We start from the raw sequence: 144,179 nt of genomic DNA, 5'->3' as shown, positions 1-144,179 counted from the left end.
AATTAACAAAATAAATCAAGTTTTCAATTTTTTTAAACAAAAACTAATTTTTGATTTTTTTAAGAAAATGCAGATTTTTTTAATTTTTTTAGAAAATATGAATTTAAGAAAAATGAATTTTTTTAAAAAACTATAAAATAATTAAAAAATAAAATTTTAAAAATTAATAAATTAAAAAAAAAACTAAAATATTTTTTAAAAAACAACTACAAATTTTTTAACCATAAAATTAACCTTTTAGGTGCATATATGCATATTTTTTTCAAGTGCATATATGCATATTTCTTATACTATAATATTAATAAGTAAATCATAAAAAAAACATATTTTTATTTATTAACCAATAAACACAATAGTATAAGGATTTTATTCGATACAAAATAAAATATATAAACCAAAAAATGCTACAAATTTTCAAAGCATTTTCTTGTTTTCGTGTTAAGATTTCCATATTTTCTTAAATTTATCACTTTTCACATCTACAATATTTTTCACAGATTCTTCCAAATCTACAAAAAACTAAAAAAAATGATTAGTGCAAGAACACTCACAAAAATGCATATGTGTATATATCATGTAATATTCAGATGTGATTATATCATTTAAGATTTATACTAATTCTATCTTTTAAATTTCAAATGTGAAATTCACAAGAAAATTAAAAGAATATCTTAACAAATAACACTCACATAAAATGCATGTGTGCATATAGACGTAATTCATATGTGAATTACATGTGAATCACATGTAATTCGTATGCAATTCATTTGTAATTTACATGTGATTCACTTGTGATTTATATGTGAATTACATATGATTCATATTTGAATTACTAATTTACATGTGAATCACTTGTGATTTACATGTGAATCACTAAATACCCAATTTTGTAGTAAGTAAAAAATTAAGTTGTATAAAGAGGACAAAAATAAGAAAATAAAACATACCTAAGAGCCTACATTGTAAGTTGAAGGTGATAGTAGAACCCAACAAGATCCAATTGTAATAGTCCAAATTTTTACAAAAAATTTCAACTTTTAATTTCATAAATACCAATCCCAAGATGTCCAAAAATCACATTACATATCTGTATTATTATAAAATCCAGAGTACGAAAATTAAATATGAAAACATCGGGGCAATGCATGCCGCGCCATCAAGCCAGGCCCTTGCCCTTATTAGAAGAAGTACTTGATGTTGGGTTTTGGTCCTAAGAACATCCTATGTGCTCATACAAACCCTAATGTTTGGATCTAGGTTTCTCTATTGTACATGCAAGTTATCCAAGACTATAAACCCTAATTCTAGCATACAAGTAATCATATTAACATAAGAATGGGTTTAAGATGTTACCTTGATTGTTATGTAGCAATAACATTCCCAAATCTCCTTGTATTGACTTTAGAAAGCTTAGAGTCACAAATATCACTCCTCTAATGGTTCACAAACACCATAAGCAAGAGGATGAAGAGGAGAGAGGATGGAGGCTGCCCAAAAACGTCTACAAACCCTAGAGGAGTCTTGTCCGCGTTTTTGGTCCTTTAGGGATCTATATATAGTGAGGCTGTTAGGTTTATCTAACAAGGAAACCCTAATTTGGATGCTTAAGCCCTAAGCAACCCATAGACTCCTTTAATTAAGGCCTTGGACGATTTCCTTATGGGTTTCCCCATAGAATTCGTCCACCCCTTAATACAAGGCAATCCATGGCCCAAATTGCAATTAACTTATAATTACAATTCCAGTCCCTTAAGTTTAATTAATCTCTTTTAGTCACAAAACTAATTACTAATTAATTCTTGACTAATATTAATTAAACAATATGATTTCTCCTTCAATATATTATTCTCATAATATATTAATAAATCATATTTAATCCTTTCTCTCCATAATTCATCCTATCAAGTTGCTTTGGTGAAGGCAACCCAAAAGGACCATGCACCATCAGGTCAAGTACATACCAAAATAGTTATGGACTTAGACACTAATTCAACAGTCTCCCACTTGGATAAGTCTAATAACTATTATGCGTATGACTTCAGATCCTGATCTGCAATCGTAGCTTTCCAAAGCCGTTGTCAACTCTGATCCTATCAGATACGCGTGTCCTTTAGATAAGGGATCATATATTCCTCCATTCTAGATACCATATGAGATATGATTTCAAATCATTCTCTTTGTACTATATTTCGATTTTCGATTTATGACGACTGACTAATTGAACAAATCAAATTAGCCCTAGCCCGACCGAGCATTTACGTTTGTCATCACTAATTCATCGAGGGGCCCAAAGATATCGCTTTTATCCTGCTCTGGATAAAAGGAATGGATAAACTTTGATACAATGCTTGCTTGCACTCACTCACCGAATCACACACAATAATATGATTTATAACACCAAGTTACTAGTGCGTTTACATATTATCAATGTGCAACCGATTCGCAAGATACAACTCACACATCTCGGTTTCAAGAATATAAGATGTTATCGTCTCACCAATCACTCGTGATACAATTCATGGAGTGATCCAAGTGAGCGTGGGTTTAATCCAATGCTCAAATCATATTCATAAGCACTCATGAACGTTGCAGCAAACATTTGCTTATGTCTAATACTCTTTTACACATTCCACACACCAATTCATGACAGTCTTCATTCATACCTACTTCCAACTTATGAACGACTGTGGCCCGTTCGAATAATTTGACTGTTCTTAACCAATTAAATTATTCAGGAAGTTAAAACATGCAAAGTGAAACACAAGAGCATAAATAAAACACCTTTTATTTATCACCATATCGATTACTCATTATTTTTTGTTTCAGGTAATCAACTTCTTACTTGAATTATTACACTTGTCCCATGCTCCCAGCACGCACACAATGTTTAACTATGGTTCTTACTTTGTGAAATAGATCAAATTGAACACACTTCCAATCATTCTCATTTCACAACTCCAAATCCTTTTTCATAAGTGAAAGAATACCAAATTCTTGCTACTTATAGAATATGCTAGATTCTAACATTTTATGCAATTGTCCTTTCGTAAATTCACTGCACCAAAGTCACAAAGACTATTTCCAATGATATTACAAAGTCCTCTATCGGAGATTGTTACATGACAATTCCTTAGATATGATGTCTCTCACTCAAAGTACATTCCTTTGAACATCCTTTTGCATAAAAGTTTCTAATCTAGACATAGATTTTCAATATTCAATTCCCAATATGGACACGTTCCCATATTTTCCATATGACAACTCATTCTTAATAGAATCTCATCAACTTATAATAATGTCGATATGATCCATCCAATATGGAAACATATCCATATTTTCCAATACTATACTTCTAACTACTCACAAGCGACCAATCCTCGGCTAACTTTGGATTGTCCTTTGATAGTTGTTTAATTATTTTAGTCAAAACCGACTCTTGTCCTTTTTCCCTCTAAATGCGCTAGACATTAGGAAAATTTTAGAATGGTCAAATATCATAGCATTTGCAATCGATCCAATACCCGAAGCGTATGGGACACGATGCATAAAGATTTGATACTTCATCAATCTTCTGCCACAATATTTTATTTGCTATGTTCTCAAAATTCGAATTGTGAAGAGTAATGTCGTAATCATAATCGAAATTTTAAGAACACACTATGTACCCTTGACTAAATTTATTAACATTTCTCAACCTAATCCTTTAGATTTGAAATGAAGCATAATATTTTCTCCCTTAATTATAGCAAAACAACTTTACAACCCTTACGAATTTGCAAGGTATAACTCTTGTTTTCTATAATTAATATTGCCAACTTGCAATACGTGCCTTAATAATCATACAATCATAACATTTATGCTCCCACTATCATGATTATTATTATAAAACATAACACTTATGATCCCACTAGCTTTGACATGTATTCAGAAACAGCTTAACTTTCAGACAAACAATGCTTATTGAATTTCTTAAGTTCATGTTTCTAATACTTAGTGCTTTGATAATCTTTTATCAAGGCTTCTTGAACTTATACACCTTTGCCTTAGATAGTTCATACGTGTGTGTAAACAATTGCCAAACCTCACAATTCAAATTATGGAAAGGGATACCGTAACCATAATCGAATTCGAGAATGCAATTTTACAATCACTATCTTCTTAAAATCTTTCTTAGTGAAATCATTTCCTCATAATCATTTTCATGAAGGAGGAAATCTTATGAAACTTAGATTTAAACGGTGTATTTGTTCCTATCCATGAGAATTTGTCAAAACCAAAGTTTACGACAAATTCAAACTCATATGGATCGAACTTTCTTGATCTCGATTTCTTGCCTTATGGTAGCACAGCTGCCCACCATGTCTTCCAAGTAGTTAAGAAGCTCACCGTTTCTTATCAATGTATTTTCCATTGATCAAGGTCCTTGCCTTTTCTGCATTCAAATGAGAACTCATAGGACTCACATGCATAATTAACTCGATTGGATTGGCACAGAAACAAATAATGTCAACACGATAGGTTGTAAACCTCAACTCGTGTGCTAGTGATGATCGATAAGGTTTATTTGATTTGTTCTTGAAACCTTTCAAGACCATTAAGACTCCCACTGACTCCTTGACATATAAGATTCTCTTGTCAATAAACATTTCTTGACAAACAAATATTCAAGAGTTAGTGTAGCTTTTATCAAAACATTTCATAAATTGGTCTTAGTTGGTCTTTGTCTTACCCAAGACATCACAAATTTTCCATATTTTATGAATGCTATAAACCTTCTTAATACTTATCACTCAATGTCGCAATCTTAACTCTAAGACTTGTTTTGGAACGAAGAATGATTGATCTCAAGATTTAACCATTTCTCCAATCCTTGATTCCTCTTCTTAAACATACAATTGTACTAAGACTCACTTAGAGGATCAATTGAGATATGGTTCTTAATCATCAAGACTTATCATAAAGCATAAAAGCTACTCTCCCTTCTTCTTAGAATGGAGAAACTTTTATCTTTCTGCCTACTTGATTCTTTTTATTCGTTCTGCTATTGATTTAAACTTTTCAATCAATTCAGAATTACACTTAATCTTGTAAGTATAATCATATTTACTAACCCTTTAGTAAATCATGACAAATATCTTTGTTACTCTTATGGTGGACTTGATCAACACGCAACTTTGTGTATTCGATCTCCAAGTCCTTCACTTGACACTTTGTCAATGAATTAATCTAATTTCCAAATATGAAATTTGTCATTCATCGTGCAACCAAGTTGCATGATTCCAAGTTTCTGTCCAATTGAAACTTGGGCGATGAGAAATTCTCCTTATTTTGTAAATTCTCGACATTTCCACAAACAACATAATTAAGAATCAAATCCATTATTTCTAATATTAGAAACCTTCAAACATCAATTTTCATGCATGCCATTGCAAGGATATATAAATAATATAAAATCAAAATTTATTTTATTGCGGAAAAGTTTGTCCTTACAATGCAATTCATTGAAAAACTATGCTAATACATCTTTCTTAGCAATCTAATTCTAACTCTAAGTAGTAGCTCAAGAATCTAATATTCGAGAAATGCGATCGAAATCCATTCCTTCACGGTTAGATTCTGCTCACTTCTTCCCTTAAGCTTCCTTTCTTTTCTTCCATCCTACAAAACATCAATTGTAATCTTATGACATTATGTATTAAGAATCTACAATAGAATCTTAAAAGAGTTAGTTAATGGATTTTTATATTAGAGCCATACGTTTCGACTCTCCCATCTCTTAGATCTCTTAGGTAAATGGGGTAGCTTCGTCTCCAATGCCCTTTCTCTTGGCAATAAAAGCAAATTGACTCTTTTGGAACATGACATGGAACTACTTTAGACATTGCCTTTCTCTTATGATCAAACCTTTCGATCATAGCATGTCTTTCGTTGTCATTGTCTATATCCATAGAGGTCTTGAAGGCAGATTCACCAATCAACTTTGCTTTTCTATAGCGCCAAACCATTGCTGATTCAGTAGCAATAAGCATATAGGTGAGATCTATAAGGGTCACGTCGCGGTTCATGATATAGTACTCTCTTACGAACTCACTATATGAGTTAGGAAGTGACTGAAGAACCCAATCAACAGCCATCTCCTCACAGACAACGGATCCCATTATTCTTAACCTATCAATGTGTGACTTCATCCCTAGGATGTGTGCACACACTGAATTTCCTTCTTTATGTTTACTTGCCAAAAGGGCTTGAGTGATGTTGAACTTCTCAAGCCTTCGAACTTGTGGGTTAGGGAGAATAATTGGAGGAGGAGGAGGAAGTGAAGCATGATTTCTTGTTCCTCGATCGAATCGTGGAATATCATCTTCATGTGGAAAGCTTGTTCCACGGGATTTGGGAAGACTATAGTTGTCGAACTTTGACATCTACAAAACGGGAGAAAATGAATTCAAGTTAGTTGATTGATTAAGTCCTTAGTAAATCACCCAAATGAGATACTAAGGCTAGGACCCAACACAATATTCTACAACTCGGGAGAGGGATGCCGTAACCCAAATTGCAGAACATTTGAAGGTAAGTGAATGACGATTCACTAATTTCCACCATGAAAAACGAAAAAGAAATTTAAGTTTTAAATCTATGAAAACTCCTAAATCCTATGAGATTCATTGAACATTTCAATGGCATCTTTAAATCTCGATATGCCCCTCTTGTTTGTGACTGGGATGCCGAGGATCACAAAGCGGGTGTAAATAACCATGCAAACATACATGGTTCCCTCACATGTTACAGTCACCTATTCGATGTGCCGGTAAACCACACACGCTCCACCGAACTATGACAAACATTGAGTCACCCTTTGCCACCTTTGTTTAGAACCATTTAGTGTGTCGGTAAACCACACACGCTCCACTAACGTCTTTGCAAGGGCACAAAGTGTAATTTCATGGAATTGCATCAATTCACTTTTGCCTAAGTAACTAAGATTGGGAATTTGTAAAACATTTAGTTACTTTTGTATATCATTATACTTATAATGGAAGGTTTCTTCCTATCCTACCCGTTCGGCTAACGACCCTCCACTAGTCAAGAGTGCGGTGGGTAAGAGTGGATACCCATTCAATCGCCATTTTATAGGCAATTTCCTTAAACACCCCTTATAGACCAGCTTCGTGAATGAGGCCTACTAACGATAAGACTGACTTTCACTCATACATATATATATATATATATATATATATATATATATATATATATATATATATATATATATATATATATATATATATATAATGTTAGACTTTTAATGTTATATATAGTATAGAGTGTATTTTACACTTTTAAAATACTAGGTGGTCTAATTTAACAATTATACTTTTAATTCAATTAAATTGTAAACCTAAACTTTTATGGATTTATTAAACCTCTTTTAATTATACACCTTAATTAAATAATAAAACCATAAGGGTGTGATATGAACTTTTCAAAACAATACTAGGGTTTTAGAATTTAACATTCCTAATTAAACCTTTAATCAACTTTTAAATTCCAAAACTTGAGGGCAAGTTTTAAAACATTTCAAAACATTAGGGTTTAGAATTTAAATATACATCAAAATTAAACTATTAATCAAAATTTAAATTCCAAAACTTGAGGGCAAGTTTTGAAACCTTTTTCAAAACATTAGGGTTTCAACTATTTAAATTTCAAAACAACAAAACTTTTGGTTCAAATTTAAACTATAAAACCTAAAAGGGAAAATATGAAACTTTTCAAAGCACAAGGATCGAATAACAAATAATCCAAATTAACATTTAATCGCATAATTATCCATATTTGATTTATTTAATGATTTCGTGCAAAACAATTTACCAATTTAATCAAAATAATTAATCAATTATCACATAAGGAAACAAATATTTTATTAATTGATAAATATCTTCAATTAAATCAAGAATATAGTCAAATATATCATAAAATCGGATTTATATTGATATAATATGATAAGGCAACTATCCTTAAGCAAAAACAGCAAGAAATCCCAAAGTTTACTCCATCTGACGAGTTGACTCGTCAAGTCAAGCATGGACTCGTCGAGTCAGCATGGACTCGGCGAGTTCAGCTATGGACTCGGCGAGTCCAGCCTCCAGAACACCAAGAATTGAATTTTTTAAACATATAATGCATCAATACAATAGAAACCAGTCTAGGCTCTGATACCACTGTTGGGTTTTGGTCCTAAGAACATCCTATGTGCTCATACAAACCCTAATGCTTGGATCTAGGTTTCTCTATTGTACATGCAAGTTATCCAAGACTATAAACCCTAATTCTAGCATACAAGTAATCATATTAACATAAGAATGGGTTTAAGATGTTACCTTGATTGTTATGTAGCAATAACAATCCCAAATCTCCTTGTATTGACTTTAGAAAGCTTAGAGTCACAAATGTCACTCCTCTAATGGTTCACAAACACCATAAGCAAGAGGAGGAAGAGGAGAGAGGATGGAGGCTGCCCAAAAACGTCTACAAACCCTAGAGGAGTCTTGTCCGCGTTTTTGGTCCTTTAGGGATCTATATATAGTGAGGCTGTTAGGGTTATCTAACAAGGAAACCCTAATTTGGATGCTTAAGCCCTAAGCAACCCATAGACTCCTTTAATTAAGGCCTTGGACGATTTCCTTATGGGTTTCCCCATAGAATTCGTCCACCCCTTAATACAAGGCAATCCATGGCCCAAATTGCAATTAACTTATAATTACAATTCCAGTCCCTTAAGTTTAATTAATCTCTTTTAGTCACAAAACTAATTACTAATTAATTCTTGACTAATATTAATTAAACAATATGATTTCTCCTTCAATATATTATTCTCATAATATATTAATAAATCATATTTAATCCTTTCTCTCCACAATTCATCCTATCAAGTTGCTTTGGTGCAGGCAACCCAAAAGGACCATGCACCATCGGGTCAAGTACATACCAAAATAGTTATGGACTTAGACACTAATCCAACACTTGAAACATATAATAAAGTTGTAATCACATGCTTAGTGAGTTTCCAAAAACACTAGAATCATATAATCACATAATGCCATGCATACACATAAACACATATAAGTTTGCCATGGACTCCCTCCATGGTCTTCATTGGAATGCCATGGGCTACCCCCATGGTCTTATATCCTTGAGCCACGGGCTCCTCCCATGGTCTTACCAAATGCCATGGGCTCCTCCCATGGTCTATACATATAAATCCAAATCAAACAATTATATATTCCCATACAAATCATTTCGTTACTATTAATGGGTCGGCGTTGGTGCCTTCGACCCATGAGTGTGGTGAGAAGACTCGCCTCAAATACCGAACGATAGCCGACTAGGTCCCGGCTTCGAATATCAACTCTACTCAACCCCTAAAATGAAACAATTCCTTAAATACAACCCAAAATGACCTAACACCCCTTAAAAGTCAAACTTGGTCACAGACTAGAGTCAACGGTCCAAGTTGATCCAACTCGTCGAGTTGTCCTTCAAATCGTCGAGTTGCTTCGTTAACTGCACAGATCGGGAAAACCCTCATCAACTCACCGAGTTCACTAGTGAACTCGCTGAGTTATCTAGAAATCCAACATCTTAATGCACTAAGCTATTTCTGTCGAATCAAGGAACTCCATTACTTAGATCTCTTTCAAAATGATGTCTACAAGGGTAAAGTTTCCAATTTTACCCTTAGGAACCACCACCATGAGCCCAAAACCGAACCCAAGTCTCAAAAAGGTAATTATTAACCCATTAAGCCCTCAAACCCTCAAAACGTAATCCCAAAACACAAATCTAGCATTCCAATGCTGGAAAATCATGTAAAGTTTCCAACTTTACGTGCATGCATGCTAGAAGGGAACCCTAGGACTCAAAATGGCTTAACAAAGGACTTAGTGCGTGAATGAGACCTAAAACTTAGTAAAGCTTGCAAATTTAAGCCAAGAGAGGTCATAAAGGGGTCATATCTAACATAATAATGCTTGGAACCCTCAATCTCTTGGGGTAACCCAAATATAAACCCAAAATCAAGACAAAACATCAAACCAAGAGATCTAGATGATAACAATGCAAGACATCGACTTTATACCTCAAAAGGACTGCAACAAATGGAGAGTTTCTGGATCTAAGCCCTCCTTCCAAACTAGGCACATCCAACTTCAAAGCTCCTTCCCAAAAAAAACACCAAAAACCAACTATTCAAGCTCACCACAATCTCACATACTCAACGTTGGAGGATAATGGACGAAATTAGGGTTTTCTGGACAAGGAGGTTGGTAAAGAGGCCAGCCAAGAGATTTAAGGTCCTTAAATAGGGTGCAACACCCTAAATTAGGGTTTCCTTCCCATCCGCCAACTTGTCGAGTTGAGGCACCCCAACTCGTCGATTTGGTCCAATAATTTTCACGGCAAAATCCACTTCAACACGGCGAGTTGAAGCCTTCAACTCGCCGAGCTCAATAGGAAAAATCATAATTAAAGGAAATAAATTCATACCAGAACTAAGTGTTACAAATCTCCCTACTTGAATCCAACATCTTCCTCGAAGTTCGCGGCCTCAAACAACCCCGGGTAATGCTCCCTCATCTCCTCCTCGGGCTCCCATGTCCATTTTGAGCCCTTCCGATGCTGCCACTGCACCTTTATTAACTTCACTTCTTTGTTCAGCAGAGCTTTTGTTTTTCTGTCCAAAATCGCAATGGGCTTATCCACATAATTCAGGCTCTTATCAACTTGAATATCATCCAAAGGAATAATTGCGGCCTCATCAACAAGACACTTCCTAAGCTGAGACACGTGGAAGGTGTTGTGGATATGACTGAGCTCATCTGGTAGATCCAACCTATAAGCAACCTTGCTCGTATGGGTAAAAATCCTGAACAGACCTATGAATTGGGCCCCCAGCTTGCGTCTCTTCTGAAACCGAGTAACACCCTTCAATGGCGACACCTTCAACATCTCAAACGGGGTCGGTCAATACTAACATGATAACTATTGTTATATGAGAACTCTGCTAACGGAAGATAAGTATCCCAACTTCGCCCGAAATCGAATACACATGCCCAAAGCATATCCTCGAACGCCTGGATCGTCTGATCGCTCTGACTATCGGTCTGTGGGTGGTAAGCAGTGCTGAAATGTAATTGAGTACCCAACTCCTCATGAAACTTCTTACAGAATCTGGAGGTGAAACGAACGTCGCAAACCAAGACCACAGATACTGGCACCCCGTGATTGACCACTGCCTCTCACACATAAATGTCTGCTAATTTCTCGGTGGAGATATTCTCGGAAATTGGAATAAAATGCACACTCTTGGTTAACCTATCCATAATAACCCAAATGGAATCCACACCCCGCGTCATCTTAGGTAGCATCGTGATAAAATCCATGGTGATCTCTTCCCATTTCCACATTGGAATAGGTAGCGGCTGCATCTTTTCGTGAGGTTTCTGATATTTGGCCTTGACCTTTCTGCAGGTCAAACACCGCTCGACAAACCACACAACATCCCGCTTCATACAGGGCCACCAACAACTCAATCTCAGGTCTCGATACATCTTTGTGGCCCGTTCATGGATAGAAAATTTTGACTTGTGCGCCTCTTCCAAGATTCTTTGCCTAACACCTCCGAAAGCTGAACCCAAACTCAGCCACACTGAGTCAATAACCCTCGATCATCTCGAACAAACAACGGAATTTTCCCCCGAATCCGCTCGATCTTCCAGTTCTCCCTTTTTAAACCCTCCATCCGTGCCTCCTTAATCATATCTAATAAAGGTAAAATTACTATCATCCTCAGGCAAACATCTCGAATCGAGGCACTTTCCATCTTACAGCTCAAAGTGTCGGCTAACACATTGGCTTTTGTCACTCCCCCAAACCAAGGATGGCGGAAACGTCCGGGGTGGAGGACTTCATGTATAGTATCACAACAACGAGTATAATAGTGCTCAAAGTAAATACAACCATCATAACTATAATTGAAAAAGTTACACCAAAGTATATGTTTACATGATTCAAATCAATTACATTATGATGACAAAATGAACTGTTTGACGACTTATCGTCCCATCCTCAAAACGTTGTTGATTTCTTGTTTCACTGAATTCCTAAGAATACAAGTAGTTTTGAAAAAAGAGTGTCAACACAAAGGTTGGTGTGTTCATAAGTTTTTGAGATAAAGAGTTTGTAAACCGTTCTTTGTAATGTGTTGTGTGTTACCAAGAAAATCCAATATTTTCCTTTATAAAGTTATGTGGTCCTAAATCCCAGAACCAAGAATGAACAAGTATTTTCCATACTTACAGATATAACCGTGGTTTTAAACCAGCATAAAACCCTTTTATTTAGGGAAACATCCCGTAATAAATGACGTGTAGTCTTAAATACGTGTAGTCTTAAATACTAAGACCAAAAGTGTACAGTAATATCCGTACTTATTGAGATAGAAAGTGATTTTAAATTGTCATAAAACCCTTTTGGATATGAAAGCGTACAAGTATTTTTCCATACTTAAAGTAATTTCTATGAGCTAAATCGACATAACTCGCTAATTTAAAGTTAGAACCCGTAAATCTTATGATTTGTTAATACCACATGTGAGCTATCATAACCATACTTGACATAGACGGCCTCGTAATACGACATTCTTCAGGCGTCGCCGTTAAATGACACTTGTCACCACAGACGTGCCAGTCTAGCTGTTACAAGCAGCTCAGGTATGGGTTTGTCAAACCCAATATAGATCTATACACAACTATCACGTTCTCCCTACAGGATACTCTGGTTACAATTTACAGGACTTTTTGACTTTGTTACTTTGGAAGTAACCCGAAGCAAATGACTCACAAATTTATTCATTAACATATTTACGTGAACTACTGAAAAACCTTTGATAAATAAGTTTGCAAAGTAATTGATACATAAACTATACCTATTATAGTTTATCCAATACGTTTGTAATGTATAAGAACTCTTTTATGAAGACATATTAGTGTTATGAATCCAATAACTATGCTTATTATAGCTTAGTACATATGTTCTAAATGAATGAATAATCTTATCATAAATGACTAAGTTTCAGTTTATGATGATAAACTAACAAGGAAACACATTCAATATTTAGAACTCATTGATATACACATTGCTCAGCATAATACAAAGTGTCATGAACGTTATAAGTTGTTAACTAGTTTTTAAACTTTCTGCGCTGTTTTAGAAAAGTCATAGAAAAATCATACGAAGTTGAAAAATAAATCCGTAAATTCTGAGAGTTCCTAAAATGTGTCTAGTTTACTCATAATTTTAATCATGGTTTTTAATGACCTCCAACTTGAGTGAAAAATTCCATAATCACAGACTGGTCCGGATTGGTGTTTGAAATGATAGGAAGTTTTGTAAAAATCTCCATAAATCACAGCAAAATCGTGTGGAGTTGTGCAAGTAGTCATTTTAAACCTAAGAACTGGAACTACTTTCACCTAAAACAGTTTTGAAAACTAAAATGTTTAAGTTGTCCAAAACAGTCCGTGAATGGAGTCCAACTTTTCTGATGAAATCTGTTAGAAAAGTTTAGTTATGTTCTTGGTGTTTTAACTTGTATTCCCCTCCCCCCCCCCCCTAAAAACTTGAGAAAACATGAAAATGTAGGGGTATGAACTCACCTTATATGATTTCAGTGGGTGAATGTTGAAGAAGTGAAGTGTTCAACTAAAGAACACTTGAAGGATCACTTGAAGATTTGAGAATCTAACACACAAATGATGGAGTTTGTGTAAGGAATCATTGATTTGAGTGAAAGGGATTGTAATAACCATAGGGAGAGTGATGATACTTACCAAATGAAGATGGAAAGCTTGAAAAATGACTTGGAAATCTCGAATTTGTATGAGAGAATTTGAGAGAAAAGATGTGTTTGTTCCTTGGGTGGGAATGAGAGAGAAATGAGAGAAATGAAAACTGAAAGAGGATTTCCCAACTCCTTTGGACATGAGTTGCTGGGAAATGAGTGGGATAGTACCATGAGGTGACTAGGAGTGGTGGGGAGTACAATAGCTGGTCAAAGGAATGGGTATGGGGTGGTTGTTTGTGTCAAAGATTATGGCAAGATCCACACTCCACCTCAAGATCTCACTTAATAGATTTTATTCTTAAATATGAATTTCCCTAAAAATATGTTTAAATTATGAATATTTAGGGTCTTATACGTTAAAATATGATTTTTGGAGAAAATCTCGCGTTAAAATGATGAAAAACGGGCTTAAAACGTTAAAAATGTTGAAAACCGGGTGAAAAAGGGTGAAATCCGAACTTCAGGACCGGAGGCGCTAAGGCTCGGTCATCAGCAGTCAAAATCTAAAGCGGCTTGGTCGCATGACTACGGTCCGAGGGCGAGATCTGATGTGGTCCGAGCAGCTACTGCGGTGGCTTCATCGGTAGGGAACCGAAGGCGAGGCTGCTGCGGTCGGTGGCTGCGGTCGGTGGCTGCGACTCGCTGGCTGCGGCTAGCTTGCGTTGGCTCACTGGCTACGGCTTAGTCAAGGACCTCGGAATCGTTCTAGGTGGCCTCGGTCCCAAGAGGGGTTTGGTCACTATAGAGAGTCTTCGGCCCTAAGAGGCTCACTTCCAAGGATTCTTCCCGTATCGAGTGGTTTTTCACCAAGTCAAGTGTCGGGATGCCCCAAATGATCAAAATAAATTCAAAAGAGATTTTGACAGAGATTTGGGAGAGATTTCACATTCTTGGAGAGATTTCTTATACAAAGAGAGATTTGGGAGAGATTTCACATACTTGGAGCGATTTGGGAGAGATTTCACATTCTTGGAGAGATTTGGGAGAGATTTCACATTCTTGGAGAGATTTCTCATACAAAGAGAGATTTGGGAGACATTTCACATTCTTGGAGAGATTTCTCATACAAAGAGAGATTTGGGAGAGATTGGACATTCTTGGAGAGATTTGGGAGAGATTTCACATTCTTGGAGAGATTTGGGAGAGATTTCACATTCTCTGAGAGATTTCTCATATAAAGAGATATTTAGGAGAGATTTCACATTCTTGGAGAGATTTCTCATTCTTGGAGAGATTTGGGAGAGATTCTAGATAAAGAGAGATAGAGTGAAAAGGATTGAGAGAGGTTTCGTGTGTGACTTTTGTGAGTGTTTAGCTACGCAACGCAAGGTCCGTAAACCCCGTTAAGCCATGTTTTAAGGTCCTACACACTCTCGATGAGTGTGCAATAGTGTTTTATCGCTTTGGTTCGATGTTTAGCATATTTACGGCTCTGGTAATTCAAACATACGAATTTTCCAATTGATGTTTTCTCATTAAAATAGCGAGTTGTTTAGTAATTACATAACGTAAGCCGTAGTACCCATGGGCTAATCGAGTCGACGGGTTTGACTTGTGGACTTTAGTTGACTTTGACTTGACCGGAATTTGATGGTTGTCACATCATCCCCCCGTTAGAGGCAATTTCGTCCCGAAATTTGAATTTAGGCAAGGAGTAGGCATGAATAATCGGGCCAAGAAGTGGGGATACTTCCTAATCGATTAATTCTCGCGCTCCCAAGTGAATCCAGGTCCTTGGTTAGTATTCCAGCGAACCTTCACTAATGGGAAGCGGCGTTGCTTCGTCCGCTTGACCTCTCGGTCCATGGTCACTACGGTTCTTCCACGAAGGTGAGACTCTTGTGGAACTCGATCTCGTCAAGGGGGATTACAAGAGTCTCGTTGGATAGATACTCCTGCAAGTTCGAGATGTTGTGGGTAGAATGTACTTTACCAAGCTCGCGGGGTAGATTGAAGTTGCGAGTTATAGGGCTTATTCTGACAAGAATCTCGAAGGGCATAATTATCTTGGGTTTTAGCTTTCCACGCTTTCCAAAACGTGCTAAGCCTTCCCAAAGTGAGGCTTCCAGAGGAATTTGGTCTCTTACTCTGGAGTTCTAAAGGTTTCTCCCTCTTGCTTCTCTTCCCAGTCAAGGGTTGTTCCCTTCAGGGTCAAAGTCGTAAGGGGGGTTCCGTAATTTGTGAGAAGTTCTAAAGGACTAAGACGGTAGGTCAACGAGACCTAGAATTTCGGTGAATTCCCGTCGACGCCTTTGGTGCTGACAATTTCTCAACAGTTTTGATTAATTGAAAGGGTCCTCAAGAATTCCCACATCACTAATAGTGTGTCTTAGGAATTTAACTCTTCAATTCCAAAACTCGTATCTAGAGGACTTCAGGTAAGGCTTCTCTGATCGTATTGTTTCCACGGTTTGTTGTAGCTGCTCTCTTTGGTTTCCTTCTTACTACGAGGGTAGATAAGCAAGTCATTTACAATGAAAATGACGAACTGATCCTTGTAAGAATGGAATACCCTATTCATTAAGTTCATGAATACTGTAAGCGGGTTGGTCCTGTCCGAGGGGTATCACTGCGGACTTGCAGCATCCGCATCGAGTTTGGAGGATTGTCCTCGGACATCCTTCTTCAATACTCGCGACTGGTGATATTCGGATCTCAGGTCCATTCCTGAAGGGTACCTCGTTCCTTGCGGTTGGTCGGCCTATTTGTCTATGCGAGGCAGATAGCAATGATTTCTACTGGAGATATTGTCGGGGCCTTTGAAGTCGATGGACCTACGAGCAATTTGCCTTTCTATTTGAAGAACAAGACCGGAGCTCTCCATGGTGAGAAGTTTGGTTCTTCAATTCCATTGTCAAGTAGTTCGATAGGTTTGACCTGACAGTTCTTTCAGCTCGGTAGGGGGGTTAGACTGTAGGGCGATCTGGTTACTGGAGTCGTATATAATTAAGATTGAAAAGGTGATTGAATAAATGATTCTTCTTTAAGCTTCCACCCCAACGAGGAAAAGAGTAAAAGGGGAACCATTAATTCTAAACCTGTAGAACCTTGGTTATATACCGCCCTTGTGTATACATTCTTTAGCGATGGATTAACCGTACGGGTCTTTGGATAGAACTTGACATACTGCCCGAGTGGTACTTCGGGGAGGCTTGTTGAGGTTTCTTCGGAAAAGGATAAGAAACCTGAGGTACTCTACGCATGAGTACTTCGGAGTTCTGGAATGACGGATTCGCTAGAAAGATGATTTCAGAGGAAGAGATTTACGCACGAAACTGGTATTGTGAGGATCGAATGGACTCCAGTTGTATGATAAAAGTCGGAGTCACTTGAAATAAAGGCACTATATTTGATCACAAAGGCGTTATAGACAAAATACAACTACGCAACTTTTAACAGAGTTACAGTACTATTGATTTACTACAAGACTGTTGCTGCGAACTAGGTATACTACAAAAGGCGAGTATACACAGCACGAGGGTCCCTTTACTGACGGGGTCTTGCAGAAGATAAGACTCTAGTTGCACTAGTTTTAAACAGTTTATGATTCTGTTACAACAAATGCCTTAGATATTTTTAATGGGGTCCGGAGTAGTTTCTCCTGCGGCAGTGATCCTTAGTATCTTCCCATCCGTGGCAAAGTTCTTTATTATTGGACATTCCTTTTTGAGGTGTCCTATCTCTCCGCATTGGTGACATATCTGGCTCGTACTAGCATTGGTGGTGGAAGTGAGGTGTTTAGTCAGAGTTACGTGGACACGGGTGCCTTCCTCGTTCATCCACTTCGAAAATTTCCTTTTATGGGCTCTGGTTTTACCACCACCTTTGTGTGTAGGGTTACTCCCGATGCCAGGGACTTGAGGAATGGGTCGTGCTGGTGCTGAAGGGGCAGGAGTTGCCACTCGCTGTTGTTACATGGCAAGACTTCGGGATCATTGGCGCTCCTTTCGAGCTCGACGATTCCGTTTCCTCCTCTCGGTTTTACAACTTTGTATGCCCGTGACTGTTGCCCTTTGGTGGCTTCCTAGATCGATACATCGATCGGAATTTTTAATTCCTTTGCTAGTCGTGATTGCGTTGCCAGCATTGAGGTTTGCAAGGATAGCTGTTACTGTGGCTTGGAATGTGGCGGCGTTGATATGAAGGATAGGGGCTTCGTTGACCGGCTGACTATTTCCGGATAATGACATGATTCTGCAACACGAACCACAAGGAGTTCGTGAGTGACCAAGGTTGACTCTATATTATTTTGAGTCTAACTAAGAGATGAGTCATTATACATGAAAACTTAACTTATACACATTATGATATAACCAAGACTGGGCGGATAGTGAAATGTGTGATTATACTTTAGTTTCACATCCCAACAAGGAAACGAAACTAAGTTAGAAATCTCACATTCTATTGTCTACCAGGTCTTTGTTATATATAACTGTGGAATGTATAAGTGAGGAAGTCATATTAATAACATTCTTATTGATCCCTCTTAATGAACTAGAATTCCTAGCAAAGGCCATCATTGAACCTAGATGTATTTCAACCGTTCACCTATAGAGTAGTAGTATGTTCTCGAAGGTTTGACCTACATCCTTATGATGCAGTCCTATTACGGAGTAGAAATGAGTTTGTAGAATGGTCTCATGACGATTGTTGTTCAAACCGGGTTCCATTGGTTGGTGAATAACATGATCCAACCTTTGAAAGAGGATTGGGAACGATCCTGGAGCTAAATTACCCTAGTCCAACAACTTGACTAGAGTGGGTTTCAGATAGACTCCTATGATAGTATGATGGAGGTATTTGAACAACGAGTGACACAAAATTTAGCTGACTGACAATGTCATTGATGTTTAAGATGTAACAGGCTAGGGAAAATTGACCTTGTAGGGGGTCTTACATCACATCCGGAGTAGGAGAGTTTCGGCCACCTAAAGTCCTAACTAAAAGTACCCACAGTACAAGATAGTTTCATAGAAAAATACCACATAGGACATAGATAGGAAAACAATTTCTTTTTAGTAGGGAAAGAAAGTAAGGCATCTACTACTGGTGGCGGTCATCACTCTGGTGTACCCACAGTTCGGCCAGTTGCCGCTCCATATCAAGCATGTGCCTTTTGTACACCCTCTGGCATACTCGGAGTTCTATGACTTTGGCTCATGTTTCACGATGAGAACGACTTCATGAGTGGGGATAATTATCTCAAGTGCATTCTTAAGATTCATATTCACATATATAAATTTTGCATATTGTTGTACTATCCTTAGTGTTTCTACTAATGTTCCTGAGACGGAGTTATGGTAGTGGGTAGGAGTAGGTTTCATACGGGCGTTAAGCCTTACTCATATTAGAATCATGTTTGTCCAAACACACTTGGATGAGGAGTTTTGATGGGATCTGGTGCATTAGTGCTGTTATGATCGCACCCTATAGGTTTACGAAGAAGGAACCTCTCAACCAAAATGTTCCAAGGTGAGACGGAAATGAGTCTTCAGAATGGCTATACGTCGCGAGTTTTCTAACTAAGTTTATCTTATATCAATTTGTAACGTAATTCGGTTGTTAAGGGTGTTCTGTGAACAGTTCATAACGAGAGTCTTTATATGATAAACTCATGTGTTTTAGTAGTTCTGTATCCAAGTGAAACCTTGTAATTTGCCCCAAACTAGGTCCTAAGCCCATCTTGTTAATATGATTCTAGTAATTGTGGTTTCAGCGAACATTTTTGATCTTGATGCAGGTCTGTCTCACATCCATGCAAGGAAAAGTTTTGATAGCAAATAGATCTCTCGATTAGTATAACCGCTTAAATTGCAGTGACGTGCATACACCTAGAATAGAGTAGCACCAACGCCTACTCAAAAACTTAATTTACCAAGTCTTGTGAGCGGTATGAACTCTACTCATGACAGTTTGTCCCTTGTGATGCCTGAGGCAAAGTCGAAGCATCTTGCAGCTTTGCCAATTGATGCTTGGTTGCGATCATCCTCTCTTTGAATGTCGTGTGTCTACCCTAATACTCTCTTTCCTCTTCACGAGCGGCAACAAAAGAGAGTTGGTCTCGGAAATAATAGTCTAATTCCAAGTCTCGGGTACGTGAGACGGTAGGGTCTGTAGTAGCGTGCAGTTTCTGAACTCGGGTTGTAGTCTTCCTGTTTTAATCCCCGACGTTCGCGATCTGCCGGGTCTTCGCCAGGAGGGCTCTGTCAGTCGGTCCCCCATGGTTGAGGTCATAGCACCCTCGTTGGTCTCTACATGGTGGTTGCTGTCATTGATGTCGACTTCAACCCTCGATCATGGTTGCCCAACGGGGCACAGGTTCGATGTAGTCGAAACAGTACGCGGGAACCCTTGCTATGCATGGAGGGTTGATTACCTCTGGTTCCACTTCTGATTCTTCTCATAACCATCCACCATTTCTTTGGTTGGAAAAGTAGGGGTCGTCTGGTAAGTAGGATCTTGCTATGTCGTACGTGCGAGAATAGGAGTGGAAGAGATAACTACTAGGCGTCTAACTCTATAATTAATTACTTATAGGGGTCTTTAGTTTTCACATAAGTTGGTTATAGTATTACAAAATACTCCTATAGTATTTTAATGTTTGATTTGTGCTTTTCAATGTTTGTTTGTAGGTAGAATTAGTAAGTTTTTAGTCTTGTTGCAACGCCACAACCATTCTCAGACATATGGTAATCACTTCTGGGTTAGACATAGTTGATCAGTCTATGTCCTACCCAAACCTGACCATACATCCCCAAGCCTACTTGTGCCGTTCACCAATCATTGTTTTTGTTTCGTTCTAGCATGATGATGACCTTAGTATGTATGCATGCATGTATATTTTTAATAAGAAACTATTTATTTCTAAAAGTATAGTTATTTGGAAAATGTTAAATCAGAGACCTTAGTCCCAATGCATTTATAGTTTGTATATCTTATGTGGTTCGATATACTTAGTTCACTATAAACAATGCTCTGATACCAATCTGTCACACCCCCAAACCAAGGATGGCGGAAACGTACGGGGGTGCAGGACTTCATGTATAGTATCACAACAACAAGTATAATAGTGCTCAAACTAAATACAACCATCATAATTATAATTGAAAAAGTTACACCAAAGTATATGTTTACATGATTCAAATCAATTACATTATGATGACAAAATGAACTGTTTGACGACTTATCGTCCCATCCTCAAAACGATGTTGATTTCTAGTTTTACTGAATTCCTGAGAATACAAGTGGTTTTGAAAAAAAAAGTGTCAACACAAAGGTTGGTGAGTTCATAAGCTTTTGAGATAAAGAGTTTGTAAACCGTTCTTTGTAATGTGTTGTGTGTTACCAAGAAAATCCAATATTTTCCTTTATAAAGTTATGTGGTCCTAAATCCCAGAAAAAAGAATGAACAAGTATTTTCCATACTTAAAGATATAACCGTGGTTTTAAATCGGCATAAAACCTTTTTGTTTTAAGGGAAACATCCCGTAATAAATGACGTGTAGTCTTAAATACCAAGACCGAAAGTGTACAGTAATATCCATACTTATTGAGATAGAAAGTGATTTTAAATTGTCATAAAACCCTTTTTGATATGAAAGCGTACAAGTATTTTTCCATACTTAAAGTAATTTATGTGAGCTAAATCGACATAACTCGCTAATTTAAAGTTAGAACCTGTAAATCTTATGATTTGTTAATACCACATGTGAGCTATCATAACCATAATTGACATAGACAGCCTCGTAATACGACGTTCTTCAGGCGTCGCCGTTAAATGACACTTGTCACCACAGACCTGCCGATCCAAAACAGTCCGTGAATTGACCCCAACTTTTCTGATGAAAGCTGTTAGAAAATTCTAGTTATGTTCTTGGTGTTTTAACTTGTATTCCCCCCCCCCCCCCCCCCTAAAAACTTAAGAAAACCTGAAAATGTAGGGTTATGAACTCACCTTGAGTGGTTTCAGAAGATCAGTGTTGGAGATGAAAAGTGTTCAACTCAAGAACACTTGAAGATTGCTTGAAGATTCAAGAATCTAACACAATTTATGATGGAAATTTGTGTAAGAAGCAATGATTTGAGTACAAGGAAATGTATTAATCATGAGAAAGGTGATAAATCTTACCACAAATGAGAGAAAAATTGATGATCAGCCCTTGAATTCTCGAATTTGAGGGAGACAATTTGAGAGAAAAGTGGGTTTGATCTTTGGTAGAAATGATAGAAGTGAGTGAGAATGAGGAGAGAGAGAGAGTTGTTCCAACTCTAAAACGTGGGAGAGGCTGAAAATTGAGTGGGAGAGGACTATGAAGTGACTAGGGATGGTGGGGAGGTGTGTGGGTTAGTCATGGAGTGGGTGTGGTGGTTGCTTGTGTCATAATGCAAAGATAAGTCAACACTCCACCTTAAATATTCACCCACTAGATTTTATTCTTAAATAAATATTTTCATAAAAAATGATTAAATTATGAATATTTATGGTCTTATATGTTAAAATATGATTTCTGGAGAAAATCCCGTATTAAAATAATTAAAAACGGGCTTAAAATGGAGAAATGATCGAAAACCGGGTGAAAAAGGGTGAAATCTGAAGTCTGGAGGGGGCCTCGGTCTCAACAGCTTTAGAACCGGAGGGAGGGCTTGGTCGCTGAAGTGAATCCGAAGGGAAGGGACTGCGGTCTGAAGAGAAGCTCGCTGCGGGGGGCCTTGGTTCCGGATTCGGCGTTGCGGCTCGTTGGCTGCGGTCGGCTTGCTGCGGCTCACTGACTGCGGTCGGCTTGTTGCAGCTCGCTGACTGCGGTCGGCTTGCTGCGGCTTCAGATGGCTACTCATGGGGACTCCGGTCCTCCCCCTTTGACCTCAGTTCTTGAAGGGTATGGCCCCTATAGAGAGGCTTCGGCCCTAAGAGGCTTATTTCCAATGAGTCTTCCCTTTTCGAGTGGTTTTTCACCAAGTCGAGTGTCGGAATGGCCCAAAAGCGCATAAAAGTTTGAGAGAGATTCAGAGAGACATTTTGGAGAGATTTTAGAATCTTGGAGAGATTTCTCATACAAAGAGAGATTTGGGAGAGATTTCACATTTGGAGAGAGATTTGGGAGAGATTCCACATTCTTAGAGAGATTTCTCATACAAAGAGAGATTTGGGAGAGATTTCACATACTTGAGAGATTTGGGAGAGATTTCACATTCTTGAAGAGATTTGGGAGAGATTTCACATACTTGGAGAGATTTGGGAGAGATTTCACATAAAGAGAGATAGAGTGAAAACGATTGAGAGTGGTTTCGTGTGTGACATTTATGAGTGTTTGGCTCCGCAACGCAAGGTCCGTAAGCCCCATTAAGCCATCTTTAAGGATCTTACACACTCCCAATAAGTATGCAACATTGTTTTATCAGTTTGGTTTGTTACTTACCAAAGTTTTAGGTTAAGGAAGTCTAGATATACGAACTTTTCGATTTATGATCTCTCATAAGAATAACGAGTTGTTTAGAAGTTACATAATGTAAACTCTAGTACCCATGGGCAAATTAAGTCGACCGGTTTGACTTGTTGACCCTATATGACTTTGACTTGACCGGAAATTGACGGTTGTCACATCATCCCCCCGTTAGAGGGAATTTCGTCCCAAAATTTGAATTTAGGCAAGGAGTAAGCATGAATAATCGAGCCAAGAAGTGGGCATACCTCCTAATCGACTGATTCTCGTGCTCCCAAGTGACTCCAGGTCCTTGGTTAGTATTCCAGTGAACTTCCACTAATGGGAAGTGGGGTTGCTTCGTCCGCTTGATCTCTCGGTCCATGGTCACTACGGTTCTTCCACGAAGGTGAGGCTCTTGTGGAAATCGATCTTGTCGAGGGGGATTACAGGAGTCTCTTCGGATAGATACTTCTGCAAGTTCGAGACGTGTCGGGTAGAATGTACTTTACCAAGCTCGCGGGGGTAGATTGAAATTGCGAGTTACAAGGCTGATTCTGACAAGAATCTTGAAGGGCCTAATTCCTGGGTTTTAGCTTTCCACGCTTTCCGAAGCGTACTAAGCCTTCCCAGAGTGAGGCTTCCAAAGGAATTTGGTCTCTTACTCTGAGGTTCTAAAGGTTTCTCCATCTTGCTTCTCTTCCCAAAAAAGGGTTGCTCCCTTCAGGGTCAAAGTCGTAAGGGGTTCCGTAATTTATGAGAAGTTCCAAAAGAACTAAGCTGGTAGGTCAGCGAGACCCGAAATTTTGGCGTATTCTTGTTGATGCCTTTAGTGCTGACTGTTTCTCAACGGTTTTGATTAATTGAAAGGGTCCTTAAGAATTTCCACATCGATAATGATGTCTCTTAGGGATTCGACTCCTCAATTCCAAAACTCGTATCTAGAGAAATTCGGGTAAGGCTTCTATGATCGTATTGTTTTCGCGGTTTGTTGTAGCTGCTCTCCTTGGTTTCCTTCTTACTACGAGGGTACATAAGCAAGTCATTTACAATGACAACGACGAACTGATCCTAGTAAGAATGGAATATCCTATTTATTACGTTCATGGATACTGCGAGCGGGTTGGTCCTGTCCGAGGGGTATCACTACAGACTTGCAACGTCCACATCGAATTTGGAGGATTGTCCTCGGACATCCTTCTCCAATACTTGCAACTGGTGATATTCGGATCTCAGGTCCAATTCCTGAAGGGTACCTCGTTCCTTGCGGTTGGTCGGCCTATTTGTCTATGCGAGGCAGATAGTAATGATTTCTATTGGAAATATTGTTGGGGCCTCTCAGGTCGATGGACCTTCGAGCACTTTGTCTTTCTATTTGAAGAATAAGGTCGAAGCTCTCCAGGGTCAGAGGCTTGGTTCTTCAATTTCATTGTTGAGTAGTTCGACAGGTTTGACCTGACAGTTCTTGTAGCTCGGTAGGAAGCATGTGGGTTTGGTTTTTGCGACTAGACTTTTTCGGATGGTAGGACATTCACTCGCCCTCCTGGGCCACCTTGGCCCGAAGCTCATGACAGGACTCGTACCTGGTCTATCTATCATTAACTTGCGCATATAGGTCGTATGTGCTTAAGATTAGCAAGACAGTTGGATGGGTGACTCTGCCCCAAATCCACAACCAGACATGGAACAGAAAATAGGGCGGAAGCACACATCTAATGTCCGCAGAATCTTAATTATACATTATCCTCGCGTATACACGTAGTAGTGGTAGACTAACCGTATCCTTCCTAAGCTTCTGTGCTTGAACTTTGTCCGTTGTATGCGTGACATTCCCGAAGGTCTCCTATAAATACATGTGATTAGGTTTCAGGAAGTATAACACTCCTCTGGTGCGTGTTTTGGAGTTTCACAGCGAGAGATGACCCGTAGATCTGAGCTGGACGCGTTTATGGGATACAAAGGTTTCGATATTCGGAGGGTTAGGTGAAGGTTCCTTTCGTAGTCGTTAAATCGGGAAGATGAGGGCTATATCAATCAAAATTGGATGATGACAACAATATCCTTTTAGATAACATGTGTTAAGCTGTATTCATAAGAAGAGCTCACTAGAGTGATAGAGTATCTCGTGTTTCTTTTCAAGGTGTTCCGTTTTGTTTGATGTTATTATTACTGTAGATGATTCATACCACAGTGTCTAGCACTGGTAGTAGGTGTGTTTCGATAGCCAGTAATGATACTTTCTATCATGATCCCTGACAGGTATCCCTACGATCGAGCGGTATATGAACGTCGTATGTAAGTTGATGTTGGTGAAATCGTCGAGTGGGTGGCCCCACTCAATTCTTACTACTAGACACGGAATAGGAGTCAGGATGGAATTATTTGTTTCAAGATTTTGGTATTTTGATTATAATTAACCCCGATGTATGTACAAAGTCCTCACATCTTACAGGTAATGATCCTAAGGTCATATATGAATGTCTTTGGTTTGATTTGAATGAGAGAGAGTATTTTAACTACTTTTTAGAAAGACGGTGACTTTAGCAAGCATACCAAATTCATTACAAACATATGGTACTTAAACGTTTTTGTCGTTGGAAACATTACAAAAGTCCTAATATGGTTCCCTGTTACTCTTGTTGGTTCGTTTGTCACACTCCTCCGGCTCCCCCGTCATTCCTCTCAGTTGGACAGTTTCTCTTGAAGTGTCGTGTTTCGCCACATCGGAAGAACACTGGAATTACTTTGGTATTGGGGGTTGAAGCGATGTACTGAGTCGGGGCCCTACGGAAACGGATGGTATGCCCTTTTTTGTCACAGTTTTTACAGTGTATCTCCCGGCAATCCCCATGGTGATGGAAGCCACATTGGTTACACCTTGGGAGTGATCCCTTATATGGTTTGGCCGACGTTTGGGTGGCAAACCCCGTGGCTAGTGTCGAGGCATGAGTCGTGACTGCTGTTGTAATTGTAGGGGTGGCCATGGTTTGTTGTCTTTTAGTGGATCTTTGAGATTGGTTGTGCTCCTTTTTGTTCCAAAACTTTCGCTTCTTGTTCGTAGGTTTGTGGCCTGAGGTATTTTCGCTGGTAGACACCCGTTGGTGTCTCTGATTGTTACCACAAATTGTATTGTCAGTACTACTTCCATCTCTGCTGGCATTGTTAGTATTGAATTGCGCCATGACGGCTGTCACGGCTGCCGTGACTGCAGCCTGAAAAGTAGCAGAGTCTATCTGCAGGGTTGGCGCCTTGCTAGTTGGTTGGTTGCCTATTGGTGAAGACATAGCTTTGTTCCACGATGAAAATCGAATTCATTAGTGGAAATGATTGTCTTATGTGCATCCTTACGATTTATATTTACGCATATAAATTTTAGCATATTACTGTACTATTCCTAGTGTTTCCGCTAACGTTACTGAGATGGAGTTATGGCAGTGGGTAGGAGTAGGTTTCATACGGGCGTTAAGCTTTACTCATCTTAGAATCATGTTTGTCCAAACACGCTTGGCTGAGGAGTTTTGATGGGACCCGGTGTATTAGTGCCTGAACGATCGCACCCCATAGGTCTATCAAGAAGGAACTTCTTAACAAATTGTTTAAAGGTGAGACGATAATGAGCTTTTAGAATGACTAAACGTCGCGAGTTTTCTAACTAAGTTTATCTTATGTCGATTTGTAACGTAATTCGGTTGTTAAGGGTGTTCTGAAAACAATTCATAACGAGATTCTTTATATGGTAAACTCATGTATTTCAGTAGTTCCGTATCCAAGTGAAACCTTATACTTGACCCAAGCTAGGTCCTTATTATGACTAATTGATGTATGCTTAGTTATATAATTAAGACTTAAATAGACCTTCGAGTCGGTTAGGTATATCCTAAGCCCATCTTGATAATATGACTCTAGTAATTATGGTTTCAGCGAAATTTTTTGACCTAGGTGTAGGTTTACCTCACATTCGTGCATGGAAAAGTTTTGATAGCAACTAGATCTCTCGTTTAGTATGACCACTTAAATCACAGTGTCATGCTTACGCCTAGAATAGAGTAGCACCAACGCATACTCACGAACCTAATTTACAAGGTCTTTTGAGCGGTATGAACTCTACCTACGACGATCCATCCCGTGCGATGCCTGAGGCAAAGTCGATGCACCTTGCAGCTTTGTCAATCGATGCTTGGCTGCAATCCTCCTCTCTCTGAATGTTGTGTGTCTATCCCGTTACTCTCTTGCCTCTGCCCGAGTGGCGATAAGGTCCTAAATAGAGAGTTGGTCTCCGAAATAGTAGTCTCCTTCTGAGTCTCGGGTACGTGAGACAATAGGGTCTGTAGTAGCGCACAATTTCTGAACTCGGGTTGTAGTCTACCTGTTTTAATCCCCGATGTTCGCGATCTGCTGGGTCTTCGCCAGAAGGGCTCTGTCAGTCGGTCCCCCATGGTTGAGGTCATAGCACCCTCGTTGATCTCCACATGGTGGTTGTTGTCATTGCTGTCGACATTCAACCCTCGATTACGATTGCCCAACGGGGCACAGGTTCGATGTAGTCGAAACGGTTCGTGGAAACCCTTGCTATGCATGGAGGATTGATTACCTCCGGTTCCGCTTCTGATTCTCCTCATAACCATTCACCATTTCTCGGGTTTGGATTGGGAAAGTAGGGGTCGTCCGGTAAGTAGGATCTTACTATGTTGTACGTGCGAGAATAGGAATGGAAGAGATAATTACTAGGCGTCTAACTCTATAATTAATTACTTATAGGGGTGATCGTTATTAGTTACTTCTATAATGACATAGTGCATACTAATTACATATAACAAGATATGATAGACCTTCGAATAAGCGACCCTAACTTTAAATCCCCAATCCAACGAGAACAGGAAGTAAAGCAAAGATCCTCAGATTCTAAGTCAATGACGTCTTGGATACATATAATTTTAATGTATCCACTAAGTAGTTATTGGCCTATTGATAAAAATCTATTTAGTTCTCATATAAGCACTTATAATAATACAAAATACTCCCATAGTATTTTAAACCCATGTTTTGTTCTCATGTTCTCGTTGTGGTAGTGTTGGTAAGATTTTAGAATTGTTGCCATATCACAACCATTCTTGGGCATGTGCTAATCACTCCTCGGACCAACATAGTTGATCAGGCTATGCCACTCCCAAGACTGACCATACATCCCCGAGCTTACCTGTGATATCCAACAATCATTGCTTTTGTTTTGTTCTAGAATGATGTTGACCTTAGTATATATGCATGCATGTATATTTTTAATAGGAAATTATTTATTTCTAAAAGTATAATTGTTTTGAAAACTTTAAATCAGAGATTTTAGTCCCAATGCATTTATAGTTTGTATATCTTATGTGGTTCGATATACTTAGTTCACTATAAACAACGCTCTGATACCAATCTGTCACACCCCCAAACCAAGGATGGTGGAAACGTTCGGGGGTGGAGGACTTCATGTATAGTATCACAACAATGTGTATAATAGTGCTCAAAGTAAATACAACCATCATAAATATAATTGAAAAAGTTACACCAATGTATATGTTTACATATTTCAAATCAATTACATTATGATGACAAAACGAACTGTTTGACGATTTATTGTCCCATCCTCAAAACGCTGTTGATTTCCTGTTTCACTGAATTCCTGAGAATACAAGTAGTTTTGAAAAAGTGTCAACACAAAGGTTGGTGAGTTCATGAGCTTTTGACAGTAAGAGTTTGAAAATCGATCTTTGTAAATAGATGTATGTTACCAAGAAAAATCCAATATATTCCTTATAAAAGTTATGTGGTCCTAAATACCAGGACCGAAAATGAACAAGTATTTGTCATACTTAAAGATATAAAAGTGGTTTCAAATTGGCTTAAAACCCTTTCTGATTTGAGAAAACTCCCGTAATGAATGGTGTGGAGTCTTAAATACCAAGACTGAAAATATACAGCAATATCTGTAATTATTGATATAAAAGTGATTTTAAATCGACATAAAACCCTTTTTGATATGAAGGCGTACAAGTATTTTTCCATACTTAAAGTAATTTCAGTGAGCTAAATCGACATAACTCACTAATTTAACGTTAGAACCCGTAAATCTTATGATTTGTTAATACCACATGTGAGCTATCATAACCATACTTGACTTAGACGGCCTTGTAATTGCGACGTTCTTCAAGCGTCGCAAAACTGAAATGACACTTGTCACCATAGACCTGCCGGTCTAGCTGTTGCAAGCAGCTCAGGTGTGGGTTTGTCAAACCCATTATAGATCTATACACAACTATCACGTTCTCCCTACAAGAGACCCTGGTTACAATTTACAGGACTTTTTGAATTGGTTACTTTGGAAGTAACTCGAAGCGAATGACTCACAAATTTATTCATTAACAGATTTACGTGAACTAAACTGAAAAACTTTGGTAAATAAGTTTGAGAAGTAAATGATACATAAACTATACCTATTATAGTTTATCCAAAACGTTTGTAATGTATAAGAACTCTTTTATGAAAATGCATTAGTGTTTTGAATCCATAAACTATGCTCATTATAGCTTAATATACATGTTCTAAATGGATGAATAATCTTATCATGAATGACTAAGTTTCAGTTTATGATGATAAACTAACAAGGAAACACATTCAATATTTAGAACTTATTGTTATACACTTTGCTCAACATAATACAAAGTGTTATGAAAGTTATATGTTGTTAACTGAATTTAACATTTCTGCGCTGTTTTAGAAAAATCATAGAAAAATCATACGAAGTCGAAAACTAAATCCGTAAACTCTGAGAGTTCCCAAAATGTGTATAGTTTACTCATAATTTTTATCATGATTTTTAATGACTTCCAACTTGGGTGAAAAAGTCCATAATCACAGACTGGTCCGGATTGGTGTTTGAAATGATAGGCAGTTTTGTAAAAATCACCATAAATTGTAGAAACATCGTATGGATATGTGAAAGTAGTAATTTTAAAGCTAAGAACTGTAACTAGTTGAACCTAAAACAGTTTTGAAGACAAAAATGTTTAAGTTGTCCAAAACAGTCCGTGAATTGAGCCCAACGTTTCTGATGAAAGCTGTTAGAAAATTTTAGTTATGTTCTTGGTGTTTTAACTTGTATTCCCCCCCCCCCCCTAAAAACTTAAGAAAACCTGAAAATGTAGGGGTATGAACTCACCTTGAGTGGTTTCAGAAGATGAGTGTTGGAGATGAAAAGTGTTCAACTCAAGAACACTTGAAGATTGCTTGAAGATTCAAGAATCTAACACAATTTATGATGGAAATTTGTGTAAGAATCAACTATTTGAGTACAAGGAAATGTATTAATCATGAGAAAGGTGATAAATATTACCACAAATGAGAGAAAAATTGATGATCAGCCCTTGAATTCTCGTATATGAGGGAGAGAATTTGAGAGAAAAGTGGGTTTGATCTTTGGTAGAAATGAGAGAAGTGGGTGAGAATGAGGAGAGAGAGAGAGAGTTGTTCCAACTCTAAAACGTGGGAGAGGCTGAAAATTGAGTGGGAGAGGACTATGAAGTGACTAGGGATGGTGGGGAGGTGTGTGGGTTAGTCATGGAGTGGGTGTGGTGGTTGCTTGTGTCATAATGCAAAGATAAGTCAACACTCCACCTTAAATATTCACTCACTAGATTTTATTCTTAAATAAATATTTTCATAAAAAAATGATTAAATTATGAATATTTAGGGTCTTATATGTTAAAATATGATTTCCGGATAAAATCCCGTGTTAAAATAATAAAAAACGGGTTTAAAACGGAGAAATGATCGAAAACCGGGTGAAAAAGGGTGAAATCTGAAGTCTGGAGGGGGCCTCGGTCTCAGCAGCTTTAGAACCGGAGGGAGGGCTTGGTCGCTGAAGTGAATCCGAAGGGAAGGGACTGCGGTCCGAAGAGAAGCTCGCTGCGGGGGGCCTTGGTTCCGGATTCGGCGTTGCGGCTCGCTGGCTGCGGTCGGCTTGCTGCGGCTCGCTGACTGCGGTCGGCTTGCTGCGGCTTCGGATGGCTACTCATGGGGACTCCGATCCTCCCCCTTTGACCTCGGTTCTTGAAGGGTATGGCCCCTATAGAGAGGCTTCGGCCCTAAGAGGCTTATTTCCAATGAATCTTCCCTTTTCAAGTGGTTTTTCACCAAGTTGAGTGTCGGAATGCCCCAAAAGCGCTTAAAAGTTTGAGAGAGATTCGGAGAGAGATTTTGGAGAGATTTTACAATCTTGGAGATATTTCTCATACAAAGAGAGATTTGGGAGAGATTTCACATATGGAGAGAGATTTGGGAGAGATTCCACATTCTTGGAGAGATTTCTCATACAAAGAGAGATTTGGGAGAGATTTCACATACTTGGAGAGATTTGGGAGAGATTTCACATTCTTGGAGAGATTTCACATACTTGGAGAGATTTGGGAGAGATACTATATAAAGAGAGATAGAGTGAAAACGATTGAGAGAGGTTTTGTGTGTGACATTTGTGAGTGTTTGGCTCCGTAACGCAAGGTCCGTAAGCCCCATTAAGCCATGTTTAAGGATCTTACACACTCCCGATGAGTATGCAACATTGTTTTATCAGTTTGGTTTGTTACTTAGCACAGTTTTAGGTTAAGGAAGTCTAGATATACGAACTTTTCGATTTATGATCTCTCATAAGAATAACGAGTTGTTTAGAAGTTACATAATGTAAACTCTAGTACCCACGGGCAAAATGAGTCGACCGGTTTGACTTGTTGACCTTATTTGACTTTGACTTGACCGAAAATTGATGGTTGTCACACACCTTGCGGGTCACCTCCTCCCACCAATCTTGTGCTCGATCCCTCAACATACATAATGCAAACCCCACCTTTACCGCCTCGGGGCAAGAGCACATGCGCTGTGCATTATCGATTTCTGCCACCCAGCGTCGGCTAGTGATGGGATCGTTGACCCCAAAGAACTTAAGCGCTCCACAAGCCTTAGACTCTCTGAACGTGGGAGCTCGGGCCCCAACTTGGTCTGCATCAATCTCGGCTCAGAAAGACCTGAGTCGCTCCTCTATGATCTCCGTGATCCCTCCTTGACAGTACTGGATATCACCGGGGTAGCGTCAAGGATGCCACGAGTAAGCTCGGCATCGATAAGATCACGCAGCCTCTCATCAATGGGCTCTGCACCCGAGCTTGAAACCTAATCCTTATCCTGAACCTGAACCTCACGTTATGATCACCATCCTCAACTGAAAAATATCACAAATAACTAAGATAAGGAATTCAAAAGAGATTCCTCCTCACCGGACTTATAAGAACTATCAGGTCTGTCATTGCTTCAGGTACAAATCATATCCTTCCAGTAGTACAGGCCCAATACCACCTTCTACACCTACCTATACCTTCCCTAAGGTCATACCTGATATCCCTAAATCATCCAATCACAAATCATAACTCATAAACACAACACTAACTAAGATCCTAGACTACCCTAGGATTCTCAACCCTTGCCAAACCAGAAACCTGGATTAATCATAGCAGGTTGCCCTACACATGCAAGTTATACACAAATAAAATCACATAGACTGTCAAATAAAGCTTCTACCCTAAACTGAAATGGCAGAAATGTTCGGGGGTGGAGGACGTCATATCTAGTATCACAACAATTGCATCATAGTAATCAAAGTAAACACAACCATTACATTGAATATATATAAAAATGGTGTTTACATCTGTTTGATTCATATTCATATACATCAAAAGTATAGCAAAATATAAAGACGTGACTCTATATGCTCCATCTTCTCAGAAGTCTGCAGGAGTACCTGTCTACTGATTTCCTGAGAATACAAGCGATTTTCAAAGAGTGTCAGCATAAAGCTGGTGAGTTCATAAAGTTTTTTTGGTAATGAAAACATGTCGATGAATCTGTAAAATGTATGTATGTTTCCTAAGAAAATCCAATATTTTCTAACATATATGTTCGTTAATGTATTCTGTTTGAAAACCCTGGCAACCACCAGTATGTATAGTATGTTATGTGAGTTTAAAATAATACCATGTGTTGTATCCCTGAAATCCCCTAGTATATTTTATAGTAGTTCTATTTAAATAAAATAATGAAGAATGAAATCCAATAAAAACGGTTAGTTTATACTATATGTGAGTCGTATAAACATGGTTGATATGACCTAGTGACCTTTACGATGTTCGTCAAGTGTCAGATATATGACATTTGTCACCCCAGGCACGCCTGCCTAACTGTAGCTAACAGTTCAGGTATGGGATTGTCAGTCCCGAATAGATCTATTCACAAATCTCATGCTCTCCCTCCAGCAGACTCTGGTTATACTAAATGATAGGATTTATTATGTACCCCGAAGGGTACAATTGAAGAGATGTCTCACAATCCTGTATTAACTAGTTTACGTGTGGTTCTGTATTGTTCTCTTGTATTTGAATTCGTTTATATACTTGTAGTGTAACAATAATTATACTTAAATAATTATCTAATGTTGTACCCTTGAAATCCAAAAGTAATAATTTATATCATAAACTAAATCTGTCATAGTTTATATGTTTTTTAATGTATAAGTTATGAATTTGTAAAATTATGTATTAAAATCTCAAACTATACCTATTATAGTTTGCATGTATGTTGTGTACTTGGTTCGTGTATCAATATGAAAACTATACAATTATGGTTGTACGTTGAAAACGTCCCTTATGCTTGACATGTTACAAAAGGGATAAAATATCTAAATATTTTATAAAACATGGAAATATTTTGGTTGTATCAATTGCATAAGTTTTAAACCTGTTGAAATTCTTTTGTATAAGTTCACAAAAATCATTTGTGTTTGGCTTGTATTCCCCTCTGAAAACATTAAAAATAGTAAAAGCATAGGGGTATGAACTCACTCTTGGTTGTGTGAAAAGTCGGACAGCGAAACTGGGAGTGAAGACCCTCGGCTGGATGCACGCGGTACTTAACGGGATCCTAATCAACAATTAAATACATAGTTGTATTTTATTAGCGAAACCATTATTTATAGTGTTATAAAAACACTTGTTTTTGGTTTAGAAATGTTACTGGGACTCGATTGAATCGAAAAAGCGGTTTTCATCCAAGTTCACCACTTAAGAAGGGTTTACGGTCGTGAAGAGATTTACGGTTGTGAACTGTTCTCTGCCGTGAATAGCCCCTTGAAGGGTTTACGGTCGTGAACGATGTTCTTGAAGGAAATATGAACTTTTGAAGGGTGTATGGCCGTAAACGGTTTGTGGCTCTTGAAGGTTTGAAGGGTGTACGGTCGTAAACTCAAGAATAGAAACACTTGATCTCGATGAGAAAATGATGATTTGATGCTCCAAAACGAGTTCCAAGGCGGATAGAACGATAGATGAATAGAAATCTTGTGTTTCCTTGTGTTTTCGGGTGACGATTTTTAGAGAGAGAAAGTGTGTTCGTCGTCAGAAAAGTTCAAATGAGGGTGGGAGTCTCGTATATATAGGCTGGGGGGGTCCAGCCGTGAACGGGTTTACGGCCGTGATTGGGTTCACGACCGTTAACACGAGTCAGGCCGGATTTTCGCTGATTTTCGAAGGAAACTCGGGTTTTCGCGTGATTTTGGTTCCGACTCATAAGAGAAAATGCAGTTATATAACTTAAATGATTTTCCAAATCGTAAGAATTTGACGGAATTAAATAAAATTCAAATTTTATTAACGGAATTGGGCTAACGTTAACGAAAAAAGATTCGGGTTGTCACAAATGATGTCTAGAAGGGTAAAGTTTCCAACTTTACCCTTAGGAACCACCACCTTGAGCCCAAACCCGAACCCTAGTCTCAAAAGGGTAAGACTTAACCCATTAATCCCTCAAACCCTCATAACCTAGTCCCAAAACACAGATCTGGCATTCAAAGGCTGGAAAATCACGTAAAGTTTCCAACTTCATGTGCATGCATGCTATAAAGGAACTCTAGGACTCAACATGGCTTAATAAAGGACTTAATGCATGAATGGGACCTAAAACTTTGTAAATTTTGCAAATTTAAGCCATGAGAGGTCATGAAGGGGTCAGATCTAAAATAATAACCCCTAGAACCCTCAAATTCTTGGGACAACCCAAACATAAACCCAAAATCAAGACAAAGCATCAAACCAAGAGATCTAGATGAAAAAAATGCAAGACATTGATTTTATACCTCAAAAGGACTGCAACAAATGGAGAGTTTTTGGATCTAAATCCATCCTTCCAAACTAGGCACCTCCAACTTCAAAGCTCTTTGCCAAAGAATACCAAAAACCAACTCTTCAAGCTCACCACAAGCTCTCACACTCACCCTTGGCGGATAATGCATGAAATTAGGGTTTTCTGGATAAGCAGGTTGGTAAAGAGGCCAACCAAGAGATTTAAGGTCCTTATGTAACGCCCACAGATTCGGGTTAGTCAACTTAGAGACAATAAGTGTCAAAAATGACTTTTTGATGGAAGCTTATTTATAATAAATAATCTTAACCAAGTTATAGTATATGTCACAAGGGTTCCAACATGACACCAAGAATCATAGTTTTGCGACAAAACCAACATGACACCAAGAATCAAAAAAAGTGAGTTTACGATAAAATAATTTTTAGCCTTAGTGATCTAAACTAAAGTTATAGAGTACGTCTCCACCTATGTGTGAAATTAAAGAACGTCAAAAACGGAACTCGTATGCAAAAGTTATGATCTTCCAAAGATGTAGTTGTCTGAGAGCATGACACGTGGCAGAAACCCTAATGTGTCAGGGCTCACAACGTGAGCATGTATTCTCATGACGTGAGGAGTCAAATGGACACTTTTCAAGGCTAGAATGCAGATGGAAAGTCTACGGAGTGGGATCACGAAGTGATCATGTATTCTCACGATGTGAGAAGTGAAAAGGACACCTTTCGAAACTACAAACACAAATGACAAGTCTACGAGGTGATGCAGCCAGGCCTCAAAACGTGAGCATTGATTCTCACGACGTGAGAGAGCCCAAAACAGCCTGTAAATAGCAAGCTCAACCCTAACCAATCTTACACCAAATTCTTCTCTCTCTCCCTCTCTCTCTCTCTCCTCCCTCTCTCTCGCGCATTTGTTGAAGGTATTCTGCGTCCCGAGCCCAACGATCATGAACCACTGACAGTTTCTAGTTAGATTCTATCAAATCACGCTATTAAGGTGATTGCATAGTTACTTTCATCTTACACATAGATACTAAGTATTTAATATAAATTATGTGCTATGTGTGCATATTAATTTATGTTCCTGATATCTATGCTGGATGAACGATATATACATGTTTTAAATGATTTAAACTGTATACATATTTTATATCTACGAATATGTTGGGTAGAACATGGGTAGATAAATGATGAGGGATGAAAGATGATATAGATGAATATTGGCAGTTGTGCCACAACCTGTAGATGTTTTTGAACTATGATGTACTCTATACATTTTGGCAGCTGTGCCTAAATGATAATATCGACAGCTGAGTCTAACAGAGTACATCATAATTCTGTTAGCTGCGCCTAAACGATAATATTGGTAGCTGCGCCTAATAGATAACATTGGCAGTTGTGTCATAGGCAACGATGGACTTCGTGCCTATTCCTTAGGAAGGTCTTTAGGAATGAATGAATGAAGGATAGATAATTCTTAGGGTAGATCCTTAAGAATAAAGAAGATAATGGGGATGTGTAATTGGGTTGATTTTTTGATGATTAAACATAATAATTACATTATTGTGGGTCGAAAAACCCTATGTACTCACCAGGTTTCCCAACCTGACCCACTCAGTTTATTTGTATCACAAGTATCGATACGAAGCTACATTACAATGAGAGATTAAAAGAGATGTAAATCACTAGTGTAAATAAGGTCTATTTATGATTATGTTTGATGACATCCCAAAGTTTTAATATAAACAAAATACATTTCTTCGGAAATGCTTTGATAATATATTCATCATGTTTTCTGGGAATAAATTCCGCAACATTTTTCATTAAAAAGGTACTTTGATTTTTATATAAAGCATAAACAAAATCGGTCTTTTCTGACCGTGAAAATGGGGATGCCACACCTTAAATAAGATGCAACACCCTAAAATTAGGGTTTCCTTCCCAGCTGCCAACTCGTCGTGTTGAGGCACCACACTTGTCGAGTTGGTCCAATAATTTTCACGGCGAAATCCACTTCAACACGAAGAGTTGAAGTCTTCAACTTGCCAGATTCAACAGAAAAAACCACAATTAAAAGAAATAAATTTCTACTGAAACTAAGCGTTACACCCATAACTTTTGAAAAACATTTATGAATATCTAAACACATCTACATGAACGTATGCACAAACAATTATGCCTATATGAATATATGATATATACATATATTTTGTTTATTCATTTTACATACCTATTTAAACATTGTATCGATGGTAGTTCATAGTTCATGAATCTATGCACATGTTACAAGAATTGCCTAAAACATAGCTTTAAAATATGAGTATATTACTGAAATCGTCCTTATGGTTTGGTCAAAATTGCACGTTTGGTCCCTAATTTCTTTTTTGCACTCGGATCGTCCATATGATTTGATTTTGTTGCGTTTTTCGTCCCTATGGTTTTGGTTAAAATTGCACGTTTGGTCTCTACCTTTATGTATGTAAGGGACAAAAAACGCAACAAAATCAAACCACAGGGACGATCCGAGTGCAAAAAAGAAGTTACAGACCAAACGTGTAATTTTGACCAAGCCATAGAGACCATTTCTATAATTTACTCTTAAAATATTTACTATTGAATATTTCCAAGTTCATATCATAGGATTTATTTTGTTAAATTTCGTAGAAAGAATCAGTTTATTTCGAGCATGAAGAATGGCATTATAATCAGACATTATGGAACTAAAAACTTTTAGTACTTTGGAAACACAACCTAAATGAGCTACTAGTCATAAAACTTTCATATAAAAAATCAAAATACCTTTAATCTTCAAACAAATAACCAAAATCATGAACTAAATAAAAAAATCACTGCACACATATCATTGAAGAAACGATTTAAAATGAAACATGACATCAAAGGCAATAAAATATTTATCTACACTTCGATCATTGAGAACGATGTAAATAAATTAAGAGAATTTATGCAATTTTAACATAGTTTATCACTCCTTAGGTAAGAAACGCAAAAAAACCACACATAATTGATATTATACAATACATCGATGAGATCGGTACCTCAACCACGAATTCGTCGCCTCCTTTCCATCGTTCGTAACGGAGTTGCTCACCGTCTGCTGCCTTATCTCATCCCCGGCTCGTCGACGAGTCTTCCACCAACGATAATCATTTTTGGTATTAACTTTTTTACTGTCGAGTCTCTGAAATCTTCTGGAGACCTATATTTTGGGAGAATCGGGGAATATGTGAGGAGAGAATCGATGATGAAAAACATTAATATAAATCGTTGTTTCTCCAAAAGACGATCAATTCCACTCTGAAATTGATTTCAAGACTTTACAAATACAGATTCGACGATTAGTTTCTAGACCCAGATGAAGATGAGAGAGAGAGAGAGAGAGAGAGGTTCGGGAAAAAAAGAGAAAAGAATTTGTGTTTCTAAAATTATTTGGAGTGATTAATAATTTAATTCATATATTTCTTTTTTTATACATCAATTGCCCTTTTCATTTATTGTAAAAACTCACTATTACTATTTACATACTTTGTAATTACAAAAATGTCATTTTTTTAACTAAACCATTAAACTTTTTAATCTAACGTTCCACTTTTAGTTTTCAGATTTTTGGGAAACTATAAGTTTTCAAATGATCATTCGTGTGTGTGTGTGTGTGTATATATATATATATATATATATATATATATATATATATATATATATATATGGGTTCATGCGAAAACAGATTTTATCTTATAAAAATCAAACACAAGTACTATAAAAATTAAATTTATTAGCAATAAATTAAAGATAATAACTTTATATTGGATTGTGTTATATATATATATATATATATATATATATATATATATATATATATATATATATATATATATATATATATGGAAAAGTTCAATAGAGAACCATAATTATGGGTTCTTCAAGGAACCAAATTTTTTTTCAATTTCTAGAACTTATTCTTTATCGAAAAAAATCTAAAAATATCTAAATTCATATATTAACATTGTGAATTTGAAAAATATTTTTCGGATTTATCGTGTGAATCCGGATTCACGTTGTGAATTTTCGAAGATTCACATTGTGAATTTGACGTAAAAAAAACGAATTTTATATCATTGGAAAAAGGATAAAAAGTTATGAATTTCTGTATTTTTAGTTTTTTTTTTTTGATAAAAAATAAGTTCTAAAAGTTGAATAAAAGATTGGTTCCTTGGTTCCTTGGTTAATTATGGTTCTCTATTGAACCTCATCATATATATATATATATATATATATATATATATATATATATATATATATATATATATATATATATATATATATATATATATATATATATGGAAAACTTCAATAGAAAATTACTATTAATCAAGGAACCAAACAACTAATTTAAAGCGTGAGAATTTAGAGTAGTCAACCACAAAATGAAGGATTGTAGGCTTTTACAATGGACGCATATGTATCGGATTATAAAAACACTCAATTTTTTCCGTTTATTTTTTTCGTCCATGTTTTTTATCGAATATTATAAAAACGAATATTACATTATCCATGATTTTCCGTCCTCTTGCGATAGAGATCCATATTGATATATAATTTTTTTTTTCAAAAAAAAAACTCACTTCAATTCTTTGTTTTTTGAAAAGTTAAGACCTATTTTTTTTCGAGAAAATTTAATAAATATATCAAAATTCATATTTTTTGATACTCTTTAAACATAGAATCATAATGATGTAAAAAAAAATTTCAGTATAGATTTATATTGAGAATCTACCTAGATTCACAATGTAAATGATAGTAAGTCAGATTCACATTATGAATGTTAAAATTGAAATATTGATCGATGTTTTTTTAATCGATGTTGATGTTAATTAATAGATGACAAAAAATGAAAATTTTGGTATAATTAGTTTTTTTCGGATAAAAATAAAGTTAAATATTGAAAATAAACAAAAAAAATGAAGTGATTTTTTTCAAAAAAAAAATTATTTTTTATATATCAACATGGATCTTTATGGAAAAATGATGAAAAATCGTGAACAACAGTATGTTTGGTTTTTTCTTTTTCCTATAAAAGACGTGGCTTAAAATAAATTTAAACGAAAAAAAGACGTGAATTTTTTGATAAAGATCTAGGTTTTATGGTATAATCTAGTGTACGTGCGTCCAATATACAAGTGTCTATTTTCTTTGCCGTTGATCGCTTTAAATTTCGAAGTTCATGACTGATTTTTTGTTTCATTATTAATAATGGTTTTCTATTGAACTCACGTTATATATATATATATATATATATATATATATATATATATATATACCTTAAAAAGCATTTAGCATGTTTTGTTGAATTTTAAGAGGTACAAGGCTTATTGCATTATTTACAACAATTTTATGCATTACATATTAAGTAAAACTTTATCTGCTCTTGAAAAAGTCAAGAACGTAATCCACCGGTTGACTTAGCCCCCTCAAAATCCCTATATTTCTCCCTTTCACTTTATCAACTTCAATTTTGAATTATTGTTACGCCATTTTCTGCACCTATATCGCCAATATCTCCTCTTTCCCTTATAAGTTGCGTCTCACCACCATTAAAGCCCCATATTTTCCACAAACATTAACCACACTTCATTGCCAACTCTTAATCCTAAATCCCATCGTCATCAACCACTAACGGAAAGGACGATTTGGATGTAGGATATCATGGCTAACGGAATCATCTTCTGCCTTCTCAACTCTCTCTCTCTCTCTCTCTCTCTCTCTCTCTCTCTCTTTAAGAAAACTCTGAATGCTCTACCCAAATAGCCGACATCACCAACGTTGGTTCACCACCATCACCACTTTCGACTTCAGGTATCGTGAAATCACTCATTTCTCCTCCACCTGAAACTCATTTGTGTAGGCATCTATGTGTTTTTGTACGTATCTGTGTGAGTTTTCTTTTTGTCTATTTTGTTTACTCTGAACCCTAAATCGATATGAATCAATTTGATTTTTCATTTTTCATTTTCTGATATTTTGATTTGATGATTTGCAGGTCACAGTGAAAGAATCTAACTAGAATCATCTCAAATGGAGAGCCCACGAGGGAACCCAGTGATGTTTTTGGTGCGTCCCGGGTGCTCACTTGTGATGAGCCTTTAGGTTTGGCACATTTGTTTCTCTCTGCCTATTTGTCCATCATGGTTTGTGTATGACATATGTTCATCTTCAAGTTTTTTTGTTGAAGATCCATTCGAAAGCCATATATTCAACACAACACACACCACACAACAAAATTCGTTTTTTTTGTTGATCAGACAGATGTTTAAAGTAGATATGAAGATATCTCGACACCACCACTATTGGGTTGGTCGCATCTAGTTCCACAGCCTCAACATTAAGAATGATTTGCGCCTCGAAAGTTTTATCAAGTGCTCCGATCTGGTAAAACCTTCAATTGGATTTCTAGATTTGTTTAATTTAATTTTTTTTCCATCCTTAATTTTTATTTGTGTTATAAATCCTCTTGGAACTGCATTTTCATCTTCTTTATGTAAGAGTGAGGATGTTGATTGCGTTAAACACTTAAGTTATGTTGCTCAAAGTGTTGAATACATTTAGAATCGGGTCAAAGATAGTGTGCGTGCTCAAGGCTTAAAGAGTAAAGTACCGAAAGAATCCATTAGGACATGATTGTTAGTAAATTGCAAGTTTTGCTAACCTTATTTGATCATTTCGTTTGTTAGATGGGGATTAAGGTCATATATTTGGTGTTTCTTTTTTACTTTCAGTTTACACACGCCAACTATTTGATATAATGTTTGTGTAAAAGTTAGACTTCTTTATTAAAAATTTAAAGGGTGTAAAGGTGACATGTAGCACCCGGTTCCTGGTACGTACTCCTTGTGATTTATATTTTTAAAATAGTGTTTTTTTGCCTTGGACTCGTCGAGTTGAAGGACTAACGCGCCGAGTAGGAGCGGGATAAGACGCGGGGTCTGAACTTTAGACTCGGCGAGTCGGACCCCGGACTCGGCGAGTAGACCCTGTTTGGGCAAAAACCCTAATCCGGGTGTTTGCACCCTATTTAAACGCGCTAATTTGGCCTCCTTTGTCCCTAACACTTCCAGAGAACTGTAGAAAGAAACCCTAGCCCCCATATTGTTCTTGAGAGTGATTTTGGCTTTGTGAAGAAAGTTTGGGAGCTTAGAAGAAGAGGGAAGAGGTTGAAGTGTGCAAGGAGGGGAGGTAGATCCGAAATCTACACTGTGAGAAGCTTCCATTCAGGTACAAAAATTCTTACCTTGATCAAGCCCTAAAACCCCAAACTCCATGTATTCATGCTCTATGTTCTGAAAGGACTTCAGATGGGGACCTTATGTACATCTTAGTAGTGTAAAGTCTCTATGGTTGGAGTTATTGAGGTCCCTATTGAGTGTATGACCTCTTAAGGAGCTTGGATTTGCCTTCTTGAGCTTATAAGGCCATGCATGCACGTAAAGTTTGCAACTTTACGTGATAAGCATGCCCTAGGAGCATAGATCTATGGTTTAGAAGTGTTGCATGTCTTAGATTTGGTCTGTATGGGAAGTGGGTCGAAGGGACTCGGCGAGTTCCAAGGTGGAACTCGGTGAGTTCTATGAAGATGGTCTTAGACTCGGCGAGTTGGATGAACAACTCGGCGAGTCCTATGAAGATTGCCTGGAACTCGACGAGTTGTTCTTCAAACTCGGCGAGTCATATGAATTGTCACTGAGTAAGAGGGGTTTAAGTGTTGAATGTCCAACCCTTCGTATCTGCACGCGGAATTAGCAATTTAACGTGTAGCAATAGCCCCAGAACCCCAAATCCTCTTAAGGGATGCTTTGGTGAGGATTTGGAAACGAGTATGAGATCTACTCGTGGGGACTCGACGAGTCGTTCTTGGACTCGGCGATTCGGATCACGAGTCGGTTCTATAGTCTTGAGTAGCGAGTTAAGGGTGACTCAGTGAGTGGGAAGAGGGACTTGGCGAGTAGGACCGAGTTAGTAGGAGAAGGACTCGGTGAGTCTGTGCCACGACTCGGCGAGTCCAGTCTACTGGAAGTTGACTTTGACCAAGGAGTTGACCTTGGACCAGGGGTGGGTCAGTCAATTGACCTAAGGGTATTTATGAGTGGCTAATCTATGTTTATGAATTTGTAGCCGGAGGATTATCGGTACGGCAGCCAGACGTCTAGCAGTCAGACTTTCGGTAGCTACTTTTCGAGGTGAGTTTCCTTCTAGTAGTAACGAGCCTAAGGCACCAAGGCCGACCCGTATAGACGATACGTTAGTGTCGAAGTGTGGGCAGAGCCCGTATCTCATAGTTGAGGTTGATTATGATATGCCAGTATGGTAGAATTGTTTATACTCATTGTCTGTGTGATACTTGTATGTTATGGTTTAGCAGCTGAGTGTGGGCAAGGCCCGTATCTCTCTCATAGTGGAGTGTGGGCGAGGCCCGTATCTCTCAGATAGGGGAGTGTGGGCGAGGCCTATATCTTCCAGATAGTGGAGTGTGTGTGAGGACCATATCTCCTAGCTAACGGAGTGTGGGCGAGGCCCGTATCTTCATGAGTGTGGGCGAGGCCCATATCTCCTAGTTGTTCATTGTATGTTGGTATGGTATGAGGTATTATGGGGGAACTCACTAAGCTTCGTGCCTACGGTTTGCAGTTTTGTTTTCAGGTACCTCTTCTTCAAGAGGGAAGGAGCTGGTGTGGTAGCGGCACATCATACACGCACCTTGTTTTCCGCACCATGAGTCATTCTGGGATTTTGTACTCTGATAGTTGATTGTTTTTCATGTTTTGGTTTTCAGACACGATGTATGTTATGAAATCGTTTGACCAGACAATGTTTTAATTACAATCGTTTTCTAAAGTATTGATTTAAAAAGAAAATTTTTGGACGTGAAATTTGGGTTGTTACAAGTTGGTATCAGAGCCTTGGTTTGAGGGATTCAGACACACCCTCGGGGGTGCCTGAACTCAAATCGAGGGATTAAAAGATTTTGAAAAAAAGAAATTATTTTTTAAAAGTTAAAGAAAAGAGTTTTGAGAACGAATGAAGTGTGTGATGTGCGCGACCGGCCGAGCTCAAGTAAGTATTCCCCAAAGTACCCATACAAGTTTATGTCTCGTTTATCAGTTCCAGTAGAACAACATGCTAGAATAGGACTAAGGATCTAGGAGTGATGTCTTATGTGCCTGCTTTATGTGCTTCAGCTTATGAGAGTTGCAAGCTAGTATTGAGTAGACAGTAGTAGGATAGCCTGTTTAGGTTATGTCTGGTGGTATGAGCTTATCATTATATGCTAGTTCAGCTTCTCATTATAAGGACAGACTTGCTTGAGTAGTTCTCCTGTGTCCGAATGCTGCTTGCTATGTGCTCTGTGGGACTCTGAGTGATGAGAGTTAGTCATTAGGTGAATACGTCACATTACATGTGATCAGGGTGGATAAACTTAGTGTGCTGGATTTGGCCCTATTACGCAGCTCTTGTTTGAGTCTAATCGTTGTAGGGATGAGTCTGTTACTCGAAAGATTATCTGAGCCTCATCGCACGTGATGGTATTCAGGTAATAGCTGATTGACATTATAAGGAGGCCTTCAGCAGCTGAGGACCGGGCATGGTGGAGTCAGAGATTCCCAAGGGCAAACCTAGGACAATTATAGCAGTGATTAGCAATAGAGAAAGGGATCTGGTGGAGTCGAGGCAGTCCTTGAAGAAGGTACGGATAGATGTGGAAGGTAGTATGGGCCCGTACTACTGAAAGCATAGGATCCGTACCCAAACTAAGGAAGGCTGAGACGAGACCAGGGAACTTGAAATAGATGTGATCCCTTTAGAGGTATCAGTATCACTAATGGTTGCCTGTGTGTATTGCAGAATGGTGGTATTATGCCAGAGGCCAGCTTGTGGCAGTTCTGGAGAGGGATCGGGGTCGGGATCAGGTTCTAAGCCAGTAGATGAGAGGCTACATGAGTTCATCGCGTCAGAGATCACCAGAGGCATCCTTGAGTCGACCCCCATCATTTTCGGGTCGATCAAGGAAGGGATAGTTGAGCTGATGGAGGACCGCCTCAGGGCGTTCAGGAGTGACATGGCATCTGGCCAGTCAGGATCTCGCAGGCTGTGGTGCACCGGATTTTCATGGGGCGAAGGACCCCATTGCTGCCAGACGATGGATTGTAGACATTGAGTCCGCACAGCTGACCAACTTCTGCCCCGAGGGGTCGAAGGTGAGATATGCAGCAGGATGTTTACGAGACCGAGCTAGAGATTGGTGGGAGTCCATCAGTGAATCATTGGGGGCCTCAGCTGTTGAGGCTATGACCTGGTCGGACTTTGTGACCAGGTTCAAGGCAGAGTTTGCGCCGGCTGTCGAGCTTCAGCAGTTGGCTAGGGAATTTTTAGACATGAGACAGACTACGGAGACTGTAGCGAAGATCACCGCCAAGTTCTGGGAGAGGGCATTGCTGGTGCCCCAGTATGCGGGAGATAAGGATATGAGGAGGACCCGCTATCATGACATGCTACGGGTTGACATCCGGGAGCATGTTAGCTTTTCAGCTTGCCCTACCCTGGAGTCCATGATTGCCAGGGCGAGGGAAAGGGAGATTGATTTGGAGTGTAACAACGTAAATTTTCAAAATAATTTTTTCATTTTTAAAACATTCATTCCTTCATAAAATAATGTCAAACACATTGTATCAAATGATATTGTCACAAAACATCTCTCCAGAATCTCTACAAAAAAACTCCAATGTGTGTGTGTGTGTATGAATCATGTCGGCGTCTTCCCACGCTCATCACTAGTACCTGAAACACATAACACAACAACTGTAAGCATAAATGCTTAGTGAGTTCCCCAAAATACCCCAAAATACCAGTGTACTCTATCCCCCTCATGGTTGCCTTTAGGATATCTGTTGTTGAGGAAACCCCTTAGCAGTAATGTCCGTCCCGATGAAAATCCTAGATTAGGTCCCTTGAGATAGATGTTGTTTTAGGGACGTAAAGTGAGGATAACGGGAATGGGTAATCAGGTTATTGTTGGTTGGTGAAATTAAATATAATTTATTTATTGTGGGTTAAAAACCCTATATGCTCACCAGGCTCACAAGCCTGACCCACTCAGTTTTATATGTATTACAGGAAGTGGCGCTAGAGCATAAGATGGATGAATCATCGAGTTGTTTTGTTTACAAGTCTGTATATGTATATATTTGTTGAATGACTTGTAATGTTATCGTTTATGCTTTATGGTCTGTATCGGAACATGACATCCCGAGTTTTGATTATATAATGAAAATGCATCTCTTGATGAAATGTTTTGATAAATATTATTTTATCATATTTTGTTTTGGGAACAAATTCCACAACTCTTTTAAATCAAAAGGATTTACTCTGAAATTATTTTAAAAAGCATAAATGAAATCGGTCTTTTCTGGACGCGATTTTGGGGATGTCACAAAAACTGAAGAAGGTCCGAGAATAATACCTCAATACAATCTCTATGAGCTCAAAAACCACCAAAATCGCACCTCCTTCAGCCTCCTCTTTCCTTGAACACTTCCTTCTTGCAAAAACACCCACAAAAGTTCAAGATTGGCCTCTCCTTCCTCACAAACGCTCTAGATCTCTTTAAGGTTTCTCTCTGGAGTTGGTGGTCGCAAATGACGGCAATAAGGCCCTTTAAATAGGTCTCAAACCCCGGAAATTAGGGTTTCATTAAACAGCGTGGACTCGCCGATTCCACTCATGAAATCGCCGAGTCCAGCTGTGAACTCGCGTACAAATCCGCGACCATACTCCGCGAGTCTAGACGCCAACTCGCCGAGTCTCCCCTCAACACCCAAAAATAAAAGAGCAAAACATCATACCTGGGAATCCGGGTGTTACAATTCTCCCCCCTACTAGAACCAGACTTCGCCCTCGAAGTCTTACTCTGCAAATAACTCCGGATGTGGCTCCCGCATCTCACGCTCCGGTTCCCAAGTCAATTCTGACCCTTTCCGATGCTGCCACTAGACCTGCACCAGTGGCACTTCCTTGTTCCTCAAAACCTTGATCTTCCGATCCCTGATCACCACCGGTCTCTTAGCATAATTCAGGCTCGCATCCACCTGAATATCTTCTAATGGCACCACTGCCGACTCGTCGGCTATACACTTCCGCAACTGCGACTCGTGGAAAGTGTCATGAATCAGACCCAACTCTGCTGGCAACTCCAAACAATAGGCTACCCTGCCTACCCTCGCGATCACCCTAAAAGGACTAATATATCGGGTCCCCAACTTGCCCCTCTTCCTGAATCAGATCACTCCTTTCCAAGGAGAGACATTCAGGAGCACGAAGTCGCCGAACTGAAACTCGAGTTCGGACTGGCATCTGTCCGCATAACTCTTCTGACGACTCTGAGCGGTCAACAACCTCTACCTGACCTGCTGGATCTACTCTGTCGTCTGATGCACAATCTCGGTGCTGCCCATCACACGTTACCCTACTTCCCCCCAACAAATAGGGGTTCGACACCTCCTCCCATACAACAACTCAAAGGGCGGCATGCCAATGCTCGAATGGTGGCTGTTGTTATAAGAAAACTCCACCAAGGGCAAATACGTGTCCTAACTCCAGCCGAAATCCAACACACATGCCCGAAGCATGTCCTCGAGCGTCTGAATCGTCCGCTCACTCTGCCCGTCAGTCTGTGGGTGGTATGCGGTACTAAAATGCAGTTTCGTACCCAGTTCCTCATGAAACTTCTTCCAGAATCTGGAAGTGAAACGTACATCTCGATCTGAGACAATCGAGATCGGCACTCCTTGTCGCGATACCACCTCTCTCACGTACATCTCTGCCAACTTCTCCGCGGAAGAGCTCTCATTGATGGCCAGGAAGTGAGCACTCTTCATCAACCTGTCCACAATCACCCAAATTGCATCGACACCCCTTGCGGTCCTTGGCAATTTGGTGATGAAATCCATGGTAATCTGTTCCCATTTCCATTCGGGAATCTCTAATGGCTGCAGCTTACCATGTGGACGCTGGTGCTCGGCCTTCACCCTGCGACAAGTCAAGCACCTCTCTATAAACCATGCGACATCCCTCTTCATACAGGGCCACCAATAATCCTTTTTTAGGTCCAAAAACATCTTAGTGGCCCCGGGATGGATCGAGAATTTCGATCGATGAGCCTCTTCCATCAAAATGGTACGCGTTCTGCCCACAGACGGTACCCATATCCGATCCTGAAATATCATAAGCCCCCAGTTATCGGTAACAAATTTTGATACCATCTCGACAAATCGCTCCCTCTTCTAGCTCTCTAGCTTCACAGCCTCAGTCTGGGCCCCACGAATAGCATCCAACACCCGGGTCATCACTGACAATCTCAAACAAACATCTCGAATTGGGGTGCTCTCTGCCCTACGGCTCAATGCATCGGCTACCACATTAGCCTTGCCCGGGTGGTACAAGATCTCACAATCATAATCCTTGACCACGTCCAACCACCTCCTCTGGCGCATATTCAGGTTGGGCTGATCCATCAAATACTTCAAGCTCTTGTGGTCCGTGTATATCGTACACCGAAACCCATACAGATAATGTCGCCAGATCTTGAGAGCGAACACTACCGCTCCCAGCTCCAAATCATGAGTGGGATATCTCGACTCATGAGGCTTAAGCTGCCTCGATGCATATGCAATCACATGCCCCCTCTGCATAAGCACCGCTCCCAATCCGGATATAGATGCATCACAATAAACCACGAAATCTCCCATCTCTTCCGAAAGAGCTAACACTGGTGCTTCGCATAATTTCTGGCGAAGTGTCTTGAATGAGGTATGCTGCTCCGGAACCCAAGAAAATGCAACACCCTTCCGGGTCAACTTGGTGAGTGGCACGACAATCTTGGAGAAATCCTTAATAAATCTTCGATAATAGCCGGCCAAACCCAGAAAACTCCTGATCTCGGTGGGTGACCTCAGCACCTCCCATCTCATGACCGCCTCAATCTTGGCCGGATCAACCAATATCCCATTCCGTCTAACGAGGTTTCCCAGAAACTGAACCTCTCGTAGCCAGAACTCACATTTGGAAAACTTGGCATAAAGCCTCTCCGATCTCAGAACTCCGAGGATCTCCCTCAAATGCTCCTCATGCTGCTCTCTGGATCTCGAATACACCAATATGTCGTTGATGAACACGATCACTGAGCGATCCAACATCGGTCTGCACACCCTGTTCATGAGATCCATGAACACCGCCGGTGCGTTGGTGAGTCCGAAAGGCATCACCACGAACTCGTAATGCCCATAACGAGTCTAGAATGTTGTCTTCTAGACGTCCTCCTCCCGCACCCTCACCTGATGATACCCAGACCTCAAATCGATCATGGAGAACCAAGATGCTCCCTGCAACTGATCAAACAAATCATCGATCCTCGGCAATGGGTAACGGTTCTTGACCGTTAGCTTATTTAGCTCACGATAATCAATGCACATTCGGAGCGATCCATCCTTCTTCTTGACAAAAAGGATAGGCGCCCCCCATGGCGAACTGCTCGGCCTGATAAACCCCTTCCGCAGCAGCTCCTAAAGCTGTGAGGATAACTCATGCATCTCCGGAGGCGCAAGACGATCAGGCGCCTTAACAATAGGCGCAGCTCCTGGAACCAACTCAATACCGAACTCTACCTGCCTCTCTGGAGGCACACCCGTCAATTCCTCTGGAAACACATCCGGAAACTCACGCACTATCGGAACCTCATCAACCGACTTCGGTCTCTCTGAATCAACCCTCGCATCCATCACATATGCCAAAAATCCCCTACAGCCTTACTGTAGACTCTGCCTCGCTCTGGCGGCCGAACAAAATGATGACCCCGTACGTGTACCCTCGCCGTACACCGTAAGAACTCCCCCACTAGGGTCTCGAATCGTCACCAACTAACGCTTGCAGTCTATCACCGCTCCATATCAGCTCAACCAATCCATACCCACTATAACACACACGTCCCCCATCGCGATCGGAACGAGATCTATCGGAAACTCCACACCGAAGATCTCAATGACACATCCTTGAATCACATCCGAAGCATACACTGCTCGCTCATCAGCTATGGAAACTCGCAGAGGCCAATCCAATGCCTCTCGACGGACACTAATATGCTGACTAAATGCTACAGAAACAAATGACCGACTCGCACCCGAGTCAAATAATACCAACGCAAGCACAGAACTCATAAGAAAAGTACCTACGCATATCATCATATAAGCATAAAAACTCAACTAGAATAAAATATGAAAAGAGAATACATACCAGCCACAACATCGGGCACCGTGCGGACCTCCTCCACGGTCAACTGAAATGCTCTCCTACAAGCCTTCGGGGCCTCGGCCTTCACCGGCCGAACCTCGGTAGCCCTAGCAGTAGGCGCAGATCCCTGAAGAAGCTGCGGGCACTCGGCCTTCCAATGGCCGGTTTGGTTGCAATGAAAGCAAACCGAAAATCCCTTGGGGCAATCCCTCGCGATATGCCCCTCCTTCCCACACTTGTAGCACACCCCTGCCCTGCACGACCCCTCGTGACTCTTACCGCACTTCCCGCAAGTGCGGCCCTTCGTGCCCCCAGATCTCGAATCGACGGGTCTAGCCCGCTTAGCTGTCGGCTGAGACTGAGCCGGCCGCCGTTCCATCCTCTGAGACTCGGCCTCCTCCCTGGCCTGAGTCTCCAACTCAATCTCCCTCTTCCGGGCATTTTCCTGGAGCTCAGCAAATGTCCGGTAAGTCGAGTTCGCCACGAACACCCGAATATCTCTCCTCAGCACACTCAGATAATGGCTCATACGAGCCTGCTCAGACGACACCTGCTCAGGGCAAAACATCGCCCTCTCATGAAACTTCTTGGTGATGACTGCCACAGAATCGGTACCCTGCTTAAGGGTCAAGAACTCCTGGATCAACCGTTCCCTCTCCACCGGGGGAACATACTCCTCTCTGAACATAGTGGTGAACCTCTCCCAGGTCACCACGGAAATCTCAGCCAAAGTGAAATTCGCCGTCACGAACTTCCACCAATCCTTCGCTCCCAGGCGGAGCTGGTTCAAAGCGAACCGAACCCTCAAGTGCTCTGGACAAGAGAACGTATAGAAACATCCCACAATGTCATAGATCCACCTCATAGCGGCAATCGGGTCCTGCGTCCCGTCGAACTCTAGTGGCTTCGTGTTGCTGAACTCCCGGAACAACAATGAGTCACCTCCCTAAGGTCTGGCAGCAGGAACAACAGCAGTAGCTGCAGCTGCAGCAGCCTCAGTCAATGCTGCGTACCGCTCATCAAAAGTCTCAATCAACATGGTCTTGATGCCCCCAAACATCTCGGGAATCTCATCCCAGATGGCAGCAACAACCTCCTCATGAATCAATCGACGGATCTCCTCGTCACTGACACCACTTCTCGCAGGTGTGTGTCGAGTCCCAACCATGATGCTTCTGAAATACGACAAAAATGATGGGTTTTATACAAACAATCTTATGTGTGCAGGCAACCCTAGAGTTGGATCTATGTTTTCACTATTAGTTATACAACTTCATGAACACAAAAAGAAGCCTGGCATGCTACTACTATTTTCGAAATTCACATAAAAGAATAGAATACATACCTTTTGTTGTTATATAGCAATAACAACTAGTTCCTTGAATTTCCTTAGCTCTTGAAAGCAAGTACCACAAGTGTAGTACCTCTAATGGCTCACAAACACACTAGGTGAAAGGATGAATACAGGAGAGAGGAGAGAAGGGTATCTTGCCCTAGATTTCGTCCCTTTGGGTTTCCTAAGGCTTGGACAAAATCTTAGTGCCTTAGGGTGCTATTTATACTTAAGGCTAACTAGGGTTTCAAGGTGTAAACCCTAATCCCTTAGCTTAGGGCCTAAGCAAGTCCATGGACTCCTTTCCTTAAGACCTTGGACGAAAACTCCTAGATCCTTCTAGGATTTTCGTTCAAGCCTTAATAAAGGTGATCCAATGGCCCAAAGCCTCAACTATTGAATAATTACAAAATAGCCCTTGCACTTTCAGTCAGTTCCTTTAATCCCAAAATTAATTCTAAATTAACTTCTGATTAAGCTCTAATTAAAAATATGATTCCAAATTAATATATTATTCATATAATATATTAACAAATCATATTTATACCCTAATTCATTATTCTTAACAATAAACCAGCCTCTTTCCTTAACAATCATCATGTCTAGTCACCAGTGTGAAGGCAACCCAAAAGGACCATGCACAATCGGGTCAAGTACATACCAAAATAGTTATGGACTTAGACACTAATCCAACAGTCTCCCACTTGGATAAGTCTAATAACTATTTTGCATATAACGTCAGATCCTGATTAGCAATCGTAGCTTTCAAAAGCCGCTGTCAACTCTGATCTTATCAGAAGCGTGTCCTTTAGATAAGGAATCATATATTCCTCCATTCTAGATATCGTATTGACTGAGACATGGATTTAAATCATTCTCTCTGTCTATGTGTTGTTTCCCAATTTCCGATTTCCGACGACTGGCAACAGACTATAATTGAACACATCAAATTAGTCCCGGCTTGGCCAAGCGCTTAGGGTGTCATCACTAAATCATCGAGGGGCCCACAGATATCGCTTTCATCCTACTTTGGATAAAAGGAACGGATAAACTTTGATTCAATGCTTGCTTGCACTCATTTACCGAATCACACACAACAATATGTTTTATGACACCAAATTACTGGTGCGTTTACATATTATCAATGTGTAACCGACTCGTAAGATACAAATCACACATCTCGCTTTCAAGAATATAAGATATTATCGTCTCACCAATCACTCGTGATAAAATCCATGAAGTGATCCAAGTGAGCCTGGGTTTAATCCAATGCTCAAATCATATTCATAAGCACTCATGAACATTGCAACAAACCTTTGCTATGTCTAATACACTTTAGACAATCTACAAACCAATTCATGACAGTCTTCATTCATACCTACTTCCAACAAATGAACGACTGTGGACCATTCGAATAATTTGATTATTCTGAAATAATTAATTATTCAGGAAGTCAAAACATGCAAAGTGAAACACAAGAATAATCCTATATGGTCCCAAACCTTTGAGTATAAATAAAACACCTTTTATTTATCACCATATCGATTACTCATTATTTGTTGTTTCGGTTCATTAACTTATTACTTGAATTATTACTACAATTGTCCCATGCTCTCAGCATGCACACAATATTTACCTACGGTCCTTACTTTGTGAAATAGATCAAATGAACACATTTCCAATCATACTCATTTCATAACTCCCAATCCTTATCATAAGTATAAGAATATCAAATTCTTGCCACTTATAGAATATGCTAGATTATAACATTTTATGCAATGTCATAGAACAAAAGTCACAATGACTATTGCCAATGAAATTACAAAGTCCTCTATTGGAGATTGTTACAAGACAATTCCACAGACGTGATGTCTCTCACTCAAAGTACATTCCTTTGAACATCCTTTTGCATAAAATTTTCTAATCTAGACATAGACTCTCAATATCCAACTCCCAATATGGAAACATTTCCATATTTGCCATACGACAACTCATTCTTAATAAAATCTTATCTATTCATAATAATGTCGATATTATCCATCCAATATCATACTTCCAACTACTCACAAGCGACCAATCCTCACCGAGCTTTGGATCGTCCTTTAATAGTTGTTTAATTATCTTAGTCAAAACCGATTATTGTCCTTTTTCCCTCTAAATGGGATAGACATTTGAAAAATTTTAGAATGGTCAAATATAATAGCACTGACAATCAATCCTATACCCGAAGCGTATAGGACACGACGCATAAGGTCTTACATAAATATATGATACTTTATCAATCTTCTGCCATAATATTTTATGTGTCTCATTCTTACAATTCGAACTATGAAGAGGGATACCGTAATCATAATCGAAATTTAAGAACACACTATGTATCCTTGACTAAATTTGTTAACATTCCACAACCTAAGCCTTTAGATTTGAAATGAAACATAATATTCTCTCCCTTAATTATAGCAAAACAACTTTTCAACCCTTACGACTTTGCAAAGTATAACTCTTGTTTTCTATAATTAATATTGCTAACTTGGAATACTTGCCATAATAATCATACAAGTATACCATTTATGCTCCCACTATCATGATGATTATTATCATATAAGCATAACACTTATGCTCCCACTAGCTTTGACATGTATTCAGAAAACAGCTTAACTTCCAAAAAACAATACCTATTGAATTTCTTAAGTTCATATTTCTAATACCTAATGCTTTGATAATCCTTTATCTAAGTTTCTCAAACTTATACACCTTTGCCTTAGATAGCTCATATGTGTGTCTAAAAATTTAGACTAATTGCTAAATCTCACAATTCGAATCATGGAAAGGGATACCGTAACCATAATCGAATTCGAGAATACAATTTTCACAATCACTATCTCCTTAAAATCTCTCTTAGTGAAAGCATTTCCTCACAGTCATTTTCATGAAGGAGGGAATCTTATGACACTTATATTTGAATGGTGTATATGTTCCTATCCATGCGAATTTGTCAAAACCAAAGTTTGCGACAAATCCAAACTCATATGGACCGAATTTTCTCAATCTTGATTTCTTGCCTTATGGTAACACAAGTGCCCACCATGTCTTCCTAGTAGTTAAGTAGCTCATCCCTTCCTATCAATGTACTTTTCATTGATCAATGTGCTTCCCTTTTATGCGTTCAAATGATAACTCATAGAACTCACATGCATAATTAACTCAATTGGAATGGCACAGAAACAAGATAGTGTCAACATGATAGGTTGTGAACCTCAAGTCGTGTGCTAGTGATGACCGATAAGGTTTATTCTTGATTAGTTCTTGAACTTTTCAAGACCATTAAGACTCCCACTAACTCCTTGAGATATAAGATTCTCTTGTCAACAAACATTTTTCGACAAACAAATATTCAAGAGTTACTGTAGCTTTTATCAAGACAAAACACTTCACAAAATTGGTCCTAGTTGGTCTTTGTCTTATCCAAGACATCACAACTTTCCACATTTGATGAGCGTTATAAACTTTCTTAATACTTGTCACTCAATGTCACAATCTTAACTCTAAGACTTGTTTTTGGAACGAAGTATGATTGACTTTATGATTTAACCATTTCTTCAATCCTTGATTCCTCTTCTCAGACATACAATTGCACTAAGACTCACTTAAAGGATCAATTGAGATATGGTTCTTAATCATTAAGACCTATCATAAAACATAATAAAAGGTACTCTCCCATCTTCTTAGAATAAAGAAACTATTATCTTTCTGCCTACTTGATTCTTCTTATTCGTTCTGCTATTGATTTAAACTCTTTCAATCAACTCGGAATTACACTTAATCTTATAAGTATAATTATATTTACTAAACCTTTAGTAAATCATGACGAATATCTTTGTCACTTTTGTGGTGGATTTGATCAACACACTGATGGGTTTTGGTCATAAGACATCCTATGTGCTCATACAAACCCTAATGCTTGGATCTAGGTTTCTCTATTGTACATGCAAGTTATCCAAGGCTATAAACCCTAATTCTAGCATATGGGAATCAATATTAACATATAATTAGGTTTAAGATATTACTTTGATTGTTATGTAGCAATAACAATCCCAAATCTCCTTGAATTGACTTTGGAAGGCTTAGAGTCACAAGTGTCACTCCTCTAATGGCTTACAAACACCATAAGCAAGTGGAGAAGGTATAAAGAGAGAGGAGAGAGGTAGAAATTCGTCCTTAGATGCTCTAGGGATCAAGTATACGAAATCCTAAGGCCTTAGGGGTCTTTATATAGGGTTGGGATTAGGGTTTCAGTCCTTATCCTTATCTAGTTACTTGCCCATCAAGCAACCGTAAGATAAGCCTTGAAAACCCCTATCTCTTGGACCTTGGACGATTTTAAGGATATCCTTATCCTTGAATTCGTCCATCCTTTAACAAGGATAACCATTGCCCTATTTTGCAACTATCACATAATTACAATTCAGCCCCTCTAGTTTAATTAATTACGTTTGGTCACAAAATTAATTCTTAATTAATTATTGACCATTATTAATTAAACAAATATGATTTCTCCTTTAATATATTATTCTTATAACATATTAATAAATCATAATAACCTCTCTCTCTATTTATTTCTCCAATCAAGTTGCTTTGGTGAAGGCAACCCAAAAGGACCATGCACCATCGGGTCAAGTACATACCAAAATAGTTATGGACTTAGACACTAATCCAACAGTCTCCCACTTGGATAAGTCTAATAACTATTATGCGTATGACTTCAGATCCTGATCTGCAATCGTAGCTTTCCAAAGCCGCTATCAACTCTGATCCTATTAGATACGCGTGTCCTTAGACAAGGGATCATATATTCCTCCATTCTAGATATCATATGAGATATGATTTCAAATCATTCTCTTTGTACTATATCTCGATTCCCGATTTATGACGACTGACTAATTGAACAAATGAAATTAGCCCTAGCCCGGCCGAGCATTTATGTTTGTCATCACAAAATCATCGAAGGGCCTAAAGATATCGCTTTTATCCTACTTTGGATAAAAGGAATAGATAAACCTTGATACAATGCTTTCTTGCACTCACCCACCGAATCACACACAACAATATGTTTTATAACACGAAGTTACTAGTGTGTTTACATATTATCAATGTACAACCGATTCGCAAGATACAACTCACACATCTCGATTTCAAGAATATAAGATGTTATCGTCTCACCAGTCACTCGTGATACAATTCATGGAGTGATCCAAGTGAGCGTGGGTTTAATCCAATGCTCAAATTCATATTCATAAGCACTCATGAACGTTGCAGCAAACATTTGCTTATGTCTAATGCTCTTTAGACAATCCACACACCAATTCACGACAGTCTTCATTCATATCTACTTCCAACATATGAACGACTGTGGCCCGTTTGAATAATTCGATTATTCTTAATAAACTCAATTATTCTGGAAGTCAAAACATGCAAATGTGAAACACAAGAATAATACTAATCCCATATGGCCTCAACCCTTTGAGTATAAATAAAACCCCTTTTATTTATCACCATATTGATTACTCATTATTTGTCGTTTCGGGTAATCAACTTCTTACTTGAATTATTACACTTGTCCCATGCTCTTAGCATACACACAATGTTTACCTATGGTTCTTACTTTTGTGAAATAGATCAAATTGAACACATTTCCAATCATTCTCATTTCACAACTCCAAATCCTTTTTCATAAGTGAAAGAATACCAAATTCTTTCCACTTATAGAATATGTTAGATTCTAACATTTTATGCAATGATCCTTTTGTAATGTCACTGCACCAAAGTCACAAAGACTATTGCCAATGATATTACAAAATCTTCTATTAGAGATTGTTACAAGACAATTCCTTAGATATGATGTCTCTCACTCAAAGTACATTCCTTTGAACATCCTTTTGCATAAAAGTTTCTAATCTAGACACAGATTTCAATATTCAATTCCCAATATGGATACACTTCCATATTTTCCATATGACAACTCATTCTTAATAGAATCTTATCTATTCGTAATGATGTCGATATGGTCCATCCAATATGAAACATTTCCATAATTTCCATATGACAACTTATAGAATCTTTTCTATTCATAATAATGTCGATATGATCCATCCAATACCATGCTTCCAACTACTCACAAGCGACCAATCCTCGTCGAACTTTGGATTGTCCTTTGATAGTTGTTTAATTATTTTAGTCAAAACCAATTCTAGTCCCTTTTCCCTCTAAATGCGCTCGACATTTGGAAAATTTTAGAATGGTCAAACATTAAAACATTTGCAATCGATCCTATACCCGAAGCGTATGGGACACGACGCAAAATGTTTTATTTGCTATGTTCTCAAAATTCGAATTTTGAAGAGGAATTCCGTAATCATAATCGAAATTTTAAGAACACACTATGTACCTTTGACTAAATTTATTAACATTTCTCAACCTAATCCTTTAGATTTGAAATGAAGCATAATATTCTCTCCCTTAATTATAGCAAAACAACTTTACAACCCTTACGACTTTGCAAGGTATAACTCTTGTTTTCTATAATTAATACTGCTAACCTTGCAATACTTTCCTTAATAATCATACAATCATAACTTTTATGCTCCCACTATCATGATGATTTTTATAAAACATAACACTTATGCTCCCACTAGCTTTGACATGTATTCATCTTAACTTTCAGAAAAACAATGCTTATTGAATTTCTTAAGTTCATGTTTCTAATACTTAGTGCTTTGATAATCTTTTATCAAGGATTCTTGAACTTATACACCTTTGCCTTAGATAGTTCATATGTGTGTCTAAACAATTAAGACTAATTGCCAAACCTCACAATTCAAATCATGGAAAGGGATACCGTAACCATAATCGAATTTGAGAATGCAATTTTACAATCACTATCTTCTTAAAATCTTTCTTAGTGAAAGCATTTCCTCACAATCATTTTCATGAAGGAGGAAATCTTATGACACTTAGATTTGAGCAGTGTATGTGTTCCTATCCATGTGAATTTGTTAAAACCAAAGTTTACGACAAATTCAAACTCATATGGACCGAACTTTCTTAATCTTGATTTCTTGCCTTATGGTAGCACAGCTGCCCACCACGTCTTCCAAGTAGTTAAGCAGCTCACCTTTTCCTATCAATGTACCTTTCATTGATTAAGGTACTTTGCCTTTTATGCGTTCAAAATGAGAACTCATAGAACTCACATGCATAATTAACTCGATTGGATTGGCACGGAAACAAAATAATGTCATCACGATAGGTTTTAAACCTCAACTCGTGTGCTAGTGTTGATCGATAAGGTTTATTTGATTTGTTCTTGAAACCTTTCAAGACCATTAAGACTCCCACTGACTCCTTGACATATAAGATTCTCTTGTCAAAACATTTATTGACAAACAAATATTCAAGAGTTAGTGTAGCTTTTTATCAAAACTCTTCATAAATTGGTCCTAGCTGGTCTTTGTCTTATCCAAGACATCATAACTTTCCACATTTGATGAATGTTACAAACCTTTTTAATACTTTTCCACTGAATGTCACAATCTTAACTCTAAGACTTGTTTTGGAACGAAGTATGATTGACTTCTTGATTTAACCATTTCTTCAATCCTCGATTCCTCTTCTTAAACATAAAATTATACTAAGACTCACTTAGAGGATCAATTGAGATATGGTTCTTAATCATTAAGACCTATCATAAAGCATAAAAGGTACTCTCCCTTCTTCTTATAATGGAGAAACTTTTATCTTTCTGCCTACTTGATTCTTCTTATTCGTTCTGCTATTGATTTAAACTTTTTCAATCAATTCAGAATTACACTTAATCTTATACGTATAATCATATTTACTAAACCTTTAGTAAATCATGACGAATATCTTTGTTACTCTTATGGTGGACTTTGATTAACACACAACTTTGTGTACTCGATCTCCTAGTCCTTCACTTGACACTTTGTCAATGAATTAGTCTAATTTCCAAATATGAAATTTCTCATTCATCGTGCAACCAAGTTGCGTGATTCCAAATTTCTGTCCAATTGAAACTTTGGGCGATGAGAAACTCTCCCTATTTGGTAAATTCTCGACTTTCCATAAATAACATAATAAGAACCAAATCCATTATTGTTAATAATAGAAACATTTTAACATCAATTTTTCATACACGCCATTGCAAGGATAAATAAATAAAATTTAAAATCAAAATTTATTTTATTGCGGAAAAATTTGTCCTTACAATGCAATTCATTGAAAAACTTATGTTAATACATCTTTCTTAGCAATCTAACTCTTGTTGGGTTTTGAGCATTCTAACACTCCTAAGTGTACATGCAACCCTAAATACCTTGGATCTATGTTTTATCTATTATACATGGAAATAAGAACTTCGAAGGTATTATCCAAATCTAGCATACAAAATAATGAGTGTAACAAGATAGAATACATACCTCTTTCATGTAGAAAGTCTTCATGAAGCTTGAGTGCCTAGTGCCCCAAGTGTGACATCTCAAATGGTTCACACAACACCAAATACACTTGGAATAACTTTAGAGAAATCTACACTTCATGAAATCGGCTAGCCCTTCATATTCACACACTAGTCACCGATTTTGTCAAGAATAAGATCTTTATATAGTGTTACAATTAGGGTAAACCCTAATTGTCATGACTTTCCATTTCCTTGGATCCATGGGTTCAAATACACCATGGAGCATCCATGGACCATCCTATGGGTTTTAGCCCAACTTGATTATCCATGGAGCATTAGCCCACTATACAAGTATGGATGATTTACACAATCAACCCATATATTTAATTAGTCTTCTTTTGATCACTGAATTAATCCTAGATTAATTCTTGATCAATACTAATTAAATAATCTTATTATTCTTATTATTAATATACTAGAACTTATAATATATTAATAACCATAAGTGTCTTATTTCTCTCATTATAGTCTATCCAAGTGCATGATGCTATGCAACCCAAATGGACCATGCCGGGTCAGGTCAAGTCTTACCAATTATAGTTATGGACTTAGACATTAATCCAACAGTCTCCCACTTGGATAAGTCTAAAACTATTATTACATATGACTTCAGGAACCAACTGGCAATCGTAGCTCTCAAAAGCTTCTGTCGAACTCTAACCTTGTCGATGAACTCTGACCTTTGTCAATGACTTGTCCATTAGATAAGGGATCATATATTCCTCCATTCTAGATATCATATGGACTGAGACATGGATTATAATCATTCTCTCTGTCCATTTGTTGTTTCCCGATTTCCGATTTATGACGACTGACTAATTGAACAAATCAAATCAGTCATGGCTTGGCCGAGCACTTCCATTTGTCATCATCAAATCATCGAGGGGGCCACAGATATCGCTTTTATCCCGAAGGTAAAAGGAATGGATAAACTTCGACTCATATGGCTTGTTCTACTACTTGTTGAATCATACAAAAAGGAACGTTTTATAGCACCGAGTTACCAAACGTGTTTTCGTGCAATCAATGTACAACCAACTCATAGTAACAACTCATATCTCTAGGTTTGAAGAATATAAGATATTATCGTCTCATGATCACTCGTGATAAAATCCATGAAGTGATTCCAATGAGCGCGGGTTGAATCCAATACCCAGAACTTATGAGCACTCATGAGTGTTGTAGCCCTTTGTCCAACACCTTAGACCTCTACAAGCCAGCCCATGACAGTCTTAATTCATATCTACTTCCAACATATGACCAACTGTGGATGATTTGAATAACTTAGTCATTCCGGAAGAATAACCCAGTTTATTCGGGAAGTCAAAACATGCAAAGTGAAACACAATAATAATTGAATCCAATATGGTATCAAAACCTATGAACATAAATAAAACACCTTTTATTTGTCACCATATGATTACACATTATTCATTGTATACTGTTTCAGATATCAACTTAATTCTTGAATTTAAAACAATAGTTGTCCCATGCTCCAAGCATGTACACTATGTTTTCTAAACACTAGTCATGCGATACACCAAGTATGCATACTATGTTTGTCTATGATCTTTACTTTGTGAACTAGATCAATTGAACATAACTTCAATGATTCTCTTTTCACACTCCCAAATCCTTACTGCAAATGCAAGAATTCCAAACTCATGTCATTTACTGAAATCTGTTAGATTCTAAACTTATATGCATTGATCCTCTTGCAATAATTATGCACAAAGTCAGAAAGACTTGACAACAATCATTACAGAGTATTCCAAAGGAGATCAGCTCCTTGGAAACATCCTTCTTGCACTAAGTTTCCTAATCTTAAACAGATTGAAAATTCTAACTTTGAAACATTTCCAGATTCCATTTTGACTATCACTTCTGAACAAGAGTTTCCTCCTTACAGATTATGTCAATATGGTCCTTCCAAAATTATTACTATACTTCCAACTGTCCTTGAGCACCCAATCTTTGGTAAAGCTTAGATTGTCCTCGAAAATTCTTTAATCCTTTTAGTCATATCCAGTTCTAAACCTTTTCCCTTCTTAATGCCCCAGGCATTTGGAAAATTTTAGAAAGGATGAATATAGCACATGTAATCGATCCTATATCCGAAGCATATGGGAAACGATTCATGATGTCTCACATAAAGACTAAACCAGTCTTTTGCTATAATATTTCCATTTCTATTTGCCAAGTTCTCATAATTCAGATTATGAAAAGGGATGCCGTAATCATAATCGAATTTTAGAACGCAAATAATGGACTCATATACAAAATTTCCTTATGTTGAGCCATTCCAACATGAAATTCATATATATCCTTGACTAAATGATTAAAACCTCACGATCTAAGCTTATAAATTTGAGATGAAGTATAATTTCCTCTCCCTTAATTATAGCAAAACAACTTTTTCCCAATTGAAACCTTTTGTTTTCTATAATTAACATTGCTAACTTGCAACCTTTATCATAATTATCATGCTCTCGCTAACATGATGATTATTAGCATAACACTTATGCTCCCACTAGCTTTGACATGTACTCAAAAATCAGCTGGACTTCTAGAAATCAATACTTCATTGACTTTCTTACCAAAGTTCAGATTTCTAATACTAGATTGTTTTGATAAGACTTTATCAAAATCATACACCTTCCCTTAGATAGCACACTTGTGTGTCTAAACAATTATGAAGAGGGATGCCGTAATCATAATGGTTAGACCTTTTTGCCACTTTTCACAAGTCCAGGTTAGTGTGCCGGTAAACCACACACGCTCCACTAACGACTTTGAGAATGCAAATATCACAATTGCTATCTAGCTAAAATCTACTTAGTGAAAGTGTTTCCTCACCATCATTTTCATGAATCGGAGAGAAACCTTATGACACTTAGATTTAATGGTGTATATGTTCTTATCCATGTGAATTGTCAAAACCATAATAACAAGACAAGGATAATGACAAATCCACACTCATATGGATTGAACTCAATCTTAATTTATTGCCACCTGGCAGCTCAAGGGCCTGCCATTGCTTCCAAGTTATTGTGCAACAAATTGAGAACTCTAATAACTCATATGCAAAGCCAACTTTAACTAGAATGGGCACAGAATATGTCAACACGATAGGTTATAAACCTCAAGTCGTGTGCTAGTGAAGAACTTCAGGTTTTATTCTTGATCAGTTCTTGAGACTTTCAAGACCTTTAACACTCCCACTGTCTTCTTGACATATAAGACTTTCTTGTCAGATATTCAACAGATAGTGTGGATTCTAATCAAGACAAACACTTCACACAATTGGCCTAAGTTGGTCTTTGTTTTATCCAAAACATCACAACTTACCAATTTCAAATGTACAAGAGTAGAAAACTTTTACTCTTACATTTGACAAGTGTTTTAAACCTTCTTTAAGACATGTCACTCAAATTACAATCTTGGAGTATGACTCTAAGACTTGTATTGGAACGAAGTATGACTCATCTTCTTGATTTAACCATTCCAACAATTCAAGTTCCTCTTCTTAGCCATAAGAATGCACTAAGATTTCCTTAGAGAACTAATTGTGCTATCGTTTCTTAATCATTAAGATGATCACAAAAACTGATACTAAAGTACTCTCCCATCTTTTTAGATTTGAGAAACTTTTATCCTTCTGCCTAATTTGATTCTTCTTATTCGCTCTGCCATACATTGGAACCTCTTTTCCAATGTCTCAGAGTTACACTTAAGCTTGTAAGTATAATCATGTTTACTGAGCTTTAGTAAACTATGACGAATAATCTTATCAATCTTTTGTGGTGGACTTAATCAGTGCACAAGAATGTGTACTTGATCCATTAGTCCTTTACTTGAATCACACATCCATGTGACCGAGTAATTAGTCTTAATTTTCCAATACTTGAAAGTTCTCATTCATCATGCTATACAACTTGCATGATTCCAAGTTCCGGTCCAATTGAAACTTGGGTGATGAGAATCTTTCCTTGTTTGGTAAATTTAGACATTACCACAAATGAAAGAATCAATTTCATATTTCCACTCTTGCTATTAATGGAATCATATAAGCAACAATTTTTCCTCAAATGCCATTGTAAGGATATTTTAAAATAAATAAAATCAAAATTTTTTCTTTTATTTTAAAACTTTGCGGAAAAACTTATCCTTACAATCCATATGAAAACTTGTTGTTATCTATTCCTAAGCAATATCTCATAACTCCTAAGAAGTAGCTTAAGAATCCTATCTTCAAACTATGAGATAGAAATCCATCTATGCGATCAGATTCAGCATATTCTTTCTTTAAGTTTCTTTAATTTTCTTTGATTCTTAAAACATCAACATGTGACCCAGTCACATCATGTATCAAGAATCTCATATTAGAAACTTAGCAGAGTTAGATAGTGGACTTTACCTGAAGTAGAGTCAAACTTATTGACTTCAACATCCTTAGGTAAATTTGGCAGATTCATAACCAATGTCCCTTCCTTTGGAAATATAAACATATGGACCCTTTGATAATGGTACGCGGGACTATCACAGAATTAGTTTTTCTCTTTACCATTTGGTCAACCGAGTTGACTATGGCCGTTCCTTTCCATTGGGAAGAGAATGCTTTACTAGATATCCAATGTCATCATTGTCAATGTCCATAAAGTTTTAGGAAGTTGATCTTATCAAATAGATAAGATCATTAAGGGTCTTGTCATAGTCTGTTTCATAGGTGTCCCAAAGGAACTCACTATGTGACTTAGAAAGTGATTGAACCACCAACTTTCTCAAGACTTTGACACCCAACTCTCCCGGCTTGTCAATATGTGACTACATCTCCAAGACGTGACCACACCTAGACCTTTCCTTGCCAATTCGGCTTGAGTGACCTTAAACTTTTCAAGAACTTGTGGGTTAGGGAGAATAATTGGAGGAGGTGAATGAAGGATGATTTCCAAGGGACATCATCTTCATTTAGGAAAGCTTGTTTCAAGAGATTTGGGAAGATCATACATGTCTAAACCAGACATGTTTTTGGGAGATATTCAAGATAGTTGATCTTAAGTCCTTAATATGACACCCAATATGAAATATTAAGGCTAGGACCCTACAAACTATTTTATAACTTAGAAGAGGGATGCCGTAATCGAAGCTATAAAATATTTGAAGGTAGGTGAATGACGATTCACAAATTTCCACCAAGATAAACGAAATATATTATTAGGTTTTAATTGGTTTTTTGAAACTCCTAGATCCTTGAGATTCATTGAACTGTTCAATGGCATGTTTCAATCTCGAGTGTGCCCTTCAGGTTTTGTGACTGGGATGCCGAGGATCACAAAACAAGGTGTGAAGTAACCATGCAAATTACTTGGTACCCTTAAGTGTTTGCCCCTCAATCGATGTGCCGGTTAACCACACACGCTCCATCGATACTATGATAAACATTAAGTTACCCTTTGCCTACCTTGTTAAATACGAGTTAGTGTGTCAGTTAACCACACACGCTCCACTAACCGACTTAAAACAAAGTTCAAAGTGTAATTTCATGGATTAGCACCTTATTCACATTTTTCCTAAGTAACTAAGATTGGGTATTATTAAGAGTTTAGTTACTTAGTATTTATCATTAATACTTTTAATGAAGGGAGAATTATAGTCCTGTCAAACCCGTTCGGCTAACGACCCTCCACCAGTCAAGCAAGCGGTGGGTGAGAGTGGACACCCATTAAGTTGCCATTTTATATGCAAAAACCTTATACCCACCTTATAGACCGGCTTCGTGAATGAGGCGTACTAGCGGTAAGACTGACTTTACTCTTAAACATATATATATATATATATATATATATATATATATATATATATATATATATTATTAACTTATAATATTATAAAGTATAAGGGTTGAATTTTAACTCTTTAAAATTCTAAGGGCTAACTTGGAATTAAAGTATTCATAAGTGAAAACTTTTCAAATTCCAAAACTTGAGGGCAAGTTTTGAAACTTTTCAAAACTAATTAATTCCATAACTTATGTGTTTAAAGTAGTTTTAATCCAAAAACTCTTCAAGTTCCATAACTTGAGGACAAGTTATGGAAGACTTTAAACTAATAGAAGAATTAACTTTTCTTTATTTTATAACTTATGGAATTAATTAAGGTTACACTTTTATTTTTAATTTATTATTTAATGAAGAGACACTTGGTCATCCATAACTTGAGGACAAATTATGGAGTCATAACACCATTTAATTAGAACTAGACTCTTCATTTTTGTAACCTTTGCCAACTATTATGAGTTTTATGAAACTTAAATGTGACTTTTCATATAACTTGAGGACAAGTTACAAAAACACATTTTAGAATCAACTCTTAGATTAATTTGGATTGAAAACAACTATTTCACTCAACTTTTCTATTAATCTAAGCAACTCATAAGAACAAGATAATTCAAATCAAACTTTTACATGTAATTAGTCTAAACCTTAAACTAATACAAAACATGAATCTATTGACAATTATCTTTGAAATTGGATTAGCATGAACATTACCACATCAAAAACAAGTTTATAAGTTCAAAAACATCTTAGGGTAATGTTCCTAGTCCAATTCCAGCCAAAAAAGTCGAATTTATGTTGTCTGGGGGTCCAACTCGTCGAGTGCATGAACCAACTCGGCGAGTTGGATGCTTTTTGCCTTGGACTCGGCGAGTTCATTCATGGACTCGGCGAGTCTGCTGGGCAGACATCATCAAAACTCGATTTTCCAGCTTCTTTTGCAAGTATAACAAGAAAACAAGCCTAGGCTCTGATACCACTGTTGGGTTTTGAGCATTCTAACACTTCTAAGTGTACATGCAACCCTAAATACCTTGGATCTATGTTTTCTCTATTGTACATGCAAATAAGAACTTCGAAGGTATTATCCTAATCTAGCATACAAAATAATGAGTGTAACAAGATAGAATACATACCTCTTTCATGTAGAAAGTCTTCATGAAGCTTGAGTGCCTAGTGCCCCAAGTGTGACACCTCAAATGGTTCACAAAACACCAAATACACTTGGAATAACTTTAGAGAAATCTACACTTCATGAAATCGGCTAGCCCTTCATATTCACACACTAGTCACCGATTTTGTCAAGAATAAGATCTTTATATAGTGTTACAATTAGGGTAAACCCTAATTGTCATGACTTTCCATTTCCTTGGATCCATGGGTTCAAATACACCATGGAGCATCCATGGACCATCCTATGGGTTTTAGCCCAACTTGATTATCCATGGAGCATTAGCCCACTATACAAGTATGGATGATTTACACAATCAACCCATATATTTAATTAGTCTTCTTTTGATCACTTAATTAATCCTAGATTAATTCTTGATCAATACTAATTAAATAATCTTATTATTCTTATTATTAATATACTAGAACTTATAATATATTAATAACCATAAGTGTCTTATTTCTCTCATTATAGTCTATCCAAGTGCATGATGCCATGCAACCCAAATGGACCATGCCGGGTCGGGTCAAGTCTTACCAATTATAGTTATGGACTTAGACATTAAGCCAACAACTCTAACTCTAAGTAGTAGCTTAAGAATCTAATCTTCAAGAAATGCGATCGAAATCCATTCCTTCATGGTTAGATTCTGCTCACTTCTTCCTTTAAGCTCCCTTTCTTTTCTTCGATTCTACAAAACATCAATTGTAATCTTATCACATTATGTATTAAGAATCTAGAATGAAGCTTAAAAGATTTAGTCAATGGATTTTACCTATATTAGAGCCATACGTTTCGACTCTCCCATCTCTTAGATCTCTTAGGTAAATGGGGCAGCTTCGTCTCCAATGCCCTTTCTCTTGGCAATAAAAGCAAATTGAATCTTTTGGAACATGACATGGAACTAATTCAAACATTGCCTTTATCTTATGATCAAACTTTTCGATCATAGCATGTCTTTCATTGCCATTATCTATATCCATAGAGGTCTTGAAGACAGATTCACCAATCAACTTTGCTTTTCTATTGCGCCAAACCATTTCTGATTCAGCAGCAATAAGCATATAGGTGAGATCTATAAGGGTCACATCGCGGTTCATCATATAGTACTCTCTTATGAACTCACTATATGAGTTAGGAAGTGACTGAAGAACCCAATCAACAGTCATTTCCTCACAGACAACGGATCCTAACATTCTTAACCTATCAATGTGTGACTTCATCCCTAGGACGTGTGCACACACCGACTTTCCATCTTTATGTTTACTTGCCAAAAGGGCTTGAGTGATCTTGAACTTTTCAAGAATTTGAACTTGTGGGTTAGGGAGAATAATTTGAGGATGAGGAGGAAGTGAAGTATGATCTCTTGTTCCTCGATCGAATCGTGGAATATCATCTTCATGTGGAATGCTTGTTCCACGGGATTTGGGAAAACCATAGTTGTCGAACTTTGACATCTACAATACGGGAGAAAACGAATTCAAGTTAGTTAATTGATTGAGTCCTTAGTAAATCACCCAAATGAGATACTAAGGCTAGGACCCAACACAATATTCTACAACTTGGGAGAGGGATGCCGTAACCCAAATTGCAGAACATTTGAAGGTAAGTGAATGACGATTCACTAATTTCCACCATGAAAAACGAAAAAGAAATTTAAGTTTTAAATCTATGAAAACTCCTAGATCCTTTGAGATTCATTGAACATTTCAATGGCATGTTTAAATCTCGATATGCCCCTTTTTTTTGTGACTGGGATGTCGAGGATCACAAAGCGGGTGTGAATAACCATGCAAACTTACATGGTGCCCTCACATGTTACAGTCACCTATTCGATGTGCCGGTAAACCACACACGCTCCACCGAACTATGACAAACATTGAGTCACCCTTTGCTACCTTTGCTTAGAACCATTTAGTGTGCCGGTAAACCACACACGCTCCACTAACATCTTTGCAAGGGTACAAAGTGTAATTTCATGGAATTGCATCAATTCACTTTGCCTAAGTAACTAAGATTGGGAATTTGAAAAACATTTAGTTACTTTAGTAATTCATTATACTTATAATAGAAGGTTTCGTCCTATCCTACCCGTTCGGCTAACGACCATCCACTAGTCAAGAGTGCGGTGGGTAAGAGTGGATACCCATTCAATCGTCATTTTATAGGCAATTTCCTTAAACACCCCTTATAGACCAGCTTCGTGAATGAGGCCTACTAACGGTAAGACTGACTTTTACTCATACATATATATAATGTTAGACTTTTTAATGTTATATATAGTATAGGGTATATTTTACACTTTTAAAATACTAGGTGGTCAAATTTAATAATTATACCTTTAATTCAATTAAATTGTAAACCAAAACTTTTTATGGATTTATTAAACTTCTTTTAATTATACACCTTAATTAATTAATAAAGCCATAAGGGTGTGATTTGAACTTTTTCAAAACTATACTAGAGTTTTAGAATTTAACATTCCGAATTAAACTTTTAATCAACTTTTAAATTCCAAAACTTGAGGGCAAGTTTTGAAACATTTCAACACATTAGGGTTTAGAATTTAAATATGCATCAAAATTAAACCATTTAATCAAAATTTAAATTTCAAAACTTGAGGGCAAGTTTTGAAACCTTTTTCAAAACATTAGGGTTTTAACTATTTAAATTTCAAAACAACAAAATTTTTGGGTTCAAATTTAAACTATAAAACCTAAGGGGAAAATATGAAACTTTGCATAACAACAAGGATCAAATAACAAATAATCTAAATTAACAATTAATCACATAATTTTCCATATTTGATTTATTTAATGATTTCTTGCAAAACAATTTATCAATTTAGTCAATATAATTAATCAATTATCACATAAGGAAACAATTATCTTATTAATTGATAAATATCTTCAATTAGATCAAGAATATAGTCAAATATATCATAAGATCGGATTTATATTGATCTAATATGATAAGGTAACTATCCATAAGAAAAAACAGCAAGAAATCGCGAAGATATCCCCATCTGACGAGTTGACTCGTCGAGTCTGCATGGACTCGGCGAGTTCAGCTATGGACTCGGCGAGTCCAGCCTCCAGAACATCAAAAATCGAATTTTTCAGATATACAATGCATCAATACAATTGAAACCAGTCTAGGCTCTGATACCACTGATGGATTTTGGTCTTAAGACATCCTATGTGCTCATACAAACCCTAATGCTTGGATCTAGGTTTCTCTATTGTACATGCAAGTTATCCAAGGCTATAAACCCTAATTCTAGCATATGGGAATCAATATTAACATATAATTAGGTTTAAGATATTACCTTGATTGTTATGTAGCAATAACAATCCCAAATCTCCTTAAATTGACTTTGGAAGGCTTAAAGTCACAAGTGTCACTCCTCTAATGGCTTACAAACACCATAAGCAAGTGGAGAAGGTATAAAGAGAGAGGAGAGAGGTAGAAATTCATCCTTAGATGCTCTAGGGATCAAGTGTACGAAATCCTAAGGCCTTAGGGGTCTTTATATAGGGTTGGGATTAGGGTTTCAGTCCTTATCCTTATCTAGTTACTTGCCCATCAAGCAACCATAAGATAAGCCTTGAAAACCCCTATCTCTTGGACCTTGGATGATTTTAAGGATATCCTTATCCTTGAATTCGTCCATCCTTTAACAAGGATAACCATTGCCCTATTTTGCAACTATCACATAATTACAATTCAGCCCCTCTAGTTTAATTAATTACATTTGATCACAAAATTAATTCTTAATTAATTATTGACCATTATTAATTAAAAAAATATGATTTATCCTCTAATATATTATTCTTATAACATATTAATAAATCATAATAACCTCTCTCTCTATTTATTTCTCCAATCAAGTTGCTTTGGTGAAGGCAACCCAAAAGGACCATGCACCATCGGGTCAAGTACATACCAAAATAATTATGGACTTAGACACTAATCCAACACACACAACCTTGTGTACTCGATCTCCTAGTCCTTCACTTGACACTTTGTCAATGAATTAGTCTAATTTCCAAATATGAAATTTCTCATTCATCATGCAACCAAGTTGTATGATTCCAAGTTTCTGTCCAATTGAAATTTGGGCGATGAGAAACTTTCCCTATTTGGTAAATTCTTGACCTTTCCACAAATAACATAATTAAGAATCAAATCCATTATTGTTAATAATAGAAACTTACAAACATCAATTTTCCATACACGCCATTGCAAGGATAAATAAATAATATAAAATCAAAATTTATTTTATTGCGGAAAAATTTGTCCTTACAATGCAATTCAATTGAAAAACTATGTTGTTACATATTCCTAAGCAATCTATTCTAACTCCAAGTATTAGCTTAAGAATCTAATCTTCAAGCAATGTGATCAAAATCCATTTCTTCACGATTAGATTCAGCTCACTTCTTCCTTTAAGCTTCCTTTTTTTTCTTTGATCCTACAAAACATCCAAATGTAATCTTATCACATCATGTATCAAGAATCTAGAATAGGAACTTAAAAGAGTTAGTTAATGGATCTTACCTAAAGTAGAGTCACACGTTTTGACTCTCCCATCTCTTAGATCTCTTAGGTAAATAGGGCAGCTTCATTTCCAATGCCCATTCTCTTGGCAATAAAAGCAAATGGATTCCTTTGAAATGGCACATGGAACTATCTCAGAATCTACCTTTTCTGGATCTCCAATGTCACCATTTTCAATATCCATTGAAGTTTGGGAGTTTGATTTACCATACAAATTTGCTCGACCGGCTCGCCAAATCATTTTTGATTCAACAGCTATAAGCAAATAGGTCAAATCAATGAGGGTCACGTCATGATCCATCATATAGTACTCTCCAACGAACTCACTATATGATTCAGGAAGCGACTGAAGAACCCAGTCAACAGCCAACTTACCTGAAATCTCGACACCCAACATCCTTAACCTTTCAATGTGTGACTTCATCTCTAAGACGTGTACACACATAGGTTTCCCATGTTTACTTTCCAAAAGGGCTTGAGAGAGCTTGAACTTTTCAAGCCTTCAAAATTATGGGTCAGGGAGAATAATTGGAAGAGGTGGAGGTAGTAAAGCATGATCTCTTGTTCCTCGATCATATCGCGGAATATCATCTTCATGTGGGAAGCTTGTTCCACGGGATTTAGGAAGACCATAACTGTAATACTTTGACATCTACAAAACAGGAGAAAATTCAAGTTAAGTGATTAGAATCCTCGATGTAACACCCAAATGGAACATCGAGGCTAGGATCCAACACAATAATTTACACCTTGGGAGAGGGATGCCGTAACCCAAATTGCAGAAAATTTGAAGGTAAGTGAATGACGATTCACTGATTTCCACCATGAAAAACGAAAAAGAAATTTAAGTTTTAAATCTATTGAAAATTCCTAGATCTTTTGAGATTCATTGAACATTTCAATGGCATGTTTAAATCTCGATATGCCCCTCGATTTGTGACTGGGATGCCGAGGATCACAAAACAGGGTATGAATAACCATGCAAACTTACATGGTGCCCCCAATGTTACAGTCATCTATTCGATGTGCCACACACGCTCCACCGAACTATGACAAACATTGAGTCACCATTTGCTACCTTTTCTTAGAGCCATTTAGTGTACCGGTTAACCACACGCGCTCCACTAACATCTTCGTAAGGGCACAAAGTGCAATTTCATGGAATTGCATCAATTCACTTTTTGCCTAAAGTAACTAAGATTGGGAATTTTATAAAACATTTAGTTACTTTATACTTCATTATACTTTTAATGGAAAGGGTTTGCCCTATCCTACCCGTTCGGCTAACGACCCTCCACCAATCAAGGAAGCGGTGGGTGAGAGTGGACACCCATTAAACGGCCATTTTATAGGCCATAACCTTATACCCCCCCCCCCCTTATAGATTGGCTTTGTGAATGAGGCCTACTAACGGTAAGACTGGCATTTAAGTTATACATATATAACATTAGACTTTTAATGTTATACACAGTATAAGGGTGTATTTTACACTTTTAAAGTACTAGGTGGTTAATTTTATAAATTACACTTTTAATTTAATTAAATATAAACCATATCATTATGGATTTATTAACTCTCTTTTAATTATACACTTAATTAATTTAATAAAACCATAAGGGTGTAATTTGAACTTTTCAATATTAGGGTTTTAGAATTTAGACTTTTTCAAAATTAAACCTTTTAATCAAACAATTTAAATTCCAAAACTTGAGGGCAAGTTTTGAAACTTTTCAAAACATAAGCAAGAACATTTTAGATCAAATTACAAATAATAATAATTAATCAATTAATTAGTAATTATCTAAATATGACCTAATTCAATTTCTTGCAAGATAATCTATCAAATAATTCAAATAAATCAAGTTTATCACGTAAGGAAATGATTATCTAATTAATTTGACAATTATCTTTTATTTTGGTAAGGATATCTTTTAAATTAAACAATTAATTTAATCTAATCCCTTAAATCCCCTAGAATCTGAAATTATGGGATGAGATATTTAAAATCTTTAATTACCAAATTTAAACATTTGAAGGATAATTACAAGATATGGCAATATCAAAATCCATAAAATTTAGGATCTAATCATTGGGAAAGAGGAAATTTCGAAATTATAGGGTTATATAACCCTAAAATCGAAATCTTGGGGCCAAAGAAAAAGGTTTAGGAAATCTTACCAAAAATTTCGAAATCTAGGGTTTAGAAACCCTAATTTCGAAAATCAAGCCTCCAGGGTTTATTAGCCATAAACCCTAATATGTCAAGTTCATACATTTGAATAAAGCTACTTGAAAACAAAAACTGATGGCTCTGATACCACTGATGGGTTTTATACAAACAATCCTATGTGTGCAGGCAACCCTAGAGTTGGATCTATGTTTTCACCATTAGTTATACAACTTTATGAACACAAAAAGAAGCCTGGCATGCTACTACTATTTCCGAAATTCACATAAAAGAATAGAATACATACCTTTTATTGTTATATAGCAATAACAACTAGTTCCTTGAATTTCCTTAGCTCTTGAAAGCAAGTACCATATGTGTAGTACCTCTAATCGCTCACAAACACACTAGGTGAAAGGATGAATACAGGAGAGAGGAGAGAAGGGTATCTTGCCCTAGATTTCGTCCCTTTTGGGTTTCCTAAGGCTTGGACGAAATCTTAGTGCCTTAAGGTGCTATTTATACTTAAGGCTAACTAGGGTTTCAAGGTGTAAACCCTAATCCCTTAGTTTAGGGACTAAGCAAGTCCATGGACTCCTTTCCTTAAGCCCTTGGATGAAAACTCCTATATCCTTCTAGGATTTTCGTTCAAGCCTTAATAAAGGTGATCCAATGGCGCAAAGCCTCAACTATTGAATAATTACAAAATAGCCCTTGCACTTTCAGTCAGTTCCTTTAATCCCAAAATTAATTCTAAATTAACTTCTGATTAAGCTCTAATTAATAATATGATTCCAAATTAATATATTATTCATATAATATATTAACAAATCATATTTATACCCTAATTTATTATTCTTAACAATAAACCAGCCTCTCTCCTCAACAATCATCCTGTCTAGTCACTAGTGTGAAGGCAACCCAAAAGGACCATGCACAATCGGGTCAAGTACATACCAAAATAGTTATGGACTTAGACACTAATCCAACAAAAAATTATCAGAGACTCGATCGAGCATACACATACTCGATGACGCGACCCTACTTGTCCTCCGTTGTCTAAAAGATTCTTACTTGGAATGCCCATTGATCCGGTGTCTCCAGTAGTACGGGCCCAATACTACTGACCACACCGCATCAGTATTCACTCCAAGTCCTCCTCCTTGGATCTTGGATTACAAGTACTCTACTCCCATGAGCTCCTGACTGCTATCTACTCGCTCTCAAAGCATCTCAGCAGCAGAAATCTCCTAGGCTAAGGCATCACAAATTAGGCCACTCTAGTCCTAATATGTATACATAGCCTACTCTAGCGTGCATAACATAACATATCTCATAATACACAATGTAAGGGTACTTTTGGGGATTCACCGTTTGGGCGCTGGCTGATCGTACACACGGCTCTGCTCTGTTTGTCTCAAAACTTTTTTTACTCTTTTCAAAGGTTTTACTTCCTTATTAAGATTTTTCCTCAAATCCTCAGTTTGAGTTCAGATACGCCCGAAGATGCATCCGAATCCCTCAAACCAAGGCTCTGATACCAACTTGTAACAACGTAAATTTTCAAAATAATTTTTCATTTTTAAAACATTCATTCATTCATAAAATAATGTCAAACACATTGTATCAAATGATATTGTCACAAAACATCACCCCAAAATCTCTACAAAAAAAAACTCCAATGTGTGTGTGTGTGTACGAATCATGCTGGCGCCTTCTCGTGCTCATCACTGGTACCTGAAACACATAACACAACAACTGTAAGCATAAATGCTTAGTGAGTTCCCCAAAATACCACATACAGCACATACACCACTCGAGGCTATAATATGACCCTCCGGTCGATGTGTCTCAGCGGGACCCTCCAGTCCCGTAGTTCGTTGGACCCTCTGGTCCGGTCATAGCTCGTTGGGCCCTCTGACCCGGTCTAGAACATCATACAACATACATATAACACATAGTACATAATCTCATACGTAACACATAAGACCCTCTGGTCCGCACATAATACCACTCTAGGTAAAGTATAGTGAGAAGACTCACCTCAATGTCTCGGTAAATATCTGACTCGGAAGAAGTGTGATCTAGCCTCCGCCTAATCACATAAAGTAATACTCTCATAAATACAATTGTACTCAACCCTAAAAGTCAACAAGGTCAACGGTCGAACTTTGACCTGACTCGTCGAGTGCACTAGGGCGACTCTGTGAGTCTACACGTGTCCACTGACTCTCTTGGATCCTCTCTTGGCACGTCAAGTACTTCCCTTGACTCGACAAGTTCCACCTGGCATGAATCGCGGGGCCACCCCGACTCAACTCGCCGAGTCTCAAGAACAACTTGGCGAGTTCCAACTTGAACTCAGACCCTTGACTCTCCCTGACTCACCGAGTCATTCCCCCAACTCGACAAGTCCACTCACTGAGTGATTAACGGGCAACATTCATACTACTCACCGAGTCTGTTCTTCGGACTCGGCGAGTTCATGCCATGCACAAACTCAAAACAACTTCTAAGGTCAGATCTGTTCCATACACTCATAGATCTGGCCTCCCCAAGCATGATAATCATGTAAAGTTCGGACCTTGACACACATATAACATCTAAATGGTCCAAAATGGTGATTTAGCCCCAAAAATGACATTCCAAGATCATGACTCCCAAAATGACTCATTAAGCTCCAAGGGTTAAGGTCTCCGGACCTCTTTAGGTCCAGATCCAGAACACAACTCGAGAAGGGACCAAATACTCCACTTAATCACCTCTAAAAGGGTTAGAAAACCCCAACACTAAGAATCAAGCACCAAAACTGTAACGCCTGTGTTTCTGGGCTTGTCATTAATGTTGATATAATAGTCTAGGTTAACCTTTGTAACCCGTTTTGAAATAATAAAAGTGTATTATTTTAGTATTATGTGTTTTGTGCTTAATTGTGTGTCTTAATGTAATTAAGAATAAAAATAAGCGTCAAAATAAAATGTTAGATAAAGCTGATATCTATGTATAATGTTGTAGTAGTTGAAATGAGGTTTTTGAATATATAGAGAATGCCGAAATCCGAGTTATAACGAAGAAGTTAGGACCTGTCGAAGTTTCGCAACAGAACCGACAACTCTAGATGACGTAAAAAGTGAAATTTACGTTAGAGGGATATTTAGCCCTAGTGATCTAAACGAATGTCGTAGATATCGTTAAACCAAGAGCGTGCATAAAAAGAACGCCCAAATCTGACTTTGTATGAGGAAGTTATGATATTCCGAAGTTTCGATTTAGCAGTATGCAGCCCGAATACTCGATTCGAGATCGAGTGATTGTTGATCTAAACAATCTAAACGAGAATCAAAGATCTCGTTAATAGTAGTAAAACGATAAAAAGATAGGCGAAAACGGACGTCGGATGAAGAAGTTGTAGAGCGTAGTCTCACCTACGCGTGGATATAAAGAACGTCGAAAACGGAGTTCGTATAAAGAAGATATGAATTTTCGAAGTTTATGAGAGTAAGACCCTGTTTGATATGCATCTGACCGAGTAAGCCGTCTCACATGAACCTAACTATATATATATATATATATATATATATATATATATATATATATATATATATATATATATATATATATATATATATATATATATATATATATATATATAATGTTTATTCACGTGGGTTTTTGAGAGGATGTCATATTTATATTGTTTTGATGTATGATGATATATATTCTTGTAACAGAATTTTCGCCAACAGATCTCGGTAGTTTTCTAATAAATACCAAATCAAGTGTGTGTTGACTGAATCCTAACTCCTACGAGTACGAAGAATACCAAACAAATAAATGTTATTTTAATGGGAAGAAAATTGAGAACGAGAGAGGCGAAGATATAAGATTAAAAAGAAAGTTCTTTTGTGTTCTTGAAATTTTGCATCCTTCGCACAGGGTTGAACGCTAACGTCATTTCGCTCTCACAGCTGTGTGCTTCTTGGTATGTTCAGTTTCATTATTATTATCATGTTTTTGCGTAAGTCTCCTTTCATGACTTTGATCACTTTCCAATAAATCATTTTCTGCAATAGTACACCTTAAAGTTTAATTACTGACATGATGATTGGAATCTGAATTATATAGTTTCATTATGATGGACTATATATTGTCTTAGTTATTGTGGTTATTGAACGTGTCAAAGGGAAAATCTCTTAATCTTTATTTGATATAGCTGCACATAAGATAATCGATCATGTTATTGGTTTCCATACGTGTTGGTTAATATAGAGTGTTTGGAATTACTTTTTTGAATTCTTTATTGATTTATTATGGTTTAACACCCATAATAAGGACTTAAGGAGTTTTTGGTGTTTAGATAAAAAGATTTCATAAACACTTGTTGATTTAAATTATGAATTTTTGATAAGTCGGTTTCACTTGCTTAAGGAATTTTTGACAAGCTAATTTATTATCCTTCCTAACAAATCAAAATATTTTTACCGTCCTTTTCTCCTTCATTAGAACAAATGTTATTTACAAATGTTATTTTCTAGAATCATTGAATTTTTTATTTTCCACTTGACATTTTATTATATTTTTTCATTTTATTAAATTAAAATTCCACATTTAATATGTAAATTTGTAATATATATATATATATATATATATATATATATATATATATATATATATTACAATCTTGCTAATTTTAATAATTCAAAAATTTTCTCATTTTTCTTATAAAGTCAAATTTCTCAAATTCGTAAAATTTCATATTTAACTTTTAATAATAAATCCATTAATATATGTGTTTCACACCTAATTATATAGAAAATAAGAGTTTGTCAAACATTAAAACATAACTTATCAATTTATTTAAATTTGATATCGGATAATTTAATTCAAACATTTTTTTTTAAATTCAATTTTTACACCGGATAAATAATAAACACTTTTATAAATAAACATAAGTTGTTTTAAATAAGCAATCTCAAATATTATAGAGATGGGTAGCCTAAAGTTAGTCATCTTCTTAGTTAATTTATGTAGTTATTTATTTATTTATTATTATTTTTTTGTGATGTTTTGAAGTCTATTTAACTATTTATGATTCAGTGCCGGTGTTCTTCTATTTAGTTGGTTTCTAATTTTGATAATAATTTATTTATTTATTTTTTTGTATTTGTATATATACCATTTGTTATCGTTTTTTTTTCTTAGTGCCAGAGTGATATATTATTTATATATGTGATACAAACCTACAAAAAAATAAAAAGTTAAGTTTTAGAATTTTTGAAGTTAAATCGTTTATAAAATAGTTACCCTTATGTTTCTAAAAAGTTAATAATTTTATAAAGTGTGAATTACTAAAATCATTCATATGGTTTGGTCAAAATGATATGTTTGGTCATTAATTTTGATTTTGCACTTAGATCATCTATGTGGTTTGATTTTGTTGTGTTTTTCGTACATATGGTTTGGTTCAAATTGCACATTTGGTCTCTAACTCTATATATGTAAAGGATGAAAAACACAACAAAATCAAACCAAATAGACGATTGGAGTGCAAAAAAAATTAGGGATCAAACGTTTAATTTTGACAAAACCATAGAGACGATTTCAGTAATTTACCTTATATAAATGCAAAGACCAAATCTAAGTTATTGTAACCTTGGGTATAGGGATGAGCAAAAGGACTGAACCGGCCGAAACCGGACCCGACCTGGGAACCGGTTTCGGCCAAAATCAGGAACCGAACTGGCTCGACGGTTCTACCGGTTCCCAGTTCCTACCGGTTCTTGTCATGTCTTCAAATGTTGGAATCGGTCCTCGAAAAATAGCATCATACAGTTCCGGTTATATCGGTTTCGGCTCCTACCGGTTCCCGGTATCAAAAATCCACAAAAATAACGTCCCGGTCCCGGCCCGACCGGTTCCATCGGGTTCTGGTTCCGGTGTCGGTTTCAGTTCCGGTACCGATTCCGTCCGGTTCCCCGGTCCATATGCTCATCCCTACTTGGGTAGAAAAGTAAGAAATGCTAGGCACAACCTAAAGGCGAAGCTATCCTGCACACCTTAATCAAGCTCGATTAATAAGTCAAGAGTTATAGTTCCTAATGCATTCGACATACTAGTATGTGATGGTACTTAAATCTCACTAGATAAATCCATAAGCAATGTGGTTTAAGGCATATATATATATATATATATATATATATATATATATATATATATATATATATATATATATATAATTTTTTTTTCTGTAAGCAAGGAAGTTCTCACCATAATCATCTACAAGGCTACAGCTAAGCAATAAACCCCGCACAAAAATCACTTTTTAATGAGAAATAAAGGCCTCACTAAAATCAGATGAGCAGTTAATAAAGATAGCTCTCACCAAAATCACCTTTAAATACAATAACCAATGGAATTGACCAAATGATCAACATATTTCAGTATAAACATTTTACAAAATTTATGTTTGGCAAGTAGCTTACATTCCTCTATAAATTTAAATGGTCTATATTTGCAAATTGTACACCTTATAGATTTAGGTAAAAACACCAAATAAGCCCCCTAATCTAATCCAATATGATTCTAATACCTGATTAATGACTTTTAATGAATCAATCTGAACATAATACATCAGAACTAAGTTCTAAACACATAAATAATAATTTATTAACATTAAATTTAAATCAAATCCTTGATTAATTACTAGACTCTAGTAGAAAACAAATCAAGTTTCATTTCACTAAAGAGCAACCTCTATTGAGTTTCCTCAACTCAAAAAACATAGTCAGAAACTTTTATCTATATATTTTATAACATTGAATTTCTTTACTAATTCCACTTGTGAAAATCAAAGCATGATTGTACTCAAATGAACTCAAAACACTGTAATTATCACCTACTTTGACTAATAGAATTGATTTTCTTCAGTTGAATCTTCACAAGGTATTAAGATATGGATAATAACTAATGAAACACACCAAATCATAAACTCCTAAGTGAACACTAATAGAACAAGGAGACCTTAGGAGGATTACTTTAGTTAGATGAAGATTAACTTAAGCTAAATTCTCCTTCAGTTGTACATAACAAACTTGAACTGCAAAAGTCTCCCAAATTCATCAAATGAAATTGTGGGAGCTGATCTACCTTAGGAGCCATATTAACCGTAATCAACGGAAACGACTACCAAAAACCAATACCAACAAATACTAACCAAATAAACACAACTTCGAACAACAATCTAAACAAACAAAAAGAAATCTCTAAGAAAAAAAGATCGATGAAAAGTACAAAGGTGATTAACATTGCGAAAAGATGAACAGTACCGAATCGATGAATTATGTCAAATGATGTATAGTACCGAGTTGATGAACAATATCATTTTTTTCTCTTCTAAACTTTCAATGAACAATATCAAATCGACCTACAAAAATAATTTGAATAAGATTGAACTTTTATCCTATGTAAAGTAATAATAATTTAAAAAGAAAACAGTTATGGTTTCATATTTAAAAGAAAATTGTTTATACAAACAAAAGAAAATACAACTATAAATAGGAAAACTATCTAGGATTTACCTAGCTAGTTTGGCTAAGTAAATACCCAAACTTAGATAAGCCTAATATGTTTATTAGTCTAACAAGAACAAGCACTCACATCAGCATGATGTAAGTATAGTTTTCATCAAAATTAGAAGATTAACATCCGTAAGTTCATAAAGAATGCTCCTCCGGGTCACTCAAAATATTTAGCAGCGGAGACACATGGGTAAGATCGAATTGGTTGGTTTCAAAGATAAAACTCTCATAGTTCTGATAGACGATGTTACCTTAGATATACGAGTAAATTACAATTTTCATCCTCATAGTGTAATTTTTGGTTTGGTCCATGGGAATAATGGTCGTATTTACAAAACTTAACAGTTTTAATTATTAGATTTAACTATTTAGGAACCAATACAACATCAACTATAGTAAATCAAAGTTTTTTTTTTGCTACAAGTCAAATTCTAATTTAATTTGTCAAATGTCATTTTGTGGTTATTTTGAATTACTTTTTTTTCCACATTTATTTTATGAGTTTTTTATTTTATTAAATTCAACATAATATTTTAATATAATAATAGCAATAAACATAGTAATTAATGGATATCAATTTCATTAATGAGCTTACCTTTTAATTTCAAAATTCTCAAATTAAATAATTAATGTTCATTAGTTTTTTTTGTTTATTTATTTAAATTATTTGTTTAAATTAAAAAAAACATTTCAATTATAATTATTCATTTTTTTTATTTTCATATAAATTCAAAGTTCTCAAATATTTTGATTTTTATATTCAATTTTTTTTTTTAAATTAACTCATTCTATACATGGGTCTCACAACTATGAATGAAACCATACGTATTATCTATTAACAGAGCAATTATTTCAAAAATTGGACACAATATTAAATGTGACGTATATATGATAAAAGAATGAATAGGAATAAAATATAAAAGAATGTTTAATTTTTTTTTTGTGGTTTCAATTTGTTGTGGCGATGTGTCGTGGATCACTAAATCTGATGGTTGAATTATTATACATTTTTAGTGTTAGTGTGAGACTAGTCTATATGGTAAGGCTTTGGTGGAGGTCCTAAATAAAGTACTAAATTCTTCTACTAAATTGATGATACTTTATTAGAGCCTAATACAAAAATTGCCTAAAAGCTTTTTGAATATCAATGCAACAAATCTTAAAAGTTGAATAGAACCCATAATTCCACCATATAGGAACCATTTTATCTCTTTTTCCTTATAATATCTATTTGTTGTTCCACTCTTCCGAACTATTCTCTTTCCTTCCACCAACTTAAGATATACATCAGATTTGGTTTTTCAACCTTTATTCTTTATTTGTTCTATAACCATTATCTTAAAATTAGAATTTTTTCTATATAAGGTTAGGATTAATTATTTAAAAGACTTAACATTTTGGGTTTATGTGGTTAAACATATATTAAAAAAATCACTTTTATTTTCCTATTTTTTTGTTTTTTAATTGTTTATTGTGTTTGTAAGTATTTAAACAAATAATTATATAACGAAATTTCATAAAATGGTCTTCATGGTTTCCAAAATATAATGACTTTTGAATAATACTGGACAATATTATACAATAACTTTCATGGTTTTAAAATTAGGCATGACTGGTCCTTATTTGTAAGTCTATTAGAAATCAGACGTTAAATCTAAGTAAATGATTAAAATGTCCTTTATTTTTTCTGATGGCGATGACCGGGTTTGACCTGTTAGGTTACTTGGTAAATTGGACCCAACCGATTTAGCTAGGACTAATTACATAAATTAAGTTTAAGTTTTATCTTGTTTTAAGTTTTAAGGACATGTGCTTATCTGGTTGTTTGTTGCCTAAGTTTTAGGAGTTTTTTTTTTGCTTGGTATTTATCTTTGGATTGGAAAACACGTCAAAAACTCAGTTGTTGATTTTCTGGAATGAATTTTGTTTCCTAGGAAAACTTTGCTCGATTTTCTTGTTCTACTATTAGTCACTAGAAATCGACATCAGTTGGTATCAGAGCATAGAGCTCATTAGTTATCCATGACACACAACGGACGAGGACCTTGACAACAGTCCCGTAGAAATGTCGACAGAGGCAACGAAGACAATTTGCGAGATCCACATGACATTGAGGAAATTGCTCGGTTACAACAACAAGTCTAGGGCTTGGAATTGCAACATGAAGAACTTGCTGAGGAGACAGAGACGGGCACTGGAATCTGGGATGACGGTGTTGAGTTTGGCAACCCATTTGGTCAGAGACGACCTTGACGAGAGACACAAGCAACAGACCCAATTTGTAGCCTTGGGGTTAAGATTGAAATTCCCAATTTCAATGGGAGGGCTCAAGTAGACGAGTTTATCGATTGGCTTAGCACAGTTGAATGTGTTTTCAACTAAAAGATATCCCCGATAATCTGAAGGTAAAAATCGTGGCCCTTTACCTTAGAAAATATGCTTCGTTATGGTGGGATCATGTCAGGAAAAAGAGGTTCAGGAAAGAAGATCGAAAGTTGAGACATGGGTTAAAATGCAGAAACTGTTGTGCAAGAAATTTCTTCTAACAAATCATCGACAAGAGGCCTTCTTAGAGTACCATAACTTGTCCCAACGGTCGTCTACCGTTGAGAAGTTCATTAACAAATTTGACAGATTACAAATGCGGTGTCGAACCGAAGAACATGAGGGGTAGGTTATTGCCAGGTTCTTGGGAGGATTAAGGTCTGAGATCTCTAGTGTTGTGCAACTCCAGCAGTAGTGGACCCTCACCGATGTGTGTAGCCTATCCCTAAAGGTTGAGAAACAACTCAAAGGGAAAAATAAAATCGTTTGTTCTAAATGGGGCACCACCAAAACTGATGTTTTTCGATCTCCACCAAATTTCTCACCCGTGAGTGGAAGTAAGCCCTGCGCAATCAAGGCTGAGGTTTCCTGTGGACCAGTTACTATTGGGATTTATGTACTCTAACATCCCTATCGTGCACATACAACCCTGATGCTTTGGATCTAAGTTTTCTCTAGTTATACATGCAATAAAATTATCCAAAACATGAAGCCTACAACTAACATACAATTTGATATTTGAAACATAAAAACTAGTTGGAAGAATATCTCTTCGTTGTAGCATGTAGAATTTGGCCTTTCAAGAGCTTAGAACCTCAAGTGTGATGCCTCAAACGGTTCACAAGACACCATGAACAAAAGATGAATATGAGAGAAACGTTATGAAGCTCAAATCGGCTAGGCTTACACCTTAGGAGTCTTTTGGGGCCGATTTTGCAAGCTTAGGGGTTATATATATAGTTTGGAATTCCTAGGGTTTCAACTTGTAAACCCTAATTCCCCTGGGCTTTTAATCCAATAACTCATTAGCCTTATGGACTAAAACTTCATGAACTTTCACATAAACTTAGTCCATCACTAATCAATCATGGATCATTGGCCCAAACTATATGTATCACTGATTTACATAATCAGTCACCGTTAATTTAATTAGTCTCTTTTGATCAGTAAATTAATTCCAAATTAATTCTTGATCAATCCTAATTAAATAACATGATTCCTCAATTAATATATTATACTTATAACATATTAATAAATCACAAATAACCTCTTTCTCAAATATCCATCCTATCAAATTGTTTTGGTGAATGCAACCCGAAATAGACCATGCTACTCTCGGGTCAAGTACATACCGATTATAGTTATGGGCTTAGACACCTAATCCAACAGTCTGCCACTTGGATACGTCTAATAACTATAACTGCAAGTACGACTTAAACACCGACTAGCGATCGTAGCTCTCAAAAAGCCGTTGTCGAACTCTGACGCGTACATTAGATAAGGGATCATATATACCTCCATTCTACAAGATATCGTATGAACTGAGACATGGATTATAATCATTCTCTCTGTTCATTTTTTGTTTCCCGATTTCCGATTTATGACGACTGACTATTTGAACAAATCAAATCAGTCGAGGCTTGGCCAAGCGCTTAGGGTTGTGATCACTAAATCATCGAGGGGCCTACATATATCGCTTTTATCTCTCTTAGGGTAAAAGGAACAGATAAACTTCAAATCATATGCTTGCTCTATTTACTCATCAAATCACACATAACAATACGTTTTATAACACCAAGTTACTGGTGCGTTTATATATAATCAATGTGCAACCGACTTGTAAACTGCAACTATATGTCTCTGTTTCAAGAATATAAGATATTATCGTCTCACAATCATCCGTGATGAAATCCATGAAGTGATTCAGATGAGCGTAGGTTTAATCTAACACTCAAATCTTATTACAGGAGTACTCATGAACACTGCAACAAACTTTGCTATGTCTAAACACTTTAGACAATCTACAGTCAGATTCATGATAGTCTTGCCTCAATACCTACTTTCAAAGTACGATCGACTGTGGATGGTTTGAATAATATTATTATTCAGGAAGTCAAAACATGCGAAGTGAAACACAGAATAATCGAATCCAATATGGTCTCAAAACTTTTGAATATAAATAAAACACATTTTATTTAATCACCATATTGATTACACATCATTCATTGTATAATGTTTAGATTAATCAACTTAATACTTGAACTAAAACAATAGTTATCCATGCTCCAAGCATGCACACTATGTTTATATATGGTCTTTACTTTGTGAAATAGATTAATTGAAAACATTTCAATGATGCTCATTTCACAATTCCCAATCCTTATTACTTAGTGTAAGAATACGTAATTCTTGCCACTATAAGAATGTGTTAGATTCTAAACTATCATGTAATGTATCTTTTGTAATGTCGAGGTATCAAAGTCACAGAGACTTTGCCAACGATATTACAAAACTTTCCACTGGAGATTGATAACAAACAATCCCAAGGAAGCGAAGTCTGAAATTCAAAGTACATTCCTTTGAACATCCTTCTTGCATAAAAGTTTCTAACCTACACATAGATTCTTAATATCCAACTCCCATTATCAAAACATTTCCATATTTTCCATATGACAATGCTTTATTAATAGAATTCTGTCTACTCATAATAATGTCAATATGGTCCATACATCACTATACTTCCAACTGTCCTTAAGTAACCAATCCTTAGCGAACCTTAGTTCGTCCTTGACAATTGTTTAACCATTTTATTCGTATTCGGTTCTAGTCCTTTTTCCCTCTTAATGCCCTAGGCATTTGGAAAATTAGAACTCGTGAATATTATAGCATATGCAATATGAGACAAGATTCATAATGTCTTACATAAAGACATGATATTTGACCAGTCTTTTGCTATAATATTTCCATACGTAGAATTTCCTATGTTGAATCACTTCAACATGGTTTCATATATGCTCATGACTAAGCTTGATTAATACTTCAATCTAAACTTTTAGATTCAAAATAATGTATAAGTATCCTCTCCCTTACTACAACGAAACAATTTTTCAAATTTTGCTACTTTGCAAAATTCTTAACCTTTGTTTCCTATAACCAGTATTGATAGCTTGCAACACTTCACATAATAATCATGCTCCCACTAGCATAACAATTATTTTGTTACTAGCATAACATTTATGCTCCCACTACCTTTGACATGTATCCAAAATCAGCTGGACTTCTAGAAACCAATACTTTATTGACTTTCTTACCAAAGTTCAAATTTTTTATACGAGATGCTTCGATAAGCCTTTATCTAAGCTCATACACCTTTTATTAGAAAGTCCATATGTGTGTCGAAACTATTTCAGAACTAACACCAATAAGTTCCGAATGTTCAAACTATTTGCTATTTATCACAATTCGAACTATGAAGAGGGATGACGTAATGATAATCAAATTTTAGAACGCAATTAACACAACTACTATCTCCTTAAAATCTACTTAGTGAAAGTGTTTCCTCACAATGATTTTCATGAAATGGAGAGAAATCTTCGTTACTTAGATTTAATGGTGTATGTGTTCTTATCCATGTGAATTTTTCAATTCCAACCATTATCATAAGACAAGATCTATGACAAATTCAAACTCATATGGACTGAACTTACTCGATCTTAATTTCTTGCCACTTAGCAGCACAAGGTCCTACCATGTCTTCCTAGTTGTTAAGTAGATCACCGTTACTGATCAATGAACTTTCACTAATCAAGGTGCTTTGCCTTATACAAACAATTGAGAATTCATAGAACTCACATGCATAGCCAACTTTAACTGGAATGGGCACAGAAAGAAGAATATGTCAACACGATAGGTTATGAACCTCAAGTCGTGTGCTAGTAATAAACAATAGGTTTATTCTTTATTAGTTCTTGAAGCTATTCAAGATCTTTTAGGACTCCCACTGACCTCTTGACATATAAGACTCTCTATTAATAAAAACTCATTGACAAACAAATATTCAAGAGTTAGTGTGGATTCTTATCAAGGAAAAACACTTCATACAATTGGTCTTAGTTGGTCTTTGTTTTAAAGACATCACAACTACCAATTCTAAATGTGTTATAAACCTACTTAAGATATGTCACTCAATTCACAATCTTTGAGTATAACTCTAAGACTTGATTTTGGAACGAAGTATGATTCACCTTAACCATTTCAACAATTCCCAATTCCTCTTCTTAGCTATACAAGTGCACTAAGGTGTCCTTAGAGGATCAATTGTGATATGGTTTTCATAATCATTAAGATGATCATAAAAGATGATACCAAAGTACTCTCCTTTCCTTTCAGATTGGAGAAACTTTTATCTTTCTGCCTAATTGATTCTTCTTATTCGTTCTGCTTTACACTGAAACTTTTTCAATGATTCAGAATTACACTTAATCTCGAAAGCATAACCATATTTACTAAACTTTTAGTAAATCATGACAAATAGTTTTATCGTTCTTTATGGTGGACCTGATGAGTGCACAATAGTGTGTACTAGATCCCCTAGTCCTTCACTTGACTCACATCTATATGTGAACAAGGAATTAGTCTTAATTTCCTAAAGATGAAGGTTCCCATTCATCATACAATAGAAGTTACATGATTCCAAGTTTCTGTCCAATTGAAACTTGGTGATGATAATCTTTCCTTATTTGGTAAATTAAGACACTACCACAAACGAAAGAATCAAATCCATTTTATTGCTAAAGAATAGATACATACAAACATCAATTTTCACAAATGCCATTGTAAGGAAATATAAAATAAGATAAAATCAAAATTTTCTTTATTTATAAAATTGCAGAAAATCTTTTCCTTACAATGCAAGTACATGTGAAAACTATGTTTCTAAATATTCATAAGCGATCTATCATAATTCCTAAGCAGCAGCTCAAAACTGTGATCATCGAATCATGCGATCGAAATCCATCTCTTCGCGATCAGACTCAGCATGCTCTTGCTTTAAGCTTCCTTTCTCTTATTCGATCCTACAAAACATCTAAATGTGATCTCATCACATCATGTATTAAGAATCTTCAAATAGGAACTTAATAGAGTTAGATAGTGGACTTACCTGAAGCGGAGTCATATAATTTTACTTTACCACCCTTATGGTCCTTCAGGTCGATACGGCAGCTTCGCATCAAATTCCCCTTTCTCTTGGCAATAGAAACAAATAAAGTCTCTCAGAACGGTACACAGAACAACCACAGACTTAGCCTTTCTCTTTACCATTTGGTCAAACGGTTTGACTGTAACATCCATAAATTTTACGCCAAATTTAAACTTTTTCAATCATAAATAAAACCCAATGGTATTGTTTACAAAAATGTTTTCAAATCATTATTCAATCAGAGTGTCCCAAAAGCCAGATCATAAGGATGAGGAGTGGTACGGTTACGCCTTCTCCTTGCCATGATTTCCCGAAGTACCTGAAACAATAACTGTAAACTGTAAGCCCGAGGGCTTAGTGAGCTACCCCCAAAATACCAATACCACACTAATAATATCATATCAGTAATAATCAATCAATCAACATGCATACTCGGCCATTGGCCTGATTGGACCGCCCTATAGGGCCTACAGTCTAACTAAATCTATACTGAGCCTTCGGCATGACTGGACCGCCACGTGGGCCTACAGTCTCCCCGGACCGCTCATAGGGTATGTTGGCCTTCAGCACAAAGCAAGAACGCCTTAACCCAACCAACAAGCAAATAATCATGTATGCCTAACTAACATATACTGGCATATACAGACATCAAATATATTTATCTTATGGATCATCAATCATAGCAATCTCTCATAACTAGAGCACAGGCCCAGCATGCCACTAACATACCAATCCCTAAGGATCATAAAAACATACATACTGTCTATCTTGATTCCGATCTATCAGATCATAATCGCATATATCATATCATAACCATAACAACTAAAGGGCCGGCCTTGATGCCTTAGACCCTTTTGATACAGTGAGGATAACTCACCTTGCAGATGTCGACTCGGTAGATGAACTCAAACTCTCGGATCACTGCCAAAAACTCCACCACCTATTACTATAATACAATCATACCCATCGGTTCCTAACCTTTCAAGGTACTCCATAAACCAACTAGTCAACTCTTGGTCAAAGTCAAAATCCTCAGTCAAGGTCAACAGTCCATGTTGACCCTTACTCATCGAGTACCCTCGTCTACTCGCCGAGTTCCTTGAAGTACTTGCCCACTCGCCGAGTCACCAGAGTGACTCGTCGAGTTCCTTTGGTTTACGATCGAACTCTAAGGCCACTCGTCAAGTTTCCTTCTTGCAACTCGACGGTTACACACGCACACATAAATTGGGGAAACTTCAACTGACTCGTCGAGTTGTTCATACGACTCATCGAGTTCTATGGCAATCTTCATCGGACTCGCCGAGTTGTTCATCCAACTCGTCAGGTCCAGGCCTATCTTCATATGAATCGCCGAGTCGACCTTGCGAATCGTTGAGTTCCTTCAGTCCATAAGCCATACAGACTCTTTTAAGCCGTGCAATGGCTCCAAATTACAGATCCAAGCTCCTAAGACATGCTTTTCATGTAAAGTTGCAAACTTTACGTGCATGCATAGCTAAAAAGGCTCTTAATATCAAATCCAAGCTCACAATGGGGTTTCATACTCAAGGAAAGCTTCATACATGGCCAAACTTGGAGATTTATGACTTTAGGACCCAAGAAGGATCCAGATTTGAAGTTACAACTTCATATCTAGCTCATATATCACAATATCATCACAATCAAACCATAAAAACCCTAGATCTCAACCAAATGAGGTCTAGAAGGAAAAATGAGGTAAAGGTGGTGACTTGATACCTCCAAATGATGCTAACTGAGGTAGATTTCTAATTCCCGCACCTTCCTTGCTCCTAGTCTCTTGCCCTCCAAGCTCTTCTTTTCCAAAAAACCTTATTTCTAAAGCTCAAGACACACAATAATGAAGCACCACACGAATTAGGGTTTCTATGAGCTCTCAAGGACTGCATAGAGGCCAAAGGAGGCTTAAGCCTCTTTAAATAGGGTGCAAAACCTCGGGATTTAGGGTTTCATCTGCAAGCTCCTACTCGTCGAGTCCTTTCATGGACTCGGCGAGTAGGTCACTAAACACGCGATCCCACCCCGCTGCTACTCGACGAGTAGGGCAACCAACTCGTCGAGTAGGACTTAAAACCAAAGAAATTATTATTTAAATCAATACCTGTGAATCGGGGCGTTACATTGACCTTGGCTAATTCCTTTCCATTGGGAAGATAAGACTTTTCTGGACTTCTAATGTTTCCATTGTTAATGTCCATGGAACTTTAGGAAGTAGATCTTCCAATCAAATTTGTAGTACCAATGCGCCAAATCATTTCTGATTCAGCAGCAATTAGCAAATAGGTAAGATCAATAAGGGTCATGTCGCAGTCTGTCATATAGTAATCTTTAATGAACTCACTATATGACTTAGGAAGTGATTAAAGAACCAAGTGAACAACCAACTTCCTCGAGACAACGACTCCTAACATTCCCATCCTGTTAATGTGTGACTTCATCTCCAAGACATGTATATACACAGATCTTCCATCTTGGTGTTTGCTTGCCAATAGGGTTTGAGTGACCTTGAACTTTTCATGTCGAGGAACATGTGGGTCAGGGAGAATTATTGGAGGAGGTGGAAGGAGTGAAGTATGATTTCTAGGAACATCGTCTTCATGAGGAAAGATTTTCCCAAAAGATTCGGGAAGATCGTAGTTTTCAGAATTTCACATCTTCAAGGGAGAAATTCAAGTTAATTGATTTAAGTCTTTAATATAACACCCAAATGAAATATTAAGGCTAGGACCCAACATAATATTCTGAAATTCGGAAGAGGGATGCCGTAATCCAATTGCAAAATATTTGAAGGTAGGTAAATGACGATTTACCAATTTTCACCATGAAAAACAAAAATAAATATTAGGTTTTAAATGAATTGAAATTCCTAGATTCTTTTGAGATTCATTGAACTTCTCAATGACATGTTTAATATCGATTATGCCCTTCAAGTTTGTGACTGGGATACCAAGGATCACAAACAAGGTGTGAATAACCATGTAAATTAGCTTAATACTCTCGATGTCATTAATCACCTAATCAATGTGCCAATTAACCACACACGCTCCATTGATCAATGATAATTTATGAGAAACCCATTGCCATCCTTCATTAGTCCACATTAGTGTGTCGGTTAACCACACATGCTCCACTAACTGATCAATAAGGTGCAATGTGCAATTTCATGGTTTAGCATCAAATTCACATTTTCCTAAAGTAACTAAGATTGGGAATTTATAAAGTGTTTAGTAACTTTGTATTTCATTATACTTTTAATGAGGATTTAAGTGTCCTATCAAACCTGTTCGACTAACGATCCTCCATTGATCAAGGGTGCGGTGGTTAAGAGTGGATACCCATTCAATCGCCATTTTATAGGCAGTTTCCTTAAACATCCCTTTGTAGACCAACTTTGTGAATGAGGCCTACGAACGGTAAGACTGACCTTTTACTTATACATATATAATATCTTAAAATTTTAATTTTATATAATATAAGGGTGTATTTTAAACTTTTAAAATACTAGGTGGGTTAATCTATTAATGAATTATACTCTTAATTTAATTAATCTTAAACCATGTGATTATGGATTTAATAATAATCTCTTAATTAAACATTAAATTAACTTAATAAAATCCATAAGAGTGTAATTGACCTATTCAAAAAACATCAAGGTTCTAAATATAAAAATTCAAAATTAAAAAAACTATTTAATTAATTTTTAAGTTATGAACCCAAGAGTTGCACCTTTTGAAACCTTTCAGTTACCAGAGTTAATGTTTCTTAAAAAGAGACTTTTTATGTTCCAAAACTTGAGGGCAAGTTTTGTAACTCCTGAATACCTTTTGATTCCAAACTTGATGGCAAGTTTTGTAACTCCTTAAAAAAAACTTTTTGAGTTCCAAAACTTGATAGCAAGTTTTGTAACTCCTTTAAAACATTTGGATCAAATTTTAACCTAATAAAATAGTCATAATTTTATCTTTTAACTAATTTGACCTAACGCAACTCTTATAGCAAGATAACTTCAAATCAAAGAATTACAAACAACTAGCTTATCATATAAACTAGTAATTATATCAAGATTTGACAATTTATCTTTTAATTGGATGAGGTTATTCAGCACCATATCAAAAAAATTATGACATAAAACAATTCATGGTAATGATCCTAATCCAATTCTGGTCAAAAAACCCGAAAAGCTGCAACCAGCCTATCCAACTCGTCGAGTTGGCTTGATTTGTGCTTGACTCGTCGAATCAGATCCTAGGACTCGTCGAGTCCGCTGTCTAGAGAGAAGTTTTTTCAATTTTTTCAGCTTTGAACAAATAACCAATGCATCTATATAACAGAAAACAACCCATGGCTCTGATACCACTGTTGGGTTTTATGTACTCTAATATCCCTACGGTGCACATACAACCCTAATGCTTTGGATCTAAGTTTTCTCTAGTTATACTTGTAATAAAATTATCCAAAGCATGAAGCATACAACTAGCATACAATTTGATATTTGAAACATAAAAACTAGTTGGAAGAATACCTCTTAGTTGTAGCATGTAGAATTGGCCTTTCAAGAGCTTAGCACCTCAAGTATGATGCCTCAAATGGTTCACAAGACACCATAAACAAAAGATGAATATGAGGGAAAAGTTATGAAGCTCAAATCGGCTCGACTTATAGCTTTGGAGTCTTTTGGGGCCGATTTTGCAAGCTTAGGGGTTCAATATATAGTTTGGAATTCCTAGGGTTTCAACTTGTAAACCCTAATTCCCTTGGGCATTTAATACAATAACTCATTAGCCTTATGAACTAACACTTCATGGACTTTCACATAAACATAGTCCATCACTAATCAATCATGGATCATTGGCCCAAACTATATGTATCATTGATTTACATAATCAGTCCTCGTTAATTTAATTAGTCTCTTTTGATCACTAAATTAATACCAAATTAATTCTTGATCAATACTAATTAAATTACATGATTCCTCAATTAATATATTATACTTATAATATATTAATAAATCACAAATAACCTCTTTCTCAAATATCCATCCTATCAAATTGTTTTGGTGAATGCAACCCGAAATGGACCATGCTACTCTCGGGTCAAGTACATACCAATTATAGTTATTGGCTTAGACACCTAATCCAATTGTTACATCCTCTATGACTCCCACCACCAAATTAGACTGTCATTTCAAATGCCAAGGCATAGGTCATTTCGCACGAGATTGTCCTAATCAACTACTTGTTATGCTCACTGAAGACTCACAACCCACATATGACACCGAAAACGAAGAAGATGAGGGAAGCGAGATCGTTTATCTAGACAAGGGTGAAGCTTTAGTAGTTCAACGAGTTCTTAGTGCTACACCAGCCTCTACAATTGATGACACACTATGGATTTGTAACAACATATTTCGCACTAAATGCATAACCAAGCGTAAATTATTTACTCTCATTATTGATGGGGGCAGTTGCAAGAACATCGTAGTCGTGAGTATGGTGGAAAAACTAGCATTACCAGTAGAGCCACACCCGGATCCTTATCAGTTAACTTGGCTAAAAAATGCAATGTTGTCAAGGTTAGTTAATGATGTCTTGTATAATTCCCTATTGGAAATTGGTATTCTGATGAAGTGTGGTGTGAGGTAATCCCCATGGATGCATGCCACGTATTATTGGGGCGACCATGGCAATATGATAGACATACTAAACATGACAGTTTCAAAAATATGTATTCTTTTAGAAAAGATGGGGTTAACGTCACTCTAGCACTCCTTGACACCCGAGAAACAGGAACTGAAGCTCTCATCCTAACAAAATCGGCCTTCCTCGACTTTACCCGACATACCACACCTCTAGTTATGTATGCTCTCATGATTTCATAACAAAATATACTTCATATAGAGACACCTCTTGCGGTTCTACCTCTCCTTAAAGAGTTCAACGACTTCCATGATTAAATACCCGTTGGATTACCACTCATGAGGGAAATCCAACATTTCATAGACTTGGTTCCCGGTCCAGTCATACCAGATAAACCAGCGTATCGGATGAATCGAAAGCAAATTGAGGAGTTACATAGGCAGGTGACTAAACTTCTTGATAAAGGGCTTATTCGGGAAATCATGGGTCCTTGTGTTGTCCCCGCGTGATTAGTACCCAAACAAGGAGGTACCTATCAGATGTGTATTAATAGCTGGTTCGTAAACAAGATAACTATCAAGTATCGATTCCAAAATCAACCTTCATAGTGTTTATCACCAAATTAGAATGTGTCCCGGGGATGAGTGAAAAACAACCTTTAAGATACGTGATGGGATTTACGAGTGGATGGTCATGTCGTTTAGTCTCTCAAACGCCTTTAGTAAATTCATGCGCTTGATGAATCATGTGTTTAAAACCCTCATCGGTCACTATGTTGTAGTCTATTTTTATGATATCTTGGTGTTTAAAAACAACATGAGTCAATACCTTCGACATTTACGAGAAGTTTTTTCTATCTTGCAAGACCATAAGCTATTTGCAAACCACACTAAATGTCATTTTTTGTCACCTGAAGCTCTTTTTTGGGCTATATTGTTTTCAAGAGATGACATACACATGGATGATTCTAAGGTGGAAGCTATCACAACTTGAACCACACCTACACCTGTTCATGAAGTTAGAAGCTTTCATGGGTTGGCTTCATTTTATCATCGGTTTATTCAAAATTTTAGCTCTATTGTTGCCCGTATTACTAACCGTGTCAAAGGAAATCAATTCATTTGAATGTTTGTGGCTAACAATGCCTTTGAAGAATTGAAAACAAAGGTCATCCAGGCCCCCGTGTTAGCACTACCGAATTTTCATAGTACTTTTCAACTAGAATGTGACGCATCAGGAGTGGGAGTTGGCGGTGTCTTGAGCCAAGACAGCCGCCGCATTGCATTTTTTAGTGAAAAACTAAATGAAGCAAGAAAAAAATATAGCACATATGATAAGGAATTTTATGCGATTATTAGAAGCCTCGAGTATTGGCGCTAATACCTCTTACCTAGTGAGTTTATTCTGTATTCAAACCACCAAGCCCTCCAGTTTTTATTAATGGTCAACATAAGCTCAACCCGAGACATGCTAAGTGGGTGGAGTATCTTCAAGCTTTTTCCTTTGTGACCCGTCACAAAGCAGGGACAAGCAACATTGTCGCTGATGCCCTTAGTCGACGAAGATCAATGCTCACATCGTTACAGATCCAAGTGGAGGGATTCAAAGTCTTTCGTGGTCTTTATCCTGACGATCTCGACTTTTCAGATGTATGGAAAAAGTGTTATGCAATTCCAGGGGTATTTGTTAAGAACTACTCAATAAATGATGGGTTTTATTTAAAAAACATTAGTTGTGTGTTCCAAAGTGTTCACTAAGGGATATTATCATCTTAGAAAGTCACCAAGGAGGGTTAGCCAGGAATTTTGGAAGAGATAATACAACCAATTTGGTGCATGATCCTTTTTTTGGCCTAAAATGGTTACTGATATTTCACGCATAATTGGCAGATGGCAAAGTTGTTATATGGCCAAGTTGTAATGCTTAAACGCGGGCCTTTACACTCCTCTGCCAATGCTGGAGGGTCCGTGGGAAGATGTTAGTCTTGATTTTGTTGTTGGTCTCCCTCGCACACAACACTAAAAGACTCAATTATGGTCGTGGTTGATCGGTTCTCTAAAATGGCACATTTCGTTCCATGTGCCAAGATATATGGTGCTAGTAAGATTGCATGTCTTTACTTTTCTGAAATTATGAATTTACATGGTGTGCCTAAGTCTTTAACTTCTGATCGTGATGTCAAGTTTGTGGGGCATTTTTGGAGAACACTTTAGAAGTGATTGGGTTCACGTCTCCATTTCAGTAGCCTGCATAACCCACAAAGTAATGGGCAAACGAAGGTTACAAATCGAAGCCTTAGTAATCTCCTTCGTAGCCTCGTTGGTAATAACCCACGTCACTGGGATGTGATATTGCCACATGTGGAATTTGCTTACAATCGATCGATATACAGGTCCACCAGGAGGAGTCCATTCTTTGTAGTCTATGGTCGTAACCAGCTCACTCCGTTGGATCTCTCTCCATTACCTGCAACCAAGCATTTTGGCACTGGAGGGGAAGAGAGATTAGAACAAATCAAGTTGATTCATCAGCAGGTGCGTGACCAGATTGTGAACAAAAACATTATGTATCAAAGGCAGGCAAACATGCATCATAAGAGGGTGGTTTTCAAAGAGGGTAACCTTGTGTGGATTCACTTGAGCAAAGATAGGTTTTCTATGGGGCATGTAAGTAAACTCCAGCCTCGTGCAGATGGACCTTTTAAAGTATTGGAGCATATCAACGATAATGTGTATAAGATCAAATTACCCAGTAACTACAATGTTTCTTCTACTTTCAATGTGTCTGATTTGAAGCCATTCAGACCCAACCGATATAACTAGGACTAATTTTATTAATAAGTTTAAGTTTTATCTTGTTTTAAGATTTAAGGACCCGTGCTTATCTCGTTGTTTGTTGCCTGAGTTTTAGGAGTTTTTTTCTTTGTTTGGTATTTATCTTTGGATTAGAAAACACGTCAAAAACTCAGTTGTTGATTTTCTGGAATGAATTTTGTTTCCTGGGAAAAATTTGCTTGATTTTCTTGTTCTGCTGTTAGTCACTAGAAATTGAAATCATTGTCTTTTTTGTTTTTTTTATTTTGTCAAATAATAAATCACATGATCCCGCTTTTCCAAAAGAAGTAATAAACCATAGGAAACAAATATATAGATTATAAAAAATTAAGAAAAATCCTAATGATCCTCATATTCCTTATTATAGATTCAAAGCTGGAAGAATTACGTTCCGGTTTCTTTATTTCATTGAAGACTACAAGGAATTCATTACAAACTAAAACCTAAACTTTAGGATAAAAGGAAAGAAAAACATAAACAACAAATAAGAATCATAGTCTAAGTTGGTTAATCACACGTTCTTTCTATATCCCTCAAGTTAGATCCTAGAGATTTTGAACGCCCATCTTTACAAGTAAGAAGAAAAAATGTTTGGCCCCAAGTGGTTGTTAAAACGTTGGTAACCTGTTCATTGGTATTAATGAAATAGGGCATGATATCTTGAGACTCAGTCTGTTCACATATAAAACAGTAGTCCATTTCGCATGCTTAGTCCATTCATGAAAAGCAATTAGCAATATGACTTGCAACTTGGATATCATAATATAACAAAGCTTGTCTAGTTTATGGAGCTTCAAGATCAATAAGAAGCCACTAGAGCCATAAGAATCACTCATAGTGGATGACATAGATCTATATTTGGCTTAAATATACCGATTTTTTCTTAGTTTTCCACGAGATCAGAGCACCACATAAGGTGATGAAGTAATGAACGTAATATGGGAGACATAGATCTATAACTGACAATACGCTTGTAGAATTAAATTTCTATCTTTAGGTAAGAAAATGCTTTGTCCCTAATTCGCTTTGAGAAAATGTAAAAAACACATGGAGGTGAAGAAAAAAATTTACTTAAGTTGTTGACAAAAATGGTAACATAAGGGCATCATTTCTAGTATTATCTAACACATCTTTTTCAATGATCTTTCATTGCTGGAAATGCATGTATTATGGAGAGTATTACATCGAACAAAAATTAATGCCAATTTTAGTAAATTATAAATAAACAAATAAATAAAACAATTATAAACTTTTTCATTCCAGTTATAAATATATCATTAAATAAATTAGTTAAATCAACTAAGATAACATATGAAAAAGGAAAAAACAAATAAAGAGATAAAGTATTTTAGATTTCTAAACGTATAAGTATGTAAGGTGTTGAAGTATTATTTTATATTTATTATTATTTTTTGCATATTAAATCCCAAGGGAGATACTGAATATTAGAGTATACAGTGTGGGTTGAGAAACGACTTTATTGTCGACGTCGTGTCATGGTCTTAATAGCTTCATAACGTAGGGAACACCCCGCCTCTCCTTGCGTTATGACACTTCTCGTTGTTGTTACGACGCATTGCAATGAACTTTTGTAACCGTTTTTTTACCATTTCTTCTATATCGTTGTTAAACAGTCAATTTATTAAAATATAATATTAATAACTTATTTTTAACCTATAAATACAGTACACTGCACCCAAATTTTTTACACAATTTCCTTCTTTTTCCCTATATTTATAAATTCCAATTCTTCTACAACAAAAAATGGAACAAAACCCAAACACCCTTCCACCAATCCCAAACACACAACCAAACACAACCTCTCATATCGGATTTGTCGGTTATAAAAATTATTTTAACCTTTTATCAAGCTCACCACAAATCCCATACCAAGAAGCTTCTTTCAATCTCACTTCACCTCCAATACAATTTCCTACATCACCTTACATCCAGTAAAATCTTTTTGGACAAAACCCAAATTTACACCAAAACCTTTTCCGGACTTTCTGTTCGATGCCACAACCTCAAAAAACCACCCAACCACCTCCAACACAACCACTATTCGAATTCGAGGCTGAAACGTGAGCTGGGGGTAGCAAGAGAAGGAGAGGGAAAGGGAAAGTGAAAGTGATTGCGATAGAAAGTGAGGAGCCTATACAATAGTGGACACCACAAGATGTAATGTCCCAAAACAGTGATAAAATTTTCATTTTTAAAATCATTAATTCCATATATTATATGTCTCAAATTCAACCACGATACAAAATGCCAAAACCATCAAAGTCAACGAAATCAAAAGTGTAGAACCATAAGGGGTATGTTGTGCCATCATGCTACGCCCTTCCCTTTCGTACCGGAAGTACCTGAAAACCAAAAACATAAACTATAAGTACAAATCTTAGCGAGTTCCCCAAAGTACCATATACCATACAAATCAATGGACCCAGCCCTAGGGTTTATTCCAACCCAACATGCAATAATGGGCCTAGCCCTGGGGTTTTTTTAACCCAACATATAATCACGGGCCTAGCCTTGGGGTCTATTTCAACCCAATCATATAAACATGCAAGAGTCGCAAAGACAGCTGACATTCTGACATAACATACAGTGAGAGGACTCATCCAAATCGATATTCTGATAAAACTCATAGTCAAGATGTTGCTACAAAAGCTCCTCACACTAAACATATACAAAGAACCCTAATTAGCAATTAAGGTAATATTCCATAATTAAGGGTCCTTAGAATAATCCCCTTTGGGTAATTTTCCATCAACTCAGTCGCAGGTTTTCTACTGAACTGACCTTGTAACATCGCAAAAATCAATGTAAAATTTTCATTTTTCACAAACAACCCAAAGACAATATTTGTTTACAACCACATTGTTTCAAAAGTATATTTCATAAATTAGAGTATCCTAAAATCCAATAACATAAAATTCGAAGGATGTACACGATCACGCCTTCACCTTGCCACAATCATCTGAAGTTCCTGAAACAATAAACTGAAACTGTAAGCATGAAGCTTAGCGAGTTTCCCTAAAGTACCACCACACAAACATATAACATATACAACAAGCATGCATACATGGTTTCTTGGTCCTTGATCTCAATCCAACCGTCCAGGTTTGTTGGCACGTGGCCTCAACCCAACAATCTAGGTTTGTTGGCATGTGGGCTAAACCTTGCCAGACCGGGTTTGTTGACCTCCAGTCTCAATCCAACCATACCAGGTTTGTTGGCATGTATCCTCAACCCAACATTCCATGTTATATTGTATGTGGCCTCAACCTTACCAAATTGGGTTTGTAGATATCCAGTCTCAACCCAACCATATCGGGTTTGTTGGCACATGGCCTCAACACAACAATCTAGGTTTGTTGTCATGTGGCCTTAACCTTACCATATCAGGTTTGTTGACTGGCAGCACAAAGCAATACAGTCTCAATCCAACAACACTATGTTGAGATATACAACAAATAACCATATAGCTAGTAAACAGATAAGCAAACATATCTACAGATCACTACCGCATATCGACATCCTAAATGCCATGATACATATCAAAAAAATTACTACAACATAGAAACATCCTATATACTAGGATACATAACCTAGTGGGCCAGCATTGGTGCCTTCGACCCACGAGTACAATGAGGAAAACTCACCTCTAACAGAAGATAGTTGAATCAACACTCGATTTGTTGCGAACACTGCTCCTCACACTAAACATAATCCAGAAACGACTCCAATAAATAACTAAGGTTTTATCCCATACTAATGGTCGACTCATCCTTCATCATATTAAGGGAAAAAGACCATTTTGCTCTTTTCCCTACAAGCCCCAACTAATCCAAGCCCAAAACCCTAAACGGACCAAGGCCCAAAATCAATCCAATGGGCTTCTGAGAGAACGTCTGGCATCCACTAAATGGTGCCTGGTGTCTGAAAGCCTACCGTTATCACCCAAACGCTTGGCGTAACCACAAAATCCCAAATCCTTAACCAATGTCATAATGGCTTCAGACCTAACATTCAAAGTTCAGATCCAAAGCGAAAAGAATGTCTAAAGTCATAAAGTTGCAACCTTTATGACTTTTCATGGCTACAAAGATCCAAACACCAAAATCTAACTTAAATCACACTCTAAAGTTCCAAAACTCTTGCATAGAAGAGTATCAAGGCCCAATCTTGCATTTTTATGATTCCAAACCCTTTAAATTAATTGAAAGGACATCCCAAACCTCTGGAGCATTCCAAACTCACAAAAGTCAAGTTTTTAGGACCAAAAGAACACAAAACTACACTTAAGAAAAATCTAATAAAGAAGTCATCAAGATATGAACTTTATACCTCCCAAAAGGTGCTCCAAGATGCCAAGAGTCTAGATCCAAAGGCTAGAGAGATACACCAACACTCTAAAGATCTTCCTCCTCCACCAAGAACCCTAAAATAATACCAAAACGCCACTCCAGGGCTTCAAAACACTCATACTCACTTTGGGTTTCGAAATGATGGCTATAAGTGATGGAGGTTGGAGATAAGAAACGTTTTGAGGCTATAATAGTCATTAAATAGGGTGCAAACTCTAGAAATTTGGTTTTATCCTCTGCGTGCGAACGCTTGGCATCCACAAACATACAACTAACATTCCATTTCCAACGCCTGGCGTTTGGGACCAGACTACAAAGTTAATACAAAGCAAGGCCAATCAATGAAAATACCAAGAAACTGGCGTTACAGACCTCATAATTTTAGCATCACTATGTCACTTTGTGAGTCTCAAATACTCAACGATCTAAGGGCTTTTTTGTTGTCACATCGTGAGACCTTATGTCTCACATCATAACTTTAGTATGAAGCCAAAAACCAAGGTTTTAAGTCCTTAATCCATTAAGCAATCAAAACCAACTTTTAAGGGGACCCTAAAGGTCTATAAAAATGTTTGCTTTGTGGACATTCATGCACCAAGCATGTCCCCAATCCATTCTAGGTAAAAATTTGTAAATATGGTACCAAAATCTCATGCATGAATCCAATACCTCACCAACTTCAAGATCTAGACAATATGATAATCAAGGAACCCTTGGAATCCATCAAGTTGCTAACTTTATGGGTTTACTTCACTCAACCTTGCTTAAACATGAGGAAAAGGGACAAAAACCTAGATCTATCCATAATATGCAATAAAGTTTAAACCTTTAGCACTTACAAAGGTCCAACAACAAGAAGAGATGATGATAATGATGCTACTTTGCAAACTTCACCACTAGGACAATTCTTTTCCTCTTCGTCTCATCTTTTTCAAGCTAGAAAATGCAAAAAAAAGGCTAAGAATCTCAAGGAGGGTTTTGATTAGGGTTTATGGAGGCTGGAGAGTGGGGGAGGCTGAGGATGGGCAACCATAACCCTCTCATTCCATTAAATACCCGAAAAATTAGGGTTTTGGTCATCCGAATGGGCTCACATCGTGACCAATAACGACTCATGTCGTGAGACTCAAAAATGCGAGTCAAGTTGGTGAAAGCCAACTCACAACGTAACTAGGCATAACTTATGTTGTGACCACTTCCAAAAAGGGGATAAATTCTTGAAATTATGTACCTCAAATATTTGAATGTTAAAAGTATCCTCCAATAGAAACATACCTCATACTCAAAGTCCTATGCCTCAAACAAATTGGGCTAATGCTCTCTCATCTCGTCCTTTAGCTCCCACGTAAACGAAGAACCCTTCCGCTGCTACCACTGCACCTTCACCAGGTTCACCATTTTGTTGTATAGAGTCTTTGTCTTTATTTCAAGAATCACATCGGTCTTTCAACATAGTTCAAGCGCTCATGGACCTGAATGTCATCCAAAGGAACCACTGCAGAATCATCGACTATACAGTTCCGAAGATGAGAGACGTGGAAAGTCTTGTGGATTTGATTGAGCTCAATAGGCAAGTCCAACTAGTACGCTACCTTTCCTACCTGGGTGATAATCCTGAAGCAACCAATAAACTGGAGGCCTAGCTTGCCCCGCTTCCGAAACCGGATGATACCTTTTGCAAGGTGACACTTTCAGAAGCACAAAATCCCCCGCTTGGATCTCGAGGTTCAATCGATGTCGTTCATTATAAATCTTTTGTTGACTTTGCACGAGTCACAACCGATCGCACCTATTGTATCAATTCTGTGCTCTTGAGTACTAACTCAGTACTCCCATAACTCAATGTTCGACCTCGCCCCAACAAACTAGGGTCATACACATCCTTCCGTACAACATCTCAAAAGGTGGTCGATAAATACTGGCATGATAGTTATTGTTGTAGGAGAACTTGGCCAGTGGAAGATAAGCATCCCAACTCTCGCCAAAATATAGAACTCAATCCCTAAGCATATCTTCGAGCATTTTAATCATCCACTTGCTCTATCCATCGATTTGAGGGTGGTATGATGTACTGAAATGCAACTAAGTACCCAACTCCTTATGAAACCTCCTCCAAAACCTAGAGATAAAGCGAACATCTTGGTTCGAAGCTACTGAAACTGGAACCCCATGCCTAACTACCACATCCCGAATGTAAATGTCATCCAATTTGTTAACGGAAATGCTCTCAGCAATGGGTATGGAATGGGCTATCTTGGTCAGTATATCAACAAAAACGGAGATAGAATCCACCTACTCGCCGTTCTCGACAACTTCGTGATAAAACCCATGGTGCTCTCCTCTGAATTTCATATGGGAATGGGTAACATATGCATCTTATCGTGGGGTCTCTGATGTGCGACCTTAACTTTCTAGGAAGTCAAGCACCGCTCCACAAACCATGCTATCTCTCTCTCTCTCTCTCTCTCTCTCTCTCTCTCTCTCCATACATGGCCACCAATAATTCAACTTCAGATCCCTATACATCTTCGTGGACCCTGGGTGGATTGAAAACTGTGACTTATGATCCTCCTCCAACACTGTCTCCATAACCCCACTGGTTGTCGGGACCTAAACCCTACCATATTGGGTCAATTAGCCTTGACTATCTCGAACGAACAATGGAATCTGTCCTCTGATTCACTATGCCTTCCAATTTTTCTTCTTCGATCCTTCCAATTGAGCCTTCTTGATCATATCTAAGAGAGGAGAAACAACTACCGTCCTTATACACAAATCTCCAATAGGTGTACACACTGCCTTGCGGCTCAAGGCATTGGCCACAACATTGGCCTTCCTAAGGTGATACAAAATCTCGCAATCATAATCCTTCACCACATCAAACCACCTTCGTTGTCTCATATTTAGATTCGGCTGATCCATCAGGTATCTCGGGCTCTTGTGGTTGGTGTTGATTGTACACCTAACCCCATAGAGATAGTGCCCCTAGATTCTAAGGGCAAAAACCACAGTCCCCAACTCTAAATCTTGCATAGGGTAATTCACCTCATGAGTCTTCAGCAACCTCGAAGAGTAAGCAATCACGTGACTTCTTTACATGAGAACAACTCCTAATCCTGAGATAGACACATCATAATAAATGAAAAAAATCATCCATGACCTCGGGAAGGGTGAGAATCGGGGCCTCGCATAATCTCTATCTCAAGTGTCAAAAGTTGACTGCTAATTGGGCCCTTACCGAAAAGTAACATTCTTCTTTGTCAGGCGGGTCAAGGACACAATAATCTTGGAGAAATCCTAGATAATTCTCCGATAATAAATGGTGAGACATAAAATCTCCAAATATCCGATGGCGTTCTTGGAACCTCCCACCTCATCAGCGCCTCAATCTAGGCCGGATGAACCAATATACCATTCTTGTTGACGATATGTCCCAAAAACTGCACCTCGCGCAACCAAAACTCACATTTTGAGAATTTGGCATACATCCTCTCCCTTTTTAGAGTCTTTATAACCTCCCGCAAATGATCCTCGTACTGCTTCTTGGTCTTGGAGCATACCAAAATATCGTCAATAAACATAATTACCGACCGATTCAGCATCAATATGCATACCCGATACATGAGATCCATGAATGCTTTTGGCGCATTGGTTCGTCCAAATGGCATCACATGAACTCGTAATGATCATAACGAGTCCTGAAGGTTGTCTTCTAAACATCCTCATCTCTGACCCACATCTGGTGGTACCCTGACCACAAATAAATCTTGGAGAACCAAGATGCACCCTGAAGCTAGTAAAATAAGCCATCAATCCTCGACAGTGGATAATGGTTTTTCACTGTTAGCTTATTCATATCTCGATAATCAATGCACATCATGTGTGAACTGTCCTTCTTTTACACGAACAAGATCGATGCTCCTCATGGCGAACTACTCGGTCTGATAAATATCTTGTCTAGTAGCTCCTAAAGTTGCATAGACAACTCTTGCTTCTCCAATGGTGCTAATTGATATGGTGTTTTGGCTATTGGTGTCGCACCAGACACCAAATGAATCCGGAACTAAACCTGCCTCTTGGGAGGCACTCTAGGTAAGTCCTTTTGAAATACATTAGAAAAATCCCAAACAACGGACACATCACTCACAATCATCATACCCCCAACTCGAGTATCTGCCACATAGGCCAAAAATCTAGAACAACCCTGGTGAAGATATCGCCAAGCCCTTATGGCTGAACAGAGGGACAGTCCGAGCCAAGCACCCTCACATTGAATAGTCAGTTCTCCCCCACTTCGGGTTCGAACTCTAACCAACTAGTGCTCACAGTCAATCATGGCCCCATTGGGACCCAACCAATCCATCCTTATAATAACCTTCGATCCCACAGAGGAATCAGAAACAAATCAAAAGAATACCTCTCACGGAAGAAGTTTACAATACACCCTCGATGAACCCTCGAAGCACACACTGAACGATCATCAACAATGTCTACCTCCAATAGGTAGTCCAAAATGCCAGGAGCATCACTAAACTTCTTGCTAAGCGCAAGAGATACAAAATATCGGGTAGCACTCGAATCAAACAGAACATGAGCAGTCATACCATTGAACAAAAAGTTCCTCGCAACCATATCAAGCGCTATTCTCGTGTCCTCATTCATCAGCTGAAATGCCTTGCTCTTCACTACAGGTGCCTCCACCTTGACTTAGCGGCCATTGGTGATCCTCATATTGGTCGGCGTAGGCGCTGCCACTGCCCCTCCTAACAACCTAGGACAATCAACATTTTTATGGTATGTATGGATGCAGTGGAAGCAAATAAGTGCACTTCCGGGGCAGTCCCTACCCATATTACCCGTCTGACCACATGTAAAACAACCCGAACCCACAACTCAACATGCCCCACCATGCGGCTTGCCGCACTTGCCGCAATGGATTCAACCCTGTTGGCCCCTAGAATGCAACTCAGAAGTCTTAGGCTTCTTAGCCTAACCCACAACTATCTACAGCTGCTTCGGCTTACGCTTCGTCCGAAGCTCCAACTCCCCATTCTCGGGCTCTCGCAATCATATCATTCAGGGTCTTGCACCCCGAATAGCTCACAAACTCCCTGATATCATCCTTAAACAATTCATGATATCTTGTCTTCTTCATCTCCTCATGCGCCACATATTGAGGAACCAACAAATCCTTCTCACAGAAATTGGCAGTGATCTTCGCCACATTCTCAGTAATCAGGTGAAGATCCTGAAACTCCCTCGCGAACTGTTGCACCTCGATTGTCGTCGCAAACTCCTCCTCAAATCTCATAATAAACTCCTCCCAAGCCATGTACACCACCGCCGAAAATCCCAATATCAGCTGACCTCAGCCCACCAATCACGTGCTAGGTCTCTCAGAAGGTAGGAAACAAACCCCACCTTCACCCCCTTAGGGAAAAAACTTGTTCTCTGATCATTCACCATATTAGTGATCCAGTGGCGACTAGAGATGGAGTCCTTCGCCTCAAAGAACTTTGGAGCTCTACATGCGTTGAACTCCCTAAATGAAGGAGTTCATGCTCTTATCTGTCCCACAGCGATCTTGGACTGTAAGGCCCTGATTCAAACATCTAAGAGCTTCATAATCCCCTCCTTGATGGTACCGAAAATCACAGGGGTGGCCTCAATGATACCATGGGTAATCTCTAATGCAATAAACCCGCATAAATGCTCATCCAATGGTTCTATACCAGATCCAGAAGCTCCTCCTCGAGTGGTCACCATACTGAAAAAAGGTCCAACATATAAATGATCAACATAAATTCAAGGGAACTTCCACTATACAAGCCCCCCTTAGAATCCCCAAGATCGGCCTTGACTCGAGTATGGATCTCGTGCTTTCAGTACTACTGGCCCAATACTACCTTCCACACCTATCGACACTTTTCTCAAGAGTCATCTTAAGTCCTATAAGTCACCCCACTAAATCCATACACATTATCCTTATGCTAAACAACAAAATACATATAGATCCACTGATTTATATCATTTCCTAGGCTCTCATAGGAATTCTCAACTCGACCACCGTGCAATATTGAGAACCTCAACCATCAACGTTGGTTGCCTTATGCATGAAATTTGAACAAAAAATAGGATCACATAGACAGTCGAATACTGATTCTACCGCAACTCCTCAACCAAACAAAGAATAGGAAATGAGGCAAAATCGATCATTCTTGGGCTTATGAACCTATTGGTATATGGCTTTTAAAGAATACACTTAGCAATTAACTATGCCGACTTCACCTCCAAGTGACACATAGCATCCAATTATCCTAGGCTATTAGGCCTCATACAAATCAAACAATTCTATCCTAAGATTCCTGAAGGTATCGTTAGCCCTACTCTAGCATGCAATTCATATATTAGGCTTACTAATCATAACACAGAGATATGGGTATTTTTGGAACCACTTACTTGAGCTCGGCTGATTGCACGCATCACACCCTCTTTCAACCTTGTAAAAAATCTTTTAGAAATTCATTTTTCTTTTGAAAAGATTATCAATTCCTCAGTTTGAGTTCTGACACACCCGATAATGTGTATGAATCCCTCAAACCAAATCTCTGATACCAACTTCTAACGTCCCAAAACAGTGATAAAATTCTTCATTTTTAAAATCATTAATTCCATACATCATGTGTCTCAAAGTCAACCACGATACAAAATGTCAAAACCATCAGAGTCAAAGAAATCAAAAGTGTGGAAACATAAGGGGATGTTGTTCCATCATGTCGGGCTCTTCCTTTTCGTATCAGATGTACTTGAAACCAAAAACATAAATTGTAAGCACAAAGCTTAGTGATTTTCCTAAAGTACCACATACCATATAAATCAGTGGGTCAAACCCTGGGTTTTATTCAAACCCAACATGAAATAATGGGCCTAGCTCTAGGGTTTCTTTCAACCCAACAAACAATCATGAGCCTAACCTTAGGGCCTAGCCATGGGGTCTATTTCAAGCCAATCATACAAACAAACAAGAGTCACAAAGACATATAGTATTCCTACATAACACAATCCAATAGCCAGGCATTGGTGCCTTCGACCTGTAAATACAATGATAAGACTCACCTCAATTTATATCCAGATAAAACTCACACTCGAGCTGCTGCAAAAAAAGCTCCTCAAACTAAACACACTAAACAACCCTAATTAACAATTAAGGTAATATTCCAAAATTAAGGGTCCGTAGAATACTCTCCTTAGGTTTAGGGACGGTTTTAAGGGGTTCCCCATGTGGCACCAGCAAACCCTAACTTTTTCTGGCCACAGTGTAAATTTTTTTTGATTTTTCGATTTTTTACCTATTTTTCATGTATCAGCAACACCTATTCATTCGGGCAACACCAACTATATATTCCTGTGTCCGCCCTAATTAGGGTAAATGACCATCTTACACCCGAAGTCAAACCATGTGAAAATGTCAACCTACGAAGTCAAAGTCATCGGTTAAAAACTCTAATATCGGGTCTCACTTTGTGACCAACCTTTGGTCACATTGTGAGAGTCCACCAAGTCTGATTCCAACAACTCGCACCAGACTCTGTCAACTCAGTCACGATTTTTCTATTGGATTGACCTCATGACGTGAGCATCACTATGTGACGTCGTGACTCTCAAATAATTTGCGATCTATGGGCTTTTTCGTTGTCATGTTGTGAGACCTTATGTATCACGTCGTGACTTTAGTCTAAAGACAAAAACCAAGGATTTAAGTCCTTAATCCATTAAGCCATCAAGCCCAACTTTTCCAAAAGCTTAAAGGGACCCTAAAGGTCCATAAAAAAAGTTTATTTTATGGACATGCATGCACCATGCATGTCCCCAATCCACCCTACGTTAAAAATGGAAAATATGGTACCAAACTCTCTTGCATGACTCCAATACTTCACCAACTTCCAGATCTGGACAATATGATGATTAAAGAACCATTAGAATCTATAAAGTTGCTAACGTTATGGTTTTACTTCACAAAAGATTGCTTAAACATGAAGAAAAGAGACAAAACCCTAGATCTATCCATAATATGAAATAAAGTTTGAACCTTTAGCACTTACCAATATCCAACAACAAGAAGAGATGATGATGATGATGATGCTACTTTGCAAGCTCCACCCCTAGGATACTTTTTTTGTTATATTCTCCTATTTTTCAAGCTAGAAAATGCACCAAAATGGCTAAGGATCTTAATGACGGTTGTGATTAGGGTTTCTAGTGGCTAAAGAGTGAGGGTGACTAAGGATGGGCAAACCTAGCCCTCTCATTCCATAAAATATCCAAAAGTATTAGGGTTTTGGTCATGAGACTAGGCTCATGTCGTGAACAATAATGGCTCACGTCGTGAGACTCAAAAATGCAAGTCAACTTAGTCAAAGACAACTCATGATGTGACTAGGCATAGCTTACGTTGTGATCACTTCCAAAAAGGGGGAAAAATTCTTGAAATTAAGTACTTCAAAGATTTGGATGTTACACAAGATGAATATGCTTTGGCTACTGCGTGGTGTGGTACTTTGAAAAAATAGATGCTTATTGAGAGGCGGTGCTTGACAAATTCCACAATATCTTGAAGAAAAAAACATATCAAAATACCGATGTGCTTAGTAACAAATGGATTAAATTAAGTAAGTTGTGCACACAGTTCAATGGTATTTATAACATGTTTCAGTCGCAACAGTAGAGCGAAACCAACGCCTTTGATTTGTTTTGATCCGTAAAAGAACAATATTGGATCAAGATGGGATACGTGTTCGAGTTTGAAAAAGCATCTGAGTTGGTGTGAGATCCAAAATGGATTAAAATTCCTACATCGACAGATGTTTAATTGAAGAGGTCTCGAAACTCGAGTTTGTTTGATGTTTTGAACACATAGACTCACATCGACCTCAACGCCAACAACGATGAGATTCTAGATGACATCGAGGAGATCTCCCCACCACGACCATTGATAGGACGCGACAAAGCGAGGCGTGTTGCAAAGCATGTGGAAGAACTTGATATGAAAGCAAGAGACATAGCAGAATGGAAAGCGAAGTTCGATGAGCACAACTTAATACAAAAAGAAAAAAATGAGTCGAAACGTCGTCACTTGGAGTTTCTTGAAAGACAAGCATAAGAGGAGAAGGAGCAACGCGAACGAAAACAAATGAAAAATCAGTTGTCAATTCTTCGGGCTAGCGATGAGGGTTTGGTGCCCCAAAATCTTCAAGTGTTACAAGAGATGGATGAGAAGATTAATGACACTTATTTGGGCAATTAGGACTATGGTTATATTAGGTTTAATTTAAATCTTATGTTTTTTTTAGTTTTCAAATGTGATGTTTTATTTAGTTTTTAAATATTATGTTTTTTTAATATTGTGTTTTATTAAAATATTATGTTTTATAACAATATATTTGTTTTTATAATTAAAAAAAAAAACTCGAAAAAAATTAGAAAAAAATGATGACATGAAAATTAGTGGGTCTTATAATATGTTATAATAGGATGAATGTTTCTTATATTGGTGTTATAACACCATTGTTGATGTGACATATAAGGTGACACCAAAATGATGTTAAAACATGTTGTCAATAACTAATGCTCTTAAGGGAGAGAAAATGTGAAAGTGATAAACCTCATATATAAAGAGACCGGAGAGTGAACTTTTGGTCTTATGTTGAGAAGCATTTTGTAGTAGGTTGGTGGCTATGGGCAGAAAGGACATAATTGTTGAAACAACCAATGAAAAAATAAAAAGAACAAAGGAGATTGGTCGAAATAAGTTGTAATATATCTGAACTAGGAGAGAGAGAGAGAGAGAGAGATGGTTTCTGACAACCCAAAGGATTTTGCCTTATTCAATCTTCTTTTATTATTTTCTTTTTTCACATCCTATGTACCTTAGAATTTTTTTTTGTTCCTTTTATTTTTGAGTTTTCAAAGTTAATAGTAGATATTAATATTTACTAAAAAGATTTTTTGTAACCAACTCTTAATATACCAGTTTAAATTTGAATAAAATTCAAAGGCATAAGAATCCAATTTTTTTTTCGGCTGAGTTACTGACCTTGCTGGCCATAGATGTCCATTTACTCTTTCCAACAGATGTCTATTCGAAATATGCATATATGATGTGTTTGGTGAACCACAGCTAGCTGGAAAGCTAATTTAGTTTTCAAGTTTTTTTAAGTTGTCATGTTTGCCAAGCCAAAAAATAGCTTATAAGCTAGTTTTTTAAAAAGCTACTTAGACTAGTTTTTTAGGAGCTTTTTTAAAATTTGCCAAATATACCCCTTAATTAATTATAAAAACACACTTTTTTAAATGTCCTTTTATGTCATTTCATGTTTTTCAGCTAGTTTTACTAAACATCATTTTTTATCAGCTAGCTTTTCAGCTATCGGCTAGCTTTCTATTTAACAGCTAGATTTTCATCTATCACCTAGGTTTTCAGCTAAGAGCTAGCTTTTCAGCTAGTACGTCAAACATAGCCATAATCTCTATATAATTTCTAAAATTGGCGGTGTTAATGGAGACCCTGAGTAATAAGGTAGTCTCGCCTTTGAGATGACCGTAATAAATGATGACGATTGAAGACTACCTTCAAACTATTAAAGAATAATTTAATGGTAGAGTTGAATAAAGTGTTATATCTAACTGGTAGTTGGAATGTAATGGATTAAACCTTATTATTGTGGGATATTATACTGACATTCTATTAATATAGAGTTCAATGACTCTCTCTCTTTGTCCCTCTCCCTCTCTCTCTCTCTCTCTCTCTATATATATATATATATATATATATATATATATATATATATATATATATATATATATATCATACACTTCTTATTTTTTGTTCAATTCTGCATCCCTTCTTATTTTTTGTTCTTGTTCATACAATCTCCTTAACGTACATTGTGCCTTCGTTTTCTTCGGCTAGGTTGGCGGGAAACTAATGAAAAAACTCCATGAATAAAGCGATTTTCTAGGTTTGTTCTTGTTCACCTTCCTTATTTTCTTGGTGTACTCTTAAATACACACACACACACACACTCTGGATTTGTGGATTTTTTTCTTCAACACACGTATGAACTTCGTGAATGAACCCTAATTTTGAATAATACCTCAAACCCGAATTTTGATTTTGAACAAAACCTGCAAATGATTGCTCATGAACATACACTCCAAATTTCATGATTTTTCCTTCAACGCATACAGGAACTCTATAGGTGCAATTAATTTTGAACTTTTGGTCTTACCTCTTGAATCCATGATGTGGTAACTTGGACCCACCCAACTGGTCCGTTGTTCCTGTATTGAAAGCTCTGGCGACCGAGCAAGTCATCGTCGCCAATGGTATAGAAAAAATAGAAAAACAAGCTTTGGAAACGAAATTCGTTCAATGGAGGTTTTATAATGATAGAGAGCAGAAAGAGGCGAAGCAAATAGTGCATGTAGAAGTTTTTTCCGGGGAGAGGAAATGTTACATATGCGATCTGTCAGTAGAGATAGACCCGACGACGATACGACGATAGAGTGCAACCTTGCAAGTTTGGTTGTGGTGGATTGAGGTCCAATTGACTTTCTAGAGGAGGTAATGAAGGACGAAGAGGTAGAGTAGAGAAAATTTTGGGGGAAGATGAAGCCAAGGCGATGGTCAAGTAAAGGGTAGATACGTCGACATCAATTTTTCGGCAACCATCATTGATTTAGGTTAGAGAAGAGAATAGATTACATATAAATATACACGAGAATATATACATAGGAGAGAGGCAGAGAGAGAGAGAGGTGAACCCTTTCTTATTTTTTTAATTATTATAATAGATAAATAATTTTTAAAAATAAAAAAATGAAAAATAAATATATCAAGGGTATTACAACTATTGCAATTTTTGGAAAGACCAAATATGCAAAGAAACTAGCTAAAAATGACCACCAATCCAAATCTTTACTGGTTTGATCATTTTTGTAGCTCTCTTTATTTTTTAGACAAAATTACAAAAAATGGTCCCTATGGTATGCATTTTTTCTATGGTTTAATCCAAACCTCGACTTTTTTTTGCTTCATGGTCCTTTTAGGCTAGTTTTGTCACGTTTTTGGTCCATCGGTAAACTGAAATGACTGTAATGCCCCTCATGTATTTATTTTTCATTTTTCTTTCATTTTTGATTTAATATATATTTATATATTTGAATTTTCATAATTAAGAAATAAAGAGTGGGCTCTCTCTCTCTCTCTCTCTCATCGGCCTTCATCGTCTTCCTTTTAACCACCATCGTGAATACACCAAGAATGCTAAACCCAAGCTTCCTTCTTCAACCACTGAATCAACACCAAAAAACACTTTATGTGACCATCTTGACCCCTGGTCTTCATCTCGTCATTACACCAATCATCAGCTCCTAAGAGACCTTCATCAGCCACAATTATCACCATCCCAACATGCAACTTAAGAACCAGCAGGGGAAAGAGAGAAATCTATATCCATTGCAAAATCGGATCTCAAGGAAATCATCCCTTATGACCACCTAATCCTCTAAAAGCGAAATCCACCTTCTTCGTCTTCTCCATCAGGCTCTGCTACCAGGAAAAATCTGACTTGAGAGATAAAAAAATCACAAAAAGGGATTTGTGCTCTTGTGTTCTGAAGAGAGCTTCAAATCATTGTACTCATTCATAATTGTGACATCCCCATTTTCACGGCCAGAAAATACCGATTTGTTTATGCTTTATTTGAAAATAAGAGTATACTTTTCAAGAAATATGATGTGGAATTTGTTTCCAAAAATATGATAAAGAATTTATCAAAGCATTACCGAATAAATGTATTTTCATTATATTAAAAACCTCGGGATGTCATTGTCACATAACAAAAGCATAACATAGGCCTTACAACATCTATTTATTCTAGTGGCCTATAATTCATTAATCTTTCATCAGATCATCACTCCTATGCTCACTTGCCACTACCTGTATACAAGAAACTGAGTGGATCATGCTTGGGAACCTGGTGCGCATATAAGGTTTTCAACCCACAATAATTAAGTTTATTAATTTCATCAAATCATTCAACCCGATTACCTGTTCCCGTGATCATCACTTTTTGTGCCTAAAGCACGTAATCCAAGGGACCTAGCCCAAGTATCATCATCGGGATGATGATACTGCTCAAGGGATTCCTCAGCAATATACGTCAATAAGGCAACCATGTAGGGGATGGAGTACACCGGTGAACACGTCGTTCACAAACACCTACAGGTTGCGAGCCTTCCAGCGTTCTGCTGGACTGTCTAGAATAGTCTGTGGTCGTCATCTATACTCTGCTAGACAACTTAAAAATAGAGGCCTCTCATCATTTTATTTCATCACTCATCATCTATTTCGCCTACCCATCTTTCCCAACATAATGATAGGTATAAAATACTTATACAGTTTAAATCAAATAAAATCCAACATAGATATCAAGAACACAAATAATTTTCACACATAGCATGTAATTTATATTAAATACTTAACATGTATGTGTAAATTGAAAGTAACTATGTAGTCACTTGTTAAAGTGATGATTCCCAACTCGGGCAGCGCTTCACTTCTAACAATTCTATTTCCCTTCGATGAAACCTAGTATCATTACCGCTGGATTTTAGTCTAAGTTTAATTGTGACTATTTACGAGCGATATTGTTTTATAAGTGTTAAACAATACTTTTCAAACCAGATTCCCCTATACGGCCCTTCAAACCAGATTCCCCGTACCATTTTCTCATTATAGCACTTCTGAAATCCAACAACCCTATGCGGCCCTTCAAAACAGATTTCCCGTACTGTGAGTAGCTAAAAGTTATTATAATAGCACTTTGTATATGATATTTTATAATATATTTATTGTTTATAAGTTCATCATAACGATATTGAACTTAAACATAAGCTATACTTAAAGTAGGGTAAGCATAACTCACTTACTAGGGGTTTGGCTAGGAACCGGGCTCTACGGGGGCAGAACTTCCGAGCCGAAAGCATTTTTTCTCAAAGCCTTCTGGCGCTTTGGGACTCGCCTCCTAGCACCTGGGAAGTATTAAGGGTTGGGAGAGGTTTAGAGAGAAGTTAGAGAGAGAGAGAGAAAGAGAAAGAGAGAAGGGTTAAGGTGTGAGGAAAAGTGCAGAACTTTACATGCTATTTATAGGCAGATTGATCCTCGGTACATTGGGCGGTCCTCGGAGGTACGCTGCGCGTTCCCTGTACGCTACGCGTACGAGGGGGCACATGTTTCAATTTGAAGCGAGGCCGTGGGAGCAAGCATAAACCACAATTTGGCCACATCACCCTCCTCGCAACAACTAATTTCCGACTCTTAATTATGTACCTTTAGCATACGAGCTCCGTTATCGACGTTCTTTATATCCACGCGTAGGTGGCGACATACTCTACAACTTTTATTTAGACTTTGTCGGCTAAATTTGACTTTATTTTTAAAGTTATATTTTAACAGGCCTGGACAGGTAAAGTCTGTTAAAAAATCATAACTTTGTTATCTGACATCCATTTTCATTTGTCTTTTTATTGTAGAGCTATTATTAACAAGATCTTCGATTCTCATTTTGTAACATCCCAAAACTTAGGGCTAAAAATTTCATTTTTAAATAAGGTATTACATAAAACCATCAGTACAAAAACATTCATTAAAATATCTCATGACAAACCAATGTGTCAGTAATCAAAACATATAATCATAAAACCATATCAGAGTGTAATCCCAAAGATCTCATGTGCGTAAAACATAGTGTGATGCGCTGCGATCAAGCCGGCTACTTTCCTTGAAAGCAAAATACCTGAAACCAAAACTGAAAACTGTAAGCACGAAGCTTAGTGAGTTCCCCAGATAACACATACCATACAAACCAACTGATCCATACATGTCATACGTAGCCAAGAACCATACATAACCAACAGATCCATAATCAAGTAAGGTGCTATGTGCCAAATATAGTCTTGCTAAGGTGCTATGTGCCAAACATAGTCTTGCCATTATGCCACGGGCTGCACGTGGTCTTCCTGGTCAAGCCTGGGGCCACTCCATGGGTCTTACAAACAAGTGCCAAGGACCACCCCCTGGTCTTTCATGCAAGTATCACGAAGACAACTATACATACTACTCTATTAGGCTAATCAGCATATAGTGTGCCAGGAGCCACCTCCTGGTCTTTCATGTATAATAACATACAGTACGCCAAGAGCCACCTCCTGGTCTTTCATACATATTGCCTAGGGCTAACCCCTGGGTCTTCCTACCACACATAATAACATACCGTGTGCCAGGAGCCGCCTCCTGGTCTTTCATGCATAACGCCTAGGGCTAACCCCCGGGTCTTCTTATCATACATAAACTAAATGGGACGACATTGGTTCCTTAGACCCATACAAACAGTGAGGAGACTCACCTCGCACTGCTGAACTTTGCTGATGATCCTCTGGCTGCTGACCGAAAACTCTCTGAGTTGCTGCTCCACTAGCTCCCCGAGCTATCAATATCAATAACATATAACACTTAGTCCCAAATTGAACTCTTAGAAGCCGTCTAAGTCCACTCTTGCCAAAGTCAAATTCTTGGTCAAAGTCAACCTTCTTGACTGACTCTACTCGCCGAGTCGCCCCAAGACTCGTCAAGTCCATGCACTTAAAAAAATCCCATAAAACGACTCAACTCGCCGAGTCGCCCCAAGACTCGTCGAGTTCCATGATCTCTGAGTCCCATCCTGCCCAACTCACTGAGTCACCATTCAACTCACCGATCTAAGTCTTAACCATAATGGGTTGATGCTTCGCGACCTGACTCGCCGAGTCCAAGAACAGACTCGCCGAGTCCAAGACAATCTTCAACAGACTCGCTGAGTTGTTCTTCCAACTCGTCGAGTCCATGCCCATCTTCATCTAACTCGCCGAGTTCACCCATGTGACTCGCCGAGTCGCTCCAGTTCTTAATCCATATAGTGGATTTTCGAGCCATGCGGGGGCTCCAACTCATAGATCCACTCTTCCCATGTCTATTCCTCACATAAAGTTGCAAACTTTATGTGAAACCAAAGAGTTATGGCCTTAAAACACTCTATGGCTAGGGTTTGTGACAAAGGGGCTTCATCAACAACTTATTGACTTCAGCTTTAAGACATTCTGGACCATCACAACCCTAGATCTGAAGTAGCAACCTTAGATCTAAGTCCCAAACCCGGAATAGATCTCAATCTTACCAAAATAGCCCCAAAATCTCATCCAATAATAGATCTAATTGTAATAGAGCCAAAGCAATAGCTTAATACCTCAAGGATGACCTCCCACTGAAGAATAATCCAACTCTCTACAAAGCCTCTTGCTCCAAGCTTCTTGATCTTCAATCTCCCTTCACAAAATCCCATATCTAAGCTCCAATTTGCTCCCAAGGACTCTCACTCACGATTTAGGGTTTCTGGATCTCAAAAGGGGAGTATAGAGGCTGGGGAAGGGATGTGATGTTCTTTAAATAGAGCACAACCCCCAGGATTAGGGTTTTCCTCAACCAGACCAGACTCGTCGAGTCCACTAGTCGACTCGCCGAGTTGGCCACTTACTCCTCGACCCGGATCTCGCTCGGACTCGTCGAGTTCCACCCTGGACTCAACGAGTTGACCCCTTTGACTTAGGGTTTTTCTTTCCTTTCTTGGTCTTTCTGATTATGGGTGTTACACATTTAGATTGTGTCAGCTAAAAGTCGGTCGATCTAAAATTCGAATACCAGGCTGTGCACTGTTATACTAACTCTTGGAAAAGTCATAACTTCCTCATACGAAGTCTGATTTTGACGTTCTTTTTATGCACTTTCTTGGTTTAACGTATACTATGACTTTCATTTAGAACGCTAAGGCTATAAAGTACTTTACTGCAAACTCACTCGTTACGTCTCACATTGTCGTGTCGATTTTGTTGCGAAACTTCGACATGTCATAACTTCTTCGTTATAAGTCGGATTTCGGCATTCTTTATATCTTCGGAATCCTTGTCACGGCTAGTTCAATTTTTTTCATAGATATTGGGTGTATCTATTATTTTATTTTGACGCTTATTTTTGTTATTATCTTATTACATCGTTAATAGCAAGTATAATGCACATAAAATCACATAATTCACATAATACTCAAGTAATTCCTCTTCATAATTCAAAATAGGTTATAATTGTTGACTTTAACTATTACATTATCATAATCATGATTAGCTAGAAACACGGACGTTAAATTAATAGAATCCAATTCTCGTTTCTCTAATCATTGACTGTATTTGAAAATTGAAACCATTTATCACTTCAGATTCCATAAATGGGTTCCTTTTAGTCATTGAAGCTTTGAAGTTTTTCTGATCTAAGTTTTGTTGGGATTTAATTCTTCGATCATGATCTGGAAGATGGGGTTTGAATAGTCATCTCTTTAATGAAGGGGTTGTAAACATTTGATGTGTTGAGGAAGGTCCAGTTGTTTCCTGGTTGTGGGACAAGATTACCTCTTGGTATTAGTGTCTACCCACAATCGAAATCGAAATCGAAATTGTGTGTGCCTAGAAAGGAAATCGAAAATGATTTATCCTAAAATTTGTCCAGAAACTTGATGAGTTTGTGGAAAAAATCTAGAAACATGAAGTAATTGTGTGTGTATGTGTGTGTCAAGAATCCAGAAATTCGATGGGTTTGTACATGTGTGTTTGTGTGTTTATGAATTTAGACAAAAAGGATTCAAATTTGTGTTTCTTCAAGAAAATCAATTTTTCCTGTTCTACAATTCATCGAGGTGTTTTACTTTCACCAATTTACGCATAATCGATTTTCAGTGTGTATGTATGAGTGATGTATGTGTATTTGAAAAAAGGTCTAGTTAGAAGGAAGAAGACGAGAGAAAGAGAAAGAGAGAGAGAGAGAGAGAGAGAGAGAGGCCCAAATTAACTATTTATTTTCTTTTTCATTTAAATGAAATAGAAACTAGCCCAAAAAATATATTAGAAGGACATTACAGTCATTTCAGTTTACCAAAGGACCAAAAATGTAACGAAACTAGCCTAAAATAACCATGAAGCCAAAAAAGAGTCGAGGTTTGGACTAAACCTCAGAAAAAATGCATACCATAGATAGCAAACCATTTTTGCAGTTTTGTCTATTTTTTAAAAGTTTGATGATCGATTACGCATGTTGTAGAAATTTAGTTTTCAAAGATATTGTATTTTTTTTTAAAACTAATTTAGAGACAGAATTTTATGTATTTTTAAGCATTGTTAAATTTCTATTGCTAATCCTTGGCTAATGTTGAAAATCTTGTGATACGTTAGCCACAGGAGGTCGTCTGTCAGTATTCCATGTATTTCATAAATCAAAACTGATCTTTTCTCGTAACTTCGAAAATGGGGTATTACATTTTGTGGAAAATGATAGATAACGTCCGTTGCTAAAATCCGTGTCTTTGTTAATGAAAGTTTAGACAGGAAATGGTTATTATAATATATAATTTACTAGTAGTGAGACTCATGTATTACATGAGTTAATTAAAGAAAATCAAATATAAAAAGTATAAATATTTGGAAACTTTAAATTTATAAGAAAAATAATAAATTATTAAAATTGAAATGTTTTTTTATCTTTTAAACTTAAACAAATAATTTAAATAAATAAACAGAAGAAATTAATGAGTTTTAATTTGGAAAATTTGAAATTAGAAGGTAAGTTCATTAATTAAATTGATATCAATTTATTACTATATTTATTGTACTTATTTTATTAAAATATTATGTAGAATTTTATAATGAAAACTAATAAAATAACAATTGCAAAATTAATTCAAAATAACCAAAAAATCACATTTAACAAATTGAATAAAGATGATATATGGCAAAAAAAAAAAAAAAAAAAAAAAAAAAAAAAAAAAAACTTTCATTTATTAAAATAAATACGTCTTCATATAACCAATTATAATAACTAAAAGAAGATACCCATAAAACTATCAAAACTTTTAAAAGTATTCTACATATTTTGCAGATTGGACGTGCCCCCTTTTAAAATGCAAATAAAATTTTATTTTATTATATCTAAAGAGTACAATAAGGGGACATACTTTTTGAAAGTATTATTTGCACCTAATGCCAAGCGACGCCATATATAGAAACAAATCCATCAATGACCATTCAAAAGATCGCACTATCGCTATGTTAAAAAGGACAAAATAATAATAATAATAATAATAATAATAATAATAATAGGGATTTTTTAATATGTGTCTAAGTGCACATATAAAAAGTATTAATCAATCATAATTATTACTATAATTAAATGTTAAACATATTAATTATAAAAAATATTACTATAATTAAATATAAAATTCATTAATAATCACCGTAATTAATGTATTTCATATTTAATTAATGATAATATTTTTCATAATTAATAATTCTTATATGTATCCTTAGGGCACATATTAGAAAATCCCATAATAATAATAATAATAATAATAATAATAAAATATGTAGGAGATTTTAACTTCTTGTTTTCACCATTTAACGTTTCGATTTTATACGTCGAGAGACTAAAGAAAAAGAAACATATGTGTATTTTCCATTTGCTTAGGCTAAGCTTGTTAATTGTACATGTAAAAGGACTGACAGAATTTTTGAGCTATTTTCACTAATAAAGATGAGAACGAGATATCAAAAACCACCAACATATGTAACTTTATTACTATTATTATTATTTTTATTTTTATTATTATATTTGTTTCTTTTACATATATCAATCTTTGGACACTAGTTCATTAAAATCTAAAAAGTTTAATGAATTATTACATCATTTAAACATTTTATTTTTTATTAATTCAACGATACCTTTTAAGATACATATTTCATTAAATTAAATCTTATAAAGTTTGATAAATTTCCATATCATTCTCATCATATCTATAAACATAATTTAAAATTTAAAATTAATGTATAAGATTTCAATTAATATAATATTTTATCAAAATTAGTATTTATTAGCTTTGTAAGGGATATATTTCTTTTACAATGCGCTTGTATTTTTAAATATTTCGTTTTATCTATTTATTTGAAAAAAATTGACATCTAAAAATATGATATATTAAATAATATAATACTTAAAAATATGGTTATTTTATTTGTGGTTTAATTAAAAATAATATAGAAATCAAATATAAAAATAATAAGAAAATAAGATTAAATATAAGAAAAAAATTAAATCAATTGAACTGATCATACAACTCTCGCATTCAATTCTTCTCTGTATTATGACCCACATTTAATTCAACTTCTATTCAATCTTAATCATCTTTTGCTCAACTCTTATTAAACGTTGATTGTGGATGCTCTTAGTTTGAGTTATATCCAATATTGCATCTCAAAGACTACAATATTATCATATTCTCTCACAATAAGAACCCATGATGTCATGATAACCCTCAACTTTATTAGCATTATTTGTACAAATGCAGCAGTCATATCAAATCAGAGATACATAAGAAGTTTGGTAGCGATCATTTTATAGATATTCCCATGGAGCCAGCGGCTAGCCATCATTATTGGCGTTTCAAGCCCCACATATTAATGGTTCTATGTCAACTTGGCTACACGTTTCTCTACTTCATAACAGAGGCCTCATTCAAGCATGGCATGAATCCGCATGTCTATGTAACTTATCGTCATATTGTTGCTGGTTTTGTTATGTTCCCTTTTGCCTATTTTCTTGAAAGGTAAAAGTCAATTTTAGCATGCATGTTTGTATCATTATATATCACTTTTAAGGACATGGCTGGTCGAACATAACCGGATTGAATTGGACTCAATTAGATAGGAAAAACTTTATAAGCGATAATCTTGAAGATAAAGATGAAGGTATTAAACGTCTTTTCGTATTCTAGGTGTTCTAACTTTTTGGATGTGACAAAAATTGTAATTTTATTCCATTGTCCAAAAAGCAATACATCATTTCGTGTCCTGCATTACATAACAAACTGTGACATAAGAGACTGAAATAAACCAACCCAGTTTGATGGATTCTTGTTTATTGCAGAGATAAGAGGCCAAAAATGACATTGGTTATATTTTTGGAGATTTTCCTTCTCTCTTTTTTAGGGTAAGCTCGGCTGATCAGCAACATATTTGGATTAATCGCTTATTTTTATTTCTTGGACATTGAATTAAACCAAAACAGACCAAAAAACACAGAGACATAGTCAAAAGAACTTACGTACATTTTTTGTTATTAAAGAAACTGAAATATCATAGTCAGTTTGATTTTCTTGATTAAACCAGCACTAAGTACATCAGAGTATTTTAATCACGTCCTCTTCAAAATATACATATATTCTCAGTTGTTTAATGTTTTGAGATTCTTTTAGTTCCTATTGCACTCTCGTTAGTTGAGTTAGCTATTAATCTGTATAAACTTATTATGTATATTGAGTAAAACAACAAATTATATAATTTCTTCATTCTTGGAGTTTGACTTCAACAACTTGATGTTTTCAGTTCAAATGCTATTCATTGCTTTACACAACAAAAAACCCAAAAGAAAAGAAAAAAACTAAAAACATCGAAAACCCACAAGTTAGCTATTAATCTGTACGTATCTTGTATTGATCGCAGGGTGACATTGACCCTTAATATGTACTTTACAAGTCTGAGATGCACCTCCCCGACGCTCGTTGCATCAATGATCAACACAATTGCTTGCCTAACATTTATCATTGCAGTTATACTTAGGTACGTAACATCGGTTGCATTTATTACATCACACAAGTCTTGATAGGACACAATAAAATGGAGAGAAAAACCACGTCCCACGTTTTTTGGTGGAAAAAATATTGCAATATTTTGTTCCATATTGATGTCAATGTGGTCCAGATATAAATATCAAAAGCAGTAAAATCTTTTTTGTTATCTTATCGAGCCATGTGTTCATGTAGGTTGGAAGTTGTTGATCTCCAAAACCCCCGAGGGATCGCAAAAGTAGTTGGAACCCTAGTTTCATTGGCTGGTGTAATGACCATGACTTTGTACAAGGGGCCCATTATGCCGAGCCTCGGTCATTCTGCCATCCATTTTAAACAAACCGCAGCGATCCAAGAAAATTGGTTAAAGGGTTCGGTTCTTACAGTCGCCAGCTGTCTAACGTGGTCTATATGGTACATAATGCAGGTTTCTATGTTACCTTGGCTTCTCTTTATTTAGCTTTGGTTTGTCCTCGATAGGAGTGTTATATTGGTAAGAAAGGTGACAATCCATGAGAGATTGATGCCATATTCTTCAACCTGACACTACTTTGATCGATTCTCAACTCTTTACAACTAGGCTACTGACACTTTATTTTTGTGGTAAATTGTAAAGGCATATACACTGAAAAGATATCCAGCACAACTTTCGCTTACGACATGGATGAGCTTTCTTGGAGGAGCACAATCGGCTGTTTTCACATCAATGATAGAACACAAAGGAGCTGCTTGGAGAATTGGGTTTGATATTGATCTATGGTCAACGATATATGGAGTATTCACTTGAACATGATTTAATCAAGTTTCTAGTTTCATTTAATGATTGAAATATAGCAAACTTACTATGCATATTGCAGGGCATAGTGGTCTCTGGTTTAATAGTGTACATGCAACTTTGGTGCACCAAAGAAAAAGGGCCCGTTTTTGTGACAATGTTTAATCCACTTTCAACGTTGTTAGTGGCCGTTTTGGCTTACTTTGTTGTTAATGAGAAACTTTACACTGGCAGGTAAATAAGACAACAACAACATATTGTATTATTTTTGGCATGCATTGAGCTGTGATGTCAATGGGACAAAATTGCAAAATTGTGTAGTCACTGTAAAATAGGTGGAAGGAAGGACAAAGACCCAATCTTGATATTTCATACAGACTCACTGTAGATCTTTAATCTATATAAAAGACCTTAATACCTTTGTCACCCTCATAAAAAAGTTTATATATTATTTGTTGGATTTTGCAGCATAGTAGGGGGAACGGTTGTTATAAGTGGTTTATACTTGCTACTATGGGGAAAAGAAGGTGACAAAGAAGAGCAAGTTACGACAATCGAACATCAATATATAACCCATGAAGTTGACCAAGAAGACCCGAAGAAGTGAAAGGAATTCGACTTATTAGAAAAAGACTTACTTTTCACTACTTTTATTTATTAGATGATAAGAAACATAAAGGAAAGGGATAAAATAATGAAAGGGTTTTATAATATTCTCTCTAAACATAAATTTCTTACATCAAACTACTATCATGTCTCTAGAAATCAAAACAACAAAAGTACACAAAGAAAAAAAGTACAATTCATTTACAAATTACAACGAGAGATTGGACATAACACTATGCAACTAGACAAGCTCTATAAGGTTATTTTCAAAGAAGAAAATAAGGCGCACATTTACATATTTATTACATTAAAAGCGACCAAGATCGGGCCTAATATAATAACATATATAATCATCTATATGATTGTATTGTACGATACTTGATAATTAACCGAACACTTTTCCTCATAGAATAATTCTGTAACCCAAAATGGAACTTAATGAGATGGTTTATATATCTTTTTTTTTTGAACAACTAAGGCACACCCACTAAATCTTACTATTAAACTATTTATTTTGTTCACGACAAAAATTGAACCCTCAAACTTTTAGAGGAGACACATTTTCAAACACTTTTGTACCGTCACTACTAGAAAATTAAGTAATTACCTACAACAGAATTGGTAGTAAATCCGTAGGAACAAGGCGTTACCTACAGATTTCCTACAAAAAACAGGTTGTAGGAAAAACCCTCGTGGGTAATTTTTTCCTACAAATTAGCTACAAACGTTCTTACGCATTTCCTACGGAATATTCTGTTACAAATTTAACTACGGAATACCTACGGAACACGTTAACTACGGAATACCTACAGATTACCTACGGGTTATTTAGCTACAAAACTCCTACAAAATACATACGGAATATTTTCCTATGGAATACCTACGAAATGATTTTCCTACAGAATACCTACCAACTACTTTACCAACAGATTACCTACCAACACATTTTCCTACGGAATAACTACCAACTGATTTTCCTACAGAATATCTACCACCTATTTTACCTACGGATTACCTACCAACATCTTTTCCTACGGAATACCTACAGATTTTATTGGATTTTATTTCCTACCGAATACCTACTGAATATTTATTTCCTACAGATTTTCTATGAATTTTTTACCAGTTTTTATTGCTATATTAAATTTATAATTCCTAAAAAATATTTATTTCCTACAATTCAATCAAAAATCTATTGCTATGTTAAATTTATAATTTAAAAAATATCCAAATTTTCTGCTAAAAAAAACCAAATAAATAATTAAAATAATAGTCAAATATCATTACATTCATTACCATTAAAATAGTCACTAACATGTCATTCATACATTCAAATACTCAAAATACCATTACAAAAACTAAGAACTAGTCAATAACATAACATTAATTTAGTGTTCTAAAACAAAAACTAAGAACTACTTGGTGGATTACTGGACGGATTAATTTGTTTTATAAAGGCCGCCAATTGTCGTTGCACTGCAATTCCATTTCATTTCGCATTTGTTGCATTTGCAAATTCATTTCACTTTGCTTTTCTTCCATGGCTTGTTCCATGTTTGACATTTTTTGTCGCAACTCATTACCTAAATATAGCAAGACAAACACATTCAGTTAGTAAATGTAATTCAACTTTAAACCATGATAGCAATGTACTTTACTTTTAATTCAATATAAAAACACACTATTGCTAATAAAAATGTACATTGTTTTTAACATCCATAATAATAACTTTTAATATGCATAATAATAACATACTATATTTTTATCCATTATACCATTGTATTTTACAATTAATAAATAAAAATGTTATAAAAAATTAACATACTAATATAAATTCCTAATTAATGAGAGGTAAAGGAAAATACATATAATGACATTTTAATATATGGTTAATCAAATATGACAAATCAATTTTATGTTATAGAATATTTTGTAAGTTAAAAAAATTCTTTCATATCTGTTTGGAAAATATACGGATCTATTGTGTCAAATAAAAAAAACAAAAAAAAAATAATAAAAAAAATAAAAAAACTATTGTGTCAAAAAAAACTGTGAAATGTGAATTAGGAAAAAAAAAATTATCACTCAAATAATGTCATTATCTAAAAGTAGAAAACAAAAATACTATGTTTACTAATATGTTGTTCTTTCAAAATAGGTTAATTTCATTTATATCCTTATAAACTTTTAATATTACGTCAATATCCTTACAAATATTAAAATTACATATACGTCCATGTAAAACTATAAAATTTACGTCTATATCCAAACTCATATTTTAATTAAGATTAAATCAATTTAATATTAAAAACTTATCTAAATATCAAACTATCACGTAATATTACTAAACTACCCTTTTTATGCCTCACGAAATCTGTGTATATATTTCTGAAACTCCATCAACACATTTCTGAAACTCCATCAATGTTCGCTTTTTTTTTTTCGCTTCATCCTTATACAAACACAAAAGATTTGTTTATGTATGTCATTTGATGATCCTTATCTAACGTCAAAAACCCAAAAATGCATAAAAGCCCATTTGACACACGAATATCAAATCCAATTGACTTTCTTTTTCTTATAGTTTTCTCTTAGTAAATTAAATATCAATTCCCGTTTATTAAAAAGAAAGCCAAATATAATTTATATAAATTTTATGTAATTTTTGTAATTGAAGAAATTAAAAAAGAAATAGAATTTGATAGTTAGATAATAAGTTAACGTAAGTAGGAGTTGATATTTTATTTATTAATTAAGAGAAAACTAAATATAATCTTTTTTATAATTCTGTTGTATTTAACAATATAATCTTTTTTTATAATATTTAAAGAAGGGCAAATTAGGAAATATAGAAAAATAAAACAATATAATCTTTTTTATAATTCTGTTGTTGCAGATTAAGAAGAAACTCCCTAAGGTTAATATTCTTGGGGATCATTGCTGGTTCCGGAGAAGGAGATGGTGATGAAATGTGATCAAGTGATCGGGAGTTAACAGAACTAAAATGGACGTGATGAGGAAGGGACTGTGAAGCTGTACAATATCAATGTTCTAATTTTTTTTTATCGTTTCTTGCACAATTTTGTATCAGACTTTTGTTATCAAATTTTCTATTATATATCTAGTCTTCAACTCCAAACATCAATGTGAACTGATTTGGAGTGGAGTTGTAGTTTTTTGATCGTTTACTGTACATCTTTGTGGCTTCACAGCAAGATAATGTTCGGTTACATTTGAGTTCTATTTGATACATTTTTGGTTTCATTTGAGTTGAATGTTATTTAATTGTAGTGTATGTGTGATTATCTAGCAGATGGGTTCAATAGAGTTAAAAAAGAAAGAGAAAAGAAACATACATGGATAAACAAGTGTTTCCCCACAGCCTAATCCACCTGGAAAGTCTCTAGCTAAAGCCATAAGTAATTCAACAGTACCTTTAGCAGCCAAGTCTGCAAATGATTTGAGTGTTTCCCTGTAACTGTATGTTGTTGTATGTTGTCTATTAAACAATCCAATTAAAAGTCAATAATTCATTCCTTAAATCAAGTTAAGAATACGCTGAAAAATTGAAGTTTTGCAAAAGTTTGAGCAAACTGAAATCACAATACGTACCCGCAGGTGTCCTTGATGGTGGTGTTGGGGCAGTGACGGTGGCGGTATGCGGCAGAGACGGTGGCGGTATGCAGCAGAGTCGGTGGTAGTGTGCGATAGTGACAGCCGGAGGCAGGGACAGTGGCGGTATGAGGAGGTCGGTGGTGGTGTGCGACAGCGACAGCAACAGCAACAACCGGAGGTTAGGAACGGTGGATCGGAAGAAGTGTTAAGCAACAGAGGTGGGGAATCGCCGGTGTAAGGCTAGGTTTTTGTCTCAGGAACCGATCTCTGTGCGATGAGATGTGGAGGGAATTGAAAAATTGGTTTCTTTTACATTTTCTCAAAATTTTCAAATAGCGGGCTTTTTTTTAAATTCCAAATAGTTAATGCATTATCGAGCCTTTTTTTGAATTGTGTTTTGTATCTTTTATCATATTTTGATTTGTTTATAAATGTAATGTGTACCTAATATTAGACGTATTAAATTACAATATAAGAATATGACTACTATAATTAAAATAAGTAAAATTTAAATGTAAAATAATATCAGCCTTGTAGAGGGAAGTATAACACCATAAATATCCACACACATCTAAATAAATAAAAAACGGAAGAAAATTGTAAAACAGAAAATAAATAAAAAAAAACTGTAGGTAATCCGTAGTTAAATACCTACGGATTACCTACGGATAAAGGCTATTCGTAGGTAATCTGTAGGTATTTACCTACGGATTACCTACGATTTTTTTATTTTCTATTTTTTAAGGTATAAATTGTTTTTTTTTTGTTTCATTTTTTTCACATCATTATACTTTGATTGCTTTGTTTTCACAAAGTTATACACCGTATAAGCGTATCTAGAAGAATGTGAATCATTAGAATTCATTACTATATATGATTCAAAAAGTTATTTATGTTGGTTCCTGACCCACAACTAACCTCATTAAACAAATACGTGATATACTTTACATAATATGTACATATCTTTTGTATGTAAATGTGTGTATTTGTATTTGTGTATAGAAAATAACTAATTTATATTATATAAAAAAAAGAATAATAAAGTTGTAAATGAATAGTGGGTTCTAACGATCCATACCTGTGTATGTAAGTTTATGTTATGTTTAAGTTGGTGAAAACAAAACAATCAAAGTATAATGATGCTGCGAAAAAAATGTAACAATAAAAATGACATTAGACCCTTGAAAAATAGAAAATAAAAAAAGAACCGTAGGTAATCCGTAGGTAAATACCTACGGATAAAGGCTATCTGTAGGTATTTACCTACGAATTACCTACGGTTTTTTTTTTATTTTCTATTTTTTAAGGTATAATTTGGTTTTTTTTTTCGTTTCATTTTTTTCAAAACATCATTATATTTTGATTGCTTTGTTTTCACAAAGTTATACATCATATAAACGTTTGTTCAGTATATAGTAATGGTTTTTAACTAGGCATACGTTTGTATATAGGTTTATGTTATGTATAAATCGGTCAAAACAAAGCAATCAAAGTATAATTAAGTTGTGAAAAAAATAAAACGAAAAAAACGACATTTGATACTTGAAAAATAGAAAAATAAAAAAAGACCGTAGGTAATCTGTAGGTAAATACCTACAGATTGCCTACAGATAAAGGTAATCTGTAGGTAATCCATAGGTATTTACCTACAGATTACCTACGATATTTTTTTATTTTTTAATTTTCAAAGGTCAAATGTCATTTTTTTCGTTTCGTTTTTTTCACAACTTAATTATACTTTGATTGTTTTGTTTTAACCAATTTATACATAACATAAACTTACAAACAAACGTATGCATCATTAGAAAAACTAAATATGAATTTAGATAGCTTTTTGTTTGTTCTGTATATAGTAATGGTTTCTAACTAGGCATACGTTTGTATGTAGGTTTATGTTATGTATAAATCGGTCAAAACAAAGCAATCAAAGTATAATTAAATTGTGAAAAAAAATAAAACGAAAAAAATGACATTTGATATTTGAAAAATAGAAAAATAAAAAAACACCGTAGGTAATCTGTAGGTAAATACCTACAGATTGCCTACAGATAAAGGTAATCTGTAGGTAATCCGTAGGTATTTACCTACAGATTACCTACAATATTTTTTTTATTTTTCAATTTTCAAAGGTAAAATGTCATTTTTTTCGTTTCGTTTTTTTCACAACTTAATTATACTTTGATTGCTTTGTTTTAACCAACTTATACATAACATAAACTTACAAACAAACGTATGCATCATTAGAAACCATTACTATATACAAAATAAACAAAAAACTATCTATATTTTTCCTTAAGCCACAATTAACATCATTAAACAAATACATGATATACTAAACATAATACATACATATGGTATGTATGTAAATGTGTGTATTTATTTCTATTTATGTTCAGAAAATAACTTTGATTTACAAAAAAAACTTCTAAATGAGTAATGGTTTCTAACGAGGCATACGTTTGTATGTAAGTTTATATTATGTATAAATCGGTCAAAACAAAGCAATCAAAGTATAATTAAGTTGTGAAAAAAATAAAACGAAAAAAACGACATTTGATCCTTGAACAATAGAAAAATAAAAAAAGATTGTAGGTAATCTGTAGGTATTTTGTAGTTAATCTCTTCCGTCGATAGTCCGTAACTAATCTGTAGCGAATTACCTACAGAATCTCTACGGATTTAGTTTCGTCGTTATTCTGTAGCAATTGTGTAGCTAATTACTAACGGAATACCTACGGATTTTAGTCTGTAACTATTTTGTAGCTATTTTGTAGCGATTCCGTTACTAAATTAGGGTTTCTCATTCCGTAGGTATTACGTAGGTATTGTGTAGGTAATTACCTACAGAAATTTTCCGTAGTTATTTTTCTGTGGCAAAACCCTTTGTTTTCTAGTAGTGCGTTAGGTTGAAGACTTTTTGGTTTAAACCTTATATATCTAGGAGTTATAAAGTTAATTAATGCCATATTAAAAGAAATTTTGGTTATAAATTAAAGTTAGTACCAAATTAAAAGAAATTTTATGTACGAATCTCATGTCGACAATTTAAGTAATTTTTTTTACCATGTCAACCGTACATACACTACAAGAAAAGTCTTTTTTTGTGGCCACCTAAAATTTGTTCACTAACATCATCATTTAGTGGTAAGATATTAGGTCGTCACAGAGTTTAGATAGTGCTACAAGTTTAATACATCTTGGGTGTCGCTTACATAACTGTCCTTTTTAAGCTTGTGATTAGTTTACGTAGTAGGTGGAAATAGAATTTATATTTTATAATCAATGAACAAGTATAAGTTCAAGCAAATTTTAACTTTGAGGGTCAAACGAAGTAATTATTTCTTCTTTTATAATCCCTAAAGACCTTTTACATTTGCAAGAAAGTTTTGATCATTAATTCAATCACTTTATTTAGAGGGCCACTACTATATTTTTCTAATTTTTTGGATAAACATGGCATATCAATGAATTTAGAGCAAAATATTTAAAGGCTATCTTTAATTGGAGTATACCTTACAAGGATATCTTAACATACGAAAAACACAAACCTAGGGTTTATGAAACGAAAGCATTTTTGGGTTCATAATAACAAGTCACTACTAGAAACATAAGGGGTTTTGCTACAAAAAATAGGTACGGAATTTTTTCGTAGATAATTACCTATATAATACCTACGGAATGAGATGTCCTAATTTAGTAACATGATAGCTACAAAATAGCGACAAATAGGGATGAGCATATGGACCGGGGAACCGGCCGGAACCGGTACCGGCACCGGAACCGGAACCCGATAGAACCGGTCGGGCCGGGAACGGGACGTTATTTTTGTGGATTTTTAGAACCGGGACCGGTAGGAACCGGAACCGATAGAACCGGCAAAAACCGGAACCGTATAATGCTATTTTTCGAGGACCGGTTCCAACATTTGAAGACACGACAAAAACCGGTAGGAACCGGGAACCGATAGAACCGTCGGGCCGGTTCGATTCTTGATTTTGGCCGAAGCCGGTTCCCGGTTCCGGTCCGATTCGGGCCGGTTCCGGCCGGTTCGGTCCTTTTGCTCATCCCTAGCGACAAACGTAAATCTATAGGTATTAAGTTGGTAATTACCTACGGAATAAGTACGGAATAGCGACATAAGTAAATCAATGGGTATTTGGTAGGTAATTAACAAAGGAATAGCTACGAACTACCGACAGAAGAGAATAGTTACGAAATAATGAATGATTTATTATTATTATTATTATTCGATCTTAATATTTATAAACATATTTTAAACACAAACATTTAAAAATCATACTAATATTACTAAAAATAACTAGATAAGAAACCCCGCTGCAGAGAGGTTGGATTCGCCACTAAATGTTGTAGATGTATGTAAAGGGAAGATTTAGAAGAACCATAATACCACATCAGTAAAGACATCTAAAGCATTCTCTTGTACGAATTTCAATTTATTATTTTAAAGTAGCCAATTGCAATTGAAAGTCCATCAATTTGTTATCACGCCTACTAATCTATTTAAAACTTATAATTTTGGAGTTTATCAAATAATCGAAATGAAAAAGGGATACTTTGCTCCACTTTAGAAAATTATCATTCAAAAAACCTCATACACGAACAATGTCATCATATCGTTCACTAAATCAAATAGTCTACACCTGGATATTATCATCCATCTACAAAGAATGTGGTTGTCATCTTAATCCGAGGATCTCCACCAAGCATTTACACAACTCTCTAAACATGAAAGTGTGAAAGAACCATTTATATTCTACTATATATATATATATATATATATATATATATATATATATATATATATATATATATATATATATATATATATATATATATATATATATATATAAAAGACACGGTGACAAACTTGTAAATATCGTAATAACCTTCAATCTCAAATACGTAACTATAGAGAATTCGATAACTGTTCGTTCATCATCAAAATTTTCCTCCAACCTTCAATAATCATCCATATTTCTTCAACTAAACCGGAATTTCTTCGCTGTTCATGAAATTGGAATCGGATTTTGGACTCGCAGTCACAGTCGACAATGAGGGACTTAGAATCGGTAATCACAGGTTCCCAATCGGATTTTCGGAAATCAAAATCAAATTGAGAAATCGATCAGAGATAGGATGTCGCATCTGAAGTATATGATGATTTGGAATTGATAACTTGATGTTTTTAACATTTTTAAAATAGTTAACTTGTTTGCACTCCAACTGTTTGATGAAATGCATAAACTAAATTACCACGTTATATTCACATATGAATATGTTTTCTCACCTGAATTAGTATATGATTATTAAAAACACAAAACAAATATGCAAGTCTGTATGTTATTCATATGTGAATAACATATACAAATTATATATATATATATATATATATATATATATATATATATATATATATATATTTGTCAAAATACCTTCAATATTCATAAGTGAATATACCTTGTAATATTCATATGTGAATATACTGTGTAATATTCATAAGTGAATATATCATCTAATATTCACAAGTGAATATACTCTGTAATATTCACATGTGATATACCATGTAATACTATATAATATTCACATATGAAATATCATTTAATACTCATAAGTGAATATATCATCTAATATTCACAAGTGAATATACTATGTTAATATTCACAAGTGAATTCATCGTCCAATATTAAAATATGAATATTTTATGTTTATTATATGCTATATTCATATATGAATGATACTTAAATTGTAAAAAAAAAAAATCATACTTTTTATTCATAAGTGAATAACGAATGTACTATAATAAAATTTGATAAATTGTTATTCATTTATGAATAACGATAGCTGAAAATATTTAAAAAAAAAAAAAAATTTATTTTATCTTAAAACTATATCAATATGGATGTCTATTTGTAGAGAATAAAAAATCATTAATTTTGGTATATTTAAAATCATTTTTTGATAAAAATAGCTTATAAAAATTAAAAAAAAAACGAAAAAAACTATGTTTTTGTATATATTAAGGTAATGATTAACATAGTTTAAGAAAGTATGTTATGTTCGAAAACACATGTGCATTCGTTTCCCATTTTCGCCGGTACGTTGGAGGCTTTTGCGGCAAAAATAAATGATTGACTGAGAATGATTCCCCATTCTCAACTCTTTTTTTTTCTCAATTGAACTCTCCCTATATATATATATATATATATATATATATATATATATATATATATATATATATATATATATATATATATATATATATATATATATAATTGGTTTTTAACTAATTATTTTTTTATCATAATTTTTATTTTTCTGAACCAGCATCCAGTAGGAAAAGTGGCAACATACTTCGATAACTTTTCTATCATATCATTTTGTATTTTATTTTAGTGTTCGTATTCAGGTTTTGTTATCTATATTTATACAAAACTGTAAGTATATTTTTGTTTCCTGTATCAACAAAAGACAACACATTCTTATAAAATATTTCCCCCTCGATCCCTCAAACTATGTAACTTGAGCAGTTTTTTAGTAGTTAAATTATGTTATAGGTCTTAGGATGAGGGAAGTGAACACATGATATATGATAATCTGATAATTATATATTATTGAAATGTAAATAAAGAAAGTATATAATTAATAGGAGAAATAATGTGACCTTGCATCCACACAATCTATGACACCTTCACCTCCACAGGTTTCACATTTCTTGAAAATTTGCAAGTATCATTAAAAACATAATTACATTTACATATATCATCTTTTACCACAAATTATCTAAAATTTGATCAAACAATTGTTTAGACTTTAGATGATACTTGCGAATATATACTTTAAGCATAAGAAATATCTAAACATTACATGTCACTACTAGAAACATGGGTTTTAGAGACGGAAGTATCCGTCGCTATTCCGTCGCTAAATGCTGTTTGCGATGGATCAGCGACGGACTCACTCCATAGGTAATTAATAGGTGGCTAATTTCTCAGCGAGGGTTTAGCGACGGAGAGGTTTTTCCTTGCGACAAATGTAGCGACAGAATATCCGTCGCTAAATGTCACTCAACACATTTACTCAGGGCATTAGCGACAAAATTTGATAAAGTCATTCCGTCGCTTTTCTGTCGCAAATTTCAGTGATCAGTTTTTTTTCCGTAGCAAATCCCTTGCAAAATTCATATACTGATTTCTTTTTTTTTCAGTCACTAATCTGTCGCAAACTTTAGACATGGTTTTTTTTTCCGTAGCAAATCCCTTGCAAAATTTATACATTAATTTTTTTTTGTTCCGTCGCTGATCCGTCGCAAACTTTAGACATGATATTTTTTCCGTAGCTAATCCCTTGCAAAATTGATGTATTAAAATACTTTTTTTATTCTCACCAATCCGATGCGAACTTGTAATATCATTTTTTTTATTATGATTCTAAAAGAAAAAATACTACAATCATCAAATTTTTATACTAAAAAACATCAAATAACAATACAACCAAACATTACAATACCAAAACTATCCATATAACATCAAACTCCCAAAGTTTAACTTCAAAATAACATTTTAGCACCAAGAAATCCAAAGTATGCATCGGGAAATGAGTTTTCACAAAACATAATTTCAAAATAACATTTTAGATGCTCTCTTCATTTCATGTCCATCCAATCATCTTCGGTTCACATTCCTATAAAACATTATTCAAAACAATCGAAAGTATCAAATACAAAAGGTTAACAAATCATTCAAAAACATCAAATACTAATGGTTAACATCATATTACCTCTAATTTTCAATTTCTCATCATATTTTGCAAGGCTGCATTCATCTTCTCCATTGCTTCATATTTTGCATCAATTTGTTGTTGTTTGGCATCTATTGCTGCACCTTTTGCATCCATTTCCTCACGCATTTGTTGATGTTTAGCTTCCATTTCTGTAGCTTTAGCATCCATTTCCCCACGCATCTCGTTTCGTACACGTTCATAGACAACCTAAAGTACAATGATAGGAAACTTTATAAGTACAATGCCATGATAAGAAACTTTGTAAGTACAATACCATGATAGGAAACTTTGTAAGTACAATACCATGATAGGAAACTTTCTAAGTACAATACCATGATAGGAAACTTTTTAAGTACAATGCCATGATAGGAAACTTTGTAAGTACAATGATATGATAGGAAATTTTTATAAAGTACCTCTTGGGATGTTATTATACTAGATGTTATCCGTAGTTGATCCCTCGATAAATCCTCACTAATATTCCATGTGTCAAATAAATAAAATAACTATAAAAAACATGGCAGATCTATCGTAATTCCCTGGCTATAAGTCTAAATTTTGCTAGAGAATAAATCCGTAGCAAAATCCGTAGCTGAAACTCAAGTTTCTAGTAGTGTGTTATGTATCCACCACCATTTTCAAAGGCAATCCACATGGAGTGGACTAACGTGGGTTTTAAGAGATTCGTGACTGTCTTTAGCTGCTAATGGTATGGATTTTCTATTGCACACACATACATATTAATTAACGAAATTATGAGCCTTCAACTTCTGTTACAACTTTTGACCCTTGTGCAATGACCACTACAAGTTAATACACACTAAAAAGGGTTAAATTACCATTTTGTGCAACAAATTGGATTTCTTACCAATTCATGAGCCTGGTGTGTATTTCTATCTACTGGTTAATTAATTTATGTTTTTGTTGAATGTTACAATGCTTATGTTTGCAGTGATAGAGCTATTCCGTCTTCAAATATATAGGGATCTGTAATGAGACGATGGAACACAAAATCTTATTTGTGCACAAACATGCTGTAATTCTCTGGTTTGGATTTGTTTTTTTTCTTCCAAATTTATAATTTATTGGATTCTTTATTTAATTTAAATGATGGTGTTTTTATAGGAAGAAAAAAGAAAGAATAAATTGAATTTTTGTTCTTATCCAACGTCAAAATTTGATGAATATAGAGACAGATAGAGGCATACCAGCGCAAGACATGGATGAGATGGCAGCGTAAAAACCGCAAGAAGCCATAACCTAATCAACTTTTGCTATTTTCTGTCAAACAAAATTATCAAACAGGTGGCATGCAAGGGGATATAAAAAAACAACTACTGACCGTTTGGTTTTTGTAGAACCTTTCTTTTCCCCCTTTTGTTTATCATTCCGTTGTCGGGTACTCTTCATTCTCCGTTGGTGGCGGCATCTAAGAGACGATGAAAGAATCAAAAAATTAACTGTCATGCGTTTAACATAAACGTAGTATATTGAAGGGAAATTTAGAAAAGAATCCATAATATATAATAAAAAAGACATATGCTACAAACTGCCCAAAGTTGCGTGAAGATGAAGAAAATCTAAATACATTTAAATTTCATGAATAGAGACAATGGATGAAACTTGTTTGCAAATTGAAACAATATATCCCCAAGACATAACTGCACTATTTTGTTTTCAGTAGTTCATATCGATGCTGGATTCAAAAATTGGTATTGTTGGTCTCACAAATCCAACTACATAAAGTGATTACCTGATAAGGAAGGACCTTCCTAGGAAAGAGTAAAAGGCATGTTATTTAGCAGCACCAAACAAAAAACTTGTTTCAAACTTTGTCATTCTTCTTTGTAAACTCCCCAAAGTGATTTCTTAAACAAAATCAACAGAATTGGTCATTAGCATCAAATTTGGGTAATTAATTGAAAACATGCATCAAACCCATATATTAAAATTAGGCATTTGGTGCATAATGACGTTAATGAAAATGCTAGAGTTTTAAAGATGGGGAATTAACAGGTAATAAATGATTTTTTTTTTCTGGAAATTTAAAAGCTCTTGCGTTTCTTAATCCCATTTTAAACAGAGAGAGTTAATTGAAAATAACCCTAACTTAATCACTCAAAATTGAAATCATTAGATGTTTTTTACTTGGCTATAAAAGTTTTTCTGATCCCTTAATACAAGCGATGTGTTGAATCGATTGCTGAAACTTTGTCGATTTGTAGTCCTGAAGAGATTGTCCCCTTCCATCTGAAACGTGAAGGACAGGAACAATTGAAGCAGTGGAGAAAGTTTAGAGATAAGAGAGGGTTCTTCTATTCATAGATGAAACAAAAGCAGAGGTGGAAACAATCCATAAACCATAAAAGAAGATGGAAAGACGAACCCGTACCAGAAGGTAAGGACAGAAGCGGAATTGGAAGACCGAATCTGAGGCCTTCGCTACCAGTGGCATTGGCGATGAACGTCGACTTCTGCATCTGGTTTTAGAGATGGAAATGGGAAGCAAAACGAAGGCGGTGAAGGAAGTAGGTAAAGAAGAATAGAGATATGATGCGGTAGAAGATTGGCGGTGGAAGGAGCAGCTTCGAGGAGGTGTCTGTATTTGAGGCGGTGGATCATTTAACCCCATAACACGTAGCCACTCGACATATTGGCGCCACCACATGTACAGGAAAGCGCTCAAACCTAAGAGACGGGTAAAGTTTGATAAAGGGGAAAATGAATATTAAAATAACACCCACCAACAATATACATAGTATAGAACCCACTGCAAAGACAAAACACAAAATAGACGAAACTGAACAAACTGACATAAACAGAGGGCCATTTCTGCCAAATCTTTAGGAACTTTACTGTTCCTAAGATTGGCCTTTTTATATATATATATATATATATATATATAATTGCAGCACATTTTATAAAACAAAAACAAAAACACACTAGTAAGAAGCTAGAGCTAGAGGAAAAACAAGTTACATCAGAATAGGGTTTTGCATCCATATCATCCAACTGATCTTAGCCATAGAATTCCTAGAAGTAAATCAACGGAAAGAAATTTCTACAATTGAGTCAAAAAGTCTATCTTTTCTAGGCTTAGGACAACTAAAAAGTAAAACATTACGATACGTCCATAACACCCATATAACTACCATAAACACCGATTCAACAATCATTCGCTCCATACGAGCAATAGGTATAACGTCCATCCACTCCAGCATAATACTAACAGAAGAAAAATCTGGAATATTCAAATCTAACCAATGGCCAACCCGTCTCCAAACTTGCACTGCAACCCGAACAAGACAAGAAAAGATGATCTACACTTTCTTGTGAACTATGACACACCGGGCATAACAAGGAATCTAACTCCACCCCCCTTTCTACTAGTTTAACTCTAGCCGGGATACAATCCAAGATAACTTGCCATAGGAAAATATTTACTTTAATTGGAACATATCGGTTCCATCTAGTAGGAAAACTACTTAAAGGTGGTCTTTTATCATCAACCCATTTCCTTGTAGAATTAACAGTTAAAATACCTGAAGGATCTAAATTCCAGATCCACTTGTCAGGCAACACCCCTAGCCGAATACGAGACAACAACTCCACAAGATCATCAAATTGAATCGATTCAATCCCTCCTCTAATCCCACGCCTCCAATGGAACGTCCAACCAACTGAAGACCAAAACTCACTAACCCGAGCATCTTGATTGGTAGCCAAAGCAAAAAGTCTCCTGAATCTCACCATAAGAGGAATATCCGAACACCAAGCATCTTTCCAAAATCTAGTATGTACCCCATCACCAACAACCATTTGCAAAGAATTAGAAGGAATAATACCTCTCTCATGAAGTTGGTTAAGAGAGGCGACAATTTTATTCCAAACCCCTCTTCCATAATTTAATCTCTTCCCATCCGAAAAACAAACACCATCTCCATAACAAAACTTAATAATTTTAACCCAAATAGCACCCGGTTCATTAAGAAATCGCCACTTCCATTTATAAAGAAGAGCTAAGTTAAAAGCATCCAAACTGCCAACCCCCAGACCTCCCTGCTCATGAGAATTTAAAATCAAATTCCAATTAACCCAATGAATTTGATTATGGCCTTCTTCAATACCCCAAAAAAATCGAGTCCTTAACGGCTAACACCTCAAAAAGATGACACACAATGATAGGAATACGGAAAATAGATAGGAAAAAATTACCCAAACTCCCTAAAACAGATTTAAGAAGAGTCAACATGCCTCTAATGGACAACAACTTCACCTTCCAAGAAGCTAAACGCCTCTTGAATTGATCAATGATAACTTGCCAGCCTTTAATACGCGCCATAGATTCTCCAACCGGAATACCAAGATAGACATAAGGAAAAACACCAGCCGAACACCCAATAAAAGAAACTAAGCTAGCAACCTCCAACGAATTGACTCCTACACCAAAAAGCTTAGATTTAGTAAGATTATGATTAAGGCCCAACACCAAATAAAAACATCTCAAAATACGAATCAAAATCTGGATATTAGAAGCATCCCACTCCCCTAAAAAAATAGAATCATCTGCATAAAACAAGTGAGATATAGTAACATCATCAGATCCCAACGGGGCGCCCCGGAACACCTCTTCCACAACCGCATCCTCAACCGCAATATGAAGACCTTCCTTAGCTATGATAAACAAAAAAGGAGAGAGAGGATCCCCTTGCCTAAGACCTCTAAAAAGTTGAAACTCATCCGTAGGACTACCATTAATCAACACAGAAGATCTAGCATTTGAAGACATACCCCGAATCCAACCTCTCCATTTCTCACCAAACCCGAGAAACGAAATAATTTTATCCAGATACTCCCAACTCACCGAATCATACGCCTTTTCAAAATCAACCTTAAACAACATAAGTTTTTTCTTCTTTTTCTTAAACCACTTGACCAACTCATTCACCAACAAAGGACCAACCAAAATTTGCCTGGATTTAACGAAAGCATATTGTTCCATCCCAATAACATCATGTAACACTGGAACTAACCTATTAGTCAACAATTTAGCAATAATCTTAAATTGTAAACCGATAAGACTAATAGGGCGATAAACATTAATATGAATCGGATTATCCACTTTTGGAATCAAAATAACGAACGACGAGTTACACCCCACCGGGAAATTCGGTTTATCAAAAAACTCTTGGACAAAAGCTATAACATCACCAGCAAGGATCTCCCAAAAGTGTCTAAGAAACCGAAAAGTGAAACTTAGACACTGAAAAGCAAAACCATCAGGACCAGGACCAGGGGCACGGTCCACTCCACAATCCCACACCGCCTTTTTAATCTCATCATCCATGAACAACACTTCAAGAGAAGAAGCAACTCTCGAACCAAGGGACTTGAATCTATGGCTTCTCCGATTTAGACCAACACCTCGGAACGGCTGAAATTTAGCTGCATAAAAGTCATAAAAACCCTTTTCACCTTAGAAGGATCCGAAATCCATTCCCCATCAATAGACACACATCTAATCATCATTTGACGTCTTATTTTTTAATAAGGCATAAAAAAACGTAGAATTCTCATCACCCTCCACATCCCAGGTCGATCTAACCTTTTGTGCAACATCAAGAGATCTAACTTTTTCTAGATTCGCCAAATCACCAAGAATACCTATTCTCTCACGAATAAGGTCATCACTAGAATGACCATCATCAATAGACTTATCAATGTCTACCAACCGACCTAATAAATAAGAAGTAGAAATTTGAGAAGCAGCCTTAGACTCCGCATTCTAAGAACGAATCTTATTTTTAATAAATTTAAGTTTGTTTTTAAACACAACAAACTTGCTCCAATCTGGATGACCAACAAACTCAGACGCAGCACCTTTCACCACATCTTCAAAGCCCGCCATAGAAAGCCAGGAATTAAAGAATTTAAACGAAGAAGGCCCATAATCAACAACATTCGTATGCAACAAAATCGGACAATGATCAGACCACTTCCTATCTAGAGCTGAAACCTAAAGTTGATTAAACATATCAAAGAACCCATCTGACACTAAGAATCGGTCTAGCTTGCTTAACTTAGCTCCGATTTTATCAACTCCAATAAACCGCTTCCCAACCATAGGCACATCGATAAGACCATTCTCGTCAATAAAATCATTAAACGACATAGCAGAACTAGGACAAAATATAGAACTAAATCTTTCCGCCACCTCTCTAACAACATTAAAATCCCCAAAGAAAACATAGTTACCCCCATTCCTCTTCATAAAAGCCGAGAGGTACCCCCATAAATGCTGCTTTCCCACCAAATCTTGAAGGGCATAAATATTAACCATAAAACAATTAAGATTAAAGAGAATCCACAAGCCACCCACGATAACCGCATTACTAGTACAAGTAACACTGCTTTTAACAAACACATTTGGGTCCCAAACTAAAAGAATACCCCCAAATTGTCCCCGTGCACAACTCGATGCAAAATCAAAACTATAATTACCCCACATACTACGGATCTTAAACAGATCAACTTGAGTCATTCTAGTTTCTTGCAAACCCAAAAAAGACACTCCAAACTGCAAATATACCGCCTTAACCCAACTTATTTTTTTAAGAAAGTACGGGTACCACACATATTCAATGAGAGACAATTCATTGATCCACCTGTACCATGCCAATACTAGACAAAATCTTTTTCACCCGATCCTTATTAGATTCCATATCATACCCAAGAAGGCCTCACATTTCAAAATATTGCTTCAACACATCGCCAATATCATCAACCACTATTGGGACTTTCTTTTTCAACAATTTAGTGGATCCACATGAAGAAGATGATTTCTTTCGCCGAAAAATAGGAGGTTGCGAAAGGGAATCCGAAGCCCTCTCACCGTCCACGTCATCCACCACTTGTGTTGGGCCATTTGGCATCACATCCTCAGCCAACCTAACCGGAGAAACATGTGTAGGCTTTATCGGTTCACTTTGATTCACATCTGTAACAGAAATGGCAGCAGCAACGAATGAGGAAGAACCCCCATCCACGACCTTATTACCCTTTCTTGTAATATTGGTTTGAAAAAACCCACCTTTTCTATCCACAAAACCGGCACCTCTTTCT

General features: G+C 36.3%; 2 protein-coding genes and 2 long non-coding RNA genes across 5 annotated transcripts; 1 reads left to right on the top strand and 3 right to left on the bottom strand.

The window, feature by feature from the left end:
- The first annotated feature begins 78,336 nt into the window (after positions 1 to 78,336).
- LOC145093899 (WAT1-related protein At4g08300-like) lies at positions 78,337 to 125,749 on the top strand. Of its 2 annotated transcripts, XM_079032142.1 has the most exons (8): positions 78,337 to 78,468; positions 122,984 to 123,241; positions 123,562 to 123,624; positions 124,137 to 124,253; positions 124,457 to 124,688; positions 124,878 to 125,036; positions 125,119 to 125,270; positions 125,505 to 125,749. In XM_079032142.1, exons 2-8 carry the CDS (start codon positions 123,045 to 123,047, stop codon positions 125,641 to 125,643), a joined length of 1,059 nt encoding a protein of 352 aa, XP_078888268.1. In that variant the 5' UTR covers positions 78,337 to 78,468; positions 122,984 to 123,044; the 3' UTR covers positions 125,644 to 125,749. The 2 variants fall into 2 exon arrangements, with proteins under 2 accessions (XP_078888268.1, XP_078888267.1); XM_079032141.1 differs by lacking the exon at positions 78,337 to 78,468 and having other exon boundaries at positions 122,869 to 123,241.
- Positions 125,750 to 126,912: 1,163 nt separating this feature from the next.
- On the bottom strand, positions 126,913 to 129,589 carry LOC145094869 (uncharacterized). Its single transcript, XR_013703617.1, has 3 exons — positions 129,255 to 129,589; positions 128,999 to 129,141; positions 126,913 to 127,225 (listed from the first exon to the last, which is right to left on the bottom strand). It is a non-coding gene; the product is annotated as an uncharacterized LOC145094869 (long non-coding RNA).
- Positions 129,590 to 136,822: 7,233 nt separating this feature from the next.
- Positions 136,823 to 138,457, bottom strand: LOC145094868 (uncharacterized). Its single transcript, XR_013703616.1, has 3 exons — positions 138,266 to 138,457; positions 137,055 to 137,264; positions 136,823 to 136,958 (listed from the first exon to the last, which is right to left on the bottom strand). It is a non-coding gene; the product is annotated as an uncharacterized LOC145094868 (long non-coding RNA).
- Positions 138,458 to 140,282: 1,825 nt separating this feature from the next.
- On the bottom strand, positions 140,283 to 142,965 carry LOC145096192 (uncharacterized). The gene is made up of 4 exons (XM_079033955.1): positions 142,902 to 142,965; positions 142,663 to 142,793; positions 141,235 to 142,491; positions 140,283 to 141,116 (listed from the first exon to the last, which is right to left on the bottom strand). Exons 1-4 carry the CDS (start codon positions 142,963 to 142,965, stop codon positions 140,283 to 140,285), a joined length of 2,286 nt encoding a protein of 761 aa, XP_078890081.1.
- Between the last annotated feature and the right edge of the window lie 1,214 nt (positions 142,966 to 144,179).

The sequence above is a fragment of the Lactuca serriola genome, chromosome 3, assembly GCF_051521515.1.
Source record: "Lactuca serriola cultivar US96UC23 chromosome 3, Lser_US96UC23_V15, whole genome shotgun sequence".
Classification (NCBI taxonomy): domain Eukaryota; kingdom Viridiplantae; phylum Streptophyta; class Magnoliopsida; order Asterales; family Asteraceae; genus Lactuca; species Lactuca serriola.
This window is presented reverse-complemented; position numbering and strand designations above follow the sequence as displayed.

Bases quoted from the DNA above. Each gene is read 5' to 3' on its own strand.
- LOC145096192 (XM_079033955.1), bottom strand. From the start codon at position 142,965: ATGGCGGGCTTTGAAGATGTGGTGAAAGGTGCTGCGTCTGAGTTTGTT. The intron at 142,794-142,901 runs GCAAGTTTGTTG...CTTATTTATTAG, and splicing joins TGTTGGTCATCCAGATTGGA to GTCGGTTGGTAGACATTGAT. The intron at 142,492-142,662 runs GTTAGATCGACC...GCTAAATTTCAG, and splicing joins CTCTTGATGTTGCACAAAAG to CCGTTCCGAGGTGTTGGTCT.
- LOC145093899 (XM_079032142.1), top strand. From the start codon at position 123,045: ATGGAGCCAGCGGCTAGCCATCATTATTGGCGTTTCAAGCCCCACATA. The intron at 123,625-124,136 runs GTAAGCTCGGCT...TATTGATCGCAG, and splicing joins TTCCTTCTCTCTTTTTTAGG to GGTGACATTGACCCTTAATA. The intron at 125,271-125,504 runs GTAAATAAGACA...TGGATTTTGCAG, and splicing joins GAGAAACTTTACACTGGCAG to CATAGTAGGGGGAACGGTTG.